At 50.1% G+C, this 144179-nt stretch overlaps 2 protein-coding genes across 6 annotated transcripts; one reads left to right on the top strand and one right to left on the bottom strand.

Annotated features, from left to right (window-relative positions):
* Positions 1–48722: 48722 nt before the first annotated feature.
* CCNE1 (cyclin E1) lies at positions 48723–80315 on the bottom strand. 3 transcript variants are annotated; one of them, XM_063946039.1, is made up of 12 exons: positions 80161–80315; positions 79725–79776; positions 79539–79623; positions 78270–78338; positions 70997–71148; positions 64043–64178; positions 62245–62391; positions 61958–62053; positions 61301–61435; positions 61109–61220; positions 60797–60957; positions 48723–54545 (listed from the first exon to the last, which is right to left on the bottom strand). In XM_063946039.1, the coding sequence occupies exons 2-12, from the start codon at positions 79736–79738 to the stop codon at positions 54426–54428; spliced, it is 1227 nt and encodes a 408-aa protein (XP_063802109.1). In that variant the 5' UTR covers positions 79739–79776; positions 80161–80315; the 3' UTR covers positions 48723–54425. The 3 variants fall into 3 exon arrangements, with proteins under 3 accessions (XP_063802109.1, XP_063802108.1, XP_063802110.1); XM_063946038.1 differs by having other exon boundaries at positions 79539–79626; positions 80161–80313; XM_063946040.1 differs by lacking the exon at positions 79725–79776 and having other exon boundaries at positions 79539–79626; positions 80161–80313.
* On the top strand, positions 79767–110455 carry LOC134969843 (uncharacterized protein F13E9.13, mitochondrial-like). 3 transcript variants are annotated; one of them, XM_063946041.1, is made up of 7 exons: positions 79767–79798; positions 96746–96822; positions 96902–96984; positions 97839–98019; positions 107574–107724; positions 109847–109974; positions 110106–110455. In XM_063946041.1, the coding sequence occupies exons 1-7, from the start codon at positions 79782–79784 to the stop codon at positions 110294–110296; spliced, it is 828 nt and encodes a 275-aa protein (XP_063802111.1). In that variant the 5' UTR covers positions 79767–79781; the 3' UTR covers positions 110297–110455. The 3 variants fall into 3 exon arrangements, with proteins under 3 accessions (XP_063802111.1, XP_063802113.1, XP_063802112.1); XM_063946043.1 differs by lacking the exon at positions 79767–79798 and adding an exon at positions 80435–80515; XM_063946042.1 differs by lacking the exon at positions 79767–79798 and adding an exon at positions 83708–83808.
* The last annotated feature ends 33724 nt before the right edge of the window (positions 110456–144179 follow it).

The following is a 144179-nucleotide window of genomic DNA, read 5'->3' as shown; positions in this document are numbered from 1 at the left end:
ATGTGAATTTAGTGAAACCATGGCATGATGAGGATTCAGTGCCAGGTCTGTTGACTACGGTAATGGAAAAGTCATTGATTACCGAAAAACCTACCATGTCCTCAGACCAAAAGCTGCTTGTTGAGGAAATGGTACAACAGAACAAGGACGTGTAATCTTCCCTACCAGGGCACATGGCTTTGATTGAATATGATATTGTCAAGTTCCCAGGGGAATAGTGAGATAAAAGCCCTTCCAGATCTCTGTGCTAGGCGAAGTGCGGTTAGAAGGGAGGAGGAGAGTATGGTCCAATTGGGGGCAACTGAGGAGTCTATCAGTGAGTGGTGTAGCCCGGCCGTGCTATTACAAAACCCAATGGCAGCTTATGCTTCTGCAATGATTTCGGAAAGTTAAACAGCCTGTCCCAGATCGATGACTATTTGATGCCACGAACTGGTGGAAAGTTTGGCAGCAAATATTTGACCACCCTTGATCTACTGGTCTACTGGCAGATTCCTCTTATGTCTGCAGCCAATGAAAATAGGCCCTGAAGGCCTTTTCCAGTACAAGTTCCTACCCTTTGGTTTGCATGGAGCGCCGGCCACTTTCTAATGATGAACAAGGTACTGAACTGTATACTGCCTATATGGACACCTATTTAGATGACATAGTTATACACTCACAAGACTGGAAATCGCATCTACCTAAGGTTGAGGCGTAGTGGCCTCATTGAGATCCACAGGTTTCACAGCTAACCGAGAAATGTGCAGTGGCCCTAAGAAGCTAAGTAATTGGGTTATGTATTGAGACAGTGTCAGGTGAAACCTCTGATAGCAAAGGTTGATGCAGTCAAAAATTGGTCAAAGACCAAGTCACTGTTGAGAACTTTCCTGGGCTTGGTAGGTTACTATAGGCTAGGTTTATCAGTCACTTTGTGACTAGAGTGGTTCCATTAACAGACTTGCTAAAAAAAAATGCTGCCTCAATTGGCTGGAGTGGACCAGGCTTGCTGAAACAGCATGGGAAGATCTTCATCTGGCCCGTTGCACCTCTCCAGTACTTCAGGCACCTTATTTTACTTGCAGACTTTTCCTCCAGACAGATGCCTCTGATGTTGGCTTAGGTGCAGTCCTGTTTCAGGAAAGTGAGGCACCCAGTATTGTACTTGAGCGGGAAGTTGTTGCTGAGGGAACAAAAAATGCTATGGTAGAGAAGGAGTGCCAAGTCATAAACGTGGCCATAGAGGTACTTCAGTACTATTTGCTGGGAAGAGTTCACCTTAATCACGGACCATGCTCCATTACAATGGATGCAGAGAAACCGAGAAGTGAATGCCAAGGTTAACAGATGGTTCCTGGTGCTACAACCTTTTTGGTTTACAGTGGAGCATAGGCCTGGGATCATAAACAAAAATGCAGATGCCCTGTCCTGGACATTTTAGCTCCTTGCGAGGTGTGCGTCGTCTGAGTTGTCGACGCTAGGGGGAGGGATATGTGGCAATATGGGTAGTGTGCTACAAAGGAACCAGGGGTGTTCATCCGTTAAACCTAGAAAAATCAAGCATTTGTAGTCTAGGAAATGTGTGTCTTACCTGCTTGGTTAATTTCAGTGCAGTTCTCCTCTGCATCCTGGGGCATGTGATTAGTCAACCAGAGCAGCTGCGAAGAGCTCCCTTTTAAAGGGAAAAGGGGGGAGTGGTTTGCCTGTCAGTCTGGGAAGGGGAGGAGGAGTCTAAGGTATAAAAAGAGTGTCTGGGCCACTTACCTCTATGACTGATGCCAGGAGAACTGTCCAGTGACTAAGGAGTAGATCTCTTTTAGATAGTGATAGAACCATGAGCATTTACTGTGTAAAGGTGACTGGTCTGCGGTCATCTGTAGTGGAGAAGGCCAGAGTTAGTGTGTTCTTCCTCTGCACAGCTTCTTTATTACAAAGAGCGACAGGCATTTATCTGACAGTGTATTGGCCCTGGGAGCAGTCATTTCCCTGTACCTTCCCATGTGAAGAAACAGGGGGGAGGGGGCACTTACAGCAGCCTGAATTTGCACATAAGTGCTCACCATCCCATAGAGGTCCGAGCAATTTTGTGCGAATTGGTGATTTCAGCCAGCGAAGGATGCGAGATCGGGTATCGTTGCTGGCAATGAAATGTTGCGGAAACGGCACATCGCAGCCTTCCCAGCTAATTGAATCAACTACTATCTTTTCATACTTGCTTCATACACATCAGTTGAAATCTTCAGCTCACAAGTAGATTGGTTAGAAGTACATATATATTTTTTGAAAGGCACTTAACAAGAAATTGTGACTCCTCTTGTTATGACTTTGGTGATAGGACTTTATCGTCTGCAGAGTTTCCTTTTCATCTCCGGTTCCCTGGGATAAGAGACGGCACAGGGGTAATACAGTCACAGGTCACGCTCTGTGACAGCGGACGCGCTGTTGCACTTTGTGTAAGAATGCGGGTAATATTGCTCTCAATGTCTTTCCACGCGGATTATGACGGCTGCAGGGAAATGTACAGAGTTTGGAACTGGCCATAAAGGTAATGGAGCAGACCAAGTTTATATTTCCACATTCAAAACCAATTGCAATCTACAATAAAGCTCTTGAACATTAATTATCAACACTCTCATCAGTCTGCTGCCTAATTGCTTGGCTCAGATAATCTGCTGTTCAGTTCTATCATTGCAGCAAAGAGACAAGTAAATGATTCAGAGCGGAGACGACGCGGAGAGGGCGCCACACCTCACAAGTGAGATGAATGGCCTAGGTGAAAACTTTCATTATCACCGGAGACCCATACATAAGGGATAAATTATTGCTGGAAGGGGACATGGGCCTGATTTCCTCTCCTACGTGTCCCTTCTGCAGCATGTGCATCACTGCCAAACTGTACAGTCCCAAAGGACGTGTTCTCCTAAATGCATTCTGCTTTTCATAAAGCTCTCTCCCCATAACAAGGAGAAGTGTGGGGTCACCAAACCTGGGGCTCCCCCTGCTCCCGGGTCACAGCCCCTGAATAATAGTAATACTTCAACACACATGGGACCTCCGTCATTCTCAAAATGCAGCCCCTGGATAACAGGGAGGTCTGTTAACACAAAAGTGGGACCTCTATGGGTCCAGGTCCACATCCATGCCAGTGGCCAAGCTGACCTTAACCTATCTGTCCACTGTGTCCATCCACTCTATTGCTGACCTATCCATCCACTGTGTCCATCCACGCTAGTGCTGACCTATCCGTCCACTGTGTACATCCACGCTAGTGCTGACCTATCCGTCCACTGTGTCCATCCACGCTAGTGCTGACCTATCCGTCCACTGTCCATCCACGCTAGTGCTGACCTATCCATCCACTGTGTCCATCCACGCTAGTGCTGACCTATTCGTCCACTGTGTCCATCCACGCTAGTGCTGACCTATCCATCCACTGTGTCCATCCACGCTAGTGCTGACCTATCCGTCCACTGTCCATCCACGCTAGTGCTGACCTATCCATCCACTGTGTCCATCCACGCTAGTGCTGACCTATTCGTCCACTGTGTCCATCCACGCTAGTGCTGACCTATCCATCCACTGTGTCCATCCACGCTAGTGCTGACCTATTCGTCCACTGTGTCCATCCACGCTAGTGCTGACCTATCCATCCACTGTGTCCATCCACGCTAGTGCTGACCTAGCCGTCCACTGTGTACATCCACGCTAGTGCTGACCTATCCGTCCACTGTGTCCATCCGCACTAGTGCCGATCTATCTTCCTACTGTGTCCATCCGCACTAGTGCTGACCTATCTGTCCACTGTGTCCATCCACGCTATTGCTGATCTATCTGTCCACTGTGTCCATCCACACTAGTGCTGACCTATCTGTCGACTGTGTCCATCCGCACTAGTGCCGATCTATCTACCTACTGTGTCCATCCACGCTAGTGCTGACCTATCTGTCCACTGTGTCCTTCCACGCTAGTGCTGACCTATCTGTCCACTGTGCCCATCCACTCTACTGCTGACCTATCTGTCCACTGTGCCCATCCACGCTAGTGCTGACCTATCCGTCCACTGTGTCCATCCACGCTAGTGCTGAGCTGGCAAATCCGTCCACTGTGTCCATCCACGCTAGTGCTGACCTATCTGTCCACTGTGTCCTTCCACGCTACTGCTGACCTATCTGTCCACTGTGTCCATCCACGCTACTGCTGACCTATCTGTCCACTGTGTCCTTCCACACTAGTGCTGACCTATCTGTCGACTGTGTCCATCCGCACTATTGCTGACCTATCTGTCGACTGTGTCCATCCGCACTTGTGCTGATCTATCTGTCCACTGTGTCCATCCACACTAGTGCTGATCTATCTGTCGACTGTGTCCATCCGCACTATTGCTGACCTATCTGTCCACTATGTCCATCCACGCTAGTGCTGACCTATCTGTCGACTGTGTCCATCCGCACTATTGCTGACCTATCTGTCCACTATGTCCATCCACGCTAGTGCTGACCTATCTGTCGACTGTGTCCATCCGCACTATTGCTGACCTATCTGTCCACTATGTCCATCCACGCTAGTGCTGACCTATCTGTCGACTGTGTCCATCCGCACTATTGCTGACCTATCTGTCCACTATGTCCATCCACGCTAGTGCTGACCTATCTGTCCACTGTGTCCATCCACACTAGTGCTGACCTATCTGTCCACTGTGTCCATCCACGCTAGTGCTGACCTATCTGTCCACTATGTCCATCCACGCTAGTGCTGACCTATCTGTCCACTGTGTCCATCCACACTAGTGCTGACCTATCTGTCCACTGTGTCCATCCACACTAGTGCTGACCTATCTGTCCACTGTGTCCATCCACGCTAGTGCTGACCTATCCGTCCACTGTGTCCATCCACACTAGTGCTGATCTATCTGTCCACTGTGTCCATCCACACTAGTGCTGACCTATCTGTCCACTATGTCCATCCACGCTAGTGCTGACCTATCTGTCGACTGTGTCCATCCGCACTATTGCTGACCTATCTGTCCACTATGTCCATCCACGCTAGTGCTGACCTATCTGTCGACTGTGTCCATCCGCACTATTGCTGACCTATCTGTCCACTATGTCCATCCACGCTAGTGCTGACCTATCTGTCGACTGTGTCCATCCGCACTATTGCTGACCTATCTGTCCACTATGTCCATCCACGCTAGTGCTGACCTATCTGTCCACTGTGTCCATCCGCACTATTGCTGACCTATCTGTCCACTGTGTCCATCCACGCTAGTGCTGACCTATCTGTCCACTGTGTCCATCCACGCTAGTGCTGACCTATCTGTCGACTGTGTCCATCCACGCTAGTGCTGACCTATCTGTCCACTGTGTCCATCCGCACTTGTGCTGACCTATCCGTCCACTGTGTACATCCACGCTAGTGCTGACCTATCCGTCCACTGTGTCCATCCACGCTAGTGCTGACCTATCCGTCCACTGTGTCCATCCACGCTAGTGCTGACCTATCCGTCCACTGTGTCCATCCACGCTAGTGCTGACCTATCTGTCCACTGTGTCCTTCCACGCTAGGGCTGACCTATCTGTCCACTGTGTTCATCCACACTGGTGCTGACCTATCTGTCCACTGTGTCCATCCACTCTATTGCTGACCTTTCTGTCCACTGTGTCCTTCCACACTAGTGCTGACCTATCCGTCCACTGTGTCCATCCACACTAGTGCTGACCTATCTGTCCACTGTGTCCATCCACGCTAGTGCTGACCTATCTGTCCACTGTGTCCTTCCACGCTAGGGCTGACCTATCTGTCCACTGTGTTCATCTACTCTACTGCTGACCTATCTGTCCACTGTGTCCATCCACACTAGTGCTGATCTATCTGTCCACTGTATCCATCCACTCTACTGCTAACCTATCCGTCCACTGTGTCCATCCACGCTAGTGCTGACCTATCCGTCCACTGTGTCCATCCACGCTACTGCTGACCTATCTGTCCACTGTGTTCATCTACTCTACTGCTGACCTATCTGTCCACTGTGTCCATCCACACTAGTGCTGATCTATCTGTCCACTGTATCCATCCACTCTACTGCTAACCTATCCGTCCACTGTGTCCATCCATGCTAGTGCTGACCTATCCGTCCACTGTGTCCATCCACGCTAGTGCTGACCTATCCGTCCACTGTGTCCATCCACGCTACTGCTGACCTATCCGTCCACTGTGTCCATCCACGCTAGTGCTGACCTATCCGTCCACTGTGTCCATCCACGCTAGTGCTGACCTATCCGTCCACTGTGTCCATCCACGCTAGTGCTGACCTATCCGTCCATTGTGTCCATCCACACTAGTGCTGACCTATCCGTCCACTGTGTCCATCCACGCTAGTGCTGACCTATCCGTCCACTGTGTCCATCCACGCTAGTGCTGACCTATCCGTCCACTGTGTCCATCCCCACTAGTGCTGACCTATCTGCCTACTGTGTCCATCCACTCTACTGCTGAGCTGACCTATCTGTTCCCTCCAGTGCCCTTAGTGTAATAGTGGCCGAGTTAGATTTACAGTACAGGCAGTTAGGAAATCATTGTTTATTATTTTTTATAGTGCATGAATTTCGTTATTACAGCTAGTGTGTGTGTCACACTGATGCTGCACTGTGACTCCGCAGGCCATACCCCATTGCGTTCACATAAATATAAGCAGTGTGACGCCGCAGTGTCATTTGTGGGGGAAAAACCGTAAAAATAAATAAATATTTGTGAAAATAAGTAGTAAAAAATATATATTGTTCTATTGTTTGTACTACTTCTTCTGTGTATTGTACCCCACTGTGTATGTCCACATACATATAAGCACTGTGAAACCCCACAGTGTGAGCTGTCAAGTATATTGATCTATTATTTGTACTATGTCTGTGAGCTATACCCCAGTACATTTGTTCATGTACATATAAAAGCGCTGTGACTCCACATAGTGTGAGCTGAGGTGTGAATTAAAAAAGTAGATAAAATATATTGTGTTATCATTTGTACTACTTCTGTGTGTTTGTTGATATGTATAACAATCAGTTGAGAGAAGAGCAGAAGCAGCAACCAAATACTAGCACTGCCGCTGCTGCCAGTCATGATAGTGCAACATCAACTAAAGATGATCCAGGGGGAAGAAAATTTAGGAAAGGGCACCTAAAATCAAAATCTTTCTCAAAGTTAAAAAAGGGGCAGAGGTGTTACCTTAAAAAAGGGACAAATCAGTGCCTAAGAAAAAAAACACTAAAGCTCAAACTACGTGTTCATAATCCCCGAGAGTCTAGGGGTGTCCACATTAGCTATGTGTGACTTTGACATTTCTCACATTGTCCTCATAGAGAAGCCTCTTTCGCCTCCTTCCACCATTTCTGCACCATCTGCACATGTGGGTAGCAGTACAAGTAAAGGTGTTGATGAGTACACAATAGAAAATGAGGAAGCTTTGGTGGAAGTGGAACAGGATGAGGGGGATATTTGTGTATTATTTGACACTGGGGAGGTTGAGAATGTTGATGATGTTGTTTGTCAGCCACCAGTGACAGCAGTTTTTGTCTATGATAAAAAGAAAGTGATTGTGATGCCTGGACATCAGATCAAAAAAGCCACCTCTTGGGTGTGGGATTATTTTTACCCAGATCCTGATGTTTGTGAAGGCATCTGCTCCATTTGTGAGGCCAAAGTTAGTAAAGGTAGGGACATTAGCCATCTAGGTACCTCCTCCATGTTACGTCACTTGCAGTTAGTTCATGAAATTTATTATACAAAATTATAATGTGATTAACACCTTCATCATCAACTCATTAGTGATTGGAGGTAGTCCTTCCAAAAAAACTGTTTTGTGGGGGTGCAAACAAATCAAGCACTTCAGCCACAAGTGACAATCCATGTCGCTGAAGTTCTTGGTTTGTTAAACTGTGCATGTCGTTCATAAAAGTGGGCGGGGGCGCCCAAGGACAATTCCATTTTGCACCACTTTTCTTTTGATATTGGGCTGTATTTGGGGGGGGGGGACATTTCGGACAGTCTGTGCATTACTAATTTGCAACACATTCTTAAACATGCCGTGTGTTTGTGCTGTTGCTTAGTTTAACCAGCCAAACCTCTACCACCACTATTATGATGAGACCCCAGCCACCATTGAGATCCATTCCACCATTGTATGATGAGAGCCCTACAACTATGAGACATGGCAGGTCTTTGATATACAGATACAGGGTAACACAGCTGCTCCCTTGCCCTAGTGCAGTCATCAATGATGTGACAGGAAAGGAAATCTCACCGCTGAACATCATGGCTGACGAGGCGCCCATCACAGCAAAGGTGGAGTACTTGGAAGAGGTGGATGACATGGCTGCAGTATCGGATGCGTCCAATGACCGTGCATAATGAGAAGAAAGAACACCAAGCGGGCAGTCCCTGGTCACATGACACGGCACTTCACTGTACTCGGCCCGTATACTCAACTAAATATTTTTCAGAACCCCTGACACAGTTGAGAAAGACTGCTACAGTGCATGTCCAGTATTATCATTCTACGCAGGGCTGTACGGGGTCTAATTAGCTTTCTTAAACACACAAAGCACTCCAGACCCAAATTAAAGGTTATTTTGATGTGTACAATGAACAAATAACTGCAGTTATTTCGCTAAAATACCATAAATCGTACAAAAAAAGTATAAACTCTAATTTGTGATGTTCTGCTCACAAAAGTTATAAAAAGATGTGTATGGATTTGAGGGTCCTGAAGGCAGCGTCTGCGGGGGTGCTAGAGCATGCCAAAGGTGGTCTGAGCAGATCAGGGAACGTCTCACAACCGATGCTTACTTTGACAAGCAGTGGAAAAATTATATTTTTACTACTTGGATTATTTAAAGGAGTTGGAGGGGGTGCAATTATTGGGACAAATTCGGTTTTGCTGCATGGGGATGAGGGAAGACTTTTTCTGAACTTCAAGTAGATTTGGCCCCTGCGGTCCTGGAAATCAGGGTCTTTTCTTATGATGTGGTCGCATCTTGCTTTATGAGGGAATATATTTCACACTTCTTCGGAAAACATTTTACACACATAATAAAGACAGATCTGTTATGGCCTCTGTTTAAAAGTGAAATAGGATGAAAAGGATAAAAACAGTAAACATTAAAGGGAGAAAGTGGGTGGTCATGACAGATTAGCAGGTTGGGCTGCCATTCAACGTTTTTACAGGTTATACCAGATCAGCTGCCAACCAACAATACTACATGATGAAGGTTGGTTACCCGAGAGTGGTTCTGCAGGCCATGAAGTCAGGACGACCCTTAAAGCTTGATGGTTACACAGATGCTCTTGTGCCAAGGAAGCAGAAGAACTGCGGATATAACTTTCTCTGGCAGAAGTTGTCACCGGATTTCTATGATGGAGCAAGTTTTGTTATACGCCCAGGGTGGCCCCCAGTGAATATGGAGAAGATGTCAGGGTCTACAAATCCAAAGTCCCCCAATCTTGTGTTTGCGGAACTTCTTGTCCATCATGATCACTAGTGCTGCTGACCTGTCTGTCCACTGTGTCCATCCACACTAGTGCTGATCTATCTGCCTACTGTGTCCATCCACTCTATTGCTGAGCTGGCCTATCTGTCCATTGTGTCCATCCACGCTAGTGCTGACCTATCTGTCCACTGTGTCCATCCACTCTATTACTGACCTATCTGTCTACTGTGTCCATCCACACTAGGGCTGACCTATCTGTCCACTGTGTCCATCCACTTTATTGCTGAGCTGGCCTATCTGTCCACTGTGTCCATCTACACTAGTGCTGACCTATCCGTCCACTGTGTCCATCCACGCTAGTGCTGACCTATCCGTCCACTGTGTCCATCCACACTAGTGCTGACCTATCCGTCCACTGTGTCCATCCACGCTAGTGCTGACCTATCCGTCCACTGTGTCCATCCACGCTAGTGCTGACCTATCCATCCACTGTGTCCATCCACGCTAGTGCTGACCTATCCATCCACTGTGTCAATCCCCACTAGTTCTGACCTATCTGCCTACTGTGTCCATCCACTCTACTGCTGAGCTGATCTATCTGTTCCCTCCAGTGCCCTTAGTGTAATAGTGGCCGAGCTAGATTTACAGTACAGGCAGTTAGGAAATCATTGTTTATTATTTTTTATAGTGCATGAATTTCGTTATTACAGCTAGTGTGTGTGTCACACTGATGCTGCACTGTGACTCCGCAGGCCATACCCCACTGCGTTCACATAAATATAAGCAGTGTGACGCCGCAGTGTCATTTGTGGGGGGGAAAACTTAAAAATAAATAAATATTTGTGAAAATAAGTAGTCAAAAATATATATTGTTCTATTGTTTGTACTACTTCTTCTGTGTACTGTACCCCACTGTGTATGTCCACATACATATAAGCACTGTGAAACTCCACAGTGTGAGCTGTCAAGTATATTGATCTATTATTTGTACTATGTCTGTGATCTATACCCCAGTACATTTGTTCATGTACATATAAAAGCGCTGTGACTCCACAGTGTGAGCTGAGGTGTGAATTAAAAAAGTAGATAAAATATATTGTGCTATCATTTGTACTACTTCTGTGTGTTTGTTGATATGTATAACAATCAGTTGAGAGAAGAGCAGAAGCAGCAACCAAATACTAGCACTGCAGCTGCTGCCAGTCATGATAGTGCAACATCTACTAAAGATGATCCAGGGGGAAGAAAATGTAGGAAAGGGCACCTAAAATCAAAATCTTTCTCAAAGTTAAAAAAGGGGCAGAGGTGTTACCTTAAAAAAGGGACAAATCAGTGCCTAAGAAAAAAACACTAAAGCTCAAACTGCGTGTTCATAATCCCTGAGAGTCTAGGGGTGTCCACATTAGCTATGTGTGACTTTGACATTTTTCACATTGTCCTCATAGAGAATCCTCTTTCGCCTCCTTCCACCATTTCTGCACCATCTGCACATGTGGGTAGCAGTACAAGTAAAGGTGTTGATGAGTACACAATAGAAAATGAGGAAGCTTGGGTGGAAGTGGAACAGGATGAGGGGGATATTTGTGTATTATCTGACACTGAGGAGGATGAGAATGTTTATGATGTTGTTTGTCAGCCACCAGTGACAGCAGTTTTTGTCTATGATAAAAAGAAAGTGATTGTGATGCCTGGACATCAGATCAAAAAAGCCACCTCTTGGGTGTGGGATTATTTTTACCCAAATCCTGATGTTTGTGAAGGCATCTGCTCCATTTGTGAGGCCAAAGTTAGTAAAGGTAAGGACATTAGCCATCTAGGCACCTCCTCCATGTTACGTCACTTGCAGTTAGTTCATGAAATTTATTATACAAAATTATAATGTGATTAACACCTTCATCATCAACTCATTAGTGAATGGAGGTAGTCCTTCCAAAAAAACTGTTTTGTGGGGGTGCAAACAAATCAAGCACTTCAGCCACAAGTGACAATCCATGTCGCTGAAGTTCTTGGTTTGTTAAACTGTGCATGTCGTTCATAAAAGTGGGCGGGGGCGCCCAAGGACAATTCCATTTTGCACCACTTTTCTTTTGATATTGGGCTGTATTTGGGGGGGGGGGGAGACATTTCGGACAGTCTGTACATTACTAATTTGCAACACATTCTTAAACATGCCGTGTGTTTGTGCTGTTGCTTAGTTTAGCCAGCCAGCCTTTAGCCAGTATTGGTGAAGACTATTGTGAGCTACGAGGTGGTTAAAATGGAGTGGAAATTACTTGAAATTAATGCTACTGAGGTTAATAATACAATAGGAACAAAAAAGGCTTAAATGATGTAATATTAGCTGTTTTTATCAATTTAAAAAAAAAAATACAGATACAAAACCAAAACCCATGAGGGCGCCTTTGGCAAAACCAAAACAACAAATTAATACATATCCAAAACCAAAACACGGGGTCGGCGCACATCTTTACGCTTTTAAAATGAAACCTCTACCACCACTATTATGATGAGACCCCAGCCACCATTGAGATCCATTCCACCATTGTATGATGAGAGTCCTACAACTATGAGACATGGCAGGTCTTTGATATACAGATACAGGGTAACACAGCTGCTCCCTTGCCCTAGTGCAGTCATCAATGATGTGACAGGAAAGGAAATCTCACCGCTGAACATCATGGCTGACGAGGCGCCCATCACAGCTAAGGTGGAGTACTTGGAAGCGGTGGATGACATGGCTGCAGTATCGGATGCGTCCAATGACCGTGCATAATGAGAAGAAAGAACACCAAGCGGGCAGTCCCTGGTCACATGACACGGCACTTCACTGTACTCGGCCCGTATACTCAACTAAATATTTTTCAGAACCCCTGACACAGTTGAGAAAGACTGCTACAGTGCATGTCCAGTATTATCATTCTACGCAGGGCTGTACGGGGTCTAATTAGCTTTCTTAAACACACAAAGCACTCCAGACCCAAATTAAAGGTTATTTTGATGTGTACAATGAACAAATAACTGCAGTTATTTCGCTAAAATACCATAAATCGTACAAAAAAAGTATAAACTCTAATTTGTGATGTTCTGCTCACAAAAGTTATAAAAAGATGTGTATGGATTTGAGGGTCCTGAAGGCAGCGTCTGCGGGGGTGCTAGAGCATGCCAAAGGTGGTCTGAGCAGATCAGGGAACGTCTCACAAGCGATGCTTACTTTGACAAGCAGTGGAAAAATTATATTTTTACTACTTGGATTATTTAAAGGAGTTGGAGGGGGTGCAATTATTGGGACAAATTCGGTTTTGCTGCATGGGGATGAGGGAAGACTTTTTCTGAACTTCAAGAAGATTTGGCCCCTGCGGTCCTGGAAATCAGGGTCTTTTCTTATGATGTGGTCGCATCTTGCTTTATGAGGGAATATATTTCACACTTCTTCGGAAAACATTTTACACACATAATAAAGACAGATCTGTTATGGCCTCTGTTTAAAAGTGAAATAGGATGAAAAGGATAAAAACAGTAAACATTAAAGGGAGAAAGTGGGTGGTCATGACAGATTAGCAGGTTGGGCTGCCATTCAACGTTTTTACAGGTTATACCAGATCAGCTGCCAACCAACAATACTACATGATGAAGGTTGGTTACCCGAGAGTGGTTCTGCAGGCCATGAAGTCAGGACGACCCTTAAAGCTTGATGGTTACACAGATGCTCTTGTGCCAAGGAAGCAGAAGAACTGCGGATATAACTTTCTCTGGCAGAAGTTGTCACCGGATTTCTATGATGGAGCAAGTTTTGTTATACGCCCAGGGTGGCCCCCAGTGAATATGGAGAAGATGTCAGGGTCTACAAATCCAAAGTCCCCCAATCTTGTGTTTGCGGAACTTCTTGTCCATCATGATCACTAGTGCTGCTGACCTGTCTGTCCACTGTGTCCATCCACACTAGTGCTGATCTATCTGCCTACTGTGTCCATCCACTCTATTGCTGAGCTGGCCTATCTGTCCATTGTGTCCATCCACGCTAGTGCTGACCTATCTGTCTACTGTGTCCATCCACACTAGGGCTGACCTATCTGTCCACTGTGTCCATCCACTTTATTGCTGAGCTGGCCTATCTGTCCACTGTGTCCATCTACACTAGTGCTGACCTATCCGTCCACTGTGTCCATCCACGCTAGTGCTGACCTATCCGTCCACTGTGTCCATCCACACTAGTGCTGACCTATCCGTCCACTGTGTCCATCCACGCTAGTGCTGACCTATCCGTCCACTGTGTCCATCCACGCTAGTGCTGACCTATCCATCCACTGTGTCCATCCCCACTAGTTCTGACCTATCTGCCTACTGTGTCCATCCACTCTACTGTTGAGCTGACCTATCTGTTCCCTCCAGTGCCCTTAGTGTAATAGTGGCCGAGCTAGATTTACAGTACAGGCAGTTAGGAAATCATTGTTTATTATTTTTTATAGTGCATGAATTTCGTTATTACAGCTAGTGTGTGTGTCACACTGATGCTGCACTGTGACTCCGCAGGCCATACCCCACTGCGTTCACATAAATATAAGCAGTGTGACGCCGCAGTGTCATTTGTGGGGGGGAAAACTTAAAAATAAATAAATATTTGTGAAAATAAGTAGTCAAAAATATATATTGTTCTATTGTTTGTACTACTTCTTCTGTGTATTGTACCCCACTGTGTATGTCCACATACATATAAGCACTGTGAAACTCCACAGTGTGAGCTGTCAAGTATATTGATCTATTATTTGTACTATGTCTGTGAGCTATACCCCAGTACATTTGTTCATGTACATATAAAAGCGCTGTGACTCCACAGTGTGAGCTGAGGTGTGAATTAAAAAAGTAGATAAAATATATTGTGCTATCATTTGTACTACTTCTGTGTGTTTGTTGATATGTATAACAATCAGTTGAGAGAAGAGCAGAAGCAGCAACCAAATACTAGCACTGCCGCTGCTGCCAGTCATGATAGTGCAACATCTACTAAAGATGATCCAGGGGGAAGAAAATGTAGGAAAGGGCACCTAAAATCAAAATCTTTCTCAAAGTTAAAAAAGGGGCAGAGGTGTTACCTTAAAAAAGGGACAAATCAGTGCCTAAGAAAAAAACACTAAAGCTCAAACTGCGTGTTCATAATCCCTGAGAGTCTAGGGGTGTCCACATTAGCTATGTGTGACTTTGACATTTTTCACATTGTCCTCATAGAGAATCCTCTTTCGCCTCCTTCCACCATTTCTGCACCATCTGCACATGTGGGTAGCAGTACAAGTAAAGGTGTTGATGAGTACACAATAGAAAATGAGGAAGCTTGGGTGGAAGTGGAACAGGATGAGGGGGATATTTGTGTATTATCTGACACTGAGGAGGATGAGAATGTTTATGATGTTGTTTGTCAGCCACCAGTGACAGCAGTTTTTGTCTATGATAAAAAGAAAGTGATTGTGATGCCTGGACATCAGATCAAAAAAGCCACCTCTTGGGTGTGGGATTATTTTTACCCAAATCCTGATGTTTGTGAAGGCATCTTCTCCATTTGTGAGGCCAAAGTTAGTAAAGGTAAGGACATTAGCCATCTAGGCACCTCCTCCATGTTACGTCACTTGCAGTTAGTTCATGAAATTTATTATACAAAGTTATAATGTGATTAACACCTTCATCATCAACTCATTAGTGATTGGAGGTAGTCCTTCCAAAAAAACTGTTTTGTGGGGGTGCAAACAAATCAAGCACTTCAGCCACAAAAGTGACAATCCATGTCGCTGAAGTTCTTGGTTTGTTAAACTGTGCATGTCGTTCATAAAAGTGGGCGGGGGCGCCCAAGGACAATTCCATTTTGCACCACTTTTCTTTTGATATTGGGCTGTATTTGGGGGGGGGGGGGGACATTTCGGACAGTCTGTGCATTACTAATTTGCAACACATTCTTAAACATGCCGTGTGTTTGTGCTTTTGCTTAGTTTAGCCAGCCAGCCTTTAGCCAGTATTGGTGAAGACTATTGTGAGCTACGAGGTGGTTAAAATGGAGTGGAAATTACTTGAAATTAATGCTACTGAGGTTAATAATACAATAGGAACAAAAAAGGCTTAAATGATGTAATATTAGCTGTTTTTATCAATTTAAAAAAAAAAAATACAGATACAAAACCAAAACCCATGAGGGCGCCTTTGGCAAAACCAAAACAACAAATTAATACATATCCAAAACCAAAACACGGGGTCGGCGCACATCTTTACGCTTTTAAAATGAAACCTCTACCACCACTATTATGATGAGACCCCAGCCACCATTGAGATCCATTCCACCATTGTATGATGAGAGTCCTACAACTATGAGACATGACAGGTCTTTGATATACAGATACAGGGTAACACAGCTGCTCCCTTGCCCTAGTGCAGTCATCAATGATGTGACAGGAAAGGAAATCTCACCGCTGAACATCATGGCTGACGAGGCGCCCATCACAGCAAAGGTGGAGTACTTGGAAGCGGTGGATGACATGGCTGCATTATCGGATGCGTCCAATGACCGTGCATAATGAGAAGAAAGAACACCAAGCGGGCAGTCCCTGGTCACATGACACGGCACTTCACTGTACTCGGCCCGTATACTCAACTAAATATTTTTCAGAACCCCTGACACAGTTGAGAAAGACTGCTACAGTGCATGTCCAGTATTATCATTCTACGCAGGGCTGTACGGGGTCTAATTAGCTTTCTTAAACACACAAAGCACTCCAGACCCAAATTAAAGGTTATTTTGATGTGTACAATGAACAAATAACTGCAGTTATTTCGCTAAAATACCATAAATCGTACAAAAAAAGTATAAACTCTAATTTGTGATGTTCTGCTCACAAAAGTTTTAAAAAGATGTGTATGGATTTGAGGGTCCTGAAGGCAGCGTCTGTGGGGGTGCTAGAGCATGCCAAAGGTGGTCTGAGCAGATCAGGGAACGTCTCACAAGCGATGCTTACTTTGACAAGCAGTGGAAAAATTATATTTTTACTACTTGGATTATTTAAAGGAGTTGGAGGGGGTGCAATTATTTGGACAAATTCGGTTTTGCTGCATGGGGATGAGGGAAGACTTTTTCTGAAATTCAAGAAGATTTGGCCCCTGCGGTCCTGGAAATCAGGGTCTTTTCTTATGATGTGGTCGCATCTTGCTTTATGAGGGAATATATTTCACACTTCTTCGGAAAACATTTGACACACATAATAAAGACAAATCTGTTATGGCCTCTGTTTAAAAGTGAAATAGGACGAAAAGGATAAAAACAGTAAAGATTAAAGGGAGAAAGTGGGTGGTCATGACAGATTAGCAGGTTGGGTTGCCATTCAACGTTTTTACAGGTTATACCAGATCAGCTGCCAACCAACAATACTACATGATGAAGGTTGGTTACCCGAGAGTGGTTCTGCAGGCCATGAAGTCAGGACGACCCTTGAAGCTTGATGGTTACACAGATGCTCTTGTGCCAAGGAAGCAGAAGAACTGCGGATATAACTTTCTCTGGCAGAAGTTGTCACCGGATTTCTATGATGGAGCAAGTTTTGTTATATGCCCAGGGTGGCCCCCAGTGAATATGAAGATGTCAGGGTCTACCAACCCAAAGTCTTGTGTTTGTGGAACTTCTTGTCCATCATGATTCCATGTTTTGTATCTCCTGGCAGCTGGTGATACCTTCATACTTCTAGGGATGCCATCGACAGCTGATAGCGCAGGCTCCGTTAACTAACCATCGATGCATAACTTGCAATGGCAGACATGCCACCACTATTTGATGACCACCCCTATACACTTCTTACCCCGAACATGTGAAGGGGACGCTTCAATTTCCCAGTGCGACTTTTATTCTAAACATTTAATTGAAGTTTATCTTCTGAAAACCCCTAAAAACTCATATGGTACATTCGTTACCTAGTGCACGCACAAAAGCACTGTTGCGATTGACCCACACACACAGTATCAGAAACGTTGTGGAAAAGTGCTGGGTGGTGACTACTATGTCACGCAAAAATGTCGCATCTTATTGCGTGTAATGGGGATGTTGTGGGAGTGTGGCTGTTAGCAGTTGCGTACATAGGACCTAATTCTGACCTGTTTGCTAGAGTGCGTCTTTTGCATCCCTGTGATCAGGTAGTCGCCGCCTACAGGGGAAGGGGGAAATCGCGGTGCAGGGGTGCGATCGCATGTGCAGGAGAGCTGCTCAGCCCAGGACTTATTCTTCCAGTGCAATGATCGGGGCCGGAGCTGACGTCAGAATCCCTTCCTTCAAACACCTAGTCCCTCCTGCGTTTCTCCGGACATTCCCTGAAAACGGTCAGTTGCCACCCACAAACGCCCTCTTCCTGTCAGTCACGTTGCGATCTGCTGCGCGATCGCTTTTTTCCCACATCCCGTCGCTGCCCGACGCTCCCCATCGCTTTGGACACATGCGCTGCGCATTGCAGTGCATACACAAGCGCCGTTCAGACCTAATCGCCCGCTGTACAAAAACGCAGCCTAGCGATCAGGTCTGAATTACCCCCATAGATACTTCAGCTTTCACATTGGAGGCTATACTCGGATGGTGGAACTACACCTTCCATAGAGCTGATGCAAGTTTTGATGGTGCGACCGATGGTGTAGTATGAAGACGCACAGTCTGATTTTTAGCGTCTACACTGAATACTTACCTAGAAGTTGCCGGGATGATGCAGTCGGTATTCTGACTGCCAGCGTCCAAGCACTGGGATCCCGATACCATCCCCTTTATGTTGCCCAGTTGATATCTGGAAATGCCAAATTCAAGGAACGGAAACAAACGAGATGCACCTGACTCGCCCGCAGATACACATAGGTGCGCATGTTCAATACAGCACACGCACAACCCGCTAATACCCGCTAGATGCGGAACTGCGTGCTAGTCAGCATCAGGCCCACTGCGAGAAAGCACAGACAATTGCTAGGAAGGTGACGGGACTAGTAAACGTTATCTGAGGACCAGGGGCGGATTTGCCGCTAGGCAACCAAGGCATGCGCTTAGGGCCCCATAGGGGGCCCAGCCGCAGCCACCGATTGCCATAAGTAGTGGCACTGTAGAGAATTATAATTTTTTGTACATGCATCATTCTGAGCCGGCGCGGCCCCAGCAGGCTGTCAGTGCACGCTGATTGGACCAGAGCCAGCTCACGCCCACAGTGTACCCCCTCCTCCTCTCCTCCATGTGACTGACCAGCAGCACCGCCGCCAGGAGACGGAGCTGACTGCGGGAGGAGTGAGGAGAGCCGCTGCCCAGCCAAAGGAGAGCTGCTGTCCAGCCATAGGAGAGAGGAGAGCTGCTGTCCAGCCATAGGAGAGAGGAGAGCCGCTGTCCAGCCATAGGAGAGAGGAGAGCCGCTGTCCAGCCATAGGAGAGAGGACAGCCGCTGTCCAGCCATAGGAGAGAGGAGAGCCGCTGTCCAGCCATAGGAGAGAGGAGAGCCGCTGTCCAGCCATAGGAGAGAGGAGAGCCGCTGTCCAGCCATAGGAGAGAGGAGAGCCGCTGCCCAGCCATAGGAGAGAGGAGAGCCGCTGCCCAGCCATAGGAGAGAGGAGAGCCGCTGTCCAGCCATAGGAGAGCCGCTGCCCAGCCATAGGAGAGAGGAGAGCCGCTGTCCAGACATAGGAGAGAGGAGAGCCGCTGTCCAGCCATAGGAGAGAGGAGAGCCGCTGTCCAGCCATAGGAGAGAGGAGAGCCGCTGCCCAGCCATAGGAGAGAGGAGAGCCGCTGCCCAGCCATAGGAGAGAGGAGAGCCGCTGTCCAGCCATAGGAGAGCCGCTGTCCAGCCATAGGAGAGAGGAGAGCCGCTGCCCAGCCATAGGAGAGAGGAGAGCCGCTGTCCAGCCATAGGAGAGCCGCTGCCCAGCCATAGGAGAGAGGAGAGCCGCTGTCCAGCCATAGGAGAGAGGAGAGCCGCTGTCCAGCCATAGGAGAGAGGAGAGCCGCTGTCCAGCCATAGGAGAGAGGAGAGCCGCTGCCCAGCCATAGGAGAGAGGAGAGCCGCTGCCCAGCCATAGGAGAGAGGAGAGCCGCTGCCCAGCCATAGGAGAGCCGCTGTCCAGCCATAGGAGAGAGGAGAGCCGCTGTCCAGCCATAGGAGAGAGGAGAGCCGCTGTCCAGCCATAGGAGAGAGGAGAGCCGCTGTCCAGCCATAGGAGAGAGGAGAGCCGCTGTCCAGCCATAGGAGAGAGGAGAGCCGCTGTCCAGCCATAGGAGAGAGTCTGGTCACCGTTGGTGGATTGAAGGAGGAGAGCTGTCAGTGCTCAGAGAGTATCGCGGCTGAGGCCTGGGCTGCTTTTAAAGTGTGTGCGGCAGTGGCGGCGGGGTTGAAGCTAATGGGGCAATCCTCATCCTTCCTGCTTCTTGATGGGGGCCGGGGGGTGCCTGCCAGTGGGGGGGCGCAATCGGCCAGGGGGTGAGACTGCCAGTGTGAATGCCACTGCCAGTACTTCTGAAGGTATGAGCCCGGTGAGGCCAACAATCAGCGTCTGTGGGGGGTGGGGGGGTTGTGCTGTAGTAGGGTGGACTGGGTGGTATAATGTATATTTCGTCTCATACTGTGGTGCATAATACACATTTCTATTTTCTACTCATACCATATGGCGTAATATGAATTTAAGGCTCATACTGTGTGGCGTAATGTATATTTTGGCTCATAGTGTGTGGCATAATATGCATCATGTGGCGTATTGTGAATTTAGGCTCATACTGTGGTGCATAATACGCATTTCTACTCATACCATGTGGTGTAATGTGAATTTCGGCTCATAGGGGGTAATTCCAAGTTGATCGCAGCAGGAAATTTTTTAGCAGTTGGGCAAAACCATGTGCACTGCAGGAGAGGCAGATATAACATGTGCAGAGAGAGTTAGATTTGGGTGTGGTGTGTTTAATCTGCAATCTAAATTGCAGTGTAAAAATAAAGCAGCCAGTATTTACCCTGCACAGAAACAAAATAACCCACCTAAATCTAACCTGTCTCTGCAAATGTTATATCTGCCCCCCCCCCCCCCCCCCCCCCCCCTGCAGTGCACATGGTTTTGCCCAACTGCTAAAAAATTTCCTGCTGCGATCAACTTGGAATTACCCCCATAGTACAGTATGTGGCATAATGTAGATTTCGACTCCTGCTGTGTGGTGATAAATAAATATTATGTTTGCACTGTGTTTTTATGTACCTTTTTAATGTTTGTGATGCCAGTAATGTTTAAAGTTTTAAAAAGTAGAATATATGGAGAATAAAAGGCAAATAATGTAAAGGGAATAAATCAGGAATGAAAATATAGTGTTATGGATTATATGAGGAAAGGGGGCCCCAAATCGGTGTCTTGCTCATGGCCCTATGAGATCTAAATCCGCCTCTGCTGAGGACGCATATCAAGCAGTAAGCTCAAGTTATATGAAGGTGCAAAAAATAAGATTTTAATTACCTACCGGTAAATCCTTTTCTCGTAGTCCGTAGAGGATGCTGGGATCCATATTAGTACCGTAGGGGTATAGACGGATCCACTAGGAGCCATTGGCACTTTAAGAGTTTGAGAGTGTGGGCTGGCTCCTCCCTCTATGCCCCTCCTACCAGACTCAGTCTAGAGGAGCCCGAGGAGACGGACATCTTCGAGAGAAGGATTTTACACAGATAGTGCAGAGATTCACACCAGCTCACTCAACAAGGCAAACCAAGCCAACTAGCTTGAAACTCAGCAACAGCTGAAACATTACTAAACCAAGTAACAAAACAGTACTTAACTAAGAACAAAGTCGTACCGAACCATATAACCACTGCAGGATAACGAAGCGCTGGACGGGCACCCAGCATCCTCTACGGACTACGAGAAAAGGATTTACCAGTAGGTAATTAAAATCCTATTTTCTCTTACGTCCTAGAGGATGCTGGGATACATATTAGTACCATGGGGATGTACCAAAGCTCCCAGAACGGGAGGGAGAGCGCAGAGGTTCCTGCAGAACTGATTGACCAAACTTTAGGTCCTCAGCGGCCAAAGTATCGAACTTGTAGAACTTAGCAAACGTGTTCGACACAGACCAAGTAGCAGCTCGGCAAAGTTGTAAAGCCGAGACACCCCGGGCAGCTGCCCAGGAAGAACCCACCTTACGAGTAGAGTGGGTCTTAACAGATCTTGGACAAGGCAAGCCTGCCATAGAATACGAATGCTGGATAGTGAACCTGATCCAGCGAGAGATAGTCTGCTTAAAAGCAGGACACCCAATTTTCTTGGGATCATACAGGACAGAGAGTCCGATTTTCTGTGACGAGCAGTCCTCTTCACATAGCTCTTCGGAGACCTTACGACATCCAAGGACTTGGAAGAAATTGAGGAGTCAGTAGCAACTGGCACCACAATAGGTTGATTGATATGAAAAGCCGACACAACCTTAGGAAGAAACTGTTGACGGGTCCTGAGCTCAGCTCTATCTTCGTGGAAGATCAAGAGAGGGGCTTTTACAAGACAAAGCCCCCAACTCTGACACACGTCTAGCAGAAGCTAAGGCCAACAAAGTGACAGCCTTCCATGTGAGAAACTTGACCTCAACCTCCTGTAGAGGCTCAAACCAATCTGATTGGAGGAACTGCAACACCACGTTAAGATCCCAGGGCGCTGTAGGTGGCACAAAGGGAGGCTGGATGTGCAGAACCCCTTTCAAGAAAGTCTGAACCTCAGGGAGGGAAGCCAGTTGTTTCTGGGAGAAAATGGATAGGGCTGAAATCTGAACCTTCACAGATCCCAACCTCAGGCCCATATCCACACCTGCTTGCAAGAAGAGGAGAAACCGTCCTAGTTGAAACTCCACCGTATGAAACTTCTTGGACTCACACGAAGATACATACTTTTTCCAAATGCAATGGTAATGTTTAGACGTTACTCCTTTCCTAGCCTGTATCAGGGTAGGAATAACTTTGTTCGGAATGTCCTTTCGAGCTAATATCTGGTGTTCAACCTCCATGCCATCAAGCATAGCCACGGAAAGTCTTGATAAGCGAACGGCTCCTGCTGCAGCAGGTCCTCCCGAAGAGGCCTCGGCTCTTCCAGCGGTAGATCCAGAAGATCCGCGTACCAAGCCCTTCTTGGCCAGTCTGGAGCAATGAGGATTGCCTGAACTCTTGTTCTCCTTATGAGCTTTAGAACTCTTGGAATGAGTGGAAGTGGAGGAAACACGTACACTGACTGGAACACCCACGGAGTCACTAGGGCGGGTCCCTTGACCTGGTACAAAACCTCCGAAGCTTCTTGTTGAGACAAGAGGCCATCATGTCTATTTGAGGTACACCTCAAAGATCTGTCACCTCCGTGAACACCTCCGGATGGAGGCCCCACTCTCCTGGATAGAGATAGCGTCTGCTGAGGAAGTCCGCTTCCCAGTTGTCTAATCCCGGAATGAAGATTGCTGACAGCGCCAACGCGTGTCTTTCTGCCCAGAGGATCATTCTTGTTACCTCTGATATCGCAGCTCTGCTCTTCGTTCCGCCCTGTAGGTTTAGGTAAGCCACCGTCGTTATATTGTCCGACAGCACTTGAATGGCTCGACCTCGCAGAAGATGAGCCGCTTGGAGAAGACCGTTGTAGACGGCTCTTAGTTCCAGAATGTTTATTGGAAGACTAGATTCCAGGCTTGACCACCTTCCTTGGAAGGTTTCCCCCTGAGTGACTGCGCCCCAGCCCAGCAGACTTGCATCTGTGGTTAGAAGAGTCCAGTCCTGAATCCCGAACCTGCGGCCCTCCAGAAGGTGAGGCATTTGCAGCCACTAGAGGAGTGAGATCCTTGCTTTCGGCGACAGACGTATTCTCTGGGGCATGTGTAGATGAGATCCCGACCACTTGTCCAGGAGATCCAGTTGGAAGGACCGAGCATGAAACCTTCCATACTGTAGAGCCTCGTAAGAAGCAACCATCTTCCCCAGAAGGCGAATGCACTGATGAACCGATACCCGGGCTGGCTTCAGGACGTCCCGGATCATTGCTTGAATCACCAACGCTTTCTCCTCTGGCAGAAACACCCTCTGCACTTCCGTGTCGAGGATCATTCCCAGAAAAGACAATCTCCTTGTCGGCTCCAAATTGATTTTGGAAGGTTCAGGAAACAAACCATGTTCCCTGAGCAGATGAGTCGTGAGAACAATGGACTGCAACAACGTCTCCCTGGACGATGCCTTTATCAGCAGATCGTCCAGATATGGAACTATGTTCACCCTGTCTGCTGCGGAGAACCATCATCTCTGCCATCACCTTGGTGAACACCCTCGGTGCTGTGGAGAGGCCAAATGGCAGCGCCTGAAATTGATAGTGACTGTCCAACAGTGCAAATCTGAGATAAGCCTGGTGCGGATGTGGAGGTATGCATCCTTGATATCCAGGGATACCAAAAACTCTCCCTCCTCCAGACCTGAGATCACTGCCCTGAGAGACTCCATTTTGAATTTGAAGACCTTCAGGTAAGGGTTCAGCGATTTCAAGTTCAAAATCGGTCTGACCAAGAAAAGATCTGAATAATAACCCTTGTTTTGCATATGAGGTGGAACTGGAATAATGACCTGTGAGTTTTCAAATTTTAGGATGGCTTCCTGTAGGATAGCCCTGTCTGTCAGCAAGTTTGGTAAGCCTGATTTGAAGAATCGGTGAGGTGGGAGTTGAAATTCAAGTCTGTACCCCTGGGACACAATATACTGTACCCAGGGATCCAAGCCGGACGACACCCAGACGTGGCTGAAACGTCTGAGCCTCGCACCCACCAGCCCATTCTCCAGGTTGTGCAGTCCACCGTCATGCTGAGGATTTTGAGGAACCAGAAGCAGGTTTCTGGTCCTGGGAGCCTGCGGGAGCAGGCATTTTGGACTTTGTACGACCACCTCTAAAGAAGGTGGTAGGAGGCTTGGACCTTTTTGCTCTAGCGGTCCGAAAGGACTGCGATGCAGCTGAAGAAAAAGCTTTCTGGGTAAGAGGCGTAGCAGAGGGAAGGAAAGGTGACTTACCCAGGTTGCCGTGGAAATCCATGCATCCAATGCTTCCCCAAATAGAGCCTGACCTGTGTAGGGTAGGGTCTCCACACTTCTCCTGGATTCCGCGTCTGCAGACCATTGGCGTAGCCAGAGTCCCCTGCGAGCTGTCACAATCCTGACTGTAGGTTTCATATTTGGTGACTTACCCCTGCCATCTGTCCCGGATCCTGTGTCTTTTTTTAAACAGGTTGTCAGCTCTGAGTTTTCCTGAGTTCTCTGCCTGAAAGGTAATAGTTAATTAGCTCCATCTGTGGTGATCTCCTGTGTGAGGCTGAATTCAGTAATCTGAAGTTTAGGCCTAAAAGCCAGCATCCTATGTTTTGCAGAAGTTCAGGCTTCAGTGTTCTCTCGGCCTGCTAGGCCTCATTCTACATCACAGCCTTGGCTAGAGTAGTCACATGACAGTGACTGTTCACCTGACCCAGAGTTGTTCAATCCTCTGCCAGCCTGAGACTCTCTGCATCACCTAATCCTGCTCACCAATCACCAAGGACCAGGAAGTATAAATCAGGAGGCTGAGTTAGAAACTGGGCCAGTTCCTTGTGTCACACTCACAGCTATGTGTGAGTCTTCAAGCTGAGCTCCCTAAAGGTAACCTTTATACTCTGGTTTCTGTGAAAACTCTGTTCCTTGTTACCCTGTTTGGTTTACTTTTGTGTTGCCACTGATGATCACTATTTCCTCGAGTCTCAAAGTAAAGGCACAGCTGCAGTGGTTCATCTTAAAGGCACAGTATTATATTCCATAGTCTCAACTGAAAACCACAGCTGCCGTGGTTCATCTTTACTGCTGTTGTAGTTGTGATCTCCAGAGCTCCCGTATCCCTGCAGCATCTCCGTGCCTCAGTACCTCAGTGCTTCAGCACCTCCGTGCCTCAGCACCTCCGTGCCTCAGCATTTCCGTGCCTCAGTACCTCAGTGCCTCAGCACCTCAGTGCCTCAGCATCTCCGTACCTCAGCATCTCAGTGCCTCCCAGCACCTCCGTGCCTCAGTACCTCCGTGCCTCAGTACCTCCGTGCCTCAGTACCTCCGTGCCTCTGTACCTCCGTGCCTCAGCACCTCCGTGCCTCAGCACCTCCCAGCACCTCCGTGCCTCAGCACCTCGTGCCTCCAGCATCTCCGTGCTTCCAGCCTCTCCGTGTCTCAGCACCTCGTGCCTCCAGTACCTCCGTGCCTCAGCGCCTCCGTGCTTCCAGCACCTCGTGCCTCAGCACCCCCGTGCCTCCAGCGTCTCCGTGCTTCAGCATCTCAGTGTCTCTACGCACCCGTGTCTCTACGCACCCCAGTGTCTCTACTCACCCCAGTGTCTCTACGCACCCCAGTGTCTCCAAGCACCTCAGTGTCTCCAAGCATCCAGTGCACTTTAGCGCAGTTGTACCTGGTATTCTTCACTGATTCATCAGCGCCTTTCCAGTTCTGTCTTTCAGGAGACCTTCAGCGCCCACACGTGCTTCCTGTCTGCCGACCTAATCCTGCATGAGAAGAATCTAGATTCGGCCATCTCTGCCGCGGTTCTCTTCCCAGTCACAGGAAGAAACCCAGAGTCCACAACATTCCCAAACCAGGTCAGTGGTAGTATTCATATAATCCTCCAGTCGCCCGCACAGACTTCACTAACACCGGGTTCACAAAACCTCAGTCATGACAGTAGGAACTGGCCACATGGACCCGGCCGAAAGTGTTTGTCTGACGCAGGACCTCCTAAGCAATATTGCAGGACGCTTGGAAGGTCTGGAGTCGACTCAGCATCAATTGGCACAGTGTCTGCAGCGGAATTCGTTCTCCAGAGATTCTCTGACCTTCTGCACTAAGACTCCTGACCAACTGCAGATTTTCTACCAGATGTTATTACAGTTACAAGAACTTTTGTCGAGTATTCTTTCTGTGATGCCTGATCTCTTCAGGAATACTGCCAACGTTGTTGATCCTGTTTTGTCCCAACCAGTTAATAGAGTCTCTTCCTCTGTGCAAGGAAAAGTTGTTCATCAGAGCTATCCACGGCCCAAACTCTCTGAAGCTGAACGTCAGCGGCGTAGGGAGCTACACTTCTGTCTTTACAGTGGAAATTCCGGTCATTTTGTTAAAGACTGCATTCTTCGTAAGCCAGGGAATGGTGACAAATCTCAGTATCACAGTGCTCATGTCTACAAGTCATCCACAGTAGCCGATCCTGCTACTGCTGACAGGGGTATCAAGATGGCTACTCTGAAAGAGACTCAAATTTATGACTGGGGTCCGGTGATTAAACGACCTTATCCCAAGTTGGGTGTCCAGAGAAGAATATTCAAGCCATTTAGAGTCACAGAGGAGTCCGTGTCATTAGCCCAAGGAGGGGCGTCCGTGTCATTAGCCCAAGGAGGGGCGTCCGTGTCATTAGCCCAAGGAGGGGCGTCCGTGTCATTAGCCCAAGGAGGGGCGTCCGTGTTTTTAGCCCAAGGAGGGGCGTCCGTGCCTGCAGCCCAAGGAGGGGCGTCCGTGTCTTCAGCCCAAGGAGGGGCGTCCGTGTCTTCAGCCCAAGGAGGGGCGTCCGTGTCTTCAGCCAAAGGAGGGGCGTCCGTGTCTTCAGCCCAAGGAGGGACGTCCGTGTCTTCAGCCCAAGGAGGGGCGTCCATGTCTTCAACCCCAGTGAGGGGTTCAGAGCGTCCAGCCCCAGTGAGGGGTTCAGAGGGTCCAGAGCCAGAGAGTCTACAGAGTGCTGCCCAGCCAGAGAGTCTACAGAGTGCTGCCCAGCCAGAGAGTCTACAGAGTGCTGCCCAGCCAGAGAGTCTACAGAGTGCTGCCCAGCCCCGTGAAGAGGGGGCTCTTGCCTCAACCCAGCCCCGTGAAGAGGGGGCTCTTGCCTCAACCCAGCCCCGTGAAGAGGGGGCTCTTGCCTCAACCCAGCCCCGTGAAGAGGGGGCTCTTGCCTCAGCCCAGCCCCGTGAAGAGGGGGCTCCTGCCTTAGTTCAGCCCCATGAAGAAAGGGCTCAGCCCGTCCCGGTTCCAGCCGGTCCAGCAATATTCCAGGCTCCACCTGGTCAGTCCGTCCCGGTTCCAGCCGGTCCAGCAATACTCCAGGCCCAGCCTGGTCAGTCCGTCCCGGTTCCAGCCGGTCCAGCTATACTCCAGGCCCAGCCTGGTCAGTCCGTCCCGGTTCCAGCCAGTCCAGCAATACTCCAGGCCCTGCCTGGTCAGTCCGTCCCAGTTCCATCTGGTCCAGCGATACTCCAGGACCAGTCTGGTCAGTCTTCGTTGGCTCCAGCCAATTCAAGTATCCTCGGATCCAATCCAGTCCTACTCGTCCAGCCAAAGCTTTCTTCAGCTTCAGCCTCTAAGCTTTCGTCTGATGGTTTTCCACCTATTTACTTTGATGGAGATTTATTGCAATATGCCGCTCTGGTTGAACAATTTCTCTCTCGGATGAAGTCTGATCCTTTAGGTGCAGTAACTCCTTCCAACGTTACTCGATATCTGTTCCTGGCATTCAGAGGAAGAGCTTTGGAGTGGGCCAACATGCTTTTTGAGAGTAATGATCCTGTGTTCCATGACTTACAGACTTTTAGTAATGCTGTGGTTAAAGAATTTGGTCCTAAACCTTTGGAATCTGACTCGGTAAAAAATCATGCTCTAAAGGAAATGCATAAGGAAGTTTGTGCTGTCCTCCCAGGGATAATCTAAGAATCTCCTTCGGACATTCCGCTGTCCTTGGTTAAAACCAAATATTCTCGTAAGAAGAAGAGGCATCAACGAAGGTCCTAAATTCTTCTGTATGAATTTCTCAAGTTCCTCTAAGATTCAAGATGGGTGTCCGGAGTCCACCCTTGAAGAGGGGAATTCTGTCACAATCCTGACTGTAGGTTTCATATTTGGTGACTTACCCCTGCCATCTGTCCCGGATCCTGTGTCTTTTTTTAAACAGGTTGTCAGCTCTGAGTTTTCCTGAGTTCTCTGCCTGAAAGGTAATAGTTAATTAGCTCCATCTGTGGTGATCTCCTGTGTGAGGCTGAATTCAGTAATCTGAAGTTTAGGCCTAAAAGCCAGCATCCTATGTTTTGCAGAAGTTCAGGCTTCAGTGTTCTCTCGGCCTGCTAGGCCTCATTCTACATCACAGCCTTGGCTAGAGTAGTCACATGACAGTGACTGTTCACCTGACCCAGAGTTGTTCAATCCTCTGCCAGCCTGAGACTCTCTGCATCACCTAATCCTGCTCACCAATCACCAAGGACCAGGAAGTATAAATCAGGAGGCTGAGTTAGAAACTGGGCCAGTTCCTTGTGTCACGCTCACAGCTATGTGTGAGTCTTCAAGCTGAGCTCCCTAAAGGTAACCTTTATACTCTGGTTCCTGTGAAAACTCTGTTCCTTGTTACCCTGTTTGGTTTACTTTTGTGTTGCCACTGATGATCACTATTTCCTCGAGTCTCAAAGTAAAGGCACATCTGCAGTGGTTCATCTTAAAGGCACAGTATTATATTCCATAGTCTCAACTGAAAACCACAGCTGCCGTGGTTCATCTTTACTGCTGTTGTAGTTGTGATCTCCAGAGCTCCCGTATCCCTGCAGCATCTCCGTGCCTCAGTACCTCAGCATCTCCGTGCCTCAGCACCTCAGTGCTTCAGCACCTCAGTGCCTCAGCACCTCCGTGCCTCAGCATCTCCGTGACTCAGCATCTCCGTGACTCAGCATCTCCGTGCCTCAGTACCTCCGTGCCTCAGCATCTCCGTGCCTCAGTACCTCAGCATCTCCGTGCCTCAGTACCTCAGCACCACAGTGCCTCCCAGCACCTCCGTGCCTCAGTATCTCCGTGCCTCAGTATCTCCGTGCCTCTGTACCTCCGTGCCTCTGTACCTCCGTGCCTCAGTACCTCTCAGCACCTCGTGCCTCCAGCATCTCCGTGCTTCCAGCATTTCCGTGTCTCAGCACCTCGTGCCTCCAGTACCTCCGTGCCTCAGCGCCTCCGTGCTTCCAGCACCTCGTGCCTCAGCACCCCCGTGCCTCCAGCGTCTCCGTGCTTCAGCATCTCAGTGTCTCTACGCACCCCAGTGTCTCTACGCACCCCAGTGTCTCTACGCACCCCAGTGTCTCCAAGCACCTCAGTGTCTCCAAGCATCCAGTGCACTTTAGCGCAGTTGTACCTGGTATTCTTCACTGATTCATCAGCGCCTTTCCAGTTCTGTTTTTCAGGAGACCTTCAGCGCCCACACGTGCTTCCTGTCTGCCGACCTAATCCTGCATGAGAAGAACCTAGATTCGGCCATCTCTGCCGCGGTTCTCTTCCCAGTCACAGGAAGAAACACAGAGTCCACAACATTCCCAAACCAGGTCAGTGGTAGTATTCATATAATCCTCCAGTCGCCCGCACAGACTTCACTAACACCGGGTTCACAAAACCTCAGTCATGACACGAGCTGATACCGACATGGAAGATATCCGCGCAGTCAGTATACCCAGGTCCTTCATGGATTCCACCATGAACCCCACAGAATCCTGTATGTTATGCAGAAACAATTCAATGTCACTTCTATCCATTGTATCCAAATCCTATAGTAATGTGCCTGACCACTTTACTATGGCTTTAGAAAGCCACGCACAGGCAATAGTGGGTCTTAACACCATTCCTGAAGCAGTGTAAATGGATTTAAGCGTAGTGTCAATCTTACGATCAGCCGGTTCTTTTAACGCGGTAGATCCAGGGACAGGTAAAACCACTTTTTTAGACAGTCTGGAGACAGATGCGTCCACTATGGGTGGGATTTTCCATTTTTTTTCTATCCTCCCAAGGGAAGGGAAAAGCAACCAGAACCCTTTTTGGGATCTGGAGTTTTTTCTCCGGGTTTTCCCAGTATTTTTCAAATATCGCGTTTAATTCTTTAGACGCAGGGAAGGTTAGCGAGGCTTTATTATTGTCAGTGAAGTAAGCCTCCTCAACCTGCTCAGGTGTAGTGTCATTAATGTTTAACACATCTCTAATGGCCTCAATCATGAGCTGCACCCCCTTTGCAAGGGATGCCGCCCCCCTCAGCACATCCCCATCACCGTTTGCAGCATCAGAGTCGGTATCCGTGTCATCTTACATAATCTGGGCAAGTGCACGTTTCTGTGGGAACGTGCTAGGGGATTTTGCAGGAATAGGGACAGAACCTGACCAAACTGCCATAGATTTAACACCTGAGTTTCAGTCTCAGTATTAGCTACCCTAGTAGAGATCTGAGAGATCATCCCTTTAATAGAGGTTAACCACTCAGGCTCAATAACAGGGATCTGAGTCAAGGCATTACATTCCTGTGTACATGGAATGGATCCCTCCTGAGAGGAAATGTCCTTATGACACAGAGTCTCTAGACATGGCTATGGAAGATAACAAACACAACACACACACACACACACACAGGGAAATGTCAGACACAGTTTCCTCCCAAGTATGCCACAGAGAGACAGAGATTGGAGCCAACCCACACACAGCGCTTCCTGAGGTAGAAATAATACAACTACCCAGTGCTTACTGTGTACCTTAATAGATTACACAGTATTTACACAGCCCCCCCCACCCTTCTACAGCCCCCTGGTACCGCACAGGATAGCTAGAGCTGCTTGGGGGGGCCAGCTCTCCCTGTCAGCGTCTCTGTATCAGGATCTACAGGCAGGAAAATGGCGCTGAACGCTGCTGGGTCCGCTCTGAGGAGAAGCTCCGCCCCCTGAACATGGCGCTGCTTTCCGCTCTTCAGTTGTTTTATACTGGCCTGAGGTTGTTGCTGGCAGCGTTACTGAGGTCCCTGACAGGACTTGTAGACCTATGGAGGGTATCGGCGCTGGCTCAGGGCGCCCCTCACAGCGCCACACTATGTACCGCTGAGCCTCTGGAGCGCAGTTAATACTGCGCTCCCACCCTGTTGCCGCCATCTTCACACCGGCTCCCCGCTTGTCAGGGGGGCCGGTGACTCACTTGCCACCGGAATCTTCTGGGTCTGTAAGGGGGTGGCGGCATGCTGCGGGAGTGAGCGTTCACCTGGGGCGGCTAGCGATCAACACCCTCTGGAGCTCAGTGTCCTGTCAGCAGAGATAGTGGATCAGACCCCTCAGGGCGGACACTACTCCCCTCCTTAGTCCCACGAAGCAGGGGGGCTGTTGCCAGCAGCCTCCCTGTGCCTAAACTAACTCTTAGAAAATAATAAAACTAAAGAAGCTCTAGGAGTTCCCCTAGCTGTGACCGCCTCCTCCGGGCACATTTTCTAAACTGAGTCTGGTAGGAGGGGCATAGAGGGAGGAGCCAGCCCACACTCTCAAACTCTTAAAGTGCCAATGGCTCCTAGTGGACCCGTCTATAGCCCTATGGTACAAATATGGATCCCAGTATCCTCTAGGACGTAAGAGAAAACAATTTTATAGTATTTTTTCACCTAGAGCCGACAATAATAAGATTTTACTTACCGATAAATCTATTTCTCGGAGTCCGTAGTGGATGCTGGGGTTCCTGAAAGGACCATGGGGAATAGCGGCTCCGCAGGAGACAGGGCACAAAAAGTAAAGCTTTTTCCGATCAGGTGGTGTGCACTGGCTCCTCCCCCTATGACCCTCCTCCAGACTCCAGTTAGGTACTGTGCCCGGACGAGCGTACACAATAAGGGAGGATTTTGAATCCCGGGTAAGACTCATACCAGCCACACCAATCACACCGTACAACTTGTGATCTAAACCCAGTTAACAGTATGAGAACAGCGGAGCCTCTGAAAGATGGCTTCCTTCAACAATAACCCGAATTAGTTAACAATAACTATGTACAATTTATGCAGATAATCCGCACTTGGGATGGGCGCCCAGCATCCACTACGGACTCCGAGAAATAGATTTATCGGTAAGTAAAATCTTATTTTCTCTATCGTCCTAGTGGATGCTGGGGTTCCTGAAAGGACCATGGGGATTATACCAAAGCTCCCAAACGGGCGGGAGAGTGCGGATGACTCTGCAGCACCGAATGAGAGAACTCCAGGTCCTCCTTAGCCAGAGTATCAAATTTGTAAAATTTTACAAACGTGTTCTCCCCTGACCACGTAGCTGCTCGGCAAAGTTGTAATGCCGAGACCCCTCGGGCAGCCGCCCAAGATGAGCCCACCTTCCTTGTGGAGTGGGCCTTTACAGATTTAGGCTGTGGCAGGCCTGCCACAGAATGTGCAAGTTGGATTGTGCTACAGATCCAACGAGCAATCGTCTGCTTAGACGCCGGAGCACCCATCTTGTTGGGTGCATACAATATAAACAACGAGTCAGATTTTCTGACTCCAGCTGTCCTTGCAATATATATTTTTAATGCTCTGACAACGTCCAGTAACTTGGAGTCCTCCAAGTCACTTGTAGCCGCAGGCACTACAATAGGCTGGTTCAGATGAAATGCTGACACCACCTTAGGGAGAAAATGCGGACGAGTCCGCAGTTCTGCCCTGTCCGAATGGAAAATCAGATATGGGCTTTTGTAAGATAAAGCTGCCAATTCTGACACTCTCCTGGCAGAAGCCAGGGCTAGAAGCATGGTCACTTTCCATGTGAGATATTTCAAATCCACCTTTTTTAGTGGTTCAAACCAATGAGATTTTAGGAAATCCAAAACCACATTGAGATCCCACGGTGCCACTGGAGGCACCACAGGAGGCTGTATATGCAGCACTCCCTTAACAAAGGTCTGGACTTCAGGGACTGAAGCCAATTCTTTTTGAAAGAAAATCGACAGGGCCGAAATTTGAACCTTAATAGATCCCAATTTGAGACCCATTGACAATCCTGATTGCAGGAAATGTAGGAATCGACCCAGTTGAAATTCCTCCGTCGGAGCACTCCGATCTTCGCACCACGCAACATATTTTCGCCAAATTCGGTGATAATGTTGCACGGTTACTTCCTTCCTTGCTTTAATCAAAGTAGGAATGACTTCTTCCGGCATGCCTTTTTCCTTTAGGATCCGGCGTTCAACCGCCATGCCGTCAAACGCAGCCGCGGTAAGTCTTGAAACAGACAGGGACCCTGCTGAAGCAAGTCCCTCCTTAGAGGTAGAGGCCACGGATCTTCCGTGATCATCTCTTGAAGTTCCGGGTACCAAGTCCTTCTTGGCCAATCCGGAACCACTAGTATCGTTCTTACGCCTCTTTGCCGTATAATTCTCAATACTTTTGGTATGAGAGGCAGAGGAGGAAACACATACACCGACTGGTACACCCAAGGCGTTACCAGCGCGTCCACAGCTATTGCCTGCGGATCTCTTGACCTGGCGCAATACCTGTCCAGTTTTTTGTTGAGGCGAGACGCCATCATGTCCACCATTGGTCTTTCCCAACGGGTTACCAGCATGTGGAAGACTTCTGGATGAAGTCCCCACTCTCCCGGGTGAAGATCGTGTCTGCTGAGGAAGTCTGCTTCCCAGTTGTCCACTCCCGGGATGAACACTGCTGACAGTGCTATCACATGATTCTCTGCCCAGCGAAGAATCCTTGCAGCTTCTGCCATTGCACTCCTGCTTCTTGTGCCGCCCTGTCTGTTCACATGGGCGACTGCCGTGATGTTGTCCGACTGGATCAACACCGGTTTTCCCTGAAGCAGAGGTTCTGCCTGGCTTAGAGCATTGTATATTGCTCTTAGTTCCAGAATGTTTATGTGAAGAGACGTTTCCAGGCTCGTCCATACTCCCTGGAAGTTTCTTCCTTGTGTGACTGCTCCCCAGCCTCTCAGGCTGGCGTCCGTGGTCACCAGGATCCAATCCTGTATGCCGAATCTGCGGCCCTCCAATAGATGAGCACTCTGCAACCACCACAGAAGAGACACCCTTGTCCTTGGAGACAGGGTTATCCGCAGGTGCATCTGAAGATGCGACCCTGACCATTTGTTCAACAGATCCCTTTGGAAAATTCTTGCGTGGAATCTGCCGAATGGAATTGCTTCGTAAGAAGCCACCATTTTTCCCAGGACTCTTGTGCATTGATGTACAGACACCTTTCCTGGTTTTAGGAGGTTCCTGACAAGCTCGGATAACTCCTTGGCTTTTTCCTCCGGGAGAAAAACCTTTTTCTGAACCGTGTCCAGAATCATCCCTAGGAACAGCAGACGAGTTGTCGGCATTAACTGGGATTTTGGAATATTCAGAATCCACCCGTGCTGTTTTAGCACTTCCTGAGACAGTGCTAATCCCATCTCTAGCTGTTCTCTGGACCTCGCCCTTATTAGGAGATCGTCCAAGTATGGGATAATTAATACGCCTTTTCTTCGAAGAAGAATCATCATCTCGGCCATTACCTTTGTAAAGATCCGAGGTGCCGTGGACAATCCGAACGGCAGCGTCTGAAACTGATAGTGACAGTTTTGTACAACGAACCTGAGGTACCCCTGGTGTGAGGGGTAAATTGGAACGTGGAGATACGCATCCTTGATGTCCAAGGATACCATAAAGTCCCCCTCTTCCAGGTTCGCTATCACTGCTCTGAGTGACTCCATTTTGAACTTGAACTTCTTTATGTACAGGTTCAAGGACTTCAGATTTAGAATAGGCCTTACCGAGCCATCCGGCTTCGGTACCACAAAAAGAGTGGAATAATACCCCTTCCCTTGTTGCAGAAGAGGTACCTTGACTATCACCTGCTGAGAGTACAGCTTGTGAATGGCTTCCAACACCGTCTCCCTTTCGGAGGGGGACGTTGGTAAAGCAGACTTCAGGAAACGGCGAGGTGGATCTGTCTCTAATTCCAACCTGTATCCCTGAGATATTATCTGCAGGATCCAGGGATCTACTTGCGAGTGAGCCCACTGCGCGCTGTAATTTTTGAGACGACCCCCCACGGTCCCCGAGTCCGCTTGAGAAGCCCCAGCGTCATGCTGAGGCTTTTGTAGAAGCCGGGGAGGGCTTCTGATCCTGGGAAGGAGCTGCGTGTTGCTGTCTCTTCCCTCGACCTTTGCCTCGTGGCAGATATGAATAGCCCTTTGCTCTCTTATTTTTAAAGGAACGAAAGGGCTGCGGTTGAAAAGTCGGTGCCTTTTTCTGTTGGGGAGTGACTTGAGGTAGAAAGGTGGATTTCCCGGCTGTAGCCGTGGCCACCAAATCTGATAGACCGACTCCAAATAACTCCTCCCCTTTATACGGCAAAACTTCCATATGCCGTTTTGAATCCGCATCGCCTGTCCACTGTCGCGTCCATAAAGCTCTTCTGGCCGAAATGGACATAGCACTTACCCGTGATGCCAGTGTGCATATATCCCTCTGTGCATCACGCATATAAAGAAATGCATCCTTTATTTGTTCTAACGACAGTAAAATATTGTCCCTGTCCAGGGTATCAATATTTTCAATCAGGGATTCTGACCAAACTACCCCCGCACTGCCCATCCAGGCAGTCGCTACAGCTGGTCGTAGTATAACACCTGCATGTGTGTATATACTTTTTTGGATATTTTCCATCCTCCTATCTGATGGATCTTTAAGTGCGGCCGTCTCAGGAGAGGGTAACGCCACTTGTTTAGATAAGCGTGTTAGCGCCTTGTCCACCCTAGGAGGTGTTTCCCAGCGCTCCCTAACCTCTGGCGGGAAAGGGTATAATGCCAATAATTTCTTTGAAATTATCAGCTTTTTATCAGGGGCAACCCACGCTTCATTACACACGTCATTTAGTTCTTCTGATTCAGGAAAAACTATAGGTAGTTTTTTCATACCCCACATAATACCCTGTTTAGTGGTACCTGTAGTATCAGCTAAATGTAACGCCTCCTTCATTGCCAAAATCATATAACGTGTGGCCCTACTGGAAAATACGGTTGATTCGTCACCACTGGAGTCATCGCCTGTGTCTGGGTCTGTGTCGACCGACTGAGGCAAAGGGCGTTTCACAGCCCCTGACGGTGTTTGAGTCGCCTGGACAGGTACTAATTGATTGTCCGGCCGTCTCATGTCGTCAAACGACTGCTTTAGCGTGTTGACACTATCCCGTAGTTCCATAAATAAAGGCATCCATTCTGGTGTCGACTCCCTAGGGGGTGACATCCTCATATTTGGCAATTGCTCCGCCTCCACACCAATATCGTCCTCATACATGTCGACACACACGTACCGACACACAGCAGACACACAGGGAATGCTCCTAACGAAGACAGGACCCACTAGCCCTTTGGGGAGACAGAGGGAGAGTTTGCCAGCACACACCAAAAGCGCTATATATATATCAGGGATAGCCTTATAATAAGTGCTCCCTTATAGCTGCTTTGTTATATCAAAATATCGCCATAAATGTGCCCCCCCCTCTCTGTTTTACCCTGTTTCTGTAGTGCAGTGCAGGGGAGAGACTTGGGAGCCGTCCTGACCAGCGGAGCTGTGAGAGGAAATGGCGCCGTGTGCTGAGGAGATAGGCCCCGCCCCTTTTCCGGCGGGCTCGTCTCCCGCTATTTAGAAAAATTAGGCAGGGGTTAAATATCTCCATATAGCCTCTAGGGCTATATGTGAGGTATTTTTAGCCTTTATAGGTACTCATTTGCCTCCCAGGGCGCCCCCCTCCCAGCGCCCTGCACCCTCAGTGACTGCCGTGTGAAGTGTGCTGAGAGGAAAATGGCGCACAGCTGCAGTGCTGTGCGCTACCTTTAGAAGACTGCAGGAGTCTTCAGCCGCCGATTCTGGACCTCTTCTGATTTCAGCATCTGCAAGGGGGCCGGCGGCGTGGCTCCGGTGACCATCCAGGCTGTACCTGTGATCGTCCCTCTGGAGCTTGATGTCCAGTAGCCAAGAAACCAATCCATCCTGCACGCAGGTGAGTTGACTCCTTCTCCCCTCAGTCCCTCGCTGCAGTGATCCTGTTGCCAGCAGGAATCACTGTAAAATAAAAAAACCTAGCTAAACTTTCTCTAAGCAGCTCTTTAGGAGAGCCACCTAGATTGCACCCTTCTCGGCCGGGCACAAAAATCTAACTGGAGTCTGGAGGAGGGTCATAGGGGGAGGAGCCAGTGCACACCACCTGATCGGAAAAAGCTTTACTTTTTGTGCCCTGTCTCCTGCGGAGCCGCTATTCCCCATGGTCCTTTCAGGAACCCCAGCATCCACTAGGACGATAGAGAAAAGGGCACTTACTCTGGTCACCCACTGCTGTGTGATGCCCTCTCTGGGCTGCACCCACCGCTGTGTGATGCCCCCCTCTGTGCTACACCCACTGCTGTGTGATGCCCCCTCTGTGCTACACCCACTGCTGTGTGATGCCCTCTGTGCTACACCCACTGCTGTGTGATGCCCCCTCTGTGCTACACCCACTGCTGTGTGTGCCCTCTCTGTGCTACACCCACTGCTGTGTGATGCCCCCTCTGTGCTACACCCACTGCTGTGTGATGCCCCCTCTGTGCTACACCCACTGCTGTGTGATGCCCCCTCTGTGCTACACCCACTGCTGTGTGATGCCCCCTCTGTGCTACACCCACTGCTGTGTGATGCCCTCTCTGTGCTACACCCACTGCTGTGTGTGCCCTCTCTGTGCTACACCCACTGCTGTGTGATGCCCCCTCTGTGCTACACCCACTGCTGTGTGATGCCCCCTCTGTGCTACACCCACTGCTGTGTGATGCCCCCTCTGTGCTACACCCACTGCTGTGTGATGCCCCCTCTGTGCTACACCCACTGCTGTGTGATGCCCCCTCTGTGCTGCACCCACTGCTGTGTGATGCCCCCTCTGTGCTGCACCCACTGCTGCGTGATGCCCACTCTGTGCTGCACCCACTGCCGTGTGATTCCCCCCTCTGAGGTGAACCCACTGCTGTATGATGCCCCCTGTGCTGCACCCACTGCTGTGTGATGCCCTCTCTGGGCTGCACCCACCGATGTGTGATGCCCCCCTCTGGGCTGCACCCACCGCTGTGTGATGCCCCCCTCTGAGGTGCACCCACCGCTGTGTGATGCCTCCCTTTGAGGTGCACCCACCGCTGTGTGATGCCTCCCTCTGAGGTGCACCCACCGCTGTGTGATGCCTCTCTCTGAGATCACTCACTGCTGTGTGATGTCTCCTCTGGGCTTTATGATGTTTCTCTCTGGGCTGCACTCACTGCTGTGTGATTCCCCCCTCTGAGCTGCACCCACTGCTGCGTAATGCCCCCTCTGTGCTGCACCCGCTGCTGCGTGATGCCCCCTCTGTGCTGCACCCACTGCTGTGTAATGCCCCCTCTGTGCCGCACCCACTGCTGTGTGATGCCCGCTCTGTGCTGCACCCGCTGCTGCGTGATGCCCCCTCTGTGCTGCACCCGCTGCTGTGTGATGCCCCCTCTGTGCTGCGCCCACTGCTGCGTGATGCCCCCCTGGGCTGTGTGATGCCCCCTCTCTGTGCTGCACCCACTGCTGTGTGATGCCCCCTCTCTGTGTGCTGCACCCACTGCTGTGTGATGCCCCCTCTGTGCTGCACCCACTGCTGTGTGATGCCCCCTCTGGACTGTGTGATGCCCCCTCTCTGTGCTGCACCCACTGCTGTGTGATGCCCCCCTCTGGGCTGTGTGATGCCCCCTCTAGACTCTCACACATACCGTGGCATTACACACAGAAATGTATACAATCCTCCCGCCCGAGACGCTTCTAGCGCGCGCCCAGAGCACAAAACATAAAAATGATTCGCACAACGAACTGGCGCCCTCTCCCGTCACAGCTGGAAGACTCCCAGCGTCTGCGCGTCTGAATAAATAACTGCAGGCGGCAGCACGGGTTTATATAGCTGTATTCAGCATGCCGCGACGTCACTCGGCGGGTGGGCGTGGCTGCTGGAGCACGCTGTCAAGAGCTGTCAGCGATACTGCGGGGGTCACGTGAGTAAACAGAAGCACGTGGCCACTCTCGGAGCACGTGGAAGCGCGTCCTTGCGTCGGGGGCAGTTAGAGCAGCCAATCGGAGAACAGCAAAATATATGCAGCCAATCGGAGAAGGGGAAAGTATGACAGCCAATCAAAGAGAAGGAGAGTGCGACAGACAATCAAAGAGAAGGAGAGTGCGACAGCCAATCAGAGAGCAGGAAAGTGTGACAGCTGCTCACAGTAATGGAACTCAGTGCATGACTTGTTTCCTTAGTACTCTTCTATTACTTGTACTTATTATGTTATATTATTATTATTATAGTATATTATTATTATATTATTATTATTTATACTATGCTATATTATTATAGGATTTTATATGTATATATTATTTGAGATTATGTTATTACTGTTATATTGTATTATTATATTATTGTAGATTATTACAGTATATGACTGCATTCTGGGTAATGTGCCTGACCTTCCAGCTGTTGAGGAACTACAGGTCCAAGCATGTCTGACCATCCAGAGTCTTGCACGTAGCAGGCTGCTAGTAGTATATGCTGGGACTAGTAGTTCCACAGCAGCCACAGAAGCACAGGGTGATTGCCTGCCTCAGCTTTTGCACAGGGTCCTGTCAGGAGCCGGCTTAGGCCGCAGGTGACACCACAGTTACTAGGAAATATTATACATAGCAGGTAGGTTGTCACTGACGACGGCCGCGCTCCAAGCCCGTGCTTATGGACTGACCTATACACCAGGGAAGTAAATGACCCCCTTTCATGCTTTCCTCAGGGCAGGTGCACTAGAGGGGCCCCTAATGCCAGCTGCACCCTGCCAGCTTGTTGCACATGAACCATTTAGCTAATAGACCTGCACCCACCTACCTCCGGCATATTAACCCCCCTACCTCCGGCATATTAACCCACCTACCTCCGGCATATTAACCCACCTACCTCCGGCATATTAACCCCCCTACCTCCGGCATACCACATGGGTAGGGAGCAGTGTGTGGCGGGATCGTTGGGGATACAGACCTGGCGAGCGGCGCCGGCAGGTGATTATGTCTCACTCTTAATATTATACTTTTTATCTCAATGTTTGCTTTTGAGTGGAGTTCTGTCATACCCCTTTCACACCGCCAATGCCAGATCCCACTCGGGAATTGGAAACGAGTCCTTCCCGGGTAGGATCCGGCATTGGCCACTGCTGCAGGCTTCCCCGACCCGGCAATATGCCAGGCGGGTTGCCATAGCAGCAGGGGGCGGAGGCGGCTTGCTGGATGGCATTGGCACTAAGTCCTGACTACGGGTAACCCTCGCCCTATTACCGCCATGATGACTACCCTGGCGTCAGCACTTTAACACGCCTTCGAGATTTGTAACTTTTTTTTTTTTTTGCGTAAGCGCCTACAACAAAGAATGAGTGCCCATGGCACCGGGGCCTGATCTTATCCGCTGCTATAATACATTGGCGGATAAATATACACGGCCAAGTAACCGCCACACTCCACACACATACATTGGTTCTCACACAGGCGTGTGTGCGCCCACCAGCAGACTATACAGCGGGTGAGTGTCAGATGTTTTTGTAATAATATTTTGTCCCCTGCACACCGGAGCCAGTGATATGGGATAGAGTAACCCATAGCCCAGTGGTTCCCAAGCTTTCTGAAATCTCAGCACCCTAGGGTATCAGTGTATTGTCACCGCAACCCTAGGATAAAACGACTTTACTGATAAATTTGGAAAAACAATATTAAATAAAGTAAATTGTGTCTACTTGTTACCCTCTGTTGTGTGGCAGTGTTTCTGATTGCCCACATGTTGTACAACTGGCAGCCACTAGCACGGGTTTTCTCTATCACTTTGACCATAAATAATTTGATTTGGTCCTGGACCACCAACCGAGGCACCCCTGCAAGAGCCTCGCAGCACCCCAGGGTGCGGCACACAGTTTGGGAGCCACCGCTATAGTCAATATAGGCGTGCGCAGCTAATTTATAAAGGGGGTGCACTGCCGGTGGGGCGTGTCTAGCACTATTTCACATTTCCTCAGTAAAATCACATGGCTTAATCTAATTTCTCCCTAATTCCTAATAAAGTACATATAATACACCCCTGAGAACTAAAATAAAACATAATGGTGCAACCACCAGTGGGTACTGACTGTCCGCTACGGCATAAGCTGAGTTCTAGCTGCTGCTGCACTCTATCTCTGCTTACACTTACCCAACCTATCCCGGACCCAGTGGCGGAACTAGAGAGTGGTGGACCTAGGTGTATATATATTCCAGTCCCCCCCTATACCCCAACCCTTGCACCCCCCAGCACTAACACCATGATTTTGAGTGGGCCAAAAAGTACAGGAGGTTTAGGGAGCCGAACATTTGAGTTTTAATATAACACAAGCAAAGTTTAATATTTACACATGTGCCATCACAGTCACATCTGCCTCTTTCTATGCCATCAGCCTCCTCGTCCGCAGTACGTGTGTGACATTTGTTGAAATTTATATTTCGCCACAAAGTATGTGCCGAAATTCACATTACACCACACAGTATGAGCCAAATTCACATTACGCCACACAGTATGAGCCAAATTCACATTACGCCACACAGTATGAGCCAAATTCACATTACGCCACACAGTATGAGCCAAATTCACATTACACCACACAGTATGAGCCAAATTCACATTACGCCACACAGTATGAGCCAAATTCACATTACTCCACACAGTATGAGCCAAATTCACATTACGCCACACAGTATGAGCTGAAATTCACATTACGCCACACAGTATGAGCCAAATTCACATTACGCCACACAGTATGAGCTGAAATTCACATTACACCACACAGTATGAGCCAAATTCACATTACACCACACAGTATGAGCCAAATTCACATTACCCCACACAGTATGAGCCAAATTCACATTACCCCACACAGTATGAGCTGAAATTCACATTACACCACACAGTATGAGCCAAATTCACATTACCCCACACAGTATGAGCCAAATTCACATTACACCACACAGTATGAGCCAAATTCACATTACCCCACACAGTATGAGCCAAATTCACATTACCCCACACAGTATGAGCCAAATTCACATTACGCCACACAGTATGAGCCAAATTCACATTACACAACACAGTATAAGCCAAATTCACATTACACCACACAGTATGAGCCAAATTCACATTACGCCACACAGTATGAGCCAAATTCACATTACACCACACAGTATGAGCCAAATTCACATTACGCCACACAGTATGAGATGAAATTCCCATTACACCACACAGTATGAGCCAAATTCACATTACCCCACACAGTATGAGCTGAAATTCACATTACACCACACAGTATGAGCCAAATTCACATTACCCCACACAGTATGAGCCAAATTCACATTACATTACACCACACAGTATGAGCCAAATTCACATTACCCCACACAGTATGAGCCAAATTCACATTACGCCACACAGTATGAGCCAAATTCACATTACACCACACAGTATAAGCCAAATTCACATTACACCACACAGTATGAGCCAAATTCACATTACGCCACACAGTATGAGCTGAAATTCCCATTACACCACACAGTATGAGCCAAATTCACATTATGCCACACAGTATGAGCCAAATTCACATTACGCCACACAGTATGAGCCAAATTCACATTACGCCACACAGTATGAGCCAAATTCACATTACGCCACACAGTATGAGCTGAAATTCCCATTACGCCACACAGTATGAGCCAAATTCACATTACGCCACAGTATGAGCCAAATTCACATTACACCACACAGTATGAGCCAAATTCACATTACGCCACACAGTATGAGCCGAAATTCACATTACACCACACAGTATGAGCCGAAATTCACATTACACCACACAGTATGAGCCGAAATTCACATTACGCCACACAGTATGAGCCAAATTCACATTACGCCACACAGTATGAGCTGACATTCACATTACACCACACAGTGTGAGCCAAATTCACATTACGCCACACAGTATGAGCCAAATTCACATTACACCACACAGTATGAGCAAAATACATATTACACCACAAGGTATGAGTAGAAATTCACATTACACCACACAGTATGAGTAAAATACACATTACACCACACGGTAAAGAAATATACACATTACACCACACGGTATGAGCCAAATTCACATTACACCACACAGTATGCCCCCAGCAGTGCCAGATACCCTTAAAACCCCATTCAGGAAACTACTGAGTGCTTGGATTAGCTTATATATATATATATATATATATATATATATATATATATATACACACACACACACACACACACAACAGAAATGTAACTATATGCACACATATACAATAGAAATATAAAATGATCAATGGAAAATTGTGTTTATCTGCTATCAGATGAATTATGTGGCCCTGGACATTGTATTTGGCACAGATGGCAGCCACCCGCCACAGGGAGTTGGTGGTGGCAGAAGCACCCATGAGGAGGTAGCAGAGGTACTGATAGGGAAAGGGGCAGAGGCACACGAGGTGGGGGGGAAGTGCAGAGGCACACGAGGGGGGGGGAGGCAAATGGAGAAAGCATCTGGAGAAGTATAGAAGGAAAAGGAAGGGGACAGAGGCACATAAGGGGGAGGAACAAACACACAGGGCAGTGGTGGGTAGGAGCAGAGACGCAGATGGGGAATGTCTTCTGAGTGACTCAGTCCAGCCCAGCCAGGGGAAGCAAGGGGGCAAGGGATAAGGAGGAAGCTGAGAGGCTTCGGGGCATGGCAACATATGGAGACGGAGCAGAACTACTCCCATGTGCAGACTGAAGTCAACTAGATCATCAGAGTTTGCACAGCAGCACAAATTATGTTAGAAAATTACGATGCTGCCCTTGTCACCTGTCCACTCATGTGATTATTTCATCAAAGATGATGTGAGGAGAGGAATCCACAGACTGAGAGTTATATAGTGGGAGGAGCAGGGTCCCCAGAAGCACAGAGTATATCAGGAGATGAGTGATGTGTCAGTGAGGACAGGGCTGCATGTGACAGGGGCAGTGACATGATGTGAGATGGGGAATGGAGGCAGCAGGAAGCCACAGACTGAGAGTTATATAGTGGGAGGAGCAGTGTCCCCAGCAGCACAGAGTATATCAGGAGATGAGTGATGTGTCAGTGAGGACAGGGCTGTATGTGACAGGGGCAGTGACATGATGTGAGGAGGGGAATGGAGGCAGCAGGAAGCCACAGACTGAGAGTCATATAGTGGGAGGAGCAGGGTCCCCAGCAGCACAGAGTATATCAGGAGATGAGTGATGTGTCAGTGAGGACAGGGCTGCATGTGACAGGGGCAGTGACATGATGTGAGGAGGGGAATGGAGGCAGCAGGTAGCCACAGACTGAGAGTTATATAGTGGGAGGAGCAGGGTACCCAGCAGCACAGAGTATATCAGGATATGAGTGATGTGTCAGTGAGGACAGGGCTGCATGTGACAGGGGCAGTGACATGATGTGAGGAGGGGAATGGAGGCAGCAGGAAGCCACAGACCGAGAATTATATAGTGGGAGGAGCAGGGTACCCAGCAGCACAGAGTATATCAGGAGATGAGTAATGTGTCAGTGAGGAGAGGGCTGCATGTGACAGGGGCAGTGACATGATATGAGGAGGGGAATGGAGGCAGCAGGAACCCACAGACCGAGAGTTATATAGTGGGAGGAGCAGGGTCCCCAGCAGCACAGAGTATATCAGGAGATGAGTGATGTGTCAGTGAGGACAGGGCTGCATGTGACAGGGGCAGTGACATGATGTGAGGAGGGGAATGGAGGCAGCAGGAAGCCACAGACTGAGAGTTATATAGTGGGAGGAGCAGGGTCCCCAGCAGCACAGAGTATATCAGGAGATGAGTGATGTGTCAGTGAGGACAGGGCTGCATGTGACAGGGGCAGTGACATGATGTGAGGAGGGAATGGAGGCAGCAGGAAGCCACAGACTGAGAGTTATATAGTGGGAGGAGCAGGGTCCCTAGCAGCACAGAGTATATCAGGAGATAAGTGATGTGTCAGTGAGGACAGGGCTGCATGTGACAGGGGCAGTGACATGTGAGGAGGGGAATGGGGGCAGCAGGAAGCCACAGACTGAGAATTATATAGTGGGAGGAGCAGGGTCTCCAGCAGCACAGAGTATATCAGGAGAGAAGTGATGTGTCAGTGAGGACAGGGCTGCATGTGACAGGGGCAGTGACATGTGAGGAGGGGAATGGAGGCAGCAGGAAGCCACATACTGAATATTACACAAAGTTCACACATCTAACCATATTGTATCCAGTGTAAGAGGAAAATATTTTGTTTCTTGTTTTTTTGCTAGTGCTGTCTTGTTTGAACCACACATGTATTACAGCTACGGGATCAATAATCCCCAAGGGAGTAACCAGCCCTTTTCTGACATGTGTGTTTCATTCAGAAACCAATGTTAGAAACTGTAAAAAAACAAACAAAAACAAACAAATAAATAAATAAATAAACCTGTTTCAAATGTACTCCCAGTTCTCAGCCCTATTGTGTACAGACAATGTGGCCTGGTGATCACTAGCCCCCTGCTGGACACTTGGTGTAATGGCATAACTAAACAGTCACATTTCTATGCTATGCCCTTGTATGAAGTACATGTTTGCGTACAATATTTACATGGAACTAAAGAGAGACACAGATATAATCTCTATGGTACTAGGGGTGCAACATATTTAATATCCTTTACATTTTCTTTACAGCAGTTTAGTTAAACAGTTCTATTAAATGTCTTATGGGCTCTACACACTGGCAGAGAAAACAGAACTATATGAACGACGAGAACTTGTTCATATCATTCTGTGCGTAGGCACCAATGATGAATGATGCGCGGCCTCGCACTCGTTAATCGTTGGTGCTCCGTCGCTTATGCATGCAGGCCAATATGGACGAGATTGTCCATATTAGCGTGCAGTGCTATGGAGCCCAGTGACGGGGGGAGTGAAGAAACTTCACTCCCCCCGCCGCCGGGTCGCCCGTATCAGCCATCGGGCAACTCTGCGGCGGATTGGTATGTGTGTAGGGCTCATTAGCTGTGCTCTGATAACCACTCAAAATACAGATTTGCTCCCCTGGTTCATCTGATTGCCAGTATCATGCACTGAAAAATCAGTCCTCACTCACTTGCACATGAAATTAGTTCTGCATACAAAGACCAGGCTGCAGGTGCACAATTCAAACACTACCAATTTGTTAATAATCATTACAACAAAATTTAGCATTTTGAGTGAGGTTCTTTGCATAGTTATGGCCGTATATAACGGCTTGCCTACTGCGTCCAGGTGACCTCGTTAGTCAGGCAAGTCCCTAACATATTGGCAGGTACAAATCTAGGGTGCGGGACACCCCAAAACTAAGCAGCTGAGTGACCCCAGGGCAACACTAGAGTGAAAAAATATATAGTGAAAAAAAGTGAAGCTCAGTTAGTGACTGAAAACAGCAGGGGTAATTTAGTGCGAGGTAACGAGGTGAAAAATAAAGTAGTGAGAGGTAAAGTAGTGAGAAGTGAAGGTGGGAAAAGAGTAACATTGAAACAAAACACACAATAGGCGTGAAAGGAAATATGAAAATAAGTGTTAATCTGTGTCGCTCCTGAGGCCAAACAGCCACATCAATCCAGGGGGACCCACACCCCGGAAATCCACCCCCATCTGACTATCTGATATAGATTTGTGCAGGACTCACCTTGCTCTGCATGCAGTCTAATACCCCTTTCACACAGCCATAAATTTCCCGGGTTAAAACACATGAACGCGCATCAACCCGGGAAATTTCTTGGTGTGAAAGGGTACAGGGACAAAAACCCGGGATTTCTGTCCCTGCATTTCAACCCTGCAATCGAGCAGGGTTGGTCCCGGGATCGTCCCTGGACCCTGGACAGTGTGAATGGTGCAGGGACATGTCCCGCCTTCCCGGGTTGCCTCTGCTGATGCTGATTGGCTATTCAGGGCACTTCCTGGTCTTGTGGTTTTTCTGAGACGTCCATTTTCAGAAAATGCAGGGCCATCCCGGGTTCAGTATGAAAGGTGCAGACCCGGGATGTCTCGGCAAAAAATGCTGGTGTGAAAGGTGCCAACCCGGGAATGTCCCTGCATGAGCCCGTGGCAGAATTCCCGGGTTTTGTCCCTGCATTTCTGGTGTGAAAGGGGTATTAGAAATGCCAGGAACCTAACTGAAACCAATATATAGGTACCTGAAAAAGGGAAAACCGTGCTTAACTTCTGATTAGACTGCTTAGAAGTTAAGCACGGATCTGTCCATGTGTATTCCCCACAACGATACGCGCGTCGCTATCGCTGGTACTAGATTGGCCTCACCGGTCACCGCTGTGTGAAATGAACTCCCCCCCCCCCCCCCGGTCCCCTTCCTCACTCAGCACACATTGCGCAGTGCTGAGCGGGGGGGGGGAGAGATATGTGCTAAGCGGTCTGTGACAGATCGCTCAGCACACGTCTCTCCCCGTGTATACGGGGCTAAAGGCCCGTATTCACGGGCCGATCTAGGGAGAGATGTGTGCTGAGCGAACCACTCAGCACACATCTCTCCCCCCACTCAGCACAGTGGGGGGTGAAATGAGCGACCTGCTAGATTGAGCCTGCTTGCAGGCCAATCTAGCATCAGTGATAGCCCCGCGCATCGCTATCGCTGTAGGGGGTACACACGGAGCGATCATGCTTAAAATCTAAGCAATCTAGTAAGATTGCTTAATTATCGCTCCGTGAGTACCCCCCTTTAGCCATACTGCCCAATTTGGGAATTGTACTGGCAACAAATGTTTAAGAGTATATTTTCAAATAAGTTTTGCAGGATATCCCTCCCCAAAACACCCATTTCTGGGGACACCTGCAAATATTAAGTACAACCTTACCCAGATGTAGGTATGGGGGATTGCAGCGGATATTGGGGACATCTGCTGCAATCACCCATTCTCGATGGCAAAAACAGGCCGCATGAATGTGCACTAGTGCATTCGTCCACAAACCAGCAAGAAAAGTAATCGCATTAACCTTAATTTCTTATCACTGGGATAAAATTTAGACTGAACGGGTCTAAAAGCCGATAATAAATAAGCCCCTTAGTGTTCCAAAAGTGTGTAAACATGTATTAAAGCTGCACTACCGCCTAGAAAACATATCTTACTAAAGCGCCAATCTCCCAACACCCCCATTCAGTCCTGGCTGAAAACCAACGGCTGGAGAAGCGGGGTCTCTGCTGTCAGGAGGAAGGGGACCGTAGAGATATATTATCCTAGTATCACATCTTCAAGAGTCACTAAAACAGGATTAAACCTACAATACTAGTTCTTAAAGCGGTGCTGATAACATTCACAAATGTATATGTAAAAATGACAGGACCTCATATTAAAAGAAGTTTGTAAATGTAACAGAATGTTTTCTTTATTTTACAGATGACACAAAACAATAACATCAGACTTTTAAACTTTCGCTGGATTTGTAAATAAATAAGTACAACTGCTCATTGCTCCAGTAAAAGGCATCACAACCTGTCGCCTTTTATTGATGCGGGAACTGTGATCAGTGAGCATGTCCCTTATGTTTGTGATGATGCCAGAGAATACACATTTCCCTCTGCTGAATAATGGAAGCTGCAGTGGGCTTCGGCAGACAGCAGTGATTCGGGAAGGGGCAGAACTCTGTGTGACTCCCTTTGAAGCTGGAGGTAGCACCTGCTGATCACAAGTCGCTGAATGCTTATTGTCATTTTCCCAAAGAATCTCTTTTCCGACAGCTGCTCGCAAAATGGGCCCGGTCGCCCTGGAAACAACATCTATACAAAGTTAGATTTGTGACCTCGCGGAACTATACAAATACAAATTAGGAGAAGTTAAGTGATTCTGCCAGTATATAAACGGGTCCGGCCTTTGTTTATAATAACGGCCCACGGATAAACCCACAAAAAGCGTCTCAGAATTCCCTGTGACGCCCAGATTCTGCCTGACGGAAGAAAGCGACTAGCACTCTTGTAGTTATTATATAAAGCCTGGCCTGAGCCTCAATAATCCCCCTTCCACTTGTCAGTGTCCACATCAAAAAGAGACATTGGGGGTAATTAAGAGTTGATCGCAGCAGCAAATTTGTTAGCAGTTGGGCAAAACCATGTGCACTGCAGGTGGGGCAGATATAACATGTGCAGAGAGAGTTAGATTTGGGTGTGTTATAGTGTTTCTGTGCAGGGTAAATACTGGCTGCTTTATTTTTACACTGCAACTTAGATTTCAGTGTGAACACCCCCCCCACCCAAATCTAACTCTCTCTGCACAGGTTACATCTGCCCCACCTGCACTGCACATGGTTTTGGCCAACTAACATATTTACTGCTGCGAGTAGATCTGAATTAGGCCCATACACCAGTGGTTGCCAAACTTTTTTGAATCACGGTGCCCTTGAGTAGCAGAATTTTTTTCATGGCACCCCTAGGCCAAAAGTTTTTTATTGAGAGATTTAGAATAAATATTAAATGAAGTAAATGGTGTTTATATGTCATCCTTAGGTTCTGTTGTGTGGTGAGGGACAGGAATTGCTTCTGTTTGTCCACATATTTTATGATTAGCAACCACCAGCGCTGGTTTTGCCTATTACATTGATCATAAATAATTTAAATTGGTCCTGGACCACCAACCCAGGTCACCCCTGCAAGTGTCCCGAGGCACCCCAGGAAGCCACGGCACACAGTTTGGGAACATCTGCCCTACACATTTGTTTTATTGGTTGTCCCTATTCCCCCCACCCCAATGGATAATACAATCATATGCAAATAGAAACATTTCTTCCTCCTTTTGCCATACAGATAAGGACATATTAAGGACCAACCCGACTACAGATCAGCTGAAGATTTTAGCAGACATCAATAAATCTTATATACAAATCAAGGCTCTCTCTCTGGGGGGTAATCCAATTAGCCCCTGGTAAAACGTGGGGTCCGAAAAATGTATGTTTTTCAAAATTTTTTTTTTTTTTTTTTACAGGCTATCCAAATTGATCGCCTGTAAAAAAACGAACCAAAAGCCCTTTCTCTCGAAAACACATCGGTTCAGTGAAACGCGTTTTTGGTAGAAACTGCCCAATTTTTACATGATAACGGGCAGTTTCCAGCAGGCGAAGCAAAGTCGCCAGTGAGCCGCGTCTCGTGACTGCTAATCGGGGTTAATTGGATAGCCCCCAGCAGGACAATTAGCACCGGTAAGTAACTGGGGCTAATTGGATATCCCCCCCCTGTCTCATCCCCCCATGCCCAAGCAGCCAGGACAACGGTTACTGATAATTTTGCTGCTCTTTGTAAAACCATTAACCCTCTGTGCTCCAGATTATATCTTGGCAGTATCCAGACTCAAGGTCAGCACCTATTGGTCAACATTAAGTAGGCAGACACAGGAAATAGGTCGACATGAACACGGTCGGCATAGAAAAAGGTCGACGAGGTTTGTTTTTTTTACTTTTTCATACTTTACATTCCACGTGGACTACCATTGGGAATAGTAACCTAGGCTCACCTCATAAAAACATCCACCCGCTTTGTGCAGTGTTGTCACGCACACTAAGCCTTGTACACAGGAAATGTGTTAATCTTTTGTTATTCTGTTCCCATACATAAACTTTACTTCTTTTCGTTTTGTGAAGCGCCTCAGCGATAGCAGTAGTCCTTACGGCAGAGTTTCCTATTACAGGCCAGGTTTTAAGGATATCCATGCTTTGAGCCTAGAAAGCAAAAATCAGAATTGACTGGAGGTACTAAGTCACCTTTGCTCAAGCAATGATTTTCTTAAAACCTGGACCATACGGAATGAATAGACCACGTCTCATGAATATGTCTGTGTTAGCAGTAGGCCAGAGGTTTCAAAACACAATCCTCAAGGCACCCCGTGCTTGGAAACAGGTGACCTAAAATAATCAAATTGATTTTACCATCTGTGCTGAGCCCAGGCCGTTAGGTGCGTTGTAGACCGGGTCTTGGAACCTCTGCCTTATTGAATTGATAGACTGCTGTTCCGTGACTGTGTCTCATTTACATCACTAGTCCTAATGACCTGATTGCGTTCACATGGATCTGCCCCTGTGAGATCATAGTTTCTAGTGATCTTATAGTTATTATGGTCAGAATACTGTTTCAGCCCACAAAATGGCTTCTACTACACATACGCACCGACATTAAAAATGCCTAAGGGCATACACAACCGATGGGTGGGAACGGCAGGGCGACACATCAATGGGTTAACATGAATGAAACGCATAGGCAGATAAACGCACAACTCATTAACAAGCCCTGGCGCAGAAACAACAATGCAGGACTGGTACTGTAACCCCTAGCAACCGGATATTTATACATCATTTTCTAAGTTGTACTATCATGATTAGACCGTTTAATTTATTGCAGTCTTCTGCCATGTTTTGGTGGTGATGTTGTACACAATACATATTGGAATGATACCGGAACATTCCCAGCATTCTTTTCTATACGCATTTTTATTTTAATCAGCATAGATTAATCAACGTCAGCATCTGACAGATAATAATCCGACAAGTCAGCAGAGGACAGCGGGAAGCGACGCTGCATTAGTTGTGCAGCCGAGTGATTATATTCCCCGTCTTACACGGGAGCGTGCGCGCAGAGTAAATAAGATGGTGACTATCTCAGCACATCGCTCTTTATAATGAAACTGTTTCCTGATTGCGCAGGTCGCCACATGCGTCTGAGTTCTGTCACATTACAGGCCAGAGGTTAATGGCGAGATCCACCTAAAAATAAAATCCAACGAGCAACGTGGATGAAGGATGCTCCAGCAGCAGCGTTTGTGTTAATTACCTTCTCTGAAGATTAAGAGCTCCATTAAGACAGCGCCGTACAATAAGCCACACGTCAGCTTGGTAATCAAGCAACTCGCACAACATCAGCGCAAACGTTTATTACTCTCAACCACAAGCAAAGTCTGTGATTTAAAACACAAATGTGTAACAGATCAGATGTTCACATACATTGAATCAAATTCAAGGGAACTTCCTGCACTTTAACATATAAAACCACGGTTTAACATTAATCTATGGTGTTAATCCACTGGATAGTGAGCATGAAATAACCGCTGGCTTTAAACTCAATATGCGCACCAGTCCTCATCTCCGCCTCTGTAAATTACCGGTGTACAGAGAGGTCATTATAGGCCTAATTCAAGGCTGATTGCAAAACAAACGTTTTCCTTTAATGGGCAGAACTATGTGGGGCAGATGTAACATGTGCAGTTAGATTTGGGTGGGGTGTGTTAAAACTGAAATCTTAATAGCAGTTTAAAAATAAAGCAGCCAATATTTACCCTGCACAGAAACAAAATGACCCACCCAAATCTAACTCTCTGCACATGTTACATTTGCCCCACCTGCAGTACACATGGTTTTGCCCATTACAGGAAAATGTTGTTTTGCAGTAAACCTTGAATTAGGCCCAATATATGGGGCAGGCACGAGTCTTACAGATTTGCTTTGTAAATCAGTAAGATGAATTCGTTAATAAAACGGGAGCCCAGACTCTCAAACTTCCCAAATCAGTGGCTGAAATCTATCCACGAGGGGATCAATACAACATAACCGTTTTAGAACAAGGACATCAGCGTTCAGTGCAACACCCGATTTCAATGCATTATTTTCCTGCACAATATGCGTCTTTACACTTGTACAGAGCGTGGCGGCAGTCGTGTCCTGGATAGCAGGCAGCCATTTACCGGATTAAAGCCACCGGTCGGGGCAGATCGGACAGTTACTACGTGAATGGAAAGCGCTTATACGCAGTATGGGGCACATTTCAAACTGGTGCCAAGAAAGTAACCACAACATTACATTTGTAGCAATTAATAGAAGCCAAGAAGTGAGATTTGTATAAAATGGCCATTTAAGCATGGAGCTGTATTGCCCATCCTGCATTCCTTACACCTCATCATTATACATTTTATTGTCATCCTAACACTGTTTATACACCCCCATACCCTTCAGGAAGTTGTAGAACCAGAGGCGTTTCCCCCTGGTGCACAAGTCCCGGTATTGGTGCGGATTGCACAGTCAGTAACCGATGCGGCAGGCTGCCCCTGTAGACAGGAGGAAACACCCCTCATCCCCCTTCTCTCTGTATTGGGACTCCTGCTCACATTGTGGTAAACTAATCTGCCAGCAAAACATTGGCTTTTATTAGAACACATTAAAACATTCTACATGAAGTATAGAATAAAACACTGTAGCAACTGTGCCCAAGAGAGGTGGAAAGCAGAGGCTACAGATGGTAGTGACCCAGGCGGAATCTGTGCAGATTGAAGGCTGCACTTTGCTTTGAATGCCATTTACCAGCACAGCATTGGAGCCCACACGTGACCACAAATGTGAACAGCTACAGAGTGACACCTTCGTTATTTATCTACCATGAACAGGGGCTTCAAGTTCTAACAAGCTACGGAAACTTTACATTTAGTTCAAGACTTCCCACAACACTTAGTACTTAGGGAGTAAAGAACAGGACAGTCACAGAACACAGCGGAAATTATGTGAACGCCCTAGAGCCATTGGGTCCCATAAATAACCTTTTAGTGGCCTCCGAATCAATTAAGAGTACCATTCCAAGCCAGTCAAGACAGAAATATATTTTTTCTTCTTTAAAATGTTGCCATCTCCAAGATGGCATCTTTATTTAAAAAGATATAGCAGCATCTCTAGAAAGTTTATAGAAACAAAATATATATATAGGGACAGTTTGTAAAAACAGATAGGAGAGATTGCACACAGACAAGTACACCGGACACCTAGCAGGACCGCAGAGTAGCGGACCCCCCCCCCCCCCCCACCCACCCCAATTCCTCGGCGTCGAGCAGCATTTTCATAGCAGCAACAAAATAATAACACAGGCTTTCCATCGCCGTTCATTAAAATACAATAAGAGTCGAGTGCGACTCGACAGAAGACGTGCGCCGTGATGGGTAACACCCAGGAAGTTTATCAAGCATATACAGTGCCAACTTGTAGTATCCCCATACGGCATCCGCTGCCAAGTCAATAGTCCAACCCGTGGCAGCATCAGTCCAAGTCAGGAGTCCTTGGCTTCTTGTCACTCGCCGGGGGCGTCAGGACACCACTTGGTACCGGAGAGACCCGATTCTGTTCCTCCAACAATTCCTTCTTTATTTGAGCCTTTTCCTAAAGCACAAACAGCGGATCAGTACAAGACGCAGAATACCAGGTTAGCTTCCATTATGTTATCATACACAGCTCATCGCTCTTTAATCCTTGGCAGACAATTGGCTATCAGCACATATGCACTTGTTACAAAGTAAAATTATATAGGAGACGTTACAGAATTAGGGGGTGCATTGGATTAACCGTTGCACAGTAATGCTGGATCAGCTCGCAGGCTGTTTCAGTGGAGCACCGCCATAAGGACAGGGTGCATTTTAAACATTCTGAAGTCTGGCAGAGCACCCTGCTGAAAACAGCCCAGCGTGAACACCGAGTGGGACAGGTTCTCATTTGCTGCGCGACTACAGTTAGCGTCTGCCAAATCTTGTCACTAGAAGAATGGTCCAAACACCGCAATAAGTACCATCTAGAGTAGCGGCTTCCATAATAAGAATTTACTTACCAATAATTCTATTTCTCGGAGTCCGTAGTGGATGCTGGGGTTCCTGAAAGGACCATGGGGAATAGCAGCTCCGCAGGAGACAGGGCACAAAAGCAAAGCTTTCCGATCAGGTGGTGTGTACTGGCTCCTCCCCCTATGACCCTCCTCCAAGCCTCAGTTAGGATACTGTGCCCGGACGAGCGTACATAATAAGGAAGGATTTTGAATCCCGGGTAAGACTCATACCAGCCACACCAATCACACTGTACAACCTGTGATCTGAACCCAGTTAACAGTATGATAACAGCGGAGCCTCTGAAAAGATGGCTCACAACAATAATAACCCGAATTAGTGAACAATAACTATGTACAAGTATTGCAGACAATCCGCACTTGGGATGGGCGCCCAGCATCCACTACGGACTCCGAGAAATAGAATTATCGGTAAGTAAATTCTTATTTTCTCTGACGTCCTAGTGGATGCTGGGGACTCCGTCAGGACCATGGGGATTATACCAAAGCTCCCAAACGGGCGGGAGAGTGCGGATGACTCTGCAGCACCGAATGAGAGAACTCCAGGTCCTCCTTAGCCAGAGTATCAAATTTGTAAAATTTTACAAACGTGTTCTCCCCTGACCACGTAGCTGCTCGGCAAAGTTGTAATGCCGAGACCCCTCGGGCAGCCGCCCAAGATGAGCCCACCTTCCTTGTGGAGTGGGCCTTTACAGATTTAGGCTGTGGCAGGCCTGCCACAGAATGTGCAAGTTGGATTGTGCTACAGATCCAACGAGCAATCGTCTGCTTAGACGCAGGAGCACCCATCTTGTTGGGTGCATACAATATAAACAACGAGTCAGATTTTCTGACTCCAGCTGTCCTTGCAATATATATTTTTAATGCTCTGACAACGTCCAGTAACTTGGAGTCCTCCAAGTCACTTGTAGCCGCAGGCACTACAATAGGCTGGTTCAGATGAAATGCTGACACCACCTTAGGGAGAAAATGCGGACGAGTCCGCAGTTCTGCCCTGTCCGAATGGAAAATCAGATATGGGCTTTTGTAAGATAAAGCTGCCAGTTCTGACACTCTCCTGGCCGAAGCCAGGGCTAGTAACATGGTCACTTTCCATGTGAGATATTTTAAATCCACCTTTTTTAGTGGTTCAAACCAATGAGATTTTAGAAATTCCAAAACCACATTGAGATCCCACGGTGCCACTGGAGGCACCACAGGAGGCTGTATATGCAGCACTCCCTTAACAAAGGTCTGGACTTCAGGGACTGAAGCCAATTCTTTTTGAAAGAAAATCGACAGGGCCGAAATTTGAACCTTAATAGATCCCAATTTGAGACCCATAGACAATCCTGATTGCAGGAAATGTAGGAATCGACCCAGTTGAAATTCCTCCGTCGGAGCACTCCGATCCTCGCACCACGCAACATATCTTCGCCAAATGCGGTGATAGTGTTGCACGGTTACTTCCTTCCTTGCTTTAATCAAAGTAGGAATGACTTCTTCCGGCATGCCTTTTTCCTTTAGGATCCGGCGTTCAACCGCCATGCCGTCAAACGCAGCCGCGGTAAGTCTCGAAACAGACAGGGACCCTGCTGAAGCAAGTCCCTCCTTAGAGGTAGAGGCCACGGATCTTCCGTGATCATCTCTTGAAGTTCCGGGTACCAAGTCCTTCTTGGCCAATCCGGAACCACTAGTATCGTTCTTACGCCTCTTTGCCGTATAATTCTCAATACTTTTGGTATGAGAGGCAGAGGAGGAAACACATACACCGACTGGTACACCCAAGGCGTTACCAGCGCGTCCACAGCTATTGCCTGCGGATCTCTTGACCTGGCGCAATACCTGTCCAGTTTTTTGTTGAGGCGAGACGCCATCATGTCCACCATTGGTCTTTCCCAACGGGTTACCAGCATGTGGAAGACTTCCGGATGAAGTCCCCACTCTCCCGGGTGAAGGTCGTGTCTGCTGAGGAAGTCTGCTTCCCAGTTGTCCACTCCCGGGATGAACACTGCTGACAGTGCTATCACATGATTCTCTGCCCAGCGAAGAATCCTTGCAGCTTCTGCCATTGCACTCCTGCTTCTTGTGCCGCCCTGTCTGTTTACATGGGCGACTGCCGTGATGTTGTCCGACTGGATCAACACCGGTTTTCCTTGAAGCAGAGGTTCTGCCTGGCTTAGAGCATTGTAGATTGCTCTTAGTTCCAGAATGTTTATGTGAAGAGACGTTTCCAGGCTCGTCCACACTCCCTGGAAGTTTCTTCCTTGTGTGACTGCTCCCCAGCCTCTCAGGCTGGCGTCCGTGGTCACCAGGATCCAATCCTGTATGCCGAATCTGCGGCCCTCCAATAGATGAGCACTCTGCAACCACCACAGAAGAGATACCCTTGTCCTTGGAGACAGGGTTATCCGCTGGTGCATCTGAAGATGCGACCCTGACCATTTGTCTAACAGATCCCTCTGGAAAATTCGTGCATGGAATCTGCCGAATGGAATTGCTTCGTAAGAAGCCACCATTTTTCCCAGGACTCTTGTGCATTGATGTACAGACACCTTTCCTGGTTTTAGGAGGTTCCTGACAAGCTCGGACAACTCCTTGGCTTTTTCCTCCGGGAGAAAAACCTTTTTCTGAACCGTGTCCAGAATCATCCCTAGGAACAGCAGACGAGTTGTCGGCATTAACTGGGATTTTGGAATATTCAGAATCCAGCCGTGTTGTTTTAGCACTTCTTGAGACAGTGCTAATCCCCTCTCTAGCTGTTCTCTGGACCTTGCCCTTATTAGGAGATCGTCCAAGTATGGGATAATTAATACGCCTTTTCTTCGAAGAAGAATCATCATCTCGGCCATTACCTTTGTAAAGACCCGAGGTGCCGTGGACAATCCGAACGGCAGCGTCTGAAACTGATAGTGACAGTTTTGTACAACGAACCTGAGGTACCCCTGGTGTGAGGGGTAAATTGGAACGTGGAGGTACGCATCCTTGATGTCCAAGGACACCATAAAGTCCCCTTCTTCCAGGTTCGCTATCACTGCTCTGAGTGACTCCATTTTGAACTTGAACTTCTTTATGTACAGGTTCAAGGACTTCAGATTTAGAATAGGTCTTACCGAGCCGTCCGGCTTCGGTACCACAAATAGAGTGGAATAATACCCCTTTCCCTGTTGTAGAAGAGGTACCTTGACTATCACCTGCTGAGAGTACAGCTTGTGAATGGCTTCCAAAACCGTCTCCCTTTCGGAGGGGGACGTTGGTAAAGCAGACTTCAGGAAACGGCGAGGCGGATCTGTCTCTAGTTCCAACCTGTACCCCTGAGATATTATCTGCAGGATCCAGGGATCTACCTGCGAGTGAGCCCACTGCGCGCTGAAATGCTTGAGACGACCGCCCACCGCCCCCGAGTCCGCTTGAGAAGCCCCAGCGTCATGCTGAGGCTTTTGTAGAAGCGGGGGAGGGCTTCTGTTCCTGGGAAGGAGCTGCCTGTTGGTGTCTCTTCCCCCTTCCTCTGCCTCGTGGCAGATATGAATATCCCTTTGCTCTCTTGTTTTTAAAGGAACGAAAGGGCTGCGGTTGAAAAGTCGGTGTCTTTTTCTGTTGGGGAGTAGCTTGAGGTAAAAAGGTGGATTTCCCGGCTGTAGCCGTGGCCACCAAATCTGATAGACCGACTCCAAATAACTCCTCCCCTTTATACGGCAAAACTTCCATATGCCGTTTTGAGTCCGCATCGCCTGACCACTGTCGCGTCCATAAACTTCTTCTGGCCGAAATGGACATAGCACTTACCCGTGATGCCAGTGTGCAGATATCCCTCTGTGCATCACGCATATAAAGAAATGCATCCTTTATTTGTTCTAACGACAGTAAAATATTGTCCCTGTCCAGGGTATCAATATTTTCAATCAGGGACTCTGACCAAACTACTCCAGCACTGCACATCCAGGCTGACGCTATAGCTGGTCGTAGTATAACACCTGTATGTGTGTATATACTTTTTTGGATATTTTCCATCCTCCTATCTGCTGGATCTTTAAGTGCGGCCGTCTCAGGAGAGGGTAACGCCACTTGTTTAGATAAGCGTGTGAGCGCCTTATCCACCCTAGGAGGTGTTTCCCAGCGCGCCCTAACCTCTGACGGGAAAGGGTATAAAGCTAATAACTTCTTTGAAATTAGCATCTTTTTATCGGGGGCAACCCACGCTTCATCACATACATCATTTAGTTCTTCTGATTCAGGAAAAACTATAGGTAGTTTTTTCACACCCCACATAATACCCTGTTTAGTGATACCAGTAGTATCAGCTAAATGTAACGCCTCCTTCATTGCCAAAATCATATAACGTGTGGCCCTACTGGAAAATACGGTTGATTCGTCACCGTCGCCACTGGAATCAGTGCCTGTGTCTGGGTCTGTGTCGACCGACTGAGGCAAAGGGCGTTTTACAGCCCCTGACGGTGTTTGAGGCGCCTGGACAGGCACTAACTGATTGTCCGGCCGTCTCATGTCGACAAACGACTGCTTTAGCGTGTTGACACTATCCCGTAATTCCATAAATAAAGGCATCCATTCTGGTGTCGACCCCCTAGGAGGTGACATCCCCATATTTGGCAATTGCTCCGCCTCCACACCAATATCGTCCTCATACATGTCGACACACACGTACCGACACACAGGGAATGCTCTTAACGAAGACAGGACCCTACTAGCCCTTTGGGGAGACAGAGGGAGAGTTTGCCAGCACACACCAAAAGCGCTATATATGACAGGGATAGCCTTATAATAAGTGCTCCCTGTATAGCTGCTTTTATAATATAATTTTTGCCACTATTTTGCCCCCCCTCTCTTGTTTTACCCTGTTTCTGTAGTGCAGTGCAGGGGAGAGACCTGGGAGCCGTCCTGACCAGCGGAGCTGTGTAAGGAAAATGGCGCTGTGTGCTGAGGAGATAGGCCCCGCCCCTTTTCCGGCGGGCTCGTCTCCCGCTCTTTAGTGTATTCTGGCAGGGGTTAAATATCTCCATATAGCCCCGGAGGCTATATGTGAGGTATTTTTTAGCCAAATAGGTTTTCATTTGCCTCCCAGGGCGCTCCCCTCCCAGCGCCCTGCACCCTCAGTGACTGCCGTGTGAAGTGTGCTGAGAGGAAAATGGCGCACAGCTGCAGTGCTGTGCGCTACCTTTAGAAGACTGAGGAGTCTTCTGCCGCCGATTCTGGACCTCTTCATGTTTCAGCATCTGCAAGGGGGCCGGCGGCGAGGCTCCGGTGACCATCCAGGCTGTACCTGTGATCGTCCCTCTGGAGCTGATGTCCAGTAGCCAAGAAGCCAATCCATCCTGCACGCAGGTGAGTTCACTTCTTCTCCCCTAAGTCCCTCGTTGCAGTGATCCTGTTGCCAGCAGGACTCACTGTAAAATAAAAAACCTAAGCTAAACTTTCTCTAAGCAGCTCTTTAGGAGAGCCACCTAGATTGCACCCTTCTCGGCCGGGCACAAAAATCTAACTGGCTTGGAGGAGGGTCATAGGGGGAGGAGCCAGTGCACACCACCTGATCGGAAAGCTTTGCTTTTGTGCCCTGTCTCCTGCGGAGCCGCTATTCCCCATGGTCCTTTCAGGAACCCCAGCATCCACTAGGACGATAGAGAAAACAGGTTGAGGCTGGAGCAGGGGGGGAGCCCGGCCAGGCCCCATGGGTAAGTATAGCAGCTGGGGACAGAGTGGTGGAGAGAGGGAGACTGGGCTGACCCAGTAGAACGCCTCAGTTTCTCATTCCCAGTGCACGGATGAGACCACCTTCACCATTCCTGGTATATAGGGTTCTTACCAGAAGCTCCAAGCAGCCTGTGTGTGTCTGGATGTTGTGCATGTCCTCCATATCCACACCCTTGAAGAACTTTAATTTTGATTGCTTGCCTGTATCCCTTATGGCCATAGCAAAAGGCACCAGATGTTTTATGCAGCCTTCCAGCTCCTTCCATTGGAAGCCTGCAGGTAAACCATCGCACAATCACACTAACATAGATTATATCTAGAAATTATTTTCTTCTGTTATTTTTCCAGAGGTAACCTTTACATCTGGGGTAACAAGGTTCCACGTTACTCCCCGTTATAGCTTGCTGCCGTGTAACAGACGTACCGGAAACCTTTTCCACCAGCTCGGCGTTGGAGAAGTGGTATAGTGCAGAGGCTGCGACCGCGCTGTACGGATATTCCAGACACCCGATGTCAAGGATGCACAAGTCCAGCAGCTAGAACGAGACCGGACAGTTAGACTGAAGAGGCTGATACCACGCAAACCTGACGCAAGACCCATGACCCGTGCACCTACCTCCACCACCTGTATGTACGTCTGCTGAGGGTACTGTGGGAGCAGGAACTGCTGCAGCTCCTTCATGTAGGCCACTTGTAGGTAGACATTCAGCCACGCGACCACAGTCATTGGAGTTAAACACCACTTAAGTGCCTAGAAAGAACAGGGCACGGGATAAGAGACATTGGGGCAGATGTACTAAGCCTGGAGAAGGCATAAAGTAGTGATAACGCACCAGCTAATCAGCTCCAATATGTAAATTGACAGTTAGGAGCTGATTGGCTGGTGCGTTATCACCTTGCACTTACCACTTCTTTAGGCCTTCTTCAGGCTTAATACATCTGCCCCATTAGCATAATTCAAGTGTATAATCCATACACACATAAGCAGAAGGCTTACTTTATACTTAGCCTTAGAGATAAAGGAGAGAGAGAGAGAGAGAGAGAGAGAGAGAGAGAGAGAGAGAGAGAGAGAGAGAGAGAGAGAGAGAGAGAGAGAGAGAGATAAAGTATAGAGAGAGAACCAGCCAATCAGCTCACTAACTGCCATTGTTATGAGCTGCGTTTGAAAAATGACGGGGCAGATTGGTTGGTACTTTGTCACCACGGCTTAGTACATCTGCCCCACTATGTGATATACAGAGTACTGTAAAGAGCAATAATCACACTTTCCTACCTTCACTATAATCAGCTCCATGCTGATGATCTCTTCCTCCGTACAGGCCCCATCTGTAATGTAGGCGAACTGATGCAGCTTGGGAGGGTAAATCTCCTGGAATGAAAAAGGTTTTAAAGATAGACAACAGTTAAAGTAGATCACAGGCCCATTAGGCGATCTGCTAATGACAGGCCAGCTGCATTACTATGGGACGGTTTGTAGTCTAAATTCATTGGTGCAGCCAACAAAATGGCCACCTACACTGGAGGAGACAGGATATTAATAGACTGGACAGGACAACGCACCTCCAGCTTTGCAGCTATGAATAAGGAGGCGATGCCAATGAGCTGCAGGCGGCTCTTCATGACGTTTTCTTGTGTTGCCATAAAGCGGTCGAAGAGGTCCTGTGCCAGATAGAAGGTCTCGCGATGCAGCTTATAAACTTCACAGACCTGGAGGCAGAGACAAGAAACGGCTGCAAGGTAAGACGGGCGCTAGCAAGAGGTGCAATCCATTCTATACTGCACAAGGGGCACTCCCTGCGGCATCACAGGATAGAGTTCTAGAGTCTCAATGCAACCATCTGCCTTTATGGTGTTATATACTGTACCATAAACATGTTCAGGAGGGTGGGACAGACAATTGCAGCCGCTGACAGCGCAGTGTGCGCGAGTCCTGATTAACTGGCAGAGGCATTCGTGGGGCAGTGACTCAGCAAAAACGGGGGCATGCCAGGGCAGTTTTTGGCCCGGCCACATGACATCACATGCGACCGCTGCCCGACTGCAGAGGCAGGGGGAGGGACTTCCCTTAAATCGGCGCAGTTGAATTGCAATCGCATCGCTGGCCGCCATAAGCATGCTGTGCGGCCCCCCAACATGCATGTCTAGCCAGTTGTAGTTCTGCTAATGTAGCAAAACTGAAGCTGAATCAGGTCCCAAGTACAGAGATTAAACGCTACTAGATTAGTCACGCTGGCAACTGCAGAACATTACGTAGTAAAGATCAGCACATCTCCAGCTATCTGGCCTCAGGGTCCTGGGATATTGGTGGGTTTACAGACATTTCACAGACAGCACAGAGTGGGCACATGGCAGCTCCCACTTCAATAAAGTGCTCTTTCAGAAAAGGGGTGGGGCCTGCGGCCCGTCAGCTGTTAAACTACACATCCCAGCATGCCCTGCAATCGTTTTAGCATGACCGAATAGCAAATCTATAGCAGGTCAAGCTGGTATGTGTAGTTCAACAACATTTGGAGGGCCAAAGGTTCCCCACCCTTGGTTTAGAAACTCCAACACCCAAATGCATTACAGGACACACGCCAGACAAACAGGTTCTCATCTCCCTGTAAAACTGCATTACACTAATCTTCTTGAAGCCCCAATCTTACAAAGGTGATCTAGAACCAGATTCCCATCAAGTACAGCGCTCATTTTACACACACATACAAGTCATGCCTCCATCCTAGACGATCATCAGGCTCTCTTCTGTGCTTTTCAGTCAAGCATATACAGAAATTCCTGAACTGCCATTGGAAACCCTACAAAACAGCTCTTTATAACCCTTTCTAAAGGGCAGATGCCTGAACCGTGTGGTAACAACTGCACTCACCCAGGAAAGCGGGACTGAAGTACATGAGCAATTCAGATGTTAAAAACAAAATCTTCTAGACGTTGCAGGAAGTAGTGCAAGCTAATAAAGCAAAAGTTAACTGAAGGCGGCAGCCGTCTGTCTTCCACGTCCAGGAACAGAAGCAGTATTGCCACATCCAGACTACGCACCATTACAAATAGGACCACCACGCCCGGTCAGTGCCACGGGGTAACGGTAACCCCACAGTCTGATCTGAGAGATGGTACATATCGCACGCTGTAAAGATTATAGAACTAATGCACATAAATGGATATATAAAGGTAGCCCTGGGGTGGCCGTCATTAGGGCTGCAACCTTCCCAGGACAGTATCAGCTGCAGATTACAGATATTGCACCTTTAGCAATCAGAGTTCTTAGAAGACAACCCCCCCTCCCCCCCCCCCCCCCCCATGTATCCCTCCAATATGCAATAGTTGGCATATCAGGTCCTTTCGTGAACACATCACCCACCTCCATGAGCCAGTCCAGCAGTACACCCCTCATGTTCTGCTGCAGCTCAGGATGCCGCCGGAACAGATTCTTATCCCTGGGATAGGTGCGGTCTTTTTGCAGCATGTTCCGCCAGACGTCATCCTGATTAGCCCAGCTGCAAGAGAGCGTTACAGATGGGAGCAGAGTGCAGGGACCTCTAGGAGGTTGTGGTGCCGTTAATGAAAGTCAGGATTATTAGGCCTGGTTTATAGTGCGCCAGCCTTTCATACTGCATTTTACGAGACTTGATGCAAAGCCCAGACGGTTACCATGGCGACAGAACAGCGACGGGGACTAAGCCACAAAATGAACATCGGAAAAAAGTTTTCTATTTCTAGAAAGCAGAAACGTGCTGGAGTATCACAGCCCGAAACACGTTCATCCAGCACGGAAATAATAAGAATTTACTTACCGATAATTCTATTTCTCGGAGTCCGTAGTGGATGCTGGGGTTCCTGAAAGGACCATGGGGAATAGCGGCTCCGCAGGAGACAGGGCACAAAAAAGTAAAGCTTTTACCAGATCAGGTGGTGTGCACTGGCTCCTCCCCCTATGACCCTCCTCCAGACTCCAGTTAGGTACTGTGCCCGGACGAGCGTACACAATAAGGGAGGCAATTTGAATCTCGGGTAAGACTCATACCAGCCACACCAATCACACCGTACAACTTGTGATCTAAACCCAGTTAACAGTATGATAACAGAAAGAGCCTCTTAAAGATGGCTCCTTAACAATATAACCCGAATTTGTTAACAATAACTATGTACAGTATTGCAGATAATCCGCACTTGGGATGGGCGCCCAGCATCCACTACGGACTCCGAGAAATAGAATTATCGGTAAGTAAATTCTTATTTTCTCTATCGTCCTAAGTGGATGCTGGGGTTCCTGAAAGGACCATGGGGATTATACCAAAGCTCCCAAACGGGCGGGAGAGTGCGGATGACTCTGCAGCACCGAATGAGAGAATTCCAAGTCCTCTTTTGCCAGGGTATCAAATTTGTAGAATTTTACAAACGTGTTTTCCCCCGACCACGTAGCTGCTCGGCAGAATTGTAATGCCGAGACCCCTCGGGCAGCCGCCCAAGATGAGCCCACCTTCCTTGTGGAATGGGCCTTAACAGATTTAGGCTGTGGCAGGCCTGCCACAGAATGAGCAAGTTGAATTGTGTTACAAATCCAACGAGCAATCGTCTGCTTAGAAGCAGGGGCACCCAACTTGTTGGGTGCATATAGTATCAACAGCGAGTCAGATTTTCTGACTTCAGCCGTCCTTGAAATGTATATTTTTAAGGCTCTGACAACGTCCAACAACTTGGAGTCCTCCAAGTCGCCAGTGGCCGCAGGCACCACAATAGGTTGGTTCAGGTGAAACGCTGATACCACCTTAGGGAGAAAATGCGGACGAGTCCTCAGTTCTGCCCTATCCGAATGGAAGATTAGATAAGGGCTTTTATAAGATAAAGCCGCCAATTCAGATACTCTCCTGGCGGAAGCCAGGGCCAGTAACATAGTCACTTTCCATGTGAGATATTTAAAATCCACCTTTTTCAATGGTTCAAACCAATGGGATTTGAGGAAATCTAAAACTACATTTAGATCCCACGGTGCCACCGGAGGCACCACAGGAGGCTGTATATGCAGTACTCCTTTAACAAAAGTCTGTACCTCAGGAACTGAGGCCAATTCTTTTTGGAAGAATATTGACAGGGCCGAAATTTGAACCTTAATAGATCTCAATTTGAGACCCATAGACAATCCTGATTGTAGGAAATGTAGGAAACGACCCAGTTGAAATTCCTCCGTCGGAACACTCCGATCCTCGCACCACGCGACATATTTTCGCCAAATGCGGTGATAATGTTTCGCGGTGACTTCCTTCCTTGCCTTAATCAAGGTAGGAATGACTTCTTCTGGAATGCCTTTCCCTTTTAGGATCTGGCGTTCAACCGCCATGCCGTCAAACGCAGCCGCGGTAAGTCTTGAAAGAGACAGGGACCCTGTTGTAGCAGGTCCCTTCTCAGAAGTAGAGGGCACGGGTCGTCCGTGACCAACTCTTGAAGTTCCGGGTACCAAGTCCTTCTTGGCCAATCCGGAGCCACTAGTATTGTTCTTACTCCTCCTCACCGTATAATCTTCAATACCTTTGGTATGAGAGGCAGAGGAGGAAACACATATACTGATTTGTACACCCAAGGTGTTACCAGTGCGTCCACAGCTATTGCCTGTGGATCTCTTGACCTGGCGCAATACTTGTCCAGTTTCTTGTTGAGGCGAGACGCCATCATGTCTACCATTGGTCTTTCCCAACAGTTTACTAGCATGTGGAAGACTTCTGGATGAAGACCCCCCTCTCCCGGGTGAATATCGTGTCTGCTGAGGAAGTCTGCTTCCCAGTTGTCCACGCCCGGGAAGAACACTGCTGACAGTGCTATTACGTGATTCTCCGCCCAGCGAAGAATCTTGGTAGCTTCTGCCATTGCACTCCTGCTTCTTGTGCCGCCCTGTCTGTTTACATGGGCGACCGCCGTGATGTTGTCCGACTGAATCAACACCGGTTTTCCTTGCAGGAGTGGTTCCGCCTGGCTTAGAGCATTTTAGATTGCTCTTAGTACCAGAATGTTTATGTGAAGAGACTTTTCCAGGTTCGTCCATACCCCCTGGAAGTTTCTTCCTTGTGTGACTGCTCCCCAACCTCTCAGGCTGGCGTCCGTGGTCACCAGGATCAAATCCTGTATGCCGAATCTGCGGCCCTCCAATAGATGAGCCTTTTGCAACCACCACAGAAGATATACCCTTGTCCTTGGCGACAGGGTTATTCGCAGGTGCATCTGAGGATGCGACCCTGACCATTTGTCCAACAGATCCCTTTGGAAAATTCTTGCATGGAATCTGCCGAATGGAATTGCTTCGTAAAAAGCCACCATTTTTCCCAGGACTCTTGTGCATTGATGTACAGACACCTTTCCTGGTTTTAGGAGGTTCCTGACAGGTCGGATAACTCCTTGGCTTTTTCCTCGGGAAGAAAAACCTTTTTCTGAACCGTGTCCAGAATCATCCCTAGGAACAGCAGACGTATCGTCGGAAAACAGCTGCGATTCTTGGAATATTTAGAATCCAGTCGTGCCGTCGAAGAACTACTTTAGATAGTGCTCTTCCGACCTCCAACTGTTCTCTGGAACTTGCCCTTTTTAGGTCGTGCAAGTAAGGGATAATTTAGATGCCTTTTTTCTTTGAAGAAACATCTTTTCGGCCATTACCTTGGTAAAAAGGCCCGGGGTGCCGTGGATAATTCAAACGGCATCGTCTGAAACTGATATTGACAGTTCTGTACCACGAACCAGAGGTACCCTTGATGAGAAGGACAAAATTTGGACATGGAGGTAATCCTTGATGTCCAGGGACACCATATAGTCCCCTTTTTTCCGGTTCGCTATCACTGCTCTGAGTGACTTTATCTCGATTTGAACCTTTTATGTAAGTGTTCAAAACATTTTAGATTTAGACTATGTGTCACCAAGCCGTCTGGCTTCAGTACCACAATATAGTGTGGAAAAATAATACCCTTTTCCTTGTCGTAGGAGGGGTACTTTGATTATCACCTGCTGGATATACAGCTTGTGAATTGTTTCCAATGCTGCCTCCCTGTCGGAGGGAGCCGTTGGTAAAGCAGACTTCAGGAACCTGCGAGGAGAAGATGTCTCGACTCTCCAATCTTTACCCCTGGGATAATACTCGTACGATCTAGGGGTCAACTTGCGAGTGATCCCACTGCGCCCTGAGACTCTTGAGACTACCCCCCCACCTTGAGTCCGCTTGCACGGCCCCAGCGTCATGCTGAGGACTTGGCAGACGCGGTGGAGGGCTTCTTTTCCTGGGAAAGGGCTGCCTGCTGCAGTCTACTTCCCTTACCTCTATGTCTGGGCAGATATGACTGGCCTTTTGCCTGCATGCCCTCATGGGAAAGGAAAGATTGAGGCTGAAAAGACGGTGTCTTTTTTAGCTGAGATGTAACTTGGGGTAAAAAAGGTTGGATTTCCCAGCTGTTGCTGTGGTCCCCAGGTCCGATGGACCGACCCCCAAATAACTCCTTCCCTTTATACAGCAATACTTCCATCTGCCGTATGGGATCTGTATCACCTGACCACTGTCGTGTCCCTGACATCTTCTGGGAGATATGGACAACGCACTTATCTTGATGCCAGAGAGCAAATATCCCTCTGTGCATCTCACATACATATATATAGAATGCATCCTATTAAATGCTGTACATGAATAAAATATTTTCAGTCAGGGAATCCGACCAAGCCAACCCAGCACTGCATCTCCAGGCTGATGGCGATCGCTGGTCGCAGTATAACCACCGTATGTGTGTATATACTTTTTAGGATATTTTTCCAGCTTCCTATCAGCTGGCTCCTTGAGGGCGGCCGTATCTGGAGACGGTAACGCCACTTGATAAGCGTGTGAGCGCCTTATCACCCTAAGGGGTGTTTCCCAACGTACCCTAATTTCTGGCGGGAAAGGGTATAACGCCAATATTTGCTATCGGGGTAACCCTACGCATCATCACACACTTCATTTTATTTTATCTGATTCAGGAAAAACTACAGGTAGTTTTTTCACTCCCACATAATACCCTTTCTTGTGGTACTTGTAGTATCAGAAACACGTAACACCTCCTTCATTGCCCTTAACGTGTGGCCCTAATGAGAAATACGTTTGTTTATTCACCGTCGACACTGTATTCAGTGTCCGTGTCTGTGTCTGTGTCGACCGACTGAGGTAAATGGGCGTTTTTTAAAAACCCCTGACGGTGTTTCTGAGACGCCTGGACCGGTCCTAATAGAATGTCGGCCGTCTCATGTCGTCAACCGACCTTGCAGCGTGTTGACATTCTCACGTAATTCTCTAAATAAGCCATCCATTCCGGTGTCGACTCCCTAGAGAGTGACATCACCATTACAGGCAATTTCTCCGCCTCCTCACCAACATCGTCCTCATACATGTCGACACACACGTACCGACACACAGCACACACACCGGGAATGCTCTGACAGAGGACAGGACCCACTAGCCCTTTGGGGAGACAGAGGGAGAGTCTGCCAGCACACACCAAAAACGCTATAATTATATAGGGACAACCTTATATAAGTGTTTCTCCCTTATAGCATCTTTTATATATATACAATATCGCCAAAATCAGTGCCCCCCCTCTCTGTTTTAACCCTGTTTCTGTAGTGCAGTGCAGGGGAGAGCCTGGGAGCCTTCTCTCCAGCTTTTCTGTGAGAGAAAATGGCGCTGTGTGCTGAGGAGATAGGCCCCGCCCCTTTTTCGGCGGGCTCGTCTCCCGCTATTTTTGAAGTTAGGCAGGGGTTAAATATCTCCATATAGCCTCTGTGGGCTATATGTGAGGTATTTTTTGCCTCTAATAAGGTTTTTATTTGCCTCTCAGAGCGCCCCCCCCAGCGCTCTGCACCCTCAGTGACTGTTGTGTGAAGTGTGCTGAGAGGAAAATGGCGCACAGCTGCAGTGCTGTGCGCTACCTTTATGAAGACTCAGGAGTCTTCAGCCGCCGATTTTGGACCTCTTCTCTCTTCAGCGTCTGCAAGGGGGCCGGCGGCGCGGCTCCGGTGACCATCCAGGCTGTACCTGTGATCGTCCCTCTGGAGCTAGTGTCCAGTAGCCAAGCAGCAAATCCACTCTGCACGCAGGTGAGTTCACTACTTCTCCCCTAAGTCCCTCGTTGCAGTGATCCTGTTGCCAGCAGGACTCACTGTAAAGTAAAAAACCTAAGCTAAACTTTCTCTAAGCAGCTCTTTAGGAGAGCCACCTAGATTGCACCCTTCTCGTTCGGGCACAAAATCTAACTGGAGTCTGGAGGAGGGTCATAGGGGGAGGAGCCAGTGCACACCACCTGATCTGGTAAAAGCTTTACTTTTTTGTGCCCTGTCTCCTGCGGAGCCGCTATTCCCCATGGTCCTTTCAGGAACCCCAGCATCCACTTAGGACGATAGAGAAAGTCTTAATATGAAGCACGGTAGGGTGGGGGTTAGAAACCTTCACAAGACAAGAAAGCTGCGTCAAACAGGAATTTACTACACTGGTTTATGTACATACTGTGGGCGGGATGTACTAAACTCTCCCGCAGCGGTATCAGACTTCTCTGCGCATCCTGTGTGTTCTCCTCGTCAACTGGAGTTTTCTCCTCACTGCGTTCCACCTCATCACCGCCGCAGCCACTCAGTCCTGAACTCTTCGTAGCGGTTGATCAGCGCTGCGCTCCCCCCGTCAGTCGCACATGCGCAATTGTCTCTGCTTCCTGACATGCACACACATGGCAGAGGCAAGTGCGCAGCGCTGATCAACCGCTCTGGAGACTTTAGGACAGCATGGCAGTGATGAGGCAGAACGCAGTGAGGAGAAAACTACGGGCGGCAATCCAGATAACGAGGAGAACACACAAGATGCGCAGAGATAAGCCAGACACCGCAGCGGGAGAGGTTTGTACATCCCGCCCTGTAAATACCCGTTTATGATACAGTGTTACATTATGGTGGTCATTTTTCACCCCTCCCCTGTACCCTCCCCTCCCCCGGGTTGGCGGCTAGGGATAAGACACCAGAGGGTAGCAGTCAAGACAAACCCCCTCCCCCTGGTCTAGTGCCTAATTTCCAGCCCCTTCCCCCACCCAGGACATAAACCTAGCATTCACCCTGATACTTTCAGGATGTGGGTGGTTGGCACCGAAATTCAGAGTGGCGTCGGGATTCCGGCGTCTGTCACTCATCCGCCGGTATGCTAACCATATCCAGCGGCAGAGTGCGACTGATTGCGTCAAGTTGTATATTGATCGCCGCATGGTCACGTGTGTACCTACCTCAGGTTCATGCACCCATCAATGAAAACAAACTCCCTCCAAAGACGACTTACCTTAGTTGTGGAAGAGGAGAAACGGTGGCAGACGGGAATCGCAGATGGAGGTACTCCGGGTACACGCCAGCCTCCGGCAGGTCTCCCTCCTTCTCAGGCGTAGGAATGGACTTGTAGAGACTTTTGTACGCACGTTCGCACTTCAGAGTCGCCTGGAATTAGTGGCACAGACACAGAAGAGCAGATACTGATCAGTGGTTCTAGTCTTGTCCCTAGAAGATGAATTAGCATTTCACACCAGACTGAACTGCAGATTAGCATTTACACAGGAAGCGCCAGCTGCAGCCTCTGCACAGGCCGAGGAGGCGGGACTCAGGCTTCAGCAAGCCCACGGTTCCGAGAGGAAGACACCGTCCCCTAGGTGGCTGGGAAGCCCGTGCTTTCCATATGGGACCCCAATAATGGGTGTATTCCACATATTACATGTGATAGGTGCGGCCTGGCTGGTATTTCCACACAACGCGCCATCAGGTGCGAAAACAGCTTAAAACACACATTCCTGTGTCATCTAATATCAACCCCGTCTCAGGAGACGGCAACAGTTGTTCTACCAATCAGGTCACCTTTATAATAAGACGCAAGCGGATTATTACTAGATACAGGACAGGCCCTCACAATGTGTCGCAGCCTACGCCTGTGATAGTCACTGAAAAGCACAAATCAAGCAAGCTAGATAATAAATGCAACACAACCGCACTGAACACACAAACACTTTCCACAGGCATGCAGCAAACGCACTGCACACACACGTTCCACAGGCATGCAGCAAACGCACTGTACACACTTTCCACAGGCATGCAGCAAACGCACCGCACACACGTTCCACAGGCATGCAGCAAACGCACTGTACACACGTTCCACAGGCATGCAGCAAACGCACTGTACACACTTTCCACAGGCATGCAGCAAACGCACCGCACACACACACTTTCCACAGGCATGCAGCAAACGCACTGTACACACGTTCCACAGGCATGCAGCAAACGCACTGTACACACTTTCCACAGGCATGCAGCAAACGCACCGCACACACACACTTTCCACAGGCATGCAGCAAACGCACTGTACACACGTTCCACAGGCATGCAGCAAACGCACTGTACACACTTTCCACAGGCATGCAGCAAACGCACCGCACACACACACTTTCCACAGGCATGCAGCAAACGCACTGCACACACACGTTCCACAGGCATGCAGCAAACGCACTGCACACACACGTTCCACAGGCATGCAGCAAACGCACTGTACACACTTTCCACAGGCATGCAGCAAACGCACCGCACACACACACTTTCCACAGGCATGCAGCAAACGCACTGTACACACGTTCCACAGGCATGCAGCAAACGCACTGTACACACTTTCCACAGGCATGCAGCAAACGCACCGCACACACACACTTTCCACAGGCATGCAGCAAACGCACTGCACACACACGTTCCACAGGCATGCAGCAAACGCACTGTACACACTTTCCACAGGCATGCAGCAAACGCACTGTACACACTTTCCACAGGCATGCAGCAAACGCACTGTACACACTTTCCACAGGCATGCAGCAAACGCACCGCACACACACACTTTCCACAGGCATGCAGCAAACGCACTGTACACACTTTCCACAGGCATGCAGCAAACGCACCGCACACACACACTTTCCACAGGCATGCAGCAAACGCACTGTACACACTTTCCACAGGCATGCAGCAAACGCACTGTACACACTTTCCACAGGCATGCAGCAAACGCACTGTACACACTTTCCACAGGCATGCAGCAAACGCACTGCACACAAACACTTTCCACAGGCATGCAGCAAACGCACTGCACGCACACACTTTCCACAGGCATGCAGCAAACGCACTGCACGCACACACTTTCCACAGGCATGCAGCAAACGCACTGCACGCACACACTTTCCACAGGCATGCAGCAAACGCACTGCGCACACACTTTCCACAGGCATGCAGCAAACGCACTGCGCGCACACACTTTCCACAGGCATGCAGCAAACGCACTGCGCACACACTTTCCACAGGCATGCAGCAAACGCACTGCACGCACACACTTTCCACAGGCATGCAGCAAACGCACTGCACGCACACACTTTCCACAGGCATGCAGCAAACGCACTGCGCGCACACACTTTCCACAGGCATGCAGCAAACGCACTGCACGCACACTTTCCACAGGCATGCAGCAAACGCACTGCGCGCACACACTTTCCACAGGCATGCAGCAAACGCACTGCGCGCACACTTTCCACAGGCATGCAGCAAACGCACTGCGCACACACTTTCCACAGGCATGCAGCAAACGCACTGCGCACACACTTTCCACAGGCATGCAGCAAACGCACTGCGCACACACTTTCCACAGGCATGCAGCAAACGCACTGCGCACACACTTTCCACAGGCATGCAGCAAACGCACTGCGCGCACACACTTTCCACAGGCATGCAGCAAACGCACTGCGCGCACACACTTTCCACAGGCATGCAGCAAACGCACTGCACGCACACACTTTCCACAGGCATGCAGCAAACGCACTGCACGCACACACTTTCCACAGGCATGCAGCAAACGCACTGCGCGCACACACTTTCCACAGGCATGCAGCAAACGCACTGCGCGCACACACTTTCCACAGGCATGCAGCAAACGCACTGCACGCACACACTTTCCACAGGCATGCAGCAAACGCACTGCGCGCACACACTTTCCACAGGCATGCAGCAAACGCACTGCACGCACACACTTTCCACAGGCATGCAGCAAACGCACTGCGCGCACACACTTTCCACAGGCATGCAGCAAACGCACTGCGCGCACACACTTTCCACAGGCATGCAGCAAACGCACTGCACGCACACACTTTCCACAGGCATGCAGCAAACGCACTGCACGCACACACTTTCCACAGGCATGCAGCAAACGCACTGCGCGCACACACTTTCCACAGGCATGCAGCAAACGCACTGCGCGCACACACTTTCCACAGGCATGCAGCAAACGCACTGCGCGCACACACTTTCCACAGGCATGCAGCAAACGCACTGCGCGCACACACTTTCCACAGGCATGCAGCAAACGCACTGCACGCACACACTTTCCACAGGCATGCAGCAAACGCACTGCACGCACACACTTTCCACAGGCATGCAGCAAACGCACTGCGCGCACACACTTTCCACAGGCATGCAGCAAACGCACTGCGCGCACACACTTTCCACAGGCATGCAGCAAACGCACTGCGCGCACACACTTTCCACAGGCATGCAGCAAACGCACTGCACGCACACACTTTCCACAGGCATGCAGCAAACGCACTGCGCGCACACACTTTCCACAGGCATGCAGCAAACGCACTGCGCGCACACACTTTCCACAGGCATGCAGCAAACGCACTGCGCGCACACACTTTCCACAGGCATGCAGCAAACGCACTGCACGCACACACTTTCCACAGGCATGCAGCAAACGCACTGCACGCACACACTTTCCACAGGCATGCAGCAAACGCACTGCGCGCACACACTTTCCACAGGCATGCAGCAAACGCACTGCACGCACACACTTTCCACAGGCATGCAGCAAACGCACTGCACGCACACACTTTCCACAGGCATGCAGCAAACGCACTGCACGCACACACTTTCCACAGGCATGCAGCAAACGCACTGCGCGCACACACTTTCCACAGGCATGCAGCAAACGCACTGCACGCACACACTTTCCACAGGCATGCAGCAAACGCACTGCGCGCACACACTTTCCACAGGCATGCAGCAAACGCACTGCGCACACACTTTCCACAGGCATGCAGCAAACGCACCGCACGCACACACTTTCCACAGGCATGCAGCAAACGCACTGCGCGCACACTTTCCACAGGCATGCAGCAAACGCACTGCACACACTTTCCACAGGCATGCAGCAAACGCACTGCACGCACACACTTTCCACAGGCATGCAGCAAACGCACTGCACGCACACACTTTCCACAGGCATGCAGCAAACGCACTGCGCGCACACTTTCCACAGGCATGCAGCAAACGCACTGCGCACACACTTTCCACAGGCATGCAGCAAACGCACCGCACGCACACACTTTCCACAGGCATGCAGCAAACGCACCGCACGCACACACTTTCCACAGGCATGCAGCAAACGCACTGCACGCACACACTTTCCACAGGCATGCAGCAAACGCACTGCACGCACACACTTTCCACAGGCATGCAGCAAACGCACTGCACGCACACACTTTCCACAGGCATGCAGCAAACGCACTGCACGCACACACTTTCCACAGGCATGCAGCAAACGCACTGCACGCACACACTTTCCACAGGCATGCAGCAAACGCACTGCACGCACACACTTTCCACAGGCATGCAGCAAACGCACTGCACGCACACACTTTCCACAGGCATGCAGCAAACGCACTGCGCGCACACACTTTCCACAGGCATGCAGCAAACGCACTGCGCGCACACACTTTCCACAGGCATGCAGCAAACGCACTGCACGCACACACTTTCCACAGGCATGCAGCAAACGCACTGCACGCACACACTTTCCACAGGCATGCAGCAAACGCACTGCGCGCACACACTTTCCACAGGCATGCAGCAAACGCACTGCGCGCACACACTTTCCACAGGCATGCAGCAAACGCACTGCGCGCACACACTTTCCACAGGCATGCAGCAAACGCACTGCACGCACACACTTTCCACAGGCATGCAGCAAACGCACTGCACGCACACACTTTCCACAGGCATGCAGCAAACGCACTGCGCGCACACACTTTCCACAGGCATGCAGCAAACGCACTGCACGCACACACTTTCCACAGGCATGCAGCAAACGCACTGCACGCACACACTTTCCACAGGCATGCAGCAAACGCACTGCACGCACACACTTTCCACAGGCATGCAGCAAACGCACTGCGCGCACACACTTTCCACAGGCATGCAGCAAACGCACTGCACGCACACACTTTCCACAGGCATGCAGCAAACGCACTGCGCGCACACACTTTCCACAGGCATGCAGCAAACGCACTGCGCACACACTTTCCACAGGCATGCAGCAAACGCACCGCACGCACACACTTTCCACAGGCATGCAGCAAACGCACTGCGCGCACACTTTCCACAGGCATGCAGCAAACGCACTGCACACACTTTCCACAGGCATGCAGCAAACGCACTGCACGCACACACTTTCCACAGGCATGCAGCAAACGCACTGCACGCACACACTTTCCACAGGCATGCAGCAAACGCACTGCGCGCACACTTTCCACAGGCATGCAGCAAACGCACTGCGCACACACTTTCCACAGGCATGCAGCAAACGCACCGCACGCACACACTTTCCACAGGCATGCAGCAAACGCACCGCACGCACACACTTTCCACAGGCATGCAGCAAACGCACTGCACGCACACACTTTCCACAGGCATGCAGCAAACGCACTGCACGCACACACTTTCCACAGGCATGCAGCAAACGCACTGCACGCACACACTTTCCACAGGCATGCAGCAAACGCACTGCACGCACACACTTTCCACAGGCATGCAGCAAACGCACTGCACGCACACACTTTCCACAGGCATGCAGCAAACGCACTGCACGCACACACTTTCCACAGGCATGCAGCAAACGCACTGCACGCACACACTTTCCACAGGCATGCAGCAAACGCACTGCACGCACACACTTTCCACAGGCATGCAGCAAACGCACTGCACGCACACACTTTCCACAGGCATGCAGCAAACGCACTGCGCGCACACTTTCCACAGGCATGCAGCAAACGCACTGCGCACACACTTTCCACAGGCATGCAGCAAACGCACTGCACGCACACACTTTCCACAGGCATGCAGCAAACGCACCGCACGCACACACTTTCCACAGGCATGCAGCAAACGCACTGCGCGCACACACTTTCCACAGGCATGCAGCAAACGCACTGCGCGCACACTTTCCACAGGCATGCAGCAAACGCACCGCACGCACACACTTTCCACAGGCATGCAGCAAACGCACTGCGCGCACACTTTCCACAGGCATGCAGCAAACGCACTGCGCACACACTTTCCACAGGCATGCAGCAAACGCACTGCACGCACACACTTTCCACAGGCATGCAGCAAACGCACCGCACGCACACACTTTCCACAGGCATGCAGCAAACGCACTGCGCGCACACTTTCCACAGGCATGCAGCAAACGCACTGCGCACACACTTTCCACAGGCATGCAGCAAACGCACTGCGCACACACTTTCCACAGGCATGCAGCAAACGCACTGCACGCACACACTTTCCACAGGCATGCAGCAAACGCACTGCGCACACACTTTCCACAGGCATGCAGCAAACGCACTGCACACACACTTCCACGGGCATGCAGCAAACGCACTGCGCACACACTTTCCACAGGCATGCAGCAAACGCACTGCACATACTTTCCACAGGCATGCAGCAAACGCACTGCACACACACTTTCCACAGGCATGCAGCAAACGCACTGCACACACACTTTCCACAGGCATGCAGCAAACGCACTGCACATACTTTCCACAGGCATGCAGCAAACGCACTGCACACACACTTTCCACAGGCATGCAGCAAACGCACTGCACACACACTTTCCACAGGCATGCAGCAAACGCACTGCACATACTTTCCACAGGCATGCAGCAAACGCACTGCGCACACACTTTCCACAGGCATGCAGCAAACGCACTGCACATACTTTCCACAGGCATGCAGCAAACGCACTGCACACACACTTTCCACAGGCATGCAGCAAACGCACTGCACACACACTTTCCACAGGCATGCAGCAAACGCACTGCACACATACTTTCCACAGGCATGCAGCAAACGCACTGCGCACACTTCCACAGGCATGCAGCAAACGCACTGCACATACTTTCCACAGGCATGCAGCAAACGCACTGCGCACACTTCCACAGGCATGCAGCAAACGCACTGCACATACTTTCCACAGGCATGCAGCAAACGCACTGCGCACACTTCCACAGGCATGCAGCAAACGCACTGCGCACACACTTTCCTCAGGCATGCAGCAAACGCACTGTACAGTATATACACTTTCCAAAGGCACGCACATACTGGGAACCAAATGCACCTACTGAGCGCACAATACCAGTCTGCACACCCCAGTATAGGCACATGCTGCGACGGGTGATACACATTGCATAGGCATTAGCAATACTTACCATGTGCTCACATTGCTTTTTCTTAGTCATCTGGATCAGCTCCAGGCTCTCATCTGGGTCCGGCAGACACTGCAGAAGTAGGGATAACTGTGGGTGAGTGTGTGTGTGTGTGTGTGTGTGTGTGTGTGTGTGTGTGTGTGTGTGTGTGCGGGGGAGCTCTGCAGCGATAGCGGTGAGTGCTGCGGGGGGCTCTGCAGCGAGTGCTGCAGGGGGCTCTGCAGGGATAACGGTGAGTGTGCGGGGGAGCTCTGCAGCGATAGCGGTGAGTGTGCGGGGGGAGCTCTGCAGCGATAGCGGTGAGTGTGCGGGGGGAGCTCTGCAGCGATAGCGGTGAGTGTGCGGGGGGAGCTCTGCAGCGATAGCGGTGAGTGTGCGGGGGGAGCTCTGCAGCGATAGCGGAGAGTGTGCGGGGGGAGCTCTGCAGGGATAACGGTGAGTGTGCGGGGGGAGCTCTGCAGGGATAACGGTGAGTGTGCGGGGGGAGCTCTGCAGGGATAACGGTGAGTGTGCGGGGGGAGCTCTGCAGGGATAACGGTGAGTGTGCGGGGGGAGCTCTGCAGGGATAACGGTGAGTGTGCGGGGGGCTCTGCAGGGATAACGGTGAGTGTGCGGGGGGCTCTGCAGGGATAACGGGGGGCTCTGCAGGGATAACGGAGGGCTCTGCAGGGATAACGGTGAGTGTGCAGGGGGCTCTGCAGGGATAACGGAGGACTCTGCAGGGATAACGGTGAGTGTGCGGGGGGGCTCTGCAGGGATAACGGCGAGTGTGCGGGGAGCTCTGCAGGGATAACGGTGAGTGTGCGGGGGGCTCTGCAGGGATAACGGTGAGTGTGCGGGGGCTCTGCAGGGATAACGGTGAGTGTGCGGGGGGCTCTGCAGGGATAACGGTGAGTGTGCGGGGGGCTCTGCAGGGATAACGGTGAGTGTGCGGGGGGCTCTGCAGGGATAACGGTGAGTGTGCGGGGGGCTCTGCAGGGATAACGGTGAGTGTGCGGGGGGCTCTGCAGGGATAACGGTGAGTGTGCGGGGGGCTCTGCAGGGATAACGGTGAGTGTGCGGGGGGCTCTGCAGGGATATTGGTGAGTGTGTGGGGGGCTCTGCAGGGATAACGGAGGGCTCTGCAGGGATAACGGTGAGTGTGCGGGGGGCTCTGCAGGGATATTGGTGAGTGTGTGGGGGGCTCTGCAGGGATAACGGAGGGCTCTGCAGGGATAACTGAGTGTGCGGGGGGCTCTGCAGCAGCACACATGGCGCTTTGTAGTCACTTACAATAGCTACATCTGCCTTCCTCTTCCTGCAGTGCGGTGCCGAGCTCACCGTCCTCTCCCCCGCTGCCTGGGTCTCCGCTCTGCAGCTGCTGGAAATACAGGAAAATAAAGATATTTATATACATGCAGGGTGTGTGCAATGTGGCTGCTGTAGGGTGGAGGTGCCACCCTGCCTGGCAGTGCCTACCTCATGATGGGCATGTCAGGGGCTCCTGGGGATGGAGGATGGGGTGCAGCAGCTGGAATGGAGAAGAAAGCAGGGTAAGGAGATGGTGCAGGGCCCCTGCTGGTGAGGGGTGGATGGGCCCCGGGGTGAGGGGTGGATGGGCCCCGGGGTGAGGGGTGGATGGGCCCCGGGGTGAGAGGCGGATGGGCCCCGGGGTGAGGGGCGGATGGGCCCCGGGGTGAGGGGCGGATGGGCCCCGGGGTGAGGGGTGGATGGGCCCCGGGATGGGCCCCGGGGTGAGAGGCGGATGGGCCCCGGGGTGAGTCCTCACAATAAGGGCCAGGGTTTGGTAAATGGCCGCAGAGGGTGCACCGGGGGGAGGTGAGGGCTATCCTGATAGTGCCCCCTGGGGCCAGGCCTCCCCGGGCTGCAGCGTGTCAGGGGCGCAGACACTTACCGTAGAGCGGTATATAGAGGGTAACACTAGAGGGGGCGCTGTGTGCAGGGCGGGGGGGGCAGGAGCCGCCCGGTGCCGGGCTGTGTGGTACCGGGGGTGAGCCGCTCCGGCCTGTGTGTGTAAGAACCCCCACCGCCGCCGCCAGCCCGGTTATATGCGCTGCAGCCGCCGCCAGCCGGGACCGGGGAGCAGCGGAGGGCGGGACTGGCGCCCAGGGCGTGGCCTCCTGCTGCTGGGCGGGGCCGGGTGAGAGAGAGAGGGCGGGAGCGTGTGTCACCCGGAACCAGGCGTGCGGACACGTGGGGCGAAGGAGCCGGGTGTAAACACGAAGGAGCCGGGTGACCCGGGACCTGAGGTTGAGTGTGTTTGTGTCCCTGTGTGTGAGTGTGTGTATGTGTCCCTGTGTGTATGTGTGTCCCTGTGTGTGTCCCTGTGTGCGTGTCTATGTGTGTCCCTGTGTGTGTATGTGTCCCTGTGTGTGTATGTGTCCCTGTGTGTGTGTGTGTGTGTGTGTGTGTCCCTGTGTGTGTGTGTATGTATGTCCCTGTGTGTGTGTCCCTGTGTGTGAGTGTGTATGTGTGTCCCTGTGTGTGTGTGTGTGTGTGTCCCTGTGTGTGTGTCCCTGTGTGTGTGTGTTTGTGTGTCCCTGTGTGTGTATGTGTCCCTGTGTGTGAGTGTGTATGTGTGTCCGTGTGTGTGTGTGTGTGTGTGTGTGTGTGTGTGTCACTGTGTGTGAGTGTGTATGTATGTCCCTGTGTGTGTGTATGTGTCCGTGTGTGTGTGTGTGTCCCTGTGTGTGTGTGTATGTATGTCCGTGTGTGTGTATGTGTGTATGTGTCCCTGTGTGTGTGTATGTGTCCCTGTGTGTGTGTATGTGTCCCTGTGTGTGTGTATGTGTCCCTGTGTGTGTGTCCCTGTTCTGTGTGTGTGTGTGTGTGTGTGTGTGTGTGTGTGTGTATGTGTCCCTGTGTGTATGTGTCCCTGTGTGTGTGCGTGTGTCACCCGGAACCAGGCGTGCGGACACGTGGGGCGAAGGAGCCGGGTGTAAACACGAAGGAGCCGGGTGACCCGGGACCTGAGGGTGAGTGTGTTTGTGTCCCTGTGTGTGTGTGTGTGTGTCCCTGTGTGTGTGTGTGTATGTGTCCCTGTGTGTGTGTATGTGTCCCTGTGTGTGAGTGTGTATGTGTGTCCGTGTGTGTGTGTGTGTATGTGTCCCTGTGTGTGTATGTGTCCCTGTGTGTGTATGTGTCCCTGTGTGTGTGTGTATGTGTGTCCCTGTGTGTGTGTATGTGTCCCTGTGTGTCCCTGTATATGAGTGTGTGTATGTGTTCCTGTGTGTGCGTGTGTATGTGTCCCTGTGTGAGTGTGTATGTGTCCCTGTGTGTGTGCGTGTGTGTATGTGTCCCTGTGTGTGAGTGTGTATGTGTCCCTGTGTGTGTGTGTGTATGTGTCCGTGTGTGTGTGTATGTATGTATGTATGTATGTGTCCCTGTGTGTGTGTGTGTGTGTGTGTGTGTCCCTGTGTGTGTGTGTATGTGTCCCTGTGTATGTGTGTCCCTGTGTGTGTGTGTGTGTGTATGTGTCCCTGTGTGTGAGTGTGTGTGTGTATGTGTGTGTGTGTATGTATGTGTCCCTGTGTGTGTGTATGTGCCCCTGTGTGTGCATGTGTCCATGTGTCCGTGTGTATGTGTCCCTATGTGTGTGTGTGTGTATGTATGTATGTATGTGTGTGTGTGTGTATGTGTCCCTGTGTGTGTATGTGCCCCTGTGTGCGCGTGTGTATGTGTCCCTGTGTGCGCGTGTGTGTCCCTGTGCGTGTGTATGTGTGTCCCTGTGTGTGTCCCTGTGTGTGCGTGTGTATGTGTGTCCCTGTGTGTGCGTGTGTGTATGTGTCCCTGTGTGTGTGTGTATGTGTCCCTGTGTGTATGTGTCCCTGTGTGTGTGTATGTGTCCCTGTGTGTATGTGTCCCTGTGTGTGTGTGTCCCTGTGTGAGTGTGTATGTGTCCCTGTGTGTATGTGTGTGAGTTAGTGTGTATGTGTCCCTATGAGTGTATGTGTCCCTGTGTGTGTATGTGTACGTGTGTGTGTGTGTATGTGTCCCTGTGTGTGTGTGTATGTGTCCCTGTGTGTGAGTGTGTATGTATGTCCCTGTGTGTGTATGTGTCCCTGTGTGTGTGTGTGTGTGTGTGTGTGTGTCCCTGTGTGTGTGTGTGTCCCTGTGTGTGTGTGTGTCCCTGTGTGTGTATGTGTCCCTGTGTGTGTGTGTGTTTGTGTGTCCCTGTGTGTGTGTGTGTGTGTGTATGTGTCCCTGTGTGTGTGTGTGTGTGTGTGTGTGTGTGTGTGTGTGTGTGTCCCTGTGTGTGAGTGTGTATGTATGTCCCTGTGTGTGTGTGTGTGTGTGTGTGTGTGTGTGTGTGTGTGCCTGTGTGTGAGTGTGTATGTGTGTCCCTGTATGTGAGTGTGTGTATGTGTCCCTGTGTGTGTGTGTGTGTGTGTGTGTGTGTGTGTATGTGTCCCTGTGTGTGTGTGTATGTGTCCCTGTGTGTGTGTCCCTGTTGTGTGTGTGTGTGTGTGTGTGTGTGTGTCCCTGTGTGTATGTGTCCCTGTGTGTATGTGTCCCTGTGTGTGTGCGTGTGTCACCCGGAACCAGGCGTGCGGACACGTGGGGCGAAGGAGCCGGGTGTAAACACGAAGGAGCCGGGTGACCCGTCACCTGAGGTTGAGTGTGTTTGTGTCCCTGTGTGTGTGTGTGTGTGTGTGTGTGTCCCTGTGTGTGTGTGTGTGTGTATGTGTCCCTGTGTGTGTGTGTGTGTATGTGTCCCTGTGTGTGTGTGTGTGTGTGTCCCTGTGTGTGAGTGTGTGTGTGTCCCTGTGTGTGAGTGTGTGTATGTGTGTCCCTGTGTGTATGTGTGTCCCTGTGTGTGTGTGTGTGTGTGTGTGTGTATGTGTCCCTGTGTGCGTGTTTGTGTGTCCCTGTGTGTGTATGTGTCCCTGTGTGTGTGTGTATGTCCCTGTGTGTGTATGTGTCCCTGTGTATGTGTGTGTGTGTCCGTGTGTGTGTGTGTGTATGTGTCCCTGTGTGTGTGTGTGTGTGTGTGTGTGTATGTATGTGTCCCTGTGTGTGAGTGTGTATGTGTGTCCGTGTGTGTGTGTGTGTGTGTGTGTCCCCCTGTGTGTGTGTTTGTGTCCCTGTGTGTGTGTGTGTGTGTCCCTGTGTGTGTGTGTGTATGTGTCCCTGTGTGTGAGTGTGTATGTGTGTCCCTGTGTGTGTGTCCCCCTGTGTGTGAGTGTGTATGTATGTCCCTGTGTGTGTGTATGTGTCCGTGTGTGTGTGTGTCCCTGTGTGAGTGTGTATGTATGTCCGTGTGTGTGTGTGTGTATGTGTGTCCCTGTATGTGAGTGTGTGTATGTGTCCCTGTGTGAGTGTGTATGTGTCCCTGTGTGTGTGTGTGTGTGTGTGTATGTGTCCCTGTGTGTGTGTCCCTGTTCTGTGTGTGTGTGTGTTTGTGTCCGTGTGTGTGTGTATGTGTACCTGTGTGTATGTGTCCCTGTGTGTGTGCGTGTGTCACCCGGAACCAGGCGTGCGGGCACGTGGGGCGAAGGAGCCGGGTGTAAACACGAAGGAGCCGGGTGACCCGGGACCTGAGGGTGAGTGTGTTTGTGTCCCTGTGTGTGTGTGTGTGTCCCTGTGTGTATGTGTCCCTGTGTGTGTGTGTGTATGTGTGTCCCTGTGTGTGTGTATGTGTCCCTGTGTGTCCCTGTATATGAGTGTGTGTATGTGTCCGTGTGTGTGTGTGTGTGTGTGTGTGTGTGTGTGTGTGTATGTGTCCCTGTGTGTGTGTGTATGTGTCCCTGTGTGTGAGTGTGTATGTGTCCCTGTGTGTGTATGTGCCCGTGTGTGCGTGTGTATGTGTCCTTGTGTGCGCGTGTGTATGTGTCCCTGTGCGTGTGTATGTGCCCCTGTGTGTGCGTGTGTATGTGTCCCTGTGTGTGAGTGTGTGTGTGTGTGTGTGTGTATGTGTCCCTGTGTGTGTGTGTATGTGTCCCTGTGTGTGTGTGTCCGTGTGTGTGTGTCCCTGTGTGAGAGTGTGTATGTGTCCCTGTGTGTGTGTGAGTTAGTGTGTATGTGTCCCTGTGTGTGTATGTGTCCCTGTGTGTGTATGTGTCCCTGTGTGTGTGTGTGTGTGTGTGTATGTGTCCCTGTGTGTGAGTGTGTATGTGTCCCTGTGTGTGAGTGAGTGTGTATGTGTCCCTGTGTGTGAGTGTGTGTGTCCCTGTGTGTGTGTGTGTATGTGTCCCTGTGTGTGTGTGTGTGTGTGTGTGTGTGTGTGCGTGTGTGAGTGTGTCCCTGTTTGTGTATGCGTGTCCCTGTGTGAATGTGTATGTGTGTACGTGTGTGTGTGTGTGTGTACCTGTGTGTGTGTGTGTGTGTGTGTATGTGTCCCTGTGTGTGTGTGTATATGTAGGTGTGTGTGTATGTATGTGTACCTGTGTGTGTGTGTGTGTGTGTGTGTGTGTGTGTGTGTGTGTGTGTCCCTGTGTGTGTGTGTGTGTGTGCCCTTGTGTGTATGTGTCCCTGTGTGTGTGTGTGTGTGTATGTGTCCCTGTGTGTGAGTATGTGTGTCCCTGTGTGTGTGTGTGTGTGTGTGTGTGTATGTGTCCCTGTGTGTGAGTATGTGTGTCCCTGTGTGTGTGTGTGTGTGTGTGTGTGTGTGTGCCCCTGTGTGTGCGTGTGTATGTGTCCCTGTGTGTGCGTGTGTATGTGTCCCTGTATGTGTGTCCCTGTGTGTGCATGTGTGTCCCTGTGTGAGAGTGTGTATGTGTCCCTGTGAGTGTATGTATGTGTACCTGTGTGTGTGTGTGTGTGTGTGTGTGTGTCACTGTGTGAGAGTGTGTGTGTCCCTGTGTGTGTTTGTGTGTCCCTGTGTGTGTATGTGTCCCTGTGTGTGTGTATGTGTCCCTGTGTGTATGTGTGTCCCTGTGTGTGTGTGTGTATGTGTCCCTGTGTGTCCCTGTATATGAGTGTGTGTATGTGTCCCTGTGTGTGCGTGTGTATGTGTCCCTGTGTGAGTGTGTGTCCCTGTGTGTATGTGTCCCTGTGTGTGAGTGTGTATGTGTCCCTGTGTGTGTCCGTGTGTGTGTGTGTCCGTGTGTGTGTATGTATGTATGTGTCCCTGTGTGTGTGTGTCCCTGTGTGTGTTTGTGTGTGTGTATGTGTCCCTGTGTGTGAGTGTGTATGTGTGTCCCTGTGTGTGTGTGTGTGTGTGTGTGTGTGTATGTGTCCCTGTGTGTGAGTGTGTGTGTATGTGTCCCTGTGTGTGCGTGTGTATGTGTCCCTGTGTGTGTGCGTGTGTCCGTGTGTGTATGTGTCCGTGTGTATGTGTCCCTATGTGTGTGTGTATGTATGTGTGTGTGTCCCTGTGTGTGTATGTGCCCCTGTGTGCGCGTGTGTGTGTGTCCCTGTGTGCGCGTGTGTGTGTCCCTGTGCGTGTGTATGTGTGTCCCTGTGTGTTTGTATGTGTCCCTGTGTGTGTGTGTGTGTGTCCCTGTGTGTGTGTGTGTATGTGTCCCTGTGTGTGTATGTGCCCCTGTGTGTGCGTGTGTATGTGTCCTTGTGTGCGCGTGTGTATGTGTCCCTGTGCGTGTGTATGTGTCCCTGTGTGTGCGTGTGTATGTGTCCCTGTATGTGTGTCCCTGTGTGTGCATGTGTGTCCCTGTGTGAGAGTGTGTATGTGTCCCTGTGAGTGTGTGTATGTGTCCGTGGGTGTGTGTGTGTGTGTCACTGTGTGAGAGTGTGTATGTGTCCCTGTGTGAGTTAGTGTATGTGTGTCCCTGTGTGAGTTAGTGTATGTGTCCCTGTGTGTGTTTGTGTGTCCCTGTGAGTGTGTATGTGTCCCTGTGTGTGTATGTGTCCCTGTGTGTGTGTGTGTGTGTGTATGTGTCCCTGTGTGTGTATGTGTCCGTGTGTGTGTATGTGTCCCTGTGTGTGTGTCCCTGTATATGAGTGTGTGTATGTGTCCCTGTGTGTGCGTGTGTATGTGTCCCTGTGTGAGTGTGTATGTGTCCCTGTGTGAGTGTGTATGTGTCCCTGTGTGTGCGTGTGTGAGTGTGTATGTGTCCGTGTGTGTATGTGTCCGTGTGTGTGTATGTATGTATGTATGTGTCCCTGTGTGTGTGTGTGTTGTGTGTGTGTATGTGTCCCTGTGTGTGAGTGTGTGTGTGTCCCTGTGTGTGAGTGTGTGTATGTGTCCCTGTGTGTGAGTGTGTGTGTGTATGTGTCCCTGTGTGTATCTGTGAGTGTGTGTGTGTGTGTGTGTGTGTCCCTGTGTGTGCGTGTGTATGTGTCCCTGTGTGTGTGCGTGTGTATGTGTCCGTGTGTATGTGTCCCTATGTGTGTGTGTATGTATGTATGTATGTGTGTGTCCCTGTGTGTGTATGTGCCCCTGTGTGCGCGTGTGTTTGTCCCTGTGCGTGTGTATGTGTGTCCCTGTGTGTGCGTGTGTGTGTCCCTGTGTGTGTATGTGTGTCCCTGTGTGTGTATGTGTCCCTGTGTGTGAGTGTGTGTGTATGTGTCCCTGTGTGTGAGTGTGTGTGTATGTGTCCCTGTGTGTGAGTGTGTGTGTATGTGTCCCTGTGTGTGTGTGTGTGTGTGTGTGTGTGTGTGTGTGTGTGTGTGTCCCTGTGTGTGTATGTGTCCCTATGAGTGTATGTGTCCCTGTGTGTGTGTGTGTGTGTGTGTGTGTGTGTGTGTGTGTATGTGTCCCTGTGTGTGTGTGTGTCCCTGTGTGTGTGTGTGTGTGTGTGTGTGTGTGTGTGTGTCCCTGTGTGTGTGTGTGTCCCTGTGTGTGTGTGTCCCTGTGTGTATGTGTCCCTGTGTGTGTGTATGTGTCCCTGTGTGTGAGTGTGTATGTGTCCCTGTGTGTGTGTGTGTGTGTGTGTGTATGTGTCCCTGTGTGTGTATGTGCCCCTGTGTGTGCGTGTGTATGTGTCCTTGTGTGCGCGTGTGTATGTGTCCCTGTGCGTGTGTATGTGCCCCTGTGTGTGCGTGTGTATGTGTCCCTGTGTGTGTGTGTGTCCCTGTGTGTGTGTCCCTGTGTGAGAGTGTGTATGTGTCCCTGTGTGTGTATGTGTGTGAGTTAGTGTGTATGTGTCCCTATGAGTGTATGTGTGTATGTGTCCCTGTGAGTGTTCATGTGTCCCTGTGTGTGAGTGAGTGTGTATGTGTCCCTGTGTGTGTGTGTGTGTGTGTGTGTGTCCCTGTGTGTGTGTGTATGTGTCCCTGTGTGTGTGTGTGTGTGTGTGTGTGTGTGTGTGTGTGTGTGTGTGAGTGTGTGTCCCTGTTTGTGTATGTGTGTCCCTGTGTGAATGTGTGTGTGTGTACCTGTGTGTGTGTGTGTGTGTGTGACCTGTGTGTGTGTGTGTGTGTGTGTGTATATGTAGGTGTGTGTGTGTGTGTGTGTGTGTGTGTATGTATGTGTACCTGTGTGTGAGTGTGTGTGTGTGTGTGTGTGTGTGTGTGTGTGTGTGTATGTATGTATGTGTGTGTGTGTATGTGTCCCTGTGTGTGTATGTGCCCCTGTGTGTGCGTGTGTATGTGTCCTTGTGTGCGCGTGTGTATGTGTCCCTGTGCGTGTGTATGTGCCCCTGTGTGTGCGTGTGTGTGTGTGTCCGTGTGTGCGTGTGTCCCTGTATGTGTGTCCCTGTGTGTGCATGTGTGTCCCTGTGTGAAAGTGTGTATGTGTCCCTGTGAGTGTATGTATGTGTACCTGTGTGTGTATGTGTCCGTGTGTGTGTGTGTCACTGTGTGAGAGTGTGTATGTGTCCCTGTGTGAGTTAGTGTATGTGTCCCTGTGTGTGTATGTGTGTCCCTGTGTGAGTTAGTGTATGTGTCCCTGTGTGTGTTTGTGTGTCCCTGTGAGTGTGTATGTGTCCCTGTGTGTGTATGTGTCCCTGTGTGTAAGTGAGTGTGTATGTGTCCCTTTGTGTGTGTGTATGTGTCCCTGTGTGTGCGTGTGTGTGTGTGTATGTGTCCCTGTGTGTGTATGTGTGTCCCTGTGTGAATGTGTGTGTATGTGTACCTGTGTGTGAGTGTGTATGTGTCCCTGTGTGTGAGTGTGTGTATGTGTCCCTGTGTGTGAGTGTGTATGTGTGTCCCTGTGTATGTGTCCCTGTGAGTGTGTGTCCGTGTGTGTGTCCCTGTGTGTTCCTGTGTGTGTGTCCCTGTGTGTGTGTGTGTGTGTGTGTATGTGTCCGTGTGTGTGTGTGTGTATGTATGTGTGTGTGTGTCCCTGTGTGTGTGTGTACGTGTGTGTGTGTGTATGTGTCCCTGTGTGTGAGTGTGTGTCCCTGTGTGTATGTGTGTCCCTGTGTGTGTGTGTGTGTGTGTGTGTGTGTGTGTGTGTGTATGTGTCCCTGTGTGTATGTGTATCTGTGTGTGAGGGTGTATGTGTCCGTGTGTGTGTGTGTGTGTGTATGTATGTGTACCTGTGTGTGTGAGTGTGTGTATGTGTCCCTGTTTGTGTGTATGTGTGTCCCTGTGTGTGAGTGTCCCTGCGTGAGAGTGTGTGTGTGTGTCCCTGCGTGAGTGTGTCTGTGTGTGTGTCCCTGTGTGAATGTTTTCATATATCCCTATATATATGTCTAGGTTGTGTGTGTGTGTGTGTGTGTGTGTGTGTGTGTGTGTGTGTGTGTGTGTGTGTGTGTGTGTTTGTCTGTCACTGTTAGAATGTGTCTGTTGTGTGTCCAGGTGTGTATGTCCCAGTGTGTTTCTCTGTGAGTATATGTCCGCATGTTTCTGTGTGTCTAGGGGGTAAATTTACTAAGATGGGAGTTCTATGTAAGATGGGATGTTGCCCATAGCAACCAATCAGATTCTACTTCTCATTTATCTAGCACCTTCTAGAAGATATCTGGAATCTGATTGGTTGCTATAGGCAACATCCTATCTTCAATAGAACTCCCATCTTAGTAAATTTACCCCATGGTATGTTTGTGTGTGTTTCCCTTTGTGTGTATGTGTCCAGGTGTGTGTGTGTGTGTGTGTTTTTCCCTTTGTGTGTGTGTTTCCCTTTGTGTGTGTGTGTGTGTGTGTGTGTTTCCCTTTGTGTGTGTGTGTGTGTGTGTGTGTGTGTGTGTGTTTCCCTTTGTGTGTGTGTGTGTGTGTGTGTGTGTGTGTGTGTGTTTCCCTTTGTGTGTATGTGTCCAGGTGTGTGTGTGTGTGTGTGTGTGTGTGTGTGTGTGTGTGTGTGTGTTTCCCTTTGTGTGTGTTTGTCTCACAGTAATACTGATACAGTGTAGCCGCAGAGCTTTGTGTCACTCGCAGTGCGCTGGCAGACACGGAGGCAGCTCAGCTGTGGGGCGAGGCGCTGTAGGTGTGGCACACTGGCAGCGGCATCCTTGCATGCTCACAGAGGTGTGTGTCAGAGTGCACAATGATTGGCTGACACAGGTGCAGATAATGTGTGCGCTACATTGCGGCATCGATGGTAATTGAATCCCACTATACTGTATAACAGAGGTTCTGAAACGCGGTCCTCAATGCCCCCCAACAGGCCAGAGTTTAGGTATATCCCTGGTTCAGCACAGATGGTTAAATCAAATTGACTGAGGCACTAATTAAGTCACCTGTGGCCAAGCATGGATATACTTACCACCTGGCCCGTTGGAGTGCCCTGAGGACCTCTGCTGTATACACTGGGGATAGAGCAGAAAAGCTGGGTGCATGGCATGTGACTAGGGTCATGGCATAGTGTGCACCCACAGTTGTGCATGGTAAGTGACGTGGATCATGGCATAGTGCGCACCCACAGTTGTGCATGGTAAGTGACGTGGATCATGGCATAGTGCGCACCCACAGTTGTGCATGGCATGTGACGTGGATCATGGCATAGTGCGCACCCACAGTTGTGCATGGCATGTGACGTGGATCATGGCATAGTGCGCACCCACAGTTGTGCATGGTGAGTGACGTGGATCATGGCATAGTGCGCACCCACAGTTGTGCATGGCATGTGACGTGGATCATGGCATAGTGCGCACCCACAGTTGTGCATGGCATGTGACGTGGATCATGGCATAGTGCGCACCCACAGTTGTGCATGGTGAGTGACGTGGATCATGGCATAGTGCGCACCCACAGTTGTGCATGGTGAGTGACGTGGATCATGGCATAGTGTGCACCCACAGTTGTGCATGGTAAGTGACGTGGATCATGGCATAGTGTGCGCCCACAGTTGTGCATGGTAAATGACGTGGATCATGGCATAGCGTGCACCCACAGTTGTGCATGGTAAGTGACGTGGATCATGGCATAGCGTGCGCCCACAGTTGTGCATGGTAAGTGACGTGGATCATGGCACAGCGTGCGCCCACAGTTGTGCATGGTAAGTGACGTGGATCATGGCATAGTGTGCGCCCACATTTGTGCATGGTAAGTGACGTGGATCATGGCATAGTGTGCGCCCACAGTTGTGCATGGTAAGTGACGTGGATCATGGCATAGTGTGCGCCCACAGTTGTGCATGGTAAGTGACGTGGATCATGGCATAGTGCGCACCCACAGTTGTGCATGGTAAGTGACGTGGATCATGGCATAGTACGCACCCACAGTTGTGCATGGTAAGTGACGTGGATCATGGCATAGTACGCACCCACAGTTGTGCATGGTAAGTGACGTGGATCATGGCATAGTGCGCACCCACAGTTGTGCATGGTAAGTGACGTGGATCATGGCATAGTGCGCGCCCACAGTTGTGCATGGTAAGTGACGTGGATCATGGCATAGTGTGCGCCCACAGTTGTGCATGGTAAGTGACGTGGATCATGGCATAGTGTGCGCCCACAGTTGTGCATGGTAAGTGACGTGGATCATGGCATAGTGTGCGCCCACAGTTGTGCATGGTAAGTGACGTGGATCATGGCATAGTACGCGCCCACAGTTGTGCATGGTAAGTGACGTGGATCATGGCATAGTGTGCACCCACAGTTGTGCATGGTAAGTGACGTGGATCATGGCATAGCGTGCACCCACAGTTGTGCATGGTAAGTGACGTGGATCATGGCATAGCGTGCACCCACAGTTGTGCATGGTAAGTGACGTGGATCATGGCATAGCGTGCACCCACAGTTGTGCATGGTAAGTGACGTGGATCATGGCATAGTGCGCACCCACAGTTGTGCATGGTAAGTGACGCGGATCATGGCATAGTGTGCGCCCACAGTTGTGCATGGTAAGTGACGTGGATCATGGCATAGTGTGCGCCCACAGTTGTGCATGGTAAGTGACGTGGATCATGGCATAGTGTGCGCCCACAGTTGTGCATGGTAAGTGACGTGGATCATGGCATAGTGTGCGCCCACAGTTGTGCATGGTAAGTGACGTGGATCATGGCATAGTGTGCGCCCACAGTTGTGCATGGTAAGTGACGTGGATCATGGCATAGTACGCACCCACAGTTGTGCATGGTAAGTGACGTGGATCATGGCATAGTGTGCGCCCACAGTTGTGCATGGTAAGTGACGTGGATCATGGCATAGTGTGCACCCACAGTTGTGCATGGTAAGTGACGTGGATCATGGCATAGTACGCGCCCACAGTTGTGCATGGTAAGTGACGTGGATCATGGCATAGTACGCGCCCACAGTTGTGCATGGTAAGTGACGTGGATCATGGCATAGTGTGCGCCCACAGTTGTGCATGGTAAGTGACGCGGATCATGGCATAGTACGCACCCACAGTTGTGCATGGTAAGTGACGTGGATCATGGCATAGTGTGCGCCCACAGTTGTGCATGGTAAGTGACGTGGATCATGGCATAGTGTGCACCCACAGTTGTGCATGGTAAGTGACGTGGATCATGGCATAGTACGCGCCCACAGTTGTGCATGGTAAGTGACGTGGATCATGGCATAGTACGCGCCCACAGTTGTGCATGGTAAGTGACGTGGATCATGGCATAGTGTGCGCCCACAGTTGTGCATGGTAAGTGACGCGGATCATGGCATAGTACGCACCCACAGTTGTGCATGGTAAGTGACGTGGATCATGGCATAGTGTGCGCCCACAGTTGTGCATGGTAAGTGACGCGGATCATGGCATAGTACGCACCCACAGTTGTGCATGGTAAGTGACGTGGATCATGGCATAGTGTGCGCCCACAGTTGTGCATGGTAAGTGACGTGGATCATGGCATAGTGTGCACCCACAGTTGTGCATGGTAAGTGACGTGGATCATGGCATAGTACGCACCCACAGTTGTGCATGGTAAGTGACGTGGATCATGGCATAGTACGCACCCACAGTTGTGCATGGTAAGTGACGTGGATCATGGCATAGTGTGCACCCACAGTTGTGCATGGTAAGTGACGTGGATCATGGCATAGTACGCACCCACAGTTGTGCATGGTAAGTGACGTGGATCATGGCATAGTGTGCGCCCACAGTTGTGCATGGTAAGTGACGTGGATCATGGCATAGTGTGCACCCACAGTTGTGCATGGTAAGTGACGTGGATCATGGCATAGTACGCGCCCACAGTTGTGCATGGTAAGTGAGGTGGATCATGGCATAGTGCGCACCCACAGTTGTGCATGGTAAGTGACGTGGATCATGGCATAGTGTGCGCCCACAGTTGTGCATGGTAAGTGACGTGGATCATGGCATAGTGTGCGCCCACAGTTGTGCATGGTAAGTGACGTGGATCATGGCATAGTGTGCACCCACAGTTGTGCATGGTAAGTGACGTGGATCATGGCATAGTGTGCACCCACAGTTGTGCATGGTAAGTGACGTGGATCATGGCATAGTGTGCACCCACAGTTGTGCATGGTAAGTGACGTGGATCATGGCATAGTACGCGCCCACAGTTGTGCATGGTAAGTGACGTGGATCATGGCATAGTACGCGCCCACAGTTGTGCATGGTAAGTGACGTGGATCATGGCATAGTGCGCACGCTCATCTCTCCCTGTCTGATGTGCTGCACATTGGTTGGAGCGATGCAGTAAGTACTCCGGCTCGTGCAGTGTGTGTGCGTCGGTGCGTCACACCGCTCTAGTGTGTCCCCAGCTTTAGGCGCAATGTATTGCACACATAAGCAGCGCTGACGGTACACCCGTTATCATGTATTAGGGCTCTGCGAGGTAAAAGCACAAGTTAGGGGCAGAATCTGCAGGAAGTGGGGCGCTGCTGCTGATGACCCCCCCACCCTATCTGCGTCTGTGGGTAGATTGCTCAAACATGAGATGAGGAGAGGCCGGTGCTAGGTCTAGACCAGGGAAGCTTGTGGTGTTATCTAGTTGTCGTGGCTGATCGGTGGATTATATTTTGCTCATGTTGGGGTGTAAGTGAAAGCTCTTGACGGGTCATTCCGTGGCCTGAATGTAAGTTCTAGTCCATTGCAGTGGTTATTAGTTCAGCACACAAAATGGCTGCCTTCAGAGCTTGTAGGCAGCGGGGTGTGTGTAAGACGCTCTGATCTAGAAAGACAGACGGCCGTGTGGCAGGGCGTATCCTATAGGGGGAATGTGGGCGACAGTGTCTGTCAGTGCTCATATATACAGCACGTGTATCAGTGTCCCCCAGGTTGCTGAGGACGCAGCCACTAGCCTCGACACGCCCAGAAAACGGGGACGACACCCCCTGGTTCTTTGGAGTGCAGGTCATCGCCATCCCTTCTGTACCCAGATGTACCAAGCTTTACTGATTTATACCCAGTGTAGAAGCTACCGAGAGGCCAGGATATCTCCGTTCTCGTCCTTCGCCCACAACGGGATGTTGCAGCAATATGAGGAGCGTGGCGTTTGGGGCTGCAGCACATTGATATATAAATATGCCCCAGATTGTCATTACACAGTCTATTTGGCAAATACAGCCCCTGGCCTGCTTATGTCTTTTATATATATATGGCGCCATAAGGTGTCCGCAGCGTCTTGCCGAGATTAAGTATACAGGGTCACAATTAACTGATTGCATCAGCGTGCACGCAATGCCGGTGCTTAGTGATTATTTGCAACCGCACGTCCATGAACTTTCTCTAAAAGCCCCTTTTGGGCAAGTGTTACACATTGTACGCACAGTCGGGTCCGACGGTATAAGAAGCATGTCGCAAAAGTGATGGGCGTTCGTGGGTGGTGACTGGGCCTCGGCTAGCAGTGCACGCCAAAATAGGCCGCTCATTGGGCGTATTATGGTAGTGTCGGGGCGTGGCAGCGTAATCTTCTGCGTTCCCAGCTGCACAGCGGCAGGCATAAGAGGTCATGGTCAGACAGAGACACCACAACTGCCGTAGGGCTGCTGCAGGTTTCTATGACGTCACCGATGGCGGAGCATAAGGATGCACCAGACGGTTTTGTAGCACAGGCGCCGACAGCGTCTCAATGCTTGCACGTTTGGATGAATGAATGAACATCAGGGAAGGGGCGTGTTGCCGCATTTGCACAAAGACAGCCTGCAGACGGCGACATTCCAACAGTGTCACCATCGTAACCGTATCCGTCCTGACTAGGGATAATGAATCGCCACACGGAGAAAAGATGTCTTCCTGTATGTGAATTGGTTTGAAAAATATTTATGTATTTATTACCTTTGCCGTCAGCAAAAAAAACAAAACAAAAAACCTTTCCTTTGTTTTACTCCTTAAAGATCGAGTACTCATTTATTTTTCCGCGTCTGATGAAATTTTGCCGTTATCCACGTTAGTTTGTGAGGGCGGATCACTTCCAAACCGTATTCTGTGTGCGAGCAGAGGCCTAGTCATGTGACTACGGGACTCCCCTTCTGCCGCCTGTACCGTAATAAGGTGCGTTTGTGCCAGATTATGTCCTGTTCCCATTCCGAGCGGTTCTGTCCCAGGTTAGTGTCTGCAGTCTGGGGTAGACGCTGGGGATTATCACAGGGTGAGGCCTGGCAGGAGCCGCGCCCAGGGCGGATGGCAGGTGTAATCTCTCCCTGGCTGATAACAGCAAAGTGCTGCTTGAACTCGGCTGTATGGGAAACGTATATACAGTGCCCAACAACTCCAAGGAATGGAAACTTTTATACGTCTTGTAGTCTGGTGACGCCCTTAGGTCAGGTACCCGGCTGTAGCGCCGTCTCTCTCTCTTCCCAGTGTGCAATGGACAGTGGGCATGCTTCAGGTCCGAACGCAGGAGCTTCACGTGTCGCAAAGTACAGACGCTCAGAACTTTGTGCTGCGATGTCGGTAGCAGATCAGCCCCAGGCGTCAGTTGATTGACAGTCGGGGGCAGCGATAGCCTCCATTTCCCAAAGCGGAGGCGTGCTGCTGCCGTTATGGAGTAGTGATGAGGCCGGGATTACCGGTGATGACGTTGCTGCATCCTCAGGCGTCTACTTATATCAGATGCCTCCTGCTGCAGTACCAGCGATGCCTCCTCCGACCACACCTGCGTAAGGGCCGTTGTGCGCACATTGGGTCTGATGACGATGAAACCAGTGCCCCTGACTTCTTCCCTCTCTATGGTGATCTCTCTCTCCTAGGTGGAGTTCCAGCTGGTGTCTCCCTAGAGCGGACGGTAGGCGTGCGCCTTAATCTGCGCTGGGAGGACCATCCAGGTGTACGCTCTGAGAATGACGCTTTTACCTCTATCTTTTATCTAGATATATATCCGCGGATTGTCAGCTCAGCTGATGTTTCTGACCTAATCGCTGCAGGAAAATGGCTAATGCAAGGATATTCAACATATAGCTCTACAGCTGCTGTGGAACTACACACCCCAGCATGCCCTGCTACAGTTTTTGCTTATAGGGTATTGCTGGGCTGCTCCCCTAGAGTACTGGTGAAAGTCTGATTGGGCCTGCTTGGTTTCTGTGCATTATGGGCCAGGCAGTCATACTGCCCTGTGGGGGTCATTCCGAGTTGATCGCTCGCTAGGTGTTTTTAGCAGCCGTGCGAACGCATAGTCGCCGCCCACAGGGGAGTATTTTTTAGCTGTGCAAGTGTGCGATCGCGTGTGCAGCCGAGCGGTACAAAATCAGTTTGTGCAGTTTCTGAGTAGGTCTGACCTTAACCACCGCTGCGATCACATCAGCCTGTCCGGTCCCGGAATTGACGTCAGACACCCGCCCTGCAAACGCCTGGACACACCTGCGTTTTCCCAAACACTCCCTGAAAATGGTCAGTTGCCTCCCACAAACGCCCTCTTCCTGTCAATCTTCTTGCGATCGGCTGTGCGAATGGATTCTTCGTTAAATCCATCGCCCAGCACCGATCCTTTTTCTACCCATACGACGCGCCTGCGCATTGCGGTGCATGCACATGCGCAGTAGTGACCTGATCGCTGCACTGCGAAAAACAGCAGTGTGCGATCAGGTCGGAGTGACCCCCAGTGTGCGCCCTTCTCGTGTGCACAGTGTGACCCACACAGAATAATGGCAGCATATACCACAGTAACATTTCTCATTGACTTGAGTCAGTTCTATATTGTGTGAAGATTTTGGCCGCGCAGTAGTACCCAGGAAGTGGGGGGCACAGGAAGTGGGGTACAGTATGCGGCGCACAGTACATCCAGGGACCCCAAGATAATTTTTTGCCTGTGTGTAATTACTGTGGGTCTTTTTTTCTTCTAGAGCCATGAAGTTTTTGCAGCTCTTTGGAAGGCTGAAGTCGGCTGTGGTCGGCATGGTGCACCTGAAAGCATTGCCCGGTAGGTGGCGGTCTGTATTACCACGCACCAACCTCTACACTATTGTCCTATTTATCCTCCCTTTCTTTGGAATATTTAGGCACGCCGCGTTCTAGGCTGCCGGTGACGCAGATTCTGGAGGAGGCGTGCCAGGAAGCCAAACTCTACAGGAAAGCTGGGATTGTAAGGGTTAATGCGCCTGTTGTTGTTTTATCCTATCGTCCGACGTATATTCAGTCTGCATGATGGATCCTCCGTATGCGTGGCATGCTGGGTCTTGTAGTTCCCCCAACTGCCGGAGAGATACCAGACGCTTAAGCCTAGTATAAATTAATACAATGAGAATGATAATAGTACTACTTACGACGGGTCTGGGACTTAGGGTCGATACCCATAGGTCGACAGTGGATTAGTCAACACTAGAAATAGGTCGACACGGTCATTAGGTCGACATGAAAAAAGGTCAACATGAGTTTTTTTGGTGTAGTTTTCTCCGTCAAGTGACCGGGAACCCCAATTAGTGCACTGCATCCCCTTGCATGGCGAGCGAACGGGCAAGGAGCCTCACTGCGCTTGGCACAGGTTACCGTTCACAATCGTGGTCCACGTGGATCATAAAGTCTGAAAAAGTCCCCCCAAAAAATATGTAAAAAACTTATGTCGACCTTTCTGCATGTCGACCTATTTCTACTGTTGACCTAACGGGTGTCGGCCTAATTGGTGTCGAGTCCAGATACCCTTACGACACTTTCTGCCATGTGACCTTAGAAGTGGTATATTATTTATTTCCCCCTATATAACGATTACGGCTAAGGGTCCCCATTGCAGACTGACGGCCCTTCTTGCTGATAAGGGGGAAGCCTGGGTCACTCTCTGGGTTAGATGTCCATGACAAGGCGCTGCGATCAGCCTGGATTGTATCTGTTTGCCGAGCCCCCGTCCTGCACCACGGCTGTGACCGGGACTTTGTACGGCCAGTGACCTGCACTTTGCATTGTTGCAGAAACTGCTGATTCCGCTGCTTTGTCTGTTGTCAGGACGGCCTCATAGTAGAGAACATGAATGACATCCCGTACAGCCTTCACGTCGGACCGGAGATTACAGCAGCTATGGCGGCCGTATGTGCTGCTGTCCGGCAGACCTGCCCTCGCCTGCCCCTAGGGGTCCAGGTATTGGCTTGTGCCAATCAGCAGGCGCTGGCAGTGGCCCTCGCAGCGGGTAAGTTCCAGTAAGCAGCACCAATGTCTTCTGCATCCCTGGCTAACCTGTGCGCCTGTCACTGGGTGGTGTGCGCCTGTCACTGGGGTGTGTGCGCCTGTCACTGGGTGGTGTGCGCCTGTCACTGGGGTGTGTGCGCCTGTCACTGGGGTGTGTGCGCCTGTCACTGGGTGGTGTGCGCCTGTCACTGGGTGGTGTGCGCCTGTCACTGGGTGGTGTGCGCCTGTCACTGGGGTGTGTGCGCCTGTCACTGGGTTGTGTGCGCCTGTCACTGGGGTGTGTGCGCCTGTCACTGGGTGGTGTGCGCCTGTCACTGGGGTGTGTGCGCCTGTCACTGGGGTGTGTGCGCCTGTCACTGGGTGGTGTGCGCCTGTCACTGGGGTGTGTGCGCCTGTCACTGGGGTGTGTGCGCCTGTCACTGGGTGGTGTGCGCCTGTCACTGGGGTGTGTGCGCCTGTCACTGGGGTGTGTGCGCCTGTCACTGGGGTGTGTGCGCCTGTCACTGGGGTGTGTGCGCCTGTCACTGGGTTGTGTGCGCCTGTCACTGGGTTGTGTGCGCCTGTCACTGGGTTGTGTGCGCCTGTCACTGGGGTGTGTGCGCCTGTCACTGGGGTGTGTGCGCCTGTCACTGGGGTGTGTGCGCCTGTCACTGGGTTGTGTGCGCCTGTCACTGGGTTGTGTGCGCCTGTCACTGGGTGGTGTACGCCTGTCACTGGGTTGTGTGCGCCTGTCACTGGGGTGTGTGCGCCTGTCACTGGGGTGTGTGCGCCTGTCACTGGGTTGTGTGCGCCTGTCACTGGGGTGTGTGCGCCTGTCATAACCGTCACTGGGTTGTGTGCGCCTGTCACTGGGGTGTGTGCGCCTGTCACTGGGGTGTGTGCGCCTGTCACTGGGGTGTGTGCGCCTGTCACTGGGTTGTGTGCGCCTGTCACTGGGTGGTGTGCGCCTGTCACTGGGTGGTGTGCGCCTGTCACTGGGGTGTGTGCGCCTGTCACTGGGGTGTGTGCGCCTGTCACTGGGGTGTGTGCGCCTGTTACTGGGGTGTGTGCGCCTGTCACTGGGGTGTGTGCGCCTGTTACTGGGGTGTGTGCGCCTGTCACTGGGTGGTGTGCGCCTGTCACTGGGGTGTGCGCCTGTCACTGGGGTGTGTGCGCCTGTCACTGGGTTGTGTGCGCCTGTCACTGGGTTGTATGCGCGTGTCACTGGGTGGTGTGCGCCTGTCACTGGGTGGTGTGCGCCTGTCACTGGGGTGTGTGCGCCTGTCACTGGGTGGTGTGCGCCTGTCACTGGGGTGTGCGCCTGTCACTGGGGTGTGTGCGCCTGTCACTGGGTTGTATGCGCGTGTCACTGGGTGGTGTGCGCCTGTCACTGGGTGGTGTGCGCCTGTCACTGGGGTGTGCGCCTGTCACTGGGGTGTGTGCGCCTGTCACTGGGTTGTGTGCGCCTGTCACTGGGTTGTGTGCGCCTGTCAGTGGGGTGTGCGCCTGTCACTGGGTTGTGTGCGCCTGTCACTGGGTTGTGTGCGCCTGTCACTGGGTTGTGTGCGCCTGTCAGTGGGGTGTGCGCCTGTCACTGGGTTGTGTGCGCCTGTCACTGGGTTGTGTGCGCCTGTCACTGGGTTGTGTGCGCCTGTCACTGGGTTGTGTGCGCCTGTCATAACCGTCACTGGGTTGTGTGCGCCTGTCACTGGGTTGTGTGCGCCTGTCACTGGGTTGTGTGCGCCTGTCATAACCGTCACTGGGTTGTGTGCGCCTGTCACTGGGTGGTGTGCGCCTGTCACTGGGTTGTGTGCGCCTGTCACTGGGTTGTGTGCGCCTGTCACTGGGTTGTGTGCGCCTGTCACTGGGTTGTGTGCGCCTGTCATAACCGTCACTGGGTTGTGTGCGCCTGTCACTGGGGTGTGTGCGCCTGTCACTGGGTGGTGTGCGCCTGTCACTGGGGTGTGCGCCTGTCACTGGGGTGTGTGCGCCTGTCACTGGGTTGTGTGCGCCTGTCACTGGGTTGTATGCGCGTGTCACTGGGTGGTGTGCGCCTGTCACTGGGTGGTGTGCGCCTGTCACTGGGGTGTGCGCCTGTCACTGGGGTGTGTGCGCCTGTCACTGGGTTGTGTGCGCCTGTCACTGGGTTGTGTGCGCCTGTCAGTGGGGTGTGCGCCTGTCACTGGGTGGTGTGCGCCTGTCACTGGGGTGTGCGCCTGTCACTGGGGTGTGTGCGCCTGTCACTGGGGTGTGTGCGCCTGTCACTGGGTGGTGTACGCCTGTCACTGGGTTGTGTGCGCCTGTCACTGGGTTGTGTGCGCCTGTCACTGGGTTGTGTGCGCCTGTCACTGGGTTGTGTGCGCCTGTCACTGGGTTGTGTGCGCCTGTCACTGGGGTGTGTGCGCCTGTCACTGGGTTGTGTGCGCCTGTCACTGGGGTGTGTGCGCCTGTCACTGGGGTGTGTGCGCCTGTCACTGGGGTGTGTGCGCCTGTCATAACCGTCACTGGGTTGTGTGCGCCTGTCACTGGGGTGTGTGCGCCTGTCACTGGGGTGTGTGCGCCTGTCACTGGGGTGTGTGCGCCTGTCACTGGGTTGTGTGCGCCTGTCACTGGGGTGTGTGCGCCTGTCATAACCGTCACTGGGTTGTGTGCGCCTGTCACTGGGGTGTGTGCGCCTGTCACTGGGGTGTGTGCGCCTGTCACTGGGTGGTGTGCGCCTGTCACTGGGGTGTGTGCGCCTGTCACTGGGTTGTGTGCGCCTGTCACTGGGTGGTGTGCGCCTGTCACTGGGTGGTGTGCGCCTGTCACTGGGTGGTGTGCGCCTGTCACTGGGGTGTGTGCGCCTGTCACTGGGGTGTGTGCGCCTGTCACTGGGGTGTGTGCGCCTGTCACTGGGGTGTGTGCGCCTGTCACTGGGTGGTGTGCGCCTGTCACTGGGGTGTGCGCCTGTCACTGGGGTGTGTGCGCCTGTCACTGGGTTGTGTGCGCCTGTCACTGGGTTGTATGCGCGTGTCACTGGGTGGTGTGCGCCTGTCACTGGGGTGTGCGCCTGTCACTGGGGTGTGTGCGCCTGTCACTGGGTTGTGTGCGCCTGTCACTGGGTTGTGTGCGCCTGTCACTGGGTTGTGTGCGCCTGTCAGTGGGGTGTGCGCCTGTCACTGGGTGGTGTACGCCTGTCACTGGGTTGTGTGCGCCTGTCACTGGGGTGTGTGCGCCTGTCACTGGGGTGTGTGCGCCTGTCACTGGGGTGTGTGCGCCTGTCACTGGGGTGTGTGCGCCTGTCACTGGGTTGTGTGCGCCTGTCACTGGGTTGTGTGCGCCTGTCATAACCGTCACTGGGTTGTGTGCGCCTGTCACTGGGGTGAGTGCACCTGTCACTGGGGTGTGTGCGCCTGTCACTGGGGTGTGTGCGCCTGTCACTGGGGTGTGTGCGCCTGTCACTGGGGTGTGTGCGCCTGTCACTGGGGTGTGTGCGCCTGTTACTGGGGTGTGTGCGCCTGTCACTGGGTGGTGTGCGCCTGTCACTGGGGTGTGTGCGCCTGTCACTGGGTTGTGTGCGCCTGTCACTGGGTTGTATGCGCGTGTCACTGGGTGGTGTGCGCCTGTCACTGGGTGGTGTACGCCTGTCACTGGGTTGTATGCGCGTGTCACTGGGTGGTGTGCGCCTGTCACTGGGGTGTGTGCGCCTGTCACTGGGTTGTATGCGCGTGTCACTGGGTGGTGTGCGCCTGTCACTGGGTGGTGTGCGCCTGTCACTGGGTGGTGTGCGCCTGTCACTGGGGTGTGTGCGCCTGTCACTGGGTTGTGTGCGCCTGTCACTGGGTTGTGTGCGCCTGTCACTGGGTTGTGTGCGCCTGTCACTGGGTTGTGTGCGCCTGTCACTGGGTTGTGTGCGCCTGTCACTGGGGTGTGTGCGCCTGTCACTGGGTGGTGTGCGCCTGTCACTGGGTGGTGTGCGCCTGTCACTGGGTTGTGTGCGCCTGTCACTGGGTGGTGTGCGCCTGTCACTGGGTGGTGTGCGCCTGTCACTGGGGTGTGTGCGCCTGTCACTGGGGTGTGTGCGCCTGTCACTGGGGTGTGTGCGCCTGTTACTGGGGTGTGTGCGCCTGTCACTGGGTGGTGTGCGCCTGTCACTGGGGTGTGCGCCTGTCACTGGGTTGTGTGCGCCTGTCACTGGGTTGTATGCGCGTGTCACTGGGTGGTGTGCGCCTGTCACTGGGGTGTGTGCGCCTGTCACTGGGGTGTGTGCGCCTGTCACTGGGGTGTGCGCCTGTCACTGGGGTGTATGCGCGTGTCACTGGGTGGTGTGCGCCTGTCACTGGGTTGTGTGCGCCTGTCACTGGGTTGTATGCGCCTGTCACTGGGTGGTGTGCGCCTGTCACTGGGTTGTGTGCGCCTGTCACTGGGTGGTGTGCGCCTGTCACTGGGGTGTGTGCGCCTGTCACTGGGGTGTGTGCGCCTGTCACTGGGGTGTGTGCGCCTGTCACTGGGGTGTGTGCGCCTGTCACTGGGGTGTGTGCGCCTGTCACTGGGGTGTGCGCCTGTCACTGGGTGGTGTGCGCCTGTCACTGGGTGGTGTGCGCCTGTCACTGGGGTGTGCGCCTGTCACTGGGTGGTGTGCGCCTGTCACTGGGGTGTGTGCGCCTGTCACTGGGGTGTGTGCGCCTGTCACTGGGGTGTGTGCGCCTGTCACTGGGGTGTGTGCGCCTGTCACTGGGGTGTGTGCGCCTGTCACTGGGGTGTGTGCGCCTGTCACTGGGGTGTGCGCCTGTCACTGGGTGGTGTGCGCCTGTCACTGGGTGGTGTACGCCTGTCACTGGGTTGTGTGCGCCTGTCACTGGGTTGTGTGCGCCTGTCACTGGGTTGTGTGCGCCTGTCACTGGTGTGTGTGCGCCTGTCACTGGGTTGTGTGCGCCTGTCACTGGGTTGTGTGCGCCTGTCACTGGGTTGTGTGCGCCTGTCACTGGGTTGTGTGCGCCTGTCACTGGGTTGTGTGCGCCTGTCACTGGGTTGTGTGCGCCTGTCACTGGGGTGTGTGCGCCTGTCACTGGGGTGTGTGCGCCTGTCACTGGGGTGTGCGCCTGTCACTGGGTTGTGTGTGCCTGTCAGTGGGGTGTGCGCAGGCCTCTCCCTGTCTGCAAATGTGTTAGAGATATTTATTTTTTGCTCACGTTTGAAGGTCACTTTTGGAAGGAGTATTTAGTGATGGAGGCACCAGAACACCCTTAGAATTAGACACTTTATAGAAGGAGCTTTACTTTGAGAACCCTCCAATCTTGTCATTTTATTTACTAAAAACACGCCTACCTATATATACCCATCAACCCCATACACATACCCGCTTTTTATTGCCACAGTTCATGGTCAAGAGCTCGTCCGCTGTTGACACAACCAACGACTAAATCGATTGTCTGTAATTTGCTTTAAGAACCCGTTTCTCTGGTCTAACCTCAATCCTGTAAATGTATGTATGAAGCGAGAGGTGTTTGGGGTATGGTGACGAGACGTACAGCAGCGGGAAAGGCACATGGGGAGATAATATGCCAGTTACGCTCATACATACAAGGACCAGGTGTAGGAGAAATGTGCATGTGTACTAAAGGAATGTGGCTAGCCAGCCATCTGCAAAGTCAGGGCAGCTGAGGAGGGGGGATAGGTACTATTATCCGGGGGGCTGTGGAGGACGAGGAATGTCCCCCTCCGCAGTGCGCATAGTATTTCTCATTCATAGTTTCTTAGGGGGCGTGGCCATTCCCCCTTGTATCGCCCGGGCCCGCAGAATGTCTCAACAGCCCTGTGCAGAACTTACGAGGTGTTCCGCTTGGCAACGGTAGCATATGCGTCAGGTCTACTCCAGGTACTTGTCACAGACACTTATGTCCCACTTGTGCCCATGTGATGGCATTTATTTATATGTGCAGTATTAGGCGCTTGCAATTAGTTATCATTAACTGTGCGAAAACCTCCTAACCAGCGCCCGTCTCGTATACGCAAACGAAAAAGGAAAAAGCTTAAATGTGCTTGCAAAAGCACAAACTACGACCAAGTGAGGAAGAAAGCGCCAGTCAGCGCAGCGTTCACAAGTGGCTAATCAGGGGCAGTCTGCTAGTGTCGGAGACCTTCTTCATCATCGTCATCATTATTAACAGTGATTTATATAGTGCACGCATATACTGCAGTGCTTTACAGCTGGGGATTACAAAGAGCTGAGTTGGCAGGCAGCAGTAGCTGGGTCTGGCCAGCAGATGTCCCTACTGCATATGTACAGACACCACACTCCTTGGGGTATATTTACTAAGCTCCCGATTTTGACCGAGATGGTGTTTTTTCTTTAAAGTGTCATCTCGGGAATTTACTAAACACAAATCTCGGCAGTGATGAGGGCATTCGTATTTTTTTTTGAAGGCAAAGAAAAAAAATACGAATGAATACACCATTGGTCAAATACGCCTGTTATTTAATACAACTCGGTAATTTACTAAAAAATCAATTTCACAAACACTGCCGGCAATAGCCAAACACTGCCGTGAAAAAATACAAATCGTAAAAAAAAGCATTTTTAAAATAGGCCTGCTTTTTTTTACCGTGTTCTGATAGGCATGCACGGATCCGTGAGATCCGTGCATGTTTATCAGTGGGAAGGGGTGGGAAAGTGTTAAATTTAATAAAAAAAAATGTGTGGGGTCCCCCCTCCTAAGCATAACCAGCTTCGGGCTCTTTGAGCCGGTCCTGGTTGACAAAATATGGGGAAAAAATTGACAGGGGTTCCCCCATATTTCATCAACCAGCACCGGGCTCTGCGCCTGCTCCTGGTGCAAAAAATACGGGGGACAAAAAGCGTAGGGGTCCCCCGTATTTTTTGAACCAGCACCGGGCTCCACTAGCCAGAGAGATAATGCCACAGCTGGGGGACACTTTTATGTAGGTCCCTGCGGTCCTGGCATTATATCACTAACTAATCAACCCTGGCCGGGGTACCCTGGAGGAGAGGGTACCCCTTAAATCAAGGTGTGTCTCCCCCCCCCCCCCCCCCTCCAGCCACCCAAGGGCCAGGGGTGAAGCCCGAGGCTGTCCCCCCATCCAAGGGCGGCGGATGGGGGGCTGATAGCCAAGTGTAAAAAAATCAGAAAATTGTTTTTAGTAGCAGTACTACAAATCCCAGCAAGCCTCCGCCGCAAACTGGTACTTGAAGAACCACAAGTACCAGCATGTGGTGGAAAACCGGGCCCGCTGGTACCTGTAGTAGTACTACTACTAAAAAAATACCCAACAAAAAACAGGACACACACACCGTGACAGTAAAAGTTTATTACATACATGCACACCTCCATACATACATACATACATACATACATACATACATACATACTTAACTATGTTCACACGAGGCTCGGTCCTCTTCTCCATGTAGACTCCACAGGGGACCTGTGATAAAAAATTATACTCACATAATCCAGTGTATCTTGTGTTGTCTTTGTAATCCACGTACTTGGCAAAAAAACAAACCGGAAACCCGACCACGCACTGAAAGGGGTCCCATGTTTACACATGGGACCCCTTTCCCCGACTGCCAGGACCCCCCCTGACTCCTGTCAAAGAGGGTCCCTTCAGCCAATCAGGGAGCGCCACGTCGTGGCACTCTCCTGATTGCCTGTGCGCTCCTGTAGTGTCAGTGAGGCTGCGCACTGAAGATACAATGTAGCGCCTAGGCGCTCCATTGTATCCAATGGTGGGAACTTTGCGGTTAGCGGTTGACCACGAGTAACCTCACCGCTGACCGCAAAGTTCCCACCATTGGATACAATGGAGCGCATAGGCGCTACATTGTATCTCTGCCGTGCGCTGCCTGCCTGATAGCTCAGGAGCACACAGGCAATCGGGAGAGTGCCACGACATGGCGCTCCCTGATTGGCTGAAGGGACCCTCTTTGACAGGAGTCAGGGGGGGTCCTGGCAGTCGGGGAAAGGGGTCCCATGTGTAAACATGGGACCCCTTTCAGTGCGTGGTCGGGTTTCCGGTTTGTTTTTTTGCCAAGTACGTGGATTATACAAAGAACAGAAGGTACACTGGATTATGTGAGTATAATTTTTATCACGGGTACCCCGAGGAATCGACATGGAGAAGAGGACCGAGCCTCGTTTGAACATAGGTAAGTATGTATGCATGGAGGTGTGCATGTATGTAATAAACTTTTACTGACACGGTGTGTGTGTCCTGTTTTTTGTTGGGTATTTTTTTAGTAGTAGTACTACAGGTACCAGCGGGCCCGGTTTTCCACCGCATGCTGGGACTTGTGGTTCTCCAAGTACCAGTTTGCGGGGGAGGCTTGCTGGGATTTGTAGTACTGCTACTAAAAACAATATTCTGATTTTTTACACTTGGCTATCAGCCCCCCATCCGCCGCCCTTGGATGGGGGGGACAGCCTTGGGCTTCACCCCTGGCCCTTGGGTGGCTGGAGGGGGGGACCCCTTGATTTAAGGGGTCCCCACTCCTCCAGGGTACCCCGGCCAGGGGTGACTAGTTAGTGATTTAATGCCAGGGCCGCAGGGACCTACATAAAAGTGTCCCCTGGCTGTGGCATTATCTCTCTGAGTAGTGGAGCCCGGTGCTGGTTCAAAAAATACGGGGGACCCCTACACTTTTTGTCCCCTGTATTTTTTGCACCAGGACCAGGTGCAGAGCCCGGTGCTGGTTGATGAAATATGGGGGAACCCCTGTCAATTTTTCCCCCATATTTTGTCAACCAGGACCGGCTCAAAGAGCCCGAGGCTGGTTATGCTTAGGAGGGGGGACCCCACGCATTTTTTTTTTACGATTTGTAAAACTTTCTTTTTTTTTTTGAAAGGTGCACAATGAAGCCCTGCACGGATCTCACAGATCCGGCCGAGATTCATTGTGTTAATGTCTGCAGTGTTTTACTATTCACTCCTGTAAAACACTGCCAGAAAATACGAATGACATCGACATCGGAAAACTCGAAAATGCAGAATACGACAGCATAGTAAATGAGTCGTAATCAATTCAAAAAGTTGCAATTTCACACATTCGATGTCATTCGTGTTTGAACTTTAACCTCATTCAGAAAAATAAGAATTTTAGTAAATATACCCCCTTATGTGTATGGAGTTACAGCAGGGAGAGGTGATTGGCCAGAGTGTATGTCTATGTTACAGCAGGGAGAGGTGATTGGCCAGACTGTATGTCTAGGTTACAGCAGGGAGAGGCGATTGGCCAGAGTGTATGTGTAAGTTACAGCAGGGAGAGGTGATTGGCCAGACTGTATGTCTAGGTTACAGCAGGTAGAGGTGATTGGCTAGACTGTATGTCTAGGTTACAGCAGGCAGTGGTGATTGGCCAGACTGTATATCTAGGTTACAGCAGGGAGAGGTGATTGGCCAGACTGTATATCTAGGTTACAGCAGGGAGAGGTGATTGGCCAGACTGTGTGTCTATGTTACAGCAGGGAGAGGTGATTGGCCAGACTGTGTGTCCAGGTTACAGCAGGGAGAGGTGATTGGCCAGACTGTATGTCTAGGTAAATGTCACAGTATCTGACAAAGTGTTCTGTGTTGCAGGTCTGGACTTTATCCGAGCCGAGGGCTTTGTCTTCTCCCATGTGGCTGATGAAGGCATGGTGAACGCCTGCGCAGGAGATCTGCTGCGGTACCGCAAGTCACTCGGCGCTGAGCACATTCAGATCTTTGCCGATGTTAAAAAGAAGCACAGGTACATGTGTGTCCCCCAGAGACCAAGCTCCGCTCTGTGGTTACAGGGGTTGATCATTTTGGGGGAGATGTATCCAAGGTTGGAGAGAGATAAAGTACCAACTGTCCTTTTTCAAACATAGCCTGTAACATGGCAGTTTGGAGCTGATTGGGTGGTACTTTGTCTCTTTCCACGGTTTAATACATCTCTCCCAATGTGTGATCCCCCTCTGAACACCCCTTGTATTGCAAAGCCTTGATCTGGCTCCTAGCGTTACAGGGCTCCCCCTATCCATTATACAAATCTGCTCCCATCTTAGGTACTGGAGCTTTCCCAGGCGGGGGGAGGTTGATTTCCAAAATCTCTTACTTGTCGTGTTGAGCCTCCATCTTTAGAGTTTTACTCGATCCTAAACAAACACAAAACAAAAAGACGGCGCTTATATCAAAATACTAAAATATCCAATACTGATATGGAACAATAAGCAAAGGCACAATAATACTGTGAAGAATATATAATGACTTTAATATACAGTACTGAGCAAAAGTTTTAGGCAGGTGTGGAAAAAATGCTGCAAAGTAAGAATACTTTAAAAATAGACATGTCAACAGTTTATTTTTATCAATTAACAAAATGCAAAGTGAATGAACAGAAGAGAAATCTAAATCACATCAGTATTTGGTGTGACCACCCATTGCCTTCAAAACAGCATCAATCTTCTAGGTACACTTGCAGAAAGTTTTTGAAGGAACTCGGCAGAGAGGTTGCTCCTAACATCTTGGAGAACTAATCACAGATCTTTTCTGGATGTAGGCTTGCTCAAATCCTTGATGATGTTGAGATCAGGGCTCTGTGGGGGCCATATCATCATTTCCAGGACTCCTTGTTCTTCTTTACGCTTAAGATAGTTCTTAATGATATTTGCTGTATGTTTATATGTTTAGGGGCCTTTATCCTGCTGCAGAATACATTTACATGATGGATAAGTACCTGCCTGTATTTCTCAGCATTGAGGACACCATTAATGCTGACCAAGGGCTTAATTCATTAAGGATAACAGATGCTGCTAATTAGCAGAATTTACTATCCTTTGGATCGCATGCTGGGGGCCTCCCCCACTTCAACAAGCAGAAATTGCGAAGCATTTTCGCAATTTCTGCTTGTTAGCAGAATCTGTGGAAACCTCCTGCCGGCACAGCTTAGCTGCGGATGCAGGAGACTCACTGCCATCTTCCTGATCTCGGTGGCTGCGTGTGACTTCACGCAGCCGCCACGATCATGCCGCCGTTCATCCGTCCCCGCAACGCTCCGTCTCTTCCCTGGAAACGGAGCATTGCCCGACTGCCTCTGCGTGTTTGACAGGCAGAGGCGATCGCATTTACTGCGCCCCCCGCAGAAAAAGCGGGCGCATACGCCAGACGGGCACTGTGCATGCGCCCACATCTTTTTCTTAAAATTTGCGATTGGATCTCTTTTGCGATCCAACCTGAATTAGGCCCCAACTCCATTTGCTGAAATGCAGCCCCAAACTTGCAAGGAACCTCCGCCATGCTTCACTGTTGCCTGCAGTTGCCCATTTCTTTGTGTTTCAATGCTGAGAAATACAGGCAGGTACTTATCCACCATGCAATACCATCAGGGAGGCGTTTGATTGGCTCCAAATTTATTCTGCAGCAGGACGACCCCAAACATACAGCCAAAGTTATTAAAAACTATCTTCAGCGTAAAGAAGAACAAGAAGTCCTGAAAGTGATGACATTCCTGCCACATCGTCGAGTCTGTCTGGGATAACAGGAAGGGACAGAAGGATTTGAGCAGCCTACATCCACAGAAGGTCCCTGGTTAGTTCTCCAAGATGTTTAGAACAACGCGTCCGTTGGAGTTGATTGAAACGATTAAGATCTTGGGATCGTTATTTACAGTGTGTCCAGGATTGCATCTATTTGCTAGTGTTGTGGGCTTTATACAGTATTGACCCTTTGCGCAAACTTCGGCATTGCTTGCGACCACTTCTATGTGGTATTGCTGCTTTCCCGCGAGTAGTGAGCTGAACGGCGCCCAAGGTTTAATAAATTGGAAACTTGTGCAAAGATATGACTAATACGCTTTCTGTTATTAAGTGGATGAATGTTGTTGTTCTCAGCTCCCACGCATTGACAGCCGATGTTACTGTATCGGAGACGGCGAAAGCGGCAGAATTCTTCCTCGCAGATGGCGTTATAGTGACAGGAGTCGCCACAGGGCAAGAGGCCGATCCAAGACAGCTCAGAGGTATAATATAACAGAATACATGTAACAGACTGTAAATTATACTTGTGGTCCAGTTCTGGAACCCTGTGACTGCAGACGCTACGTACTGGGTGGTCTTGTTCTAATCTCTGCTGTTATTCTCCCGGTCCTAGAGGTTCAGAACTCAGTCCGGATTCCAGTCCTTATCGGATCTGGGGTCACGCTGGAAAATGTGGACAAATACATTGATGCCAGTGCCTTAATCGTTGGCTCCTATTTTAAAAAGGACGGTGATTGGAGAGGCAACGTGGACTATGATAAAGTAATGTTATTTATGGAGAAAATCAATGAATTGAGAACGTGAAGAAGAACGTCCACCGTACACAGCCCCCCCTGGAAATTGTGTCTGTGTTTATATTCTGTGTTTCCATAAGGACACTTAATTAGAGTTTGCTATATGTTTGGTTTACAAAGTCGCCAACGATCAACAATAAATGTAAAATGGCACATGTAATTAATGCTACATCAGTGTGGTTTAGTATTGATTAATTACCATTTAATATCCATTGGTCAAGCCACCGATCGTCGGCAGTTTTGTAAACCCCGACGGATAGTAATCTACCCCAGAGAGTTTGACTATACACAGCAAGGACAGATGAATAGTCATAATAGTATTAATGTCTAATCAGAAAGTAAAGTACGCCTGCCTATAGCAGGAGCGTGGTACAGATAGAGATGGCGCGGGTTTGGGATTTTTAGCGCAAACAGGAAAAAGGTCACATCTGAACCGTGCAATAGAGGCGCGTCACATGTATAGCTTATCAATAGCAGGTACTCTCACACACAGAGTACAGAGAAAGCCTCTTCTCTAGGATTTTTCGCAGCACAGCGATCAGGTCACTGGAGTGTCGTACGGGTACAAAGCGGATTGTTGCTGAGCGATGGATTTAACGAAGACTCCATTCGCACAGCCGATCGCAAGGAGATTGACAGGAAGAGGGCGTTTGTGGGTGGCAACTGACCGTTTTCTGGGAGTGGTTGGAAAAACACAGGCGTGTCCAAGCGTTTGCAGGGCGGGTGTCTGACGTCAATTCCGGGACCGGACAGGCTGAAGTGATCGCAGCGGCTGAGTAAGTTCAGAACTACTCAGAAACTGCACAAAATGTTTTTGCAGAGCTCGGCTGCACATGCGTTCGCACACTTGCAAAGCGAAAATACACTCCCTGTGGGCGGCGACTATCTGATCGCAGCGCTGCAAAAAGTAGCTAGCGAGCAATCAACTCAGAATGACCCCCATAGAAGAATCTATTATATAAGTCAGACCTGCAATGTGCACTCGCTGTTACCTGGTAGGGGGTGACGGAGATTACAGAATCACTGGAAACGGACAGGGCAGGAGCTGTGTAAGGGACGAGCACCTTCTGTTCTGTAGGATTATTGGCCCTCATTCCGAGTTGATCGCTCGCAAGGCGAATTTAGCAGAGTTGCTCATGCTAAGCCTACGCCTACTGGGAGTGTATCTTAGCTTCTTAAAATTGCGACCGATGTATTCGCAATATTGCGATTACAAACTAGTTAGCAGTTTCAGAGTAGCTTCAGACTTACTCGGCATCTGCGTTCAGTTCAGTGCTTGTCGTTCCTGGTTTGACGTCATAAACACACCCAGCGTTCGCCCAGACACTCCCCCGTTTCTCCGGCCACTCCTGCGTTTTTTCCGGAAACGGTAGCGTTTTTATCCACACGCCCCGAAAACGCTGTGTTTCCGCCCAGTAACACCCATTTCCTGTCAATCACACTACGTTCGCCAGAGCGAAGAAAAAGCCGTGAGTAAAAATACTATCTTCATTGTAAAATTACTTGGCGCAGTGCGAATATTGCGCATGCGTACTAAGCGGAATTTCACTGCGATGCGAAGAAAATTACCGAGCGATCAACTCGGAATGAGGGCCATTGTATGCAGCAAAGTCCTGGGTGCTCGTCAGACGCCAAATTCCTGGTGAGCCAGTGACTACGGGGGGTGTTGCAGTTTTGAAAACCCCCGACTTAGAATAAGGGGACGGACTCCAGTCGGATAAGTTCCAGATTTATATTATTTTACGAAGAGTAGTTGATGGTTACTACAAACTTACAGCCGGCGTTGGTGGAGGCAAAAATAATTACTCTTTTATGGATTTTTTTTGTTGTGCAAAATAGACCCCATAAGGTGCGTCCGACATGAAATGGCTTTTGTTATAGATACCCACCATGACGGATGGTTAGGGGCTGGCTATGTATTATGGATTATCATGTTTCAAGTTCTAAAGCCGACGGTTACAATGATGTAAATCGCATAAGTACCATGTCGGCATGTCGGGTTCATCTTAGCGCTGTCCCCTCCGTATTGTTGACTATACCATTGTTCGTGGAGCACGACCCAGTCATGTCTATTTATTGCGTATCTGTTTCTCTGCCGCTCAGCACCGTATCATACAACCATTCCTGAATGACGGTTCAAAGCAATATGACAGCGAAACAACTAACTCAACAGGAAGAACGCCACTGCAAATGGGTGTGTGCGTGTCATCACCTGATCCTCAGCCGCTGCAGCAGTGCCCCACGCTGACCACTGCTCTTACTGCTCCGGCTGTTTGGGAGGGACGTCATCACTAGGCACTGGGACCGTTGCAGCCATCAGAGGCCCCCGGGGAATGCTACATACAGGGTAAATCTGGATACACACTATAAGATCTGGCCAATCTTTCTGGTTGCAACGAAAATCTGGTAATGTCTGGGAGCAAATGACAATCAACCTCCCAAAGGCTGCAAAATGGGCAAAAATGGTCGTTCGGATAAATTGTTTGAATCAAATGGATATAACCAGTTTGAATGTCCATTTTTGTCTGTTTTCCAGTGTTTGGGAGCAAATGGTCAATTGTCATCCTTTACCAGATTTCCGTTTCAACAAGAAAGATTGGCCAGATCTTATAGTGTGTAGCGGAACCTGGTTTGTCTTCACATTTTTCTTAATATTGCCCAATTCTATAGCTCCTATTACAGCATGAGATGCTTTATCCCGTTCCATGAGGGACTGGGATCATTCATAATGTGCAGCTGTGCGCTAGTGCATAGCAAACTATACAAAAATGAGCTCTGACAATTCTAGTGCAAGCTGTAAAAGAAATCAGGGTTACAAAGAAACAGACGTATATAGGTGGTTATTCCGAGTTGATCGCTAGCTGCATTTGTTCGCAACGCAGCGATCAGGCTAAAAACGGCAGCGTGACGTATGGGCACAACGAACAATGTCGTTTCACACAGGGTCTAACGATGCTTTTCAGTCGCACTGCTGGCCGCAGAGTGATTGACATGAAGTGGGAGTTTCTGGGTGGTAACTGACCGTTTTCAGGGAGTGCTCGGAAAAACGCAGGCGTGCCAGGAAAAACGCAGGCGCGGCTGGGAGAACGCTGGACGTGTGTGTGACGTAAATTCCGGAACAGAACAGTCTGAAGTGATCGCAAGCGCTGAGTAGGTTTTGAGCTACTCTGAAACTACACCAAAAATTTTTGTAGCCGCTCTGTGATCCTTTCGTTCGCACTTCTGCTAAGCTAAAATACACTCCCAGTGGGAGGCGGCATAGCGTTTGCACGGCTGCTAAAAACTGCTAGCGAGCGATCAACTCGGAATGACCCCCATAGGGCCTAAGTCAGACCTGATCGCTGCTGTGCAATCAGGTCTGAACTGCGCAGGCGCCGCAGTGCACCGGCGCATGCCAGAGATGCAATCGGCATCTCAGCCCAGCGATCGCCTCTGCCTGATTGACAGGCAGAGGCGGTCGCTGGGCGGGCCAGTGGCGTTGAGCCGCCGTTTTGGGGCCGCGGTCCGGGCAGCGCAGGCGTGGCCGGATCGTGCGGGGGGGGGTGGAATGGAGTGTGACGGGTAGTTCCCTGCCAGCGCACAGGAGCTGCGCTGGTAGAGAGCTGCTCTTCAGGTACAAAAGCATCGCCGCCGTGCGATGCTTTTGTACCTGTGCGGTGGGGGGAGGGCCAGACATGCGGGGTAGACTAGCCCTGTGCTAAGCGTCCGCCCGCATGTCAGGTGATCGTAGCTTTGCACGGCTACGATCAGGTCTGAATTAGGCCCATGGGCTGAATCCTTTGGTAAATGAACGTCACAATCCGGTCTCCGTTGCTTGGGATAGACACAATTAGGCTCAGACTGTGGACTAATCACAAAATTTGATAAAACGCAATCCGCCAATTATCGAACGACTGCGCACGTGAAGCCATGATTAGCGATTATCTCTGCAAACGCATTGTGCATCCACATAATCACAATTTGATTGACAGGAAGCCAGTGTTCATGGGAGGAAACATGGCGTTTTGTGGGTGTGTTTGTAAAACGCCGGCGTGACCAGACATTTTTCTGGTGGGTCTCTGACGTGAGCGATAACCACTTGTGTATGCTGAATTGTGGACGACCAAAACTCTTAGATGTTCCGGTATTTGCGTATGGTTATGTGATCGTATTGCGATGCATTCGCAACTTCTGCAATGGGCGTTTTTTCTCTATTTCTGGGCGGCGACTATGTGATCGCAGCGACTGCTTTTTAGCAAGTTTAACGATCCAAAGTGAATAGGTTCCACAGGGGGTTACCTTACGATGCGATCGCAGTTTCCCCTTTGTTGGCGCCACTGCATACACGCAGGTCCCGTCATGCCCAGCCAATGCAGTTGCATCGCACTGGCTGCAGTTGCCTCTACCTGATTGCGTAGGGTCGGCGACGGACCTTTGCAGGGGTGGCGCAGGGAAAATGAGGGCGGCGCGGCGCCATTTACGGGTCAGCTGCGTGACGTCACATGACGGGCTGCAGAGGCAGGGGGTTGTCCACAGTTGCTGCGACCGCAATCAAATTGCGGTTACAGTCGCTGGACGGCACGGTCAGCATGCTGGGCGACCTTGCCCTGCGATGTGAAAAACAGGATTGCGGGTTCCATATTTTTTTTAGCAGAATCAGAAATCCAACCTAAATAACCCCCTACGTTGACTAGGTGCTGAAAGTTCTTGCACGCTGTGTATGTGGAAAAAGCAAATGCACCTGCTTATACCTGAAGAAGGGGCGCCGGGAAGGAAGGGGCGGTCCTAGTGCAGCCTCATTATAGAAAGGGCGTGTTCATGCAAATGCACCTGCTTATACCTGAAGAAGGGGCGCCGGGAAGGAAGGGGGGTCCGAATGCAGCCTCATTATAGAAAGGGCGTGTTCATGCAAATGCACCTGCTTATACCTGAAGAAGGGGCGCCGGGAAGGAAGGGGGGTCCGAATGCAGCCTCATTATAGAAAGGGCGTGTTCATGCAAATGCACCTGCTTATACCTGAAGAAGGGGCGCCGGGAAGGAAGGGGGGTCCGAATGCAGCCTCATTATAGAAAGGGCGTGTTCATGCAAATGCACCTGCTTATACCTGAAGAAGGGGCGCCGGGAAGGAAGGGACGGTCCTAGTGCAGCCTCATTATAGAAAGGGCGTGTTCATGCAAATGCACCTGCTTATACCTGAAGAAGGGGCGCCGGGAAGGAAGGGGGTCCGAATGCAGCCTCATTATAGAAAGGGCGTGTTCATGCAAATGCACCTGCTTATACCTGAAGAAGGGGCGCCGGGAAGGAAGGGGGGTCCGAATGCAGCCTCATTATAGAAAGGGCGTGTTCATGCAAATGCACCTGCTTATACCTGAAGAAGGGGCGCCGGGAAGGAAGGGGGGTCCGAATGCAGCCTCATTATAGAAAGGGCGTGTTCATGCAAATGCACCTGCTTATACCTGAAGAAGGGGCGCCGGGAAGGAAGGGGGTCCGAATGCAGCCTCATTATAGAAAGGGCGTGTTCATGCAAATGCACCTGCTTATACCTGAAGAAGGGGCGCCGGGAAGGAAGGGGGGTCCGAATGCAGCCTCATTATAGAAAGGGCGTGTTCATGCAAATGCACCTGCTTATACCTGAAGAAGGGGCGCCGGGAAGGAAGGGGGTCCGAATGCAGCCTCATTATAGAAAGGGCGTGTTCATGCAAATGCACCTGCTTATACCTGAAGAAGGGGCGCCGGGAAGGAAGGGGGGTCCGAATGCAGCCTCATTATAGAAAGGGCGTGTTCATGCAAATGCACCTGCTTATACCTGAAGAAGGGGCGCCGGGAAGGAAGGGGGGTCCGAATGCAGCCTCATTATAGAAAGGGCGTGTTCATGCAAATGCACCTGCTTATACCTGAAGAAGGGGCGCCGGGAAGGAAGGGGGGTCCGAATGCAGCCTCATTATAGAAAGGGCGTGTTCATGCAAATGCACCTGCTTATACCTGAAGAAGGGGCGCCGGGAAGGAAGGGGGGTCCGAATGCAGCCTCATTATAGAAAGGGCGTGTTCATGCAAATGCACCTGCTTATACCTGAAGAAGGGGCGCCGGGAAGGAAGGGGGGTCCGAATGCAGCCTCATTATAGAAAGGGCGTGTTCATGCAAATGCACCTGCTTATACCTGAAGAAGGGGCGCCGGGAAGGAAGGGACGGTCCTAGTGCAGCCTCATTATAGAAAGGGCGTGTTCATGCAAATGCACCTGCTTATACCTGAAGAAGGGGCGCCGGGAAGGAAGGGGGTCCGAATGCAGCCTCATTATAGAAAGGGCGTGTTCATGCAAATGCACCTGCTTATACCTGAAGAAGGGGCGCCGGGAAGGAAGGGGGTCCGAATGCAGCCTCATTATAGAAAGGGCGTGTTCATGCAAATGCACCTGCTTATACCTGAAGAAGGGGCGCCGGGAAGGAAGGGGGGTCCGAATGCAGCCTCATTATAGAAAGGGCGTGTTCATGCAAATGCACCTGCTTATACCTGAAGAAGGGGCGCCGGGAAGGAAGGGGCGGTCCTAGTGCAGCCTCATTATAGAAAGGGCGTGTTCATGCAAATGCACCTGCTTATACCTGAAGAAGGGGCGCCGGGAAGGAAGGGGGGTCCGAATGCAGCCTCATTATAGAAAGGGCGTGTTCATGCAAATGCACCTGCTTATACCTGAAGAAGGGGCGCCGGGAAGGAAGGGGGGTCCGAATGCAGCCTCATTATAGAAAGGGCGTGTTCATGCAAATGCACCTGCTTATACCTGAAGAAGGGGCGCCGGGAAGGAAGGGGGGTCCGAATGCAGCCTCATTATAGAAAGGGCGTGTTCATGCAAATGCACCTGCTTATACCTGAAGAAGGGGCGCCGGGAAGGAAGGGACGGTCCTAGTGCAGCCTCATTATAGAAAGGGCGTGTTCATGCAAATGCACCTGCTTATACCTGAAGAAGGGGCGCCGGGAAGGAAGGGGGTCCGAATGCAGCCTCATTATAGAAAGGGCGTGTTCATGCAAATGCACCTGCTTATACCTGAAGAAGGGGCGCCGGGAAGGAAGGGGGGTCCGAATGCAGCCTCATTATAGAAAGGGCGTGTTCATGCAAATGCACCTGCTTATACCTGAAGAAGGGGCGCCGGGAAGGAAGGGGGGTCCGAATGCAGCCTCATTATAGAAAGGGCGTGTTCATGCAAATGCACCTGCTTATACCTGAAGAAGGGGCGCCGGGAAGGAAGGGGGTCCGAATGCAGCCTCATTATAGAAAGGGCGTGTTCATGCAAATGCACCTGCTTATACCTGAAGAAGGGGCGCCGGGAAGGAAGGGGGGTCCGAATGCAGCCTCATTATAGAAAGGGCGTGTTCATGCAAATGCACCTGCTTATACCTGAAGAAGGGGCGCCGGGAAGGAAGGGGGTCCGAATGCAGCCTCATTATAGAAAGGGCGTGTTCATGCAAATGCACCTGCTTATACCTGAAGAAGGGGCGCCGGGAAGGAAGGGGGGTCCGAATGCAGCCTCATTATAGAAAGGGCGTGTTCATGCAAATGCACCTGCTTATACCTGAAGAAGGGGCGCCGGGAAGGAAGGGGGGTCCGAATGTGCAGCCTCATTATAGAAAGGGCGTGTTCATGCAAATGCACCTGCTTATACCTGAAGAAGGGGCGCCGGGAAGGAAGGGGGTCCGAATGCAGCCTCATTATAGAAAGGGCGTGTTCATGCAAATGCACCTGCTTATACCTGAAGAAGGGGCGCCGGGAAGGAAGGGGGGTCCGAATGCAGCCTCATTATAGAAAGGGCGTGTTCATGCAAATGCACCTGCTTATACCTGAAGAAGGGGCGCCGGGAAGGAAGGGGGGTCCGAATGCAGCCTCATTATAGAAAGGGCGTGTTCATGCAAATGCACCTGCTTATACCTGAAGAAGGGGCGCCGGGAAGGAAGGGGGGTCCGAATGCAGCCTCATTATAGAAAGGGCGTGTTCATGCAAATGCACCTGCTTATACCTGAAGAAGGGGCGCCGGGAAGGAAGGGGGTCCGAATGCAGCCTCATTATAGAAAGGGCGTGTTCATGCAAATGCACCTGCTTATACCTGAAGAAGGGGCGCCGGGAAGGAAGGGGGGTCCGAATGCAGCCTCATTATAGAAAGGGCGTGTTCATGCAAATGCACCTGCTTATACCTGAAGAAGGGGCGCCGGGAAGGAAGGGGGGTCCGAATGCAGCCTCATTATAGAAAGGGCGTGTTCATGCAAATGCACCTGCTTATACCTGAAGAAGGGGCGCCGGGAAGGAAGGGGGGTCCGAATGCAGCCTCATTATAGAAAGGGCGTGTTCATGCAAATGCACCTGCTTATACCTGAAGAAGGGGCGCCGGGAAGGAAGGGGGGTCCGAATGCAGCCTCATTATAGAAAGGGCGTGTTCATGCAAATGCACCTGCTTATACCTGAAGAAGGGGCGCCGGGAAGGAAGGGGGGTCCGAATGCAGCCTCATTATAGAAAGGGCGTGTTCATGCAAATGCACCTGCTTATACCTGAAGAAGGGGCGCCGGGAAGGAAGGGGGGTCCGAATGCAGCCTCATTATAGAAAGGGCGTGTTCATGCAAATGCACCTGCTTATACCTGAAGAAGGGGCGCCGGGAAGGAAGGGGGGTCCGAATGCAGCCTCATTATAGAAAGGGCGTGTTCATGCAAATGCACCTGCTTATACCTGAAGAAGGGGCGCCGGGAAGGAAGGGGGGTCCGAATGCAGCCTCATTATAGAAAGGGCGTGTTCATGCAAATGCACCTGCTTATACCTGAAGAAGGGGCGCCGGGAAGGAAGGGGGGTCCGAATGCAGCCTCATTATAGAAAGGGCGTGTTCATGCAAATGCACCTGCTTATACCTGAAGAAGGGGCGCCGGGAAGGAAGGGGGGTCCGAATGCAGCCTCATTATAGAAAGGGCGTGTTCATGCAAATGCACCTGCTTATACCTGAAGAAGGGGCGCCGGGAAGGAAGGGGGGTCCGAATGCAGCCTCATTATAGAAAGGGCGTGTTCATGCAAATGCACCTGCTTATACCTGAAGAAGGGGCGCCGGGAAGGAAGGGGGGTCCGAATGCAGCCTCATTATAGAAAGGGCGTGTTCATGCAAATGCACCTGCTTATACCTGAAGAAGGGGCGCCGGGAAGGAAGGGGGGTCCGAATGCAGCCTCATTATAGAAAGGGCGTGTTCATGCAAATGCACCTGCTTATACCTGAAGAAGGGGCGCCGGGAAGGAAGGGGGGTCCGAATGCAGCCTCATTATAGAAAGGGCGTGTTCATGCAAATGCACCTGCTTATACCTGAAGAAGGGGCGCCGGGAAGGAAGGGGGGTCCGAATGCAGCCTCATTATAGAAAGGGCGTGTTCATGCAAATGCACCTGCTTATACCTGAAGAAGGGGCGCCGGGAAGGAAGGGGGGTCCGAATGCAGCCTCATTATAGAAAGGGCGTGTTCATGCAAATGCACCTGCTTATACCTGAAGAAGGGGCGCCGGGAAGGAAGGGGGGTCCGAATGCAGCCTCATTATAGAAAGGGCGTGTTCATGCAAATGCACCTGCTTATACCTGAAGAAGGGGCGCCGGGAAGGAAGGGGGTCCGAATGCAGCCTCATTATAGAAAGGGCGTGTTCATGCAAATGCACCTGCTTATACCTGAAGAAGGGGCGCCGGGAAGGAAGGGACGGTCCTAGTGCAGCCTCATTATAGAAAGGGCGTGTTCATGCAAATGCACCTGCTTATACCTGAAGAAGGGGCGCCGGGAAGGAAGGGGGTCCGAATGCAGCCTCATTATAGAAAGGGCGTGTTCATGCAAATGCACCTGCTTATACCTGAAGAAGGGGCGCCGGGAAGGAAGGGGGGTCCGAATGCAGCCTCATTATAGAAAGGGCGTGTTCATGCAAATGCACCTGCTTATACCTGAAGAAGGGGCGCCGGGAAGGAAGGGGGGTCCGAATGCAGCCTCATTATAGAAAGGGCGTGTTCATGCAAATGCACCTGCTTATACCTGAAGAAGGGGCGCCGGGAAGGAAGGGGGTCCGAATGCAGCCTCATTATAGAAAGGGCGTGTTCATGCAAATGCACCTGCTTATACCTGAAGAAGGGGCGCCGGGAAGGAAGGGGGGTCCGAATGCAGCCTCATTATAGAAAGGGCGTGTTCATGCAAATGCACCTGCTTATACCTGAAGAAGGGGCGCCGGGAAGGAAGGGGGTCCGAATGCAGCCTCATTATAGAAAGGGCGTGTTCATGCAAATGCACCTGCTTATACCTGAAGAAGGGGCGCCGGGAAGGAAGGGGGGTCCGAATGCAGCCTCATTATAGAAAGGGCGTGTTCATGCAAATGCACCTGCTTATACCTGAAGAAGGGGCGCCGGGAAGGAAGGGGGGTCCGAATGCAGCCTCATTATAGAAAGGGCGTGTTCATGCAAATGCACCTGCTTATACCTGAAGAAGGGGCGCCGGGAAGGAAGGGGGGTCCGAATGCAGCCTCATTATAGAAAGGGCGTGTTCATGCAAATGCACCTGCTTATACCTGAAGAAGGGGCGCCGGGAAGGAAGGGGGGTCCGAATGCAGCCTCATTATAGAAAGGGCGTGTTCATGCAAATGCACCTGCTTATACCTGAAGAAGGGGCGCCGGGAAGGAAGGGGGGTCCGAATGCAGCCTCATTATAGAAAGGGCGTGTTCATGCAAATGCACCTGCTTATACCTGAAGAAGGGGCGCCGGGAAGGAAGGGGGTCCGAATGCAGCCTCATTATAGAAAGGGCGTGTTCATGCAAATGCACCTGCTTATACCTGAAGAAGGGGCGCCGGGAAGGAAGGGGCGGTCCTAGTGCAGCCTCATTATAGAAAGGGCGTGTTCATGCAAATGCACCTGCTTATACCTGAAGAAGGGGCGCCGGGAAGGAAGGGGGTCCAAATGCAGCCTCATTATAGAAAGGGCGTGTTCATGCAAATGCCCCTGCTTATACCTGAAGAAGGGGCGCCGGGAAGGAAGGGGGTCCAAATGCAGCCTCATTATAGAAAGGGCGTGTTCATGCAAATGCACCTGCTTATACCTGAAGAAGGGGCGCCGGGAAGGAAGGGGCGGTCCTAGTGCAGCCTCATTATAGAAAGGGCGTGTTCATGCAAATGCACCTGCTTATACCTGAAGAAGGGGCGCCGGGAAGGAAGTGGGTCCAAATGCAGCCTCATTATAGAAAGGGCGTGTTCATGCAAATGCCCCTGCTTATACCTGAAGAAGGGGCGCCGGGAAGGAAGGGGGTCCGAATGCAGCCTCATTATAGAAAGGGCGTGTTCATGCAAATGCCCCTGCTTATACCTGAAGAAGGGGCGCCGGGAAGGAAGGGGGTCCAAATGCAGCCTCATTATAGAAAGGGCGTGTTCATGCAAATGCACCTGCTTATACCTGAAGAAGGGGCGCCGGGAAGGAAGGGGGTCCGAATGCAGCCTCATTATAGAAAGGGCGTGTTCATGCAAATGCACCTGCTTATACCTGAAGAAGGGGCGCCGGGAAGGAAGGGGGTCCGAATGCAGCCTCATTATAGAAAGGGCGTGTTCATGCAAATGCACCTGCTTATACCTGAAGAAGGGGCGCCGGGAAGGAAGGGGGTCCGAATGCAGCCTCATTATAGAAAGGGCGTGTTCATGCAAATGCCCCTGCTTATACCTGAAGAAGGGGCGCCGGGAAGGAAGGGGCGGTCCTAGTGCAGCCTCATTATAGAAAGGGCGTGTTCATGCAAATGCCCCTGCTTATACCTGAAGAAGGGGCGCCAGGAAGGAAGGGGCGGTCCTAGTGCAGCCTCATTATAGAAAGGGCGTGTTCATGCAAATGCCCCTGCTTATACCTGAAGAAGGGGCGCCGGGAAGGAAGGGGGGTCCGAATGCAGCCTCATTATAGAAAGGGCGTGTTCATGCAAATGCACCTGCTTATACCTGAAGAAGGGGCGCCGGGAAGGAAGGGGGTCCGAATGCAGCCTCATTATAGAAAGGGCGTGTTCATGCAAATGCCCCTGCTTATACCTGAAGAAGGGGCACCGGGAAGGAAGGGGGTCCGAATGCAGCCTCATTATAGAAAGGGCGTGTTCATGCAAATGCACCTGCTTATACCTGAAGAAGGGGCGCCGGGAAGGAAGGGGGTCCGAATGCAGCCTCATTATAGAAAGGGCGTGTTCATGCAAATGCCCCTGCTTATACCTGAAGAAGGGGCGCCGGGAAGGAAGGGGGGTCCGAATGCAGCCTCGTTATAGAAAGGGCGTGTTCATGCAAATGCACCTGCTTATACCTGAAGAAGGGGCGCCGGGAAGGAAGGGGGGTCCGAATGCAGCCTCATTATAGAAAGGGCGTGTTCATGCAAATGCCCCTGCTTATACCTGAAGAAGGGGCGCCGGGAAGGAAGGGGCGGTCCTAGTGCAGCCTCATTACGGAAAGGGCGTGTTCATGCAAATGCAGTCCTGTGGATACGCCTCTAAGTTTGTGTATCCTTTGATGTGTGCGGTGCAGCTGCCATGCTGTTCAGTAGCCCCAGCCTGGGGGAAATAAGACCGTGAAGAATGTATTCTCCTTGTTGTGGGAGTAGGGAGAGATTTTTATTTTTTGCTGGTGAACTACAGATCCCAGCGAATCATCTCATGTCTAATCTGTTTAGGTATGCTGGCAGTTGTAGGACTATAACATTCAACAGACCCTTGTTGGCACTTGTAGGACAGCCTGTAAAAAAAAAATAAAAAAGCCTAAAAGCACCAGAAAAATCACATTATTATTATTAAAGACCCTCCCCGGCAGATCCTTGTCCTCTGCTTTATTCCTCACCTCGCTCCAGGGCGGCTCCCTTCTTGCTTGCAGGTTTTCAATCAGTAGCGGATCTTGCTACGGGCACACAGGATTTTTGCCCGGGGCGCCACCTTCCGAAGGGCGCCGCGGCCACCCAGAGGGCCGCGCACCGCCGTGGCAAGATCCACTACTGGTGGTGCCCCCCGGTGCTGGCTGTCACTGCTCTGCGGTGCGCAATGACGTCATCGTGCACCACACGGCATTGTGGGAGTGGCACATAGACACTAGGGGTCATTGACCTCTAGTGTCTATGTGGTGCAATGGGAGAGACGTCATGACGTCTCTCCCATAGATCAGAGGAGCGGTGCCGGCGGCCGGAGACAGAGGGCAGCAGCATTCGGGAATCAGGAGCGGGGATGGTGAGTATTAATTTAAAAAAATATATATTTCTCTTACGTCCTAGAGGATGCTGGGGACTCCGTAAGGACCATGGGGATAGACGGGCTCCGCATTAGACATGGGCACTTTAAGAAAGACTTTAGATCCTGGGTGTGCACTGGCTCCTCCCTCTATGCCCCTCCTCCAGACCTCAGTTTCATACTGTGCCCAGTGGAGACTGGGTGCTTTTCAGAGAGCTCTCCTGAGAAGGATTTGTTAGGTTTTTTTATGTTCAGGGAGCACTGCTGGCAACAGACTCCCTGCATCGAGGGACTGAGGGGAGAGAAGCAGACCCACTTCTGTGAGTTTCAAGGCTCTGCTTCTTAGGCTACTGGACACCATTAGCTCCAGAGGGAGTCGGAACACAGGTCTCACCCTGGAGTTCGTCCCAGAGCCGCGCCGCCGTCCTTCCTCACAGAGCCGGAAGATAGAAGCCGGGTGAGTATGAGAAGAAAAGAATACTTCAGAGGCGGCAGAAGACTTCATGATCTTCACTGAGGTAATGCACAGCACTGCAGCTGTGCGTCATTGCTCCCATACACCTCACATAAGGCAGTCACTGTTAGGGTGCAGGGCGGGCGCCCTGGGCAGCAATATAAACCTCATTTCTGGCAAAAGAGATATATATACAGCTAGGCACTGTATATATAAATAGCCCCCACCAGTTTTAATAAAATTTAAGCGGGACAGAAGCCTGCCGCCGAGGGGGCGGGGCTTCTCCCTCAGCACTCACCAGCGCCATTTTCTCCACAGCACAGCTGAGAGGAAGCTCCCCGGACTCTCCCCTGCTTATCCACGGTGAAAGGGGGTTTCAGAGAAGAGGGGGGGGGGCACATAATTGGCAGCAAATAATAGTATTACAGCGCTACTGGGTAAACACATTGTGTGTTTTTTCCAGGGGTATTAGCACTGGGTGTGTGCTGGCATACTCTCTCTCTGTCTCTCCAAAGGGCCTTGTGGGGGAACTGTCTTCAGATAAGAGGATTCCCTGAGTGTATGGTGTGTCGGTACATGTGTGTCGACATGTCTGAGGTAAAAGGCTTTTCTAAGGAGGAGATGGAGCAAATGTGTGTGTGTGTGGTGTCTCCGTCGACAACGCCGACACCTGACTGGATATGTGGAATTAAGTGCTGAGGTAAATTTATTGCACAAAAGATTAGAGAACAGACAGGGAATCTACCCATGTCTGTCCCTATGTCGCAGAGACATTCAGAGTCTCAAAACGCCCACTATCCAAAATAATAGACACTGATAACCGACACAGAGTCTGACTCCAGTGTCGACTACGATGATGCAAAGTTACAGCCAAAACTGGCAGAAAAAAGTATTCAATATATGATTATTGTAATAAAAGATGTTTTGCATATCACTGATGACCCATCTGTCCCTGACACGAGGGTACACATGTTTACGGGGAAGAAAGCTGAGATAACATTTCCCCCCCTCTCATGAACCAAATGAATTGTGTGAAAAAGAGCGGGAATCTCCAGACAAGAAACTGCAGGTTCCCAAAAGAATTCTCATGGCGTATCCTTTCCCTGCTAGGGCCAGGATACGATGGGAATCCTCCCCTAGGGTGGACAAGGCGTTTACCCAAAAGGTAGCGCTGACATACCAAGATACAGCTACCCTCAAAAGTACTTTGAAGTCCATTTACTCACATTCTGGTACACTACTCAGACCGGCGATTGTGTCGGCATGGGTTTATAGTGCTGTAGCAGCGTGGACAGATACCTTGTCAGCGGAGATTGAAACCCTAGATAAGGATACCATGTTATTGACCCTAGGATATATAAAAGATGCTGTCTTATATCTAAGACATGCTCAAAGAGACATTGGTCTACTGGGTTCTAGAGTCAACGCTATGTCGATTTCTGCTAGACGTGTCCTGTGGAACATGCAATGGACAGGTGATGCCGACTAAAAGAGGCATATGGAGGTTTTACCCTACAAGGGTGAGGAATTGTGTGGAGAAGGGCTCTCGGACCTGGTCTCCACAGCTATAGCTGGTAAATCTGATCTTTTGCCTTATATTCCCTCACAGCCTAAGAAAGCACGACATTATCAAATGCAGTCCTTTCGGTCGTAGAAAAACAAGAAAGTACGAGGAGCGTCCTTTCTTACCAGAGGTAAGGGCGCAGGGCACAGCTAGTTCCCAGGAACAGAAGTCCTCCCCGACCTCTACTAAATCCACCGCATGACGCTGGGGCTCCGCTACGGGAGTCCGCCCCAGTGGGAGCACGTCTTCGACTCTTCAGCCACATCTGAGTTCACTCACAGGTGGATCCCTGGGCAATAGAAATTGTTTCTCAGGGTTACAAGCTGGAATTCGAAGAGGTGCCTCCTCGCCGGTTTTCCTTATCGGCCCTACCGGCTTCTCCCCCAGAAAGGGAGATAATATTAAAGACAATTCACACATTGTATCTCCAACAGGTGGTGCTCAAGGTTCCCCTCCTTCAACAAGGAAGGGGATATTACTCAACCTTGGCTATAGTCCCGAAACCGGACGGTTCGGTCAGACCTATTTTAAAATTAAAATCTCTGAACCTATACTTGAAAAGGTTCAAATTCAAGGTGGAATCGCTCAGAGCGATCATCGCCAGCCTGGAAGGGGGGGATTTTATGGTGTATCTAGACATAAAGGCTGCATACCTTCATGTTCCCATTTATCCACCCCATCAGGCGTACCTGAGAATTACGGTACAGTATTGTCATTACCAATTTCAGGGTAATTGGCGGAAATGATGGAGCTCCTACGCAAGCAAGGTGTCACAATTATCCCATACTTGGACGATCTCCTAATAAGGGCGAGATCAAAAGAGCAGTTGTTGTACAGCGTGTTACTTTCGCTGAAGGTGTCACAGCAACACGGCTGGATTCTCAATTTCCCGAAGTCACAGTTGGTTCCTATGACTCGTCTGCCCTTCTTGGGTATGATTCTGAATACGGACCAGAAATGGGTTTATCTTCCGATAGAGAAGGCCCAGGAACTAATGACTCTGGTAAAAAACCTATTAAAGTCAAAACAGGTGTCAGTGCATCACTGCACTCGGGTCCTGGGAAAGATGGTGGCATCTTACGGGGCCATTCCCTTCGGCAGGTTCCATGCGAGGACTTTCCAATGGGATCTACAGGACAAGTGGTCCGGATCACATCTACAGATGCATCAGTTAATCACCCTGTCCCCTAGGGCCAGAGTGTCTCTCCTATGGTGGCTGCAGAGTGCTCACCTTCTGCAGGTTCGCCATCCAGGACTGGATTCTGGTAGCCACGGACGCGAGCCTCCGAGGTGGGGGAGCAGTCACACAGGGAAGAAACTTCCAAGGTCTTTGGGTCAAGTCAAAAAACTTGTATTCAAATCAACATCCTGCAGCTGAGGGCCATATACAACGCCCTTCGGCAAGCGGAAACATTGCTTCGCGACCTACCGGTTCTGATCCAGTCAGACAACATCACAGCAGTGGCTTATGTAAACCGCCAAGACGGCATAAAGAGCAGAGTGGAAATGGCAGAAGCCACCAGGATTCTCCGCTGGGCTGAAAATCATGTAAGCGCATTTTCAGCAGTTCATTCCGGGAGTGGACAACTGAGAAGCATACTTCCTCAGCAAACACGACCTGCATCCAAGAGAGGACTTCTTTAGGAAGCCTTCGCACAGATTGCAAGTCAGTGGGAACTGCCACAGATAGACATGATGGCGTCCCGCCTCAACAAGAAGCTACAGAGGTATTGCACCAGGTCAAGAGACCCTCAGGCAGTAGCTGTAGATGCCCTAGTGACACCGTGGGTGTTCCAGTCGGTCTGTGTATTTCCCCCTCTTCCTCTCATACCCAAGGTGTTGAGAATAGTAAGAAAAAGAGGAGTGAGAACAATCCTCATTGTTCCAGATTGGCCACGAAGGACCTGCTATCCGGATCTGCAGGAAATGCTCACAGAAGATCCGTGGCCTCTTCCTCTAAGACAGGACCTGTTGCAACAGGGGCCCTATCTATTCCAAGACTTACCGCGGCTGCATTGGACGGCATGGCGGTTGAACGCCGGATCCTAGCGGATAAGGGTATTCCGGATGAGGTCATTCCTACGCTAATAAAGGCTAGGAAGGACATGACATCTAAACATTATCACCGTATATGGCGAAAATATGTTTCTTGGTGTGAGGCCAGGAATGCTCCTACGGAAGAATTCCATCTGGACCGTTTCATTCACTTCCTGCAAACTGGAGTGAATTTCGGCCTAAAATTAGGATCTATTAAGGTTCAGATTTCGGCCTTATCCATTTTCTTTCAAAAGGAATTGGCCTCTCTCAACTGAAGTACAAACTTTTGTGAAGGGAGTACTGCATATTCAGCCTCTTTTTGTACCTCCGGTGACGCCTTGGGACCTTAACGTGGTGTTAAGTTTCATTAAGTCACACTTGTTTGAACCACTTAAAACGGTGGAGTTGAAAAATCTCACTTGGAAGGTGGTCATGTTATTAGCCTTGGCTTCGGCTAGGCGAGAGTCGGAATTAGCGGCTTTATCACATAAAAGCTCCTATCTGGTTTTCCATATGGATAGAGCGGAATTGCGGACCCGTCCTCAATTCCTGCCAAAAGTGGTTTCATCCTTTCATATGAACTATTGTGGTGCCTGTGGCTACGCGTGACTTGGAGGATCCCGAGTCCCTTGATGTAGTCAGGGCTTTGAAAATTTACGTGGCCAGATCGGCTACAGTCAGAAAAACAGAAGCACTGTTTGTCATGTATGCAACTAACAAGATTGGTGCCCCTGCTTCAAAGCAGACTATTGCTCGCTGGATCTGTAACACGATTCAGCAGGCGCATTCTATGGCGGGATTGCCGTTACCTAAATCAGTCAAGGCCCATTCCACTAGGAAGGTGGGCTCTTCTTCGGCGGCTGCCAGAGGGGTCTTGGCGCTACAGCTGTGCCGAGCTACTACTTGGTCGGGTTCAAACTCCTTTGCAAAGTTCTTTAAGTTTGATACCCTGGCTGAGGAGGACCTCCTGTTTGCTCAATCGGTGCAGCAGAGTCATCCGCACTCTCCCGCCCGTTTGGGAGCTTTGGTATAATCCCCATGGTCCTTACGGAGTCCCCAGCATCCTCTAGGACGTAAGAGAAAATAAGATTTTAAACCTACCGGTAAATCTTTTTCTCGTAGTCCGTAGAGGATGCTGGGCGCCCGTCCCAAGTGCAGACTACTTCTGCAAGACTTGTATATAGTTATTGCTTAAATAAGGGTTATGTTATAGTCTCATCGGTCTTGGACTGATGCTATGTCGTTTTCATACTGTTAACTGGATAGTATATCACAAGTTATACGGTGTGATTGGTGTGGCTGGTATGAATCTTGCCCTTGGATTAACAAAAATCCTTTCCTCGTACTGTCCGTCTCCTCTGGGCACAGTTTCTCTAACTGAGGTCTGGAGGAGGGGCATAGAGGGAGGAGCCAGTGCACACCAGATCTAAAGTCTTTCTTAAAGTGCCCATGTCTCCTGCGGAGCCCGTCTATCCCCATGGTCCTTACGGAGTCCCCAGCATCCTCTACGGACTACGAAAAAAAGATTTACCGGTAGGTTTAAAATCTTATTTTTTTTTATTTGTTTTTGTAAGCGGCGCAACTAGGGGGCACAACTGTACTGGGGACAATACCACTGGGGCACAAACGGGGCACAACTGTACTGGGGGCAATACCACTGGGGGCACAACTCTACAGGGGGTATAACTGACCACGCCCCTTTATGAAGCCACGCCACCTATTTTTGACCGGTGTGCCACAACGGCTAGAACCGGCCCTGTTTTCAATCCAAGTGGTTACACACAAAAAACAATTAACATCTAATAGAGACTTAGGGGTAGATTTACTAAAGCTTCTAAAATGGAGGCAGTCAATTTGCCGGCGGTCAGGATACAAACGCTGGAATCCCGCCAGCCAGCAAAGCCATCACCTGAGTGGGGATAGACCCTGTAGGGAACGCAGCAAATCCACGAGGGAACTGGTAGTTTACGCCCCGCTGTCGGCATTCTGGCGGGCAGGATACCACTGTTGGGATACTGACAGCCGGAAATAGATATGTATTCCCTAAAACAGACAAGTCTCTGTCATCCCGGCATTTTCTAGGATGACAGAAATGATAACTAGAATGTGGTTGCTACAATCAACAGCGCTAATTTCCATTATCAGGAGCTTTAGTAAACCGACCACTAAGAGCCGATCGTTCTAACCAAAGAGCGCCATTGCTGGTATCAATGAATAAACAGTGTAATCCAGGAGTACAAAGCAGCTGCTGAGGAACCACACATCCCAGCATGCCCTAATAGCAAAGCTGTGACAAGGAATGCTGGGATGTGTAGTTCCACAACAGCTGGAGAGTCGCATGTTGAATATCCCTGGTGTAATGTAATGTTTTTCTGAAATGCGCACATTTTCCCCTATACGCTGACCTACGCTGATCTGTATTGGAGCAGATATACTAATCTAGGACACATTCCCCTATACGCTGACCTACGCTGATCTGTATTGGAGCAGATATACTAGTCTAGGGCACATTTTCTCCTATACGCTGACCTACGCTGATCTGTATTGGAGCAGATATACTAGTCTAGGGCACATTCCCCTATACACTGACCTACGCTGATCTGTATTGGAGCAGATATACTAGTCTAGGACACATTCCCCTATACACTGACCAACGCTGATCTGTATTGGAGCAGATATACTAGTCTAGGGCACATTTTCTCCTATACGCTGATCTGTATTGGAGCAGATATACTAGTCTAGGGCACATTCTCCTATACGCTGACCTACGCTGATCTGTATTGGAGCAGATATACTAGTCTAGGGCACATTCCCCTATACGCTGACCTACGCTGATCTGTATTGGAGCAGATATACTAGTCTAGGGCACATTCCCCTATACACTGACCTACGCTGATCTGTATTGGAGCAGATATACTAGTCTAGGACACATTCCCCTATACACTGACCAACGCTGATCTGTATTGGAGCAGATATACTAGTCTAGGGCACATTCTCCTATACGCTGACCTACGCTATCTGTATTGGAGCAGATATACTAGTCTAGGGCACATTTTCCCCTATACGCTGATCTACGCTGATCTGTATTGGAGCAGATATACTAGTCTAGGGCACATTCTCCTATACGCTGACCTACGCTGATCTGTATTGGAGCAGATATACTAGTCTAGGGCACATTTTCCCCTATACGCTGATCTGTATTGGAGCAGATATACTAGTCTAGGGCACATTTCTCCTATACGCTGACCTACGCTGATCTGTATTGGAGCAGATATACTAGTCTAGGGCACATTTTCCCCTATACGCTGACCTACGCTGATCTGTATTGGAGCAGATATACTAGTCTAGGGCACATTTCTCCTATACGCTGACCTACGCTGATCTGTATTGGAGCAGATATACTAGTCTAGGGCACATTTTCCCCTATACGCTGACCTACGCTGATCTGTATTGGAGCAGATATACTAGTCTAGGGCACATTTCTCCTATACGCTGACCTACGCTGATCCGTATTGGAGCAGATATACTAGTCTAGGGCACATTTTCTCCTATACGCTGACCTACGCTGATCTGTATTGGAGCAGATATACTAGTCTAGGGCACATTTTCTCCTATACACTGACCTAGGCTGATCTGTATTGGAGCAGATATACTAGTCTAGGGCACATTCCCCTATACGCTGACCTACGCTGATCTGTATTGGAGCAGATATACTAGTCTAGGGCACATTTTCTCCTATACGCTGACCTACGCTGATCTGTATTGGAGCAGATATACTAGTCTAGGGCACATTTTCTTATACGCTGACCTACGCTGATCCGTATTGGAGCAGATATACTAGTCTAGGGCACATTTTCTCCTATACGCTGACCTACGCTGATCTGTATTGGAGCAGATATACTAGTCTAGGGCACATTCCCCTATACGCTGACCTACGCTGATCTGTATTGGAGCAGATATACTAGTCTAGGGCACATTTTCTCCTATACACTGACCTACGCTGATCTGTATTGGAGCAGATATACTAGTCTAGGGCACATTTCTCCTATACGCTGACCTACGCTGATCTGTATTGGAGCAGATATACTAGTCTAGGGCACATTTCTCCTATACGCTGACCTACGCTGATCCGTATTGGAGCAGATATACTAGTCTTGGGCACATTTTCTCCTATACGCTGACCTACGCTGATCCGTATTGGAGCAGATATACTAGTCTAGGGCACATTTTCTCCTATACGCTGACCTATGCTGATCCGTATTGGAGCAGATATACTAGTCTAGGGCACATTTTCCCCTATACGCTGACCTACGCTGATCTGTATTGGAGCAGATATACTAGTCTAGGGCACATTCCCCTATATGCTGACCTACGCTGATCTGTATTGGAGCAGATATACTAGTCTAGGGCACATTTTCTCCTATACGCTGACCTACGCTGATCCGTATTGGAGCAGATATACTAGTCTAGGGCACATTTTCTCCTATACGCTGACCTATGCTGATCCGTATTGGAGCAGATATACTAGTCTAGGGCACATTTCCCCTATACGCTGACCTACGCTGATCTGTATTGGAGCAGATATACTAGTCTAGGGCACATTCTCCTATACGCTGATCTGTATTGGAGCAGATATACTAGTCTAGGGCACATTCCCCTATACGCTGACCTACGCTGATCTGTATTGGAGCAGATATACTAGTCTAGGGCACATTCTCCTATACGCTGATCCGTATTGGAGCAGATATACTAGTCTAGGGCACATTCTCCTATACGCTGATCTGTATTGGAGCAGATATACTAGTCTAGGGCACATTCCCCTATACGCTGACCTACGCTGATCTGTATTGGAGCAGATATACTAGTCTAGGGCACATTTTCTCCTATACGCTGACCTACGCTGATCTGTATTGGAGCAGATATACTAGTCTAGGGCACATTCCCCTATACGCTGACCTACGCTGATCTGTATTGGAGCAGATATACTAGTCTAGGGCACATTTTCTCCTATACGCTGACCTACGCTGATCTGTATTGGAACAGATATACTAGTCTAGGGCACATTTTCTCCTATACGCTGACCTACGCTGATCTGTATTGGAGCAGATATACTAGTCTAGGGCACATTCCCCTATACGCTGACCTACGCTGATCTGTATTGGAGCAGATATACTAGTCTAGGGCACATTCTCCTATACGCTGACCTACGCTGATCTGTATTGGAGCAGATATACTAGTCTAGGGCACATTCCCCTATACGCTGACCTACGCTGATCTGTATTGGAGCAGATATACTAGTCTAGGGCACATTCCCCTATACGCTGACCTACGCTGATCTGTATTGGAGCAGATATACTAGTCTAGGGCACATTCCCCTATACGCTGATCTGTATTGGAGCAGATATACTAGTCTAGGGCACATTCCCCTATACGCTGACCTACGCTGATCTGTATTGGAGCAGATATACTAGTCTAGGGCACATTTTCTCCTATACGCTGACCTACGCTGATCTGTATTGGAGCAGATATACTAGTCTAGGGCACATTCACCTATACGCTGACCTACGCTGATCTGTATTGGAGCAGATATACTAGTCTAGGGCACATTTTCTCCTATATGCTGTCCTACGCTGATCCGTATTGGAGCAGATATACTAGTCTAGGGCACATTTTCTCCTATACGCTGATCTGTATTGGAGCAGATATACTAGTCTAGGGCACATTTTCTCCTATATGCTGACCTACGCTGATCTGTATTGGAGCAGATATACTAGTCTAGGGCACATTTTCTCCTATATGCTGTCCTACGCTGATCTGTATTGGAGCAGATATACTAGTCTAGGGCACATTTTCTCCTATATGCTGACCTACGCTGATCTGTATTGGAGCAGATATACTAGTCTAGGGCACATTCCCCTATACGCTGACCTACGCTGATCTGTATTGGAGCAGATATACTAGTCTAGGGCACATTCCCCTATACGCTGACCTACGCTGATCTGTATTGGAGCAGATATACTAGTCTAGGGCACATTCCCCTATACGCTGACCTACGCTGATCTGTATTGGAGCAGATATACTAGTCTAGGGCACATTCCCCTATACACTGACCTACGCTGATCTGTATTGGAGCAGATATACTAGTCTAGGGCACATTCCCCTATACGCTGACCTACGCTGATCTGTATTGGAGCAGATATACTAGTCTAGGGCACATTTTCTCCTATACGCTGACCTACGCTGATCTGTATTGGAGCAGATATACTAGTCTAGGGCACATTCACCTATACGCTGACCTACGCTGATCTGTATTGGAGCAGATATACTAGTCTAGGGCACATTTTCTCCTATATGCTGTCCTACGCTGATCCGTATTGGAGCAGATATACTAGTCTAGGGCACATTTTCTCTTATACGCTGACCTACGCTGATCTGTATTGGAGCAGATATACTAGTCTAGGGCACATTTTCTCCTATATGCTGACCTACGCTGATCTGTATTGGAGCAGATATACTAGTCTAGGGCACATTTTCTCCTATATGCTGTCCTACGCTGATCTGTATTGGAGCAGATATACTAGTCTAGGGCACATTTTCCCCTAAACGCTGACCTACGCTGATCTGTATTGGAGCAGATATACTAGTCTAGGGCACATTTTCTCCTATACGCTGACCTACGCTGATCTGTATTGGAGCAGATATACTAGTCTAGGGCACATTCCCCTATATGCTGGCCTACGCTGATCTGTATTGGAGCAGATATACTAGTCTAGGGCACATTCCCCTATACGCTGACCTACGCTGATCTGTATTGGAGCAGATATACTAGTCTAGGGCACATTTTCCCCTATACGCTAACCTACGCTGATCTGTATTGGAGCAGATATACTAGTCTAGGGCACATTCCCCTATACGCTGACCTACGCTGATCCGTATTGGAGCAGATATACTAGTCTAGGGCACATTTTCTCCTATATGCTGGCCTACGCTGATCTGTATTGGAGCAGATATACTAGTCTAGGGCACATTTTCTCCTATACGCTGACTTACACTGATCTGTATTGGAGCAGATATACTAGTCTAGGGCACATTTTCCCCTATATTCTGATCTGTATTGGAGCAGATATACTAGTCTAGGGCACATTTTCCCCTATACGCTGACCTACGCTGATCTGTATTGGAGCAGATATACTAGTCTAGGGCACATTTCTCTAACGTCCTAAGTGGATGCTGGGGACTCCGTAAGGACCATGGGGATTAGCGGCTCCGCAGGAGACTGGGCACAACTAAAGAAAGCTTTAGGACTACCTGGTGTGCACTGGCTCCTCCCACTAAGACCCTCCTCCAGACCTCAGTTAGTTAGATTCTTGTGCCCGGCTGAGCTGGATGCACACTAGGGGCTCTCCTGAGCTCCTAGAAAGAAAGTATATTTAGGTTTTTTATTTTACATTGAGATCTGCTGGCAACAGACTCACTGCAGCGAGGGACTAAGGGGAGAAGAAGCGAACCTACCTAACAGGTGGTAGTTTGGGCTTCTTAGGCTACTGGACACCATTAGCTCCAGAGGGATCGACCGCAGGACCCGACCTTGGTGTTCGTTCCCGGAGCCGCGCCGCCGTCCCCCTTACAGAGCCAGAAGCATGAAGAGTCCGGAAAATCGGCGGCAGAAGACTTCGGTCTTCACCAAGGTAGCGCACAGCACTGCAGCTGTGCGCCATTGCTCCTCATGTACACCTCACACTCCGGTCACTGATGGGTGCAGGGCGCTGGGGCGGGCGCCCTGAGGGCAATATATGACACCTTGGCTGGCAAATCTACATCATATATAGTCCTAGAGGCTATATAGATGTAAAATTACCCCTGCCAGTATTCCAGAAAAAGCGGGAGAAAGTCAGCCGAAAAAGGGGCGGGGCTTCTCCCTCAGCACACTGGCGCCATTTTCTCTTCACAGTGCAGCTGGAAGACAGCTCCCCAGGCTCTCCCCTGTAGTTTTCAGGCTCAAAGGGTTAAAAAGAGAGGGGGGGGCACTAAATTTAGGCGCAATATATGTATACAAGCAGCTATTTGGGGAAAAATCACTCAGTTATAGTGTTAATCCCTGCATTATATAGCGCTCTGGTGTGTGCTGGCATACTCTCTCTCGGTCTCCCCAAAGGACTTTGTGGGGTCCTGTCCTCAGTCAGAGCATTCCCTGTGTGTGTGCGGTGTGTCGGTACGGCTGTGTCGACATGTTGGATGAGGAAGGTTACGTGGAGGCGGAGCAGAGGCCGATAAATGGGATGTCGCCCCCTGTGGGGCCGACACCAGAGTGGATGGATAGGTGGAAGGTATTAACCGACAGTGTCAACTCCTTACATAAAAGGCTGGATGACGTAACAGCTGTGGGACAGCCGGCTTCTCAGCCCGCGCCTGCCCAGGCGTCTCAAAGGCCATCAGGGGCTCAAAAAACGCCCGTTACCTCAGATGGCAGACACAGATGTCGACACGGAGTCTGACTCCAGTGTCGTCGAGGTTGAGACATATACACAATCCACTAGGAACATCCGTTACATGATCTCGGCAATGAAAAATGTGTTACGCATTTTCTGACATGAACCCAAGTACCACATAAAAGGGGTTTTATTTTTGGGGAGAAAAAGCAGCCAGTGTTTTGTTCCCCCATCAGATGAATGAATGAAGTGTGTGAAGAAGCGTGGGTTTCCCCCGATAAGAAACTGGTAATTTCTAAAAAGTTACTGATGGCGTACCCTTTCCCGCCAGAGGATAGGTCACGTTGGGAGATATCCCTTAGGGTGGATAAGGCGCTCACACGTTTGTCAAAAGGTGGCACTGCCGTCTTAGGATACGGCCACCTTGAAGGAACCTGCTGATAAAAAGCAGGAGGCGATCCTGAAGTCTGTATATACACACACTCAGGTTCTATACTGAGACCTGCAATTGCCTCAGCATAAATAGTGCTGCTGCAGCGTGGTCTGATACCCTGTCAGATAATATTAATACGCTAAGACAGGGATAATATTTTGCTAACATTGAGCATATTTAAGACGTTGTCTTATATATGAAGGATGCACAGAGGGATATTTGCCGGCTGGCATCCAGAATTAATGCAATGTCCATTCTGCCAGGAGGGTATTAGAAACCCGGCAGTGGACAGGTGATGCTGCCTTTAAAAGGCACATGGAGATTCTGCCTTATAAGGGTGAGGAATTGTTTGGGGATGGTCTCTGGGACCTCGTATCCACAGCAACAGCTGGGAAGAAAAAATATTTTTTTTACCTCAGGTTTCCTGACAAAAGCCTAAGAAAGCACCGTATTTTCAGGTACAGTCCTTTCGGCTTCAGAAAAGCAAGCGGGTCAAAGGCGCTTCCTTTCTGCACAGAGACAAGGGAAGAAGGAAAAAGCTGCACCAGTCAGCCAGTTCCCAGGATCAAATATCTTCCCTCGCTTCCTCTGAGTCCACCGCATGACGCTGGGGCTCCACAGGTGGAGACAGGTGCGGTGGGGGCGCGTCTCGGGAACTGCAGGGACCAGTGGGCTTGCCCACAGGTGGATCCCTAGGTTCTGCAAGTAGTAGTTCGAGGCGACTCCCCCTCGCCGTTGCCTCACATCAGCCTTGCCTGCTGCCCTCAGAGAAAGGTAGTACTGGCGGCAATTCACAAGCTGTACTTCCAGCAGGTGAAATCAAGGTACCCCTCCTTCAACAAGGCCGGGGTTACTATTCCAAATTTTTGTGGTACCGAAACCAGACGGTTCGGTGAGATCCATTCTAAAATTTAAATCCTTGAACACTTATATACGAAGGTTCAAGTTCAAAATGGAATCGCTCAGGGCGATTATTGCAAGCCTGGAAAATTTCAGGGTATCACTGGACATCAAGGATGCTTACCTGCATGTCCCTATTTACCCTCTTCACCAGGTGTACCTCAAAATTGTGGTACAGGATTGTCATTACCAATTCCAGACGTTGCCGTTGGTCTGTCCCCGGCACCGAGGGTATTTACCAAGGTAATGGCCGAAGTACTTATTCCGTACTTGGACGATCTCCTTATAAAGGCGAGGTCCAGGGAGCAGTTGTTCGTCGGAGTAGCACTATCTCGGGAAGTGCTACAACAGCACGGCTGGATTCTGAATATTCCAAAGTCGCAGCTGGTTCCTACGACGCGTCTACTGTTCCTGGGTATGGTTCTGGACACAGAACAGGATAAAAAGGGTTTCTCCTCCGGAGGAGAAGTCCAAGGAGTTGGCGTCTCTAGACGGAGACCACCTAATACAAATACAGGTGTCGGTGCATCAATGCACGCGAGCCTTGGGAAAGATGGTAGCTTCTTACGAAGAATTTCCATTCGCCAGGTCCCATGCAAGGATCTTCCAGTTGGATCTGATGGACAAGTGGTCCGGGTCGCATCCTCAGATGCATCGGCGGATAACCCTGTCTCCAAGGGCCAGGGTGTCGCTGTGGTGGTGACTGCAGAGTGCTCATCTTCTAGGGGGCCGCAGATTCGGCATACAGGACTGGGTCCTCGTGACCACGGATGCCAGCCTTCAAGGCTGGGGGACAGTCACACAGGGAAGAAACTTCCAAGGCCTATGGAAAAGTCAGGAGACTTCCCTACACATAAATGTTCTGGAACTATGGGCCATTTACAATGCCCTAAGTCAGGCTAGATCCCTGCTTCAACACCGGCCGGTGCTGATCCAGTCAGACAACATCACGGCGGTCGCTCATGTAAACCGACAGGGCGGCACAAGAAGCAGGATGGCGATGGCAGAAGCCACAAGGATTCTCTGATGGGCGGAAAATCATGTGTTAGCACTGTTAGCAGTGTTCATTCCCGGAGTGGACAACTGAGAAGCAGACTTTCTCAGCAGACACGACCTCCACCCGGGAGAGTGGGGACTTCATCCAGAAGTCTTCCAAATGATTGTACACCGTTGGGAAAGGCCACGGGTGGACAGGATGGCGTCCCGCCTCAACAAAAAGCTACAAAGATATTGCGCCAGGTCAAGGGACCCTCAGACGATAGCTGTGGACGCTCTGGTAACACCGTGGGTGTACCAGTCGGTGTATGTGTTCCCTTCTCTGCCTCTCATACCCAGGGTAATGAGAATAATAAGAAGGAGAGGAGTAAGAACTATACTCATTGTTCCGGGTGGCCAAGAAGAGCTTGGTACCCAGAACTCCAAGAAATGATCTCAGAGGACCCATGGCCTCTGCCGCTCAGACAGGACCTGCTGCAGCAGGGGGCCTGTCTGTTCCAAGACGTACCGCGGCTGCGTTTGACGGCATGGTGGTTGAATGCCGGATCCTGAAGGAAAAGGGCATTCCGGAGGAAGTTATCCCTACGCTATTTAAAGCTAGGAAAGAAGTGAACGCAAACCATTATCACCGCATATGGTGGAAATATGTTGCGTGCTGTGAGGCCAGGAAGGCCCCAACGGAGGAATTTCAGCTAGGTCGATTTCTGCACTTCCTACAAGTCAGAGGTGACTATGGGCCTAAATTAGGTTCCATTAAGGTCCAGATTTCGGCTCTATCGATTTTCTTCCAAAATAGAACTGGCTTCACTGCCTGAAGTTCAGACTTTTGTTAAGGGAGTGCTGCATAGTCAGCCCCCGTTTGTGCCTCCAGTGGCACCGTGGGATCTCAACGTAGTGTTGGATTTCCTGAAGTCGCATTGAGTTGAGCCACTTACATCCGTGGAGCTACAATACCTCACGTGGAAAGTGGTCATGCTGTGGACCTTGGCGTCGGCCAGGCGTGTATCAGAATTGGCGGCTTTGTCATGCAAAAGCCCTTATCTGTATTTTATATGGATAAGGCGGAATAGCAGTTTTTCATGTGAACCAACCTATTGTGGTGCCTGCGGCTACTTGGGACTTGGAGGATTCCAAGTTTCTGGACGTAGTCAGGGCCCTGAAAAGTATATGTTTCCAGGACGGCTGGAGTCAGGAAAACTGACTCGCTATTTATCCTGTATGCACCCAACAAGCTGGGTGCTCCTGCTTCTAAGCAGACTATTGCTCGCTGGATCTGTAGCACGATTCAACTTGCACATTCTGCGGCTGGACTGCCGCACCCTAAATCTGTGAAAGCCCATTCCACAAGGAAAGTGGGCTCTTCTTGGGCGGCTGCCCGAGGGGTCTCGGCTTTACAAAATTGCCGAGCTGTTACTTGGTCGGGTTCAAACACTCTTGCAAGAGTCTACAAGTTTGATACCCTGGCTGAGGAGGACCTAGAGTTTGCTCATTCGGTGCTGCAGAGTCATCCGCACTCTCCCGCCCGTTTGGGAGCTTTGGTATAATCCCCATGGTCCTTACGGAGTCCCCAGCATCCACTTAGGACGTTAGAGAAAATAAGATTTTACTCACCGGTAAATCTATTTCTCGTAGTCCGTAGTGGATGCTGGGCGCCCATCCCAAGTGCGGATTGTCTGCAATACTTGTATATAGTTATTGCCTAACTAAAGGGTTATTGTTGAGCCATCTGTTGAGAGGCTCAGTTGTTATCATACTGTTAACTGGGTATAGCATCACGAGTTATACGGTGTGATTGGTGTGGCTGGTATGAGTCTTACCCAGGATTCAAAATCCTTCCTTATTGTGTCAGCTCTTCCGGGCACAGTATCCTAACTGAGGTCTGGAGGAGGGTCTTAGTGGGAGGAGCCAGTGCACACCAGGTAGTCCTAAAGCTTTCTTTAGTTGTGCCCAGTCTCCTGCGGAGCCGCTAATCCCCATGGTCCTTACGGAGTCCCCAGCATGCCCTACGGACTACGAGAAATAGATTTACCGGTGAGTAAAATCTTATTTTTCCCCTATACGCTGACCTACGCTGATCTTCATTGGAGCAGATATACTAGTCTAGGGCACATTTTCCCCTATACGCTGACCTACGCTGATCTGTATTGGAGCAGATATACTAGTCTAGGGCACATTTTCTCCTATACGCTGACCTACGCTGATCTGTATTGGAGCAGATATACTAGTCTAGGGCACATTTTCTGCTATACTCTGACCTACGCTGATCTATATTGGAGCAGATATACTAGTCTAGGGCACATTCCCCTATACGCTGACCTACGCTGATCTGTATTGGAGCAAATATACTAGTCTAGGGCACATTTTCTCCTATACGCTGACCTACGCTGATCTCTATTGGAGCAGATATACTAGTCTAGGGCTCATTTTCTCCTATACGCTGACCTACGCTGATCTGTATTGGAGCAGATATACTAGACTAGGGCACATTCCCCTATACGCTGACCTATGCTGATCTGTATTGGAGCAGATATACTAGTCTAGGGCACATTTTCTCCTATACGCTGACCTACGCTGATCTGTATTGGAGCAGATATACTAGTCTAGGGCACATTTTCCCCTATACGCTGACCTACGCTGATCTGTATTGGAGCAGATATACTAGTCTAGGGCACATTTTCCCCTATACACTGACCTACGCTGATCCGTATTGGAGCAGATATACTAGTCTAGGGCACATTTTCCCCTATACGCTGACCTACGCTGATCTGTATTGGAGCAGATATACTAGTCTAGGGCACATTCCCCTATACGCTGACCTACGCTGATCTGTATTGGAGCAGATATACTAGTCTAGGACACATTCCCCTATATGCTGACCTACGCTGATCTGTATTGGGGCAGATATACTAGTCTAGGGCACATTCCCCTATACGCTGACCTACGCTGATCTGCATTGGGGCAGATATACTAGTCTAGGGCACATTCCCCTATACGCTGACCTACGCTGATCTGTATTGGAGCAGATATACTAGTCTAGGGCACATTCCCCTATACGCTGACCTACGCTGATCTGTATTGGAGCAGATATACTAGTCTAGGGCACATTTTCTCCTATATGCTGTCCTACGCTGATCCGTATTGGAGCAGATATAGTAGTCTAGGGCACATTTTCCCCTATACGCTGACCTACGCTGATCTGTATTGGAGCAGATATACTAGTCTAGGGCACATTTTCCCCTATACGCTGACCTATGCTGATTTGTATTGGAGCAGATATACTAGTCTAGGGCACATTTTCTCCTATACGCTGACCTACGCTGATCCGTATTGGAGCAGATATACTAGTCTAGGGCACATTCCCCTATACACTGACCTACGCTGATCTGTATTGGAGCAGATATACTAGTCTAGGGCACATTCCCCTATACACTGACCTACGTTGATCTGTATTGGAGCAGATATACTAGTCTAGGGCACATTTCCCTATACACTGACCTACGCTGATCTGTATTGGAGCAGATATACTAGTCTAGGGCACATTTTCTCCTATACGCTGATCTGTATTGGAGCAGATATACTAGTTTAGGGAACGTCACTTTGTAGCTCACTCCACATCAGGCCTTTATGCTGGAGAAGAAACTGCATTTTTTTTTTTTTTTTTGCTGTCACGTTACAATGGAAAGAGACAGCAGTGGGGTATTGTCACTCTGCAGAGGAACATTTCACAAAATACCAGGACCACGTGGAGTCCTGTCACTCGCTGGGATGACTGACATTTCCGACAGCCTGGTACAACGCTACAGACAGCTGTAATATCCACTGAATGCAAACTGCAGAACATTCCGTACCAAAATAACCCAACAATACCATGTGAGGGGTCAGAGCAGGCCGGGCGGGGGGAGGGGGGGGGGGGGGGGCATTCTCAGTCTGCATCAAAAAGAGGGGGTTAATTAGGAGTTTCACTTTGTTTAAAACATAAGTTCCTGTTCATGGAACGCTGGGGGCGAAGTGTAATAAACAGCAAATTGTCAGAATCACAGACTGAAAAAAAAATTTTAAGAAAAAAAAAAAATTAAACCAAACATTAATCTTGCTAAAACGTGCAAGATCTGGCCGCATACCAAATTGCGCACAACTCTGAGTCACAATGTTTACGCCGTACATTTTTTAGAGTATTGATTTGGACAATGTTATCCAAAATGAAACATGGGAATCGGCAGCTTTTCGTCTATATACATGTCTTATCATACATTCATCAACCTATAGGCCTGATAATACTATGGGGGGAATTCAGACCTGATCGCAGCAGCAATTTTGTTAGCAGTTGGGCAAAACCATGTGCACTGCAGGGGGGGCAGATGTAACATGTGCAGAGAGAGTTAGATTTGGGTGTGGTGAGTTCAATCTGCAATCTAAATTGCAGTGTAAAAATAAAGCAGCCAGTATTTACCCTGCACAGAAACAATATAACCCACCCAAATCTTACTCTCTCTGCACATGTTACATCTGCCCCCCCCCCCCCCCCTGCAGTGCACATGGTTTTGCCCAACTGCTAACAAATTTGCTGCTGCGATCAGGTCTGAATTCCCCCCTATAACACTATATATTGGGGAAATTTAGGGCACACATGCAAATTTATATATGTATATGCAAATTTTCAAAACTATGGAAATATCCGAAATAAAAAACTCTTCGGGGTAAATTTACTAAGGGAGTTCTATTTAAGATGGGATGTTACCCATAGCAACCAATCTGATTGCAGGTATTATCTTATAGAAGGTGCTAGATAAATGAGCAGTCGACTCTGATTGGTTGCTATGGGCAACAACCCATCTTAAATAGAACTCCCATCTTAGTAAATTTACCCCTTCTAGTCCCAAGCATATTGCATATGGGAGACTCCACCTGTATATTAGTATCAGCCATCACATATTACACTGGTCACCGAGAACACCTATTTATTATACATTTTTGCTGATAAAGGACAGAAACACTATCAATAGGGATAAAAAGGACTAAGGGCGTCATTCTGACCCGTTCACTCGCTGCTTTTTATCGCAGCCCAGCGAACGGGCGCGCATGCCAGACGGACGAAGGCTGTAGCTGGGCTGCGATCGCCTCTGCCTGATTGACAGACAGAGGCGGTTGCTGGGTGGGAGGAGGCGGAACGGCGGCTTTTGCCCGCCGTTTCGTGGGCGCGGTCCGGCCAACGCAGGCGTGGCCGGACCGTGCAGGGAGCGGCCTGCAGCAGCTGCGTGATGTCACACGCAGCCGCTGCGGACCGGGGAGCGACGAGTAACTCCCGGCCAGCACGCTAAAGCTGCGCTGGTCGGGAGCTACTTTGAAGTGCAAAGGCATCGCCACTGTGCGATGCCTTTGCACTTCTGCGGGGGGGGGGGCGGCACTGACATGCGGGGCGGACTAGTCCTGTGCTGGACGTACCCCCGCAAGTCAGTGTGAATGATCGTAGCTGTGCTAAATTTAGCACAGCTACGATCATCTCGGAACGAGGGCCTAAATACAATGTGACACTGACGTTAGATTATGTCTGACAGATGAATGTCAGTGTACAAGGGATATTCACATTCATGGAATCTGACCGGATCAGTATAATATCCCAGCTGTCGGGATCCTGGCGGTCCAAAGGCCAACGCTGGGACACCGGCGTCGAGTGCAACGTGTCCCCTTGCGGGCTCGCCACGCTTCTGGCCCGGTGGTTATATTCCCCCTCCGACTGCCAGTATTTCACCGGGTGTTGGGATTCCGGCGTCGGTATCCTGACAGCTGAGTTCCCTACAGCCGGTAAACGTACTGCCTTCCAATCTGAGATATTGGGCCGGATGCAATGTCGTAGTAATGACCGGAGGTGCCGGTTCCCTCCATGAACTT

The sequence above is a fragment of the Pseudophryne corroboree genome, chromosome 11, assembly GCF_028390025.1.
Source record: "Pseudophryne corroboree isolate aPseCor3 chromosome 11, aPseCor3.hap2, whole genome shotgun sequence".
Taxonomy (NCBI): Eukaryota; Metazoa; Chordata; class Amphibia; order Anura; family Myobatrachidae; genus Pseudophryne; species Pseudophryne corroboree.
Note: the sequence above shows the minus strand (reverse complement) of the source record. Positions and strands in the feature narration are given on the sequence as shown.

Bases quoted from the DNA above. Each gene is read 5' to 3' on its own strand.
- LOC134969843 (XM_063946041.1), top strand. The intron at 96,823-96,901 runs GTAGGTGGCGGT...TGGAATATTTAG, and splicing joins GCACCTGAAAGCATTGCCCG to GCACGCCGCGTTCTAGGCTG. The intron at 96,985-97,838 runs GTAAGGGTTAAT...GTCTGTTGTCAG, and splicing joins TCTACAGGAAAGCTGGGATT to GACGGCCTCATAGTAGAGAA.
- CCNE1 (XM_063946038.1), bottom strand. The intron at 78,339-79,538 runs GTAAGTGACTAC...CTACTTCTGCAG, and splicing joins GGAAGGCAGATGTAGCTATT to TGTCTGCCGGACCCAGATGA. The intron at 61,436-61,957 runs GTAGGAAAGTGT...TGTTCTTTCTAG, and splicing joins TGGAGCTGATTATAGTGAAG to GCACTTAAGTGGTGTTTAAC.